The sequence below is a fragment of the Trachemys scripta genome, chromosome 5 (assembly GCF_013100865.1).
Source record: "Trachemys scripta elegans isolate TJP31775 chromosome 5, CAS_Tse_1.0, whole genome shotgun sequence".
Lineage (NCBI taxonomy): Eukaryota > Metazoa > Chordata > Testudines > Emydidae > Trachemys > Trachemys scripta.
In genome coordinates this window covers 21,832,230-21,976,408 of record NC_048302.1, presented here as the reverse complement: position 1 = coordinate 21,976,408, position 144,179 = coordinate 21,832,230, and the positions used below count along the sequence as shown (strand labels likewise).

General features: G+C 42.2%; 1 protein-coding gene across 2 annotated transcripts; it reads left to right on the top strand.

Moving 5' to 3' along the window:
• Nucleotides 1-23,322: 23,322 nt before the first annotated feature.
• Nucleotides 23,323-81,944, top strand: MMRN1 (multimerin 1). 2 transcript variants are annotated; one of them, XM_034771837.1, is made up of 8 exons: nucleotides 23,323-24,056; nucleotides 42,072-42,191; nucleotides 45,263-45,369; nucleotides 53,042-53,140; nucleotides 56,931-57,104; nucleotides 65,727-67,709; nucleotides 75,684-75,830; nucleotides 77,090-81,944. In XM_034771837.1, exons 1-8 carry the CDS (start codon nucleotides 23,494-23,496, stop codon nucleotides 77,509-77,511), a joined length of 3,615 nt encoding a protein of 1,204 aa, XP_034627728.1. In that variant the 5' UTR covers nucleotides 23,323-23,493; the 3' UTR covers nucleotides 77,512-81,944. The 2 variants fall into 2 exon arrangements, with proteins under 2 accessions (XP_034627728.1, XP_034627729.1); XM_034771838.1 differs by having other exon boundaries at nucleotides 23,324-24,056; nucleotides 56,934-57,104.
• The last annotated feature ends 62,235 nt before the right edge of the window (nucleotides 81,945-144,179 follow it).

The window sequence follows — 144,179 nt, the reverse complement described above, 5'->3', positions numbered from 1 at the left end:
TAGTAAAACATACAGATTTTTAATAGACAATTTTTGTCTTGATCACATGCACCCCTGTAACCATTGCTCTTTGTATCTCTTGCACTACGTTCCCCATATATGAAACACATATTTTGGGAGTAACTGTACTTCTTTTAAATTCAGACTCTTACAAGCTTTAATGTTGCATCTGAGCCTTGACTGATAATTCAGAATGAATGACTTGATTTGCCTCTTCCTGTATCTTTTCGACCCTATGAATCTCACACTACACTGAGCTGTTTGAAAAAAATATATATTTTCCCATGAAATACATAGTTATAAGAAAACTGATAAAAGATGAGCATGCCTGAAGAAAGTCTAGCCTGCATTTTTGCCATGGAAACAGCAACCATAAGAAATAAAATGAGGGGACTATCAACTATCACTTAAATCATCTTTTTACACCTTACAGACATAGCCAACAGTAACTTACTCCTTATACGGCACAATAGACCCATCAGTTTTATTGCGACTATTAATCTTTCTGATATGGGCTGTTGTTACTTTTAAAATGTCCTGACTCTTCTTTACTTCTTCAAATGCAGGAAACCTTGGGAGAGACAGAGCAATGGAAGGAAAGGGTGAGAGTGAAGTTTGGCTCACTGGGACTGCCCCATTAGATACACACCTCATTTTTATGAGGGGCAGTAGCCATAATCTACTGCAACAAATATCATGTTCTGAGCTTTGTGTTCCCCAACCAGTGGGGCATCCCTGCATATTCTGACACAGAGATGTGGTGAGAAGGGGAGCGGTATCTTTTACAGACTTCTGGAAGAGGAAGCACAGGACCTGTTAGTGCCCTAGTTTGTACATCTCTTTCTGGATGCCTAACATCTATTTTGGTTTTATTATGATCAGACATGGGCTCAAATCAAAGCCCAGCATGGGGCTCCTCCAAACTTTGGGGAAGCATAAACCAAGATGCAAATCCAGACTCTGTGGCCTCGCTCTGTCTCCACTAGAGTTGCTCCTTCCCCTTTCACTGTCATCATCTCTCTCTCTTCTCCCCCCTCCATTATCACCTCTGCCTCTCTGTGCTGTCTTTCTCTCTCCTCTTTTCCTCTTCTATTTTCCTTCAATCTGATGCTCCATTCTTCTCCAGTCACTTCTGTCTCACTCCCTCATGCATTCTTTTTTGCTACAAGATGTATTGGTGGAAAGGTTCCCCTCCCCTCCCCCCCCGTAATATTAACAGCAAATACAACCAGAACAAATGACTATTTTTGCTGATGGATCAACTCAGGATCACTGAACAACCATGTGCTGAATGCCATCTGTTTTCATCAGACTCTTCAGGATGTGGATGATTGGTGGGGGTTTAGCAATGTCTGATTCTAATCAGAGTTTTTGACCCATAATAACCGTCCCATGGTCTTTGACTGATTCTAGTGCTCAGTTAAATGCTGTTCTCTAATACTAGCCCTCTGAGGCACTGTTGCATTCTGTTCAATCTTTCTTTGCATGTTTGTTAAAAACAAAGAGTATCATTCTTGCTAGGTGTCTTGGGCAGTGAGTTTGGAAGGACAAGAAATTTACAATGAAGTAATTGAACCGTCAGTGTCAGCCATGTTGGTGATTCTCCTATAGCTGGGGGGATCTCATGTCCATCACTCTTCTAAGCAGTATGGATGAGAGCTGGGTAAATAACAAACATTTTGATTTGCTGGCAATTTTTCAGTTGAACTTGTGTTCCTGTGTCACTTCAGCCCTCTTCAAGAGCCTACCCATAGTGTTTCCAGTGGTGATGACCACTGGAATCTTGTCTACACTGGGGCCAGGGCCGGCTCCAGGCACCAGCCGAGCAAGCTGGTGCTTGGGGCGGCAGCTTGTAGGAGGTGGCATTCCGCCCAATCCTAGGGCGGCACGGCCATTGTTTTGTTGTTGTTGTTGTTGTTGTTGTTCCGCTCCGGCCGCCCTGTAGGGAGCAGCAGCATGGAGGACGGGAGCGCCCTGCAGCAAGCCCGGCAGGGCAGCCCGCATCCTTCCCTCCCAGTCGACTGGAGTGGTGCGGAGTCCTCCCGGCAGGGGGCATGGCGGGAGGGGCCACGTGGCAGCTCCCCACTGTAGCCCTGGTCGCCCCCCCTCTTCTCTCTCTCCCCCCGCTCCCTCCCCCTGCACCCTGGCTCCGGCCGTGCCGCAGGTTTTTTTTTTTTTTTTGCTTGGGGCGACCAGAAAGCCAGAGCCAGCCCTGACTGGGGCTCCCAGTGTTATGAATACCAGTGGACCTGAACCACTGTAAGCAATTTTTGACAAACTTCCCTGGTGTAGACAGGTCCTCAGTGTGTAAAGAAGCTGTCTATAGTAAAGACATTGGACCAAATCCTGCTTTAGTGTAACTTTTAACTTTCAATCCAGGTGTGTTGGCAGCAGAACAACTCTATCTGGGAAGTCATGTTTATATTATTTTACTAACAATACTGATGTATACTTCCTCTGTAATTAAAGCAGACAGACAAATGCATTGTAACACAGGCACATGTACAGCGCACATGTCAATTCTGGATCATCAGACCTCTGTGTGTTACTGCTAGCCTACAGTTTTCAGTGACCACATTTTGCTTGTTTAATAAACATGGAGAACAGCCAGAAAGAACTTTCAGGGGATAGGTTATGATAATCCCCAAACCCATCAAGATTCTCGCTTGGCACAGGTGTAAAAGGCTACACTAGCTGCAAGGCCATGGAGTGTCAAGCCCAAAATTGTCTTCCCCTTCTCTGTCTTTGTTTTTACTAAAAGTACATACTATTCTGGTTAGACTGTGATTATTATTTGTTTCACGGTAGCACCTAGAGGCCCCATTGTGCTAAGCACTGTACGCACATAAGAGGCTATCTCTGCCCCAAGAAAATTAGTCTAAATTGATAATAGAAAGACAAGGTTATTGTTTTTCTCTTTGTATAAATTGAAGTGATCCTCTCTATGCTCGTTAAAAGAACAGGAGTACTTGTGGCACCTTAGAGACTAACAAATTTATTAGAGCATAAGCTTTCTTTCCCTGGTTACTTTATGCGACTCTGTGTGTAGAATCCTGACTTCCGTGGAACTATGTTTTTAATAAGGGAAAAACAAGGTTCAAAAGAAAGTGACATTCCTGGGAATTCAATGTAGACTAAACCACTCATTATTTGCTTTAAAAAAAAAGAGGTGAATTATCTGCTGTAGCCTATTCCAGAATCTCAAGGCAGCTGAAAAAGCATACATGTGAGAATGTCATCTCAGCAATAACAGAGGAGAAAATCAGGGAAGACATTGCACAGGGCAGATGGAATGAGAGCAAGAGGACTCTGGGAGAGGTCCAGAGAAAAGATCTGTGGCTCCCAGGTGCAATAGGACCAGGTCAAGGCCCCTCTCCAGCCACTCCCCATAATTGAGGTTCCATTTCAGCATGTAGGTGTAGATATTCTGTGTCCTTTTCCTAAGAAGACACCCAGAGGAAAGCTGTACATACTGACTTGCTTGGCCACAAGGCCAGGGCCGGTGCCGCCTCTGGCCACAAGTTTCCTAAAGATGTATTCAGCTATTGAGGATCTAATCCTCCCAGAAGAAATGTAACATTTTCATGGACTCTCATTGTGCCAGCGCCAACTCTGGCCACCGGGCCAGGGCCGCTGCCAACTCTGGCTGACAGGTTCATAAAGATGTGTTCAGCTATTGAGGGTCTAATCCTCCCAGAAGAAATGTAACATTTTCATGATGTGATGTTCTATACCTCCACCACTCAGGCAGTGCAGCTCCCCCGTCCCACTCTTAGAGCCATAACTGAGTCCCACGTGTATATATTTGTTATAACATTGCATTGACCAGGAAGCATCACTTTATATTGCACATGCTACATTGTACTGGTACATTATACATAAGATCATATTTCCTTTTGTAAAGATGTAACCACCTTATATAAAATTGAGCAGAATGGTTAAAACAGTTCAAGCACATTATGTGAGGAAAATATACACACTGAAAATGTGTTACAGTTACTGAAGTATTTCCCAGGCCTATCTCCTTCAGTCCTGCATCTCAGGATATAAGATACTTTAGACCAGCTATAAGCTGTAAAAAGGGAGACTGTCTCTACAATGCAAAAAGGTGAAGTGGTCTAAGGCTAGGTCTACACTACCCGCCTGAATCGGCGGGTAGAAATCGATCTCTCGGGGATCGAATTATCGCGTCTCATCGGGACGCGACAATCAATCCCCGAATCGATGCTCTTACTCCACCAGCGGAGGTGGGAGTAAGCGCCGTCGACGGGGAGCCGTGGAGGTCGATTTTGCCGCCATCCTCACAGCGGGGTAAGTCGGCTCCAATACGTCGAATTCAGCTACGCTATTTGCGTAGCTGAATTTGCGTATCTTAAATCGAACCCCACCCCCCACTGTAGTGAAGACCTGCCCTAAGACATACTTGCTTTTCTTGGGCAAGACCCATAAGATCAGATGACATGTCCTTCAATTTTGCTCAGTTTTGCTGTGTAAAAGAATGAAAGCCGGCACTTCCTAGAGTAGAAAACCTCCCAAACATTTTAGAAACTAATCAACCACTATATTAAGTCACACATGCTGCCCTACCCTCTGTTTATATACCAAACCAAAATACAAGCAGAATAGCTGTACCATGCTGAGAGCCGGGTGTTTGCTGGGAAGTCTTTATGTCCCTTGGACTCTGTCGTGCCTTTCTTTGCTACAGAATGGAGGGCTGCGGGTGTAGTCACTAGACAAGTCTGTGCTGCAGAAAGTGACAACCAATGTATGAGGTGTATAGGAACCCCATTTGTCTCTACCACTAGAGCACCGGTGCAGCTATTCCATGCCAACCCAGCAGGTTATGGGGCAAAATAGTCCACCCAAAGCCAGATTTTTGAGCTTTGATGAGAGGTGGCCCCATTTGGCCCCATGTGTTCTGTGTGTCTTGCCAAGGATATTTTCATACCATAATCTTCCTTTTCTGTGACCTTATAACTTCCATAGCAAGTTGTTTCTAATGTCATAAGCAGTGGTGATATGTGGTAGATAAGCAGCAGTAGATGAACTGAAGATGTACAATGTATAGCATGTCCTCAAGCTTAAGGGGAAAAAAGCCTGAGTATTCATTTGTTCTTAATCCTTATTTACATCCTTCTACCAGATGTTTTGAATTTATTTGAACACATTGGATTAGAATGAACAATCCTGGATCCTTAGATAATTAGGGTAGTTTAATGACTACCCTAGTCATTAACCAAGTGCTCCATCTAACAAAAAACAATAACTTGGGAGTTCTCAGGACTAGGCAGATACAGGGCCAGAATAAGGTGTAGTGATCCTTTCCCCAAGTACAGGGTATCTAACTAGTGCTCAAGATAATGTTAAAAGGTGCAGTCCAGGTACCCCACGCTACATTGCCCAAGGAAATGTGGTTCACCAACAAGGGGCAAAGCTATGCACCAGCTGGTGCATTCCAAGTTGCTAATACATAGTTGTCGTCTTCTGCACAGAAGCACAATGTACGTGCATGGCCATGAACAAAATGATGCTTGTTTGACTAATGGCAAAATTGTCAATTCCATATCCATGCCATCTTATTTTATCCTTTTGTCTGACCACTTTTCCTTGCCAAATTCTAAAGCAAAGATCAAGAAGAGAGCACGCTAGCTGTTCTGAATAACCAAGATAAATCAGTTTGATGTCAAAATTGCAAAACTGATATGGAGTGAGGCTAACCCAGGTATGATCCCATACTTTATTGCATTCGATACCATGCCACACAGAATTGAAAATGGTGGTATATTTCACTATAATACAAAAAAGTAGCATCTTGGTTTTTCTATATTTCCCAAACTTGGATGATCTGCTGAGGGGGAAAATTGCTCTAATAAAAACACTAGAGGTTAGCACAAGGGTGGGCAAACTTTTTGGCCTGAGGGCCGCATTGGGTTTCGTAAATTGTATGGAGGGCCAATTAGGGGTGGGGGTCGTGGCCTGCCCCCCCCTCCTATCTGGCCCCCCCCCGGGACTCCTGCCCCATCCAACCCCCACTGTTCGCTGATGACCCCTCTGGGACCCCTGCCCCATCCATACACCCCTGCTCCCTGTCCCCTGACTGCCCCTGGACTCCTGCCGCTCCATCCAACCCCTCCTCTCATGCCTGATGGCCCCCCCAAAACCCCTGCCCCATCCAACCCCTCCTCTCATTCCTGACGCCCCCCCGGGACCCCTGCCCCACTCAACCACCCCGTCTCCCTGTCCCTGACTGCCCCCTGCCGTCCCATCCAACTCCACCCTTTCCTGACTGCCCCCCGGGATCCCTGCCCCCATTCAACCCCCTGTTACCCCCCCTGATCACATCCATACCTCCACCCCCTGACCACCACGCCGAACTCCCTTGCCCTCTATCTAACCCTCCCTGCTCCCTTACCGCGCTGCCTGGAGCACCGGTGGCTGGTGGCGCTACAGCCGCGCCACCCCGCTGGAGCCAGGCCACACTGCCGCCGCCGCCGCCACCACGCAGCTCAGAGCACTGGGTCAGGCCGGGCTCTGCAGCTGAGCTTCCCCAGGAGCTCACAGCCCTGCTGCCCAGAGCATTGTACCGGCGGCGGAGCGAGCGAGTTGAGGCTGCGGGTGAGGGGGAACAGCGGGGGAGGGGCCAGGGGCTAGGCCCCGGGCCAGGAGCTGAGGGGCTGGGCAGGACAGTCCCGCAGGCCGGATGTGGCCCGCGGGCTGTAGTTTGCCCACCCCTGAGTTAGCATATAAAGTGTAGACACTTTACTTTGACAGAATGGGCAAGAAAAATATTGGCCCAGCCAAAGCATAGAAGCAACTTTATGTAACCTCTCTTCCAGCAGGCCATTTTAACTCTTCAGTTTTACATACTATCTTCAGAGGCTTTATGTAAACTCCCCATCAGTAATGACTAACCTGAGAAAAGCATAGGATAGAAAAAGCAGATGTAGATCATCCAAATAGACTGTTGTTGCCAAGTCAGTTGGCATCTACAGGAAACCAAGAAAGTCAGCAAGGCCAATGCCAGCACCGACTCTTTTCATGAAAAAAAATCCCTTTTTTAGACCCGCTCATAAGATTTTGGCTACCTTATAAATGGACCTGGAAGAAGTACACCTACTGATTTTTGGATCTGTTTTCTATTCTTAAACATGGAGCAAATTCATATCCCACCTGTCAAGAAACATAGAAAGCAAGATACATATTTTTCCTGTGGTGGTTTCTTTTCACAATTTTTAGTGTCTTTTTTCTTCATGTTCATCCCTGTATATTTATACAAGGCACCCAGTTTACTGTTCCACCATTTTTGTTTTGGGGAGGATGTTTTCTCCATTCTACTAGACACCGTTATGTTTATTGTCCTGCCACCTGTTTCACAAAAACTGTTTCACAAAGCTAGAGGTTTTATAAAATGCCAAACGCTGTTGGGCTTTCCAGTCCATAAATACTTTTTAGAAAATAACAGATCTTCCAACTAGGTCTAAATAATTATCTTCTATATTTCTCGCATTCCTACTGTTCATCTAACAATTATGGCACCACAACAAAATTCATGGCATATTTCCTACATCATTTCTCCTCCTTTTCCTCTCTCTTGGTCTGTGTCAAGCTTGCCTGTACTTTTCCTTTTATGGATAGCTTCATCTCCCTGTTAGACCAAAACTGTGCTAGATAACCAGTAAGGGACATCAACTAAAGCCCTTTAATCCTAATTTCCCTTGAGGGGCTTTCCAACCTTGGGGAACTTTTTGGCTAAAAGACAAGCTCATCTTGGCCTATATTTGTCTGAACTTCTGACAACGTGGCAACCCTTCAGCACAACTCCTTTCACAAAAGAACAATTTCATATCTAGCGGGGTGATTGTTTTCAATTACTTAACTGTGTATTCATGCTGGTGATGATCAAATGCACAGATAATTGCAGCATGTATGCAACTGACATTTGCAAAATAATAACATGTTAAACTATCTTCTATGTTGACATTTTATGACTTTCAAAAACATATACTAAATATGCTAGTCAGAATGCAACAATTCTCCCCATGTATAAATCTGTGTGGTATAAAACTTCTCTTTCTTATCTGTTTTCCCTTTATTCCCCTTAAAACCTAAACTTCTTGCTTAAACAACCCTTTCGGCGGACAGGGGGTTGCAGACGGGAGTTTGACAGAGGGAGGCTTACGATGGTTAGGAAGACCCGCAACACCTGTGCCAGCACTGCTTCTGTCTTCTCCACCTGCGCCTGTAGCCAGACAGAGTGCCTGAGCATGGATGCTTCTACCCAGATCCTGGTGTGGTTTTGCAGAGACTGTAACTTGCAATTTCCACTTACTGATATCCAGGCTGGGGGGACCATCCAATGTGAAAGGTGCCTGCTGGTGGAATCTCTCAGGCAGCAGGTGGGAGAGCTACAGGAGGAGGTGGCTAGGTTGAGGAGCATCCAAATCCACGAGCAATTCCTGGACAGTGTCCATGTGGAGACAGCTGAGGTAGCTGTCCCAGTACACAGGACTGCTGATACACCTGGTGGAGGAAGAGATGGTTCAGGGTGGACACTGGCAGCTGGTTACTTCTGGCAGCGGGCAGTGCTCCACCCCTGCTCCGAACCCTCCCGCCATGGTAATAGGTAACCGTTATGCTCTTCTTGATACAGGAAAGAAGGAATCACCCCCTACAGTAAAGGAGGAGAAGCCTCGTAGCCCTAAGACTGGGAGATCTGCTGCCACCACTGCGAATAGGAAACGTAGGGTAGTGGTGGTCGGAGACTCTCTGCTGAGGGGGACGGAGGCGCCCATCTGTTGCCCTGACGTTTCATCTCGGGGGGTATGCTGCCTGCTGGGAGCCCGTATCCGAAATGTTACAGAGGCATTGTCGAGGATTATCCAGCCCTCTGACTACTACCCCATGCTACGCATCCATGTGGGCACAAATGATACTGCGCGGTGTGACACTGAGCGGATCAAGAGTGACTACAGGGCTCTGGGAGTATGGGTGAAGGAGTTTGGAGCGCAGGTGGTATTCTCTTTGATTCTTCCTGTCAAAGGTAGGGACCCGGGCAGAGACAGATGCATCACAGAGGTGAATGCCTGGCTGCGAAGATAGTGTCGCCAGGAGGGCTTTGGCTTCCTAGACCAAGAGATGCTATTCGAGGAGGGACTGCTAGTCAGAGATGGCGTTCACCTTTCGAGGAGGGGAAATACCCTATTTGGACACAGACTGGCTAACCTAGTGAGGAGGGCTTTAAACTAAGTTCGATGGGGACAGGTGAGCAAAGCCCACAGGTAAGTGGGGAACATGGAGACCTGGGAGATGGGTCGGAAACGAGAGGGAGTGTGGGTTATATAGGCAGAGAGAAAGGAGGGTCAGGACAAAACTGGGAGGAAAGATCAAACCAGTATCTTAGATGCCTATATACAAATGCGAGAAGTATGGGTAATAAGCAGGAAGAACTGGAAGTGCTAATAAATAAATACAACTATGACATTGTTGGCATCACTGAAACTTGGTGGGATAATACACATGATTGGACTGTTGGTGTGGATGGGTACAGCTTGCTCAGGAAGGATAGACAGGGGAAAAAGGGAGGAGGTGTTGCCTTATATATTAAAAATGTACACACTTGGACTGAGGTAGAGATGGACATAGGAGATGGAAGTGTTGAGAGTCTCTGGGTTAGGCTAAAAAGGGTAAAAAACAAGGGTGATGTCATGCTAGGAGTCTACTACAGGCCACCTAACCAGGTGGAAGAGGTGGATGAGGCTTTTTTTAAACAACTAACAAAATCATCCAAAGCCCAAGATTTGGTGGTGATGGGGAACTTCAACTATCCGGATATATGTTGAGAAAATAACACAGTGGGGCACAGACTATCCAACAAATTCTTGGACTGCATTGCAGACAACTTTTTATTTCAGAAGGTTGAAAAAGCTACTAGGGGGGAAGCTGTTCTAGACTTGATTTTAACAAATAGGGAGGAACTCGTTGAGAATTTGAAAGTAGAAGGCAGCTTGAGTGAAAGTGATCATGAAATCATAGAGTTTGCAATTCTAAGGAAGGGTAGAAGGGAGAACAGCAAAATAGAGACAATGGATTTCAGGAAGGCAGATTTTGGTAAGCTCAGAGAGCTGATAGGTAAGGTCCCATGGGAATCACGACTGAGGGGAAAAACAACTGAGGAGAGTTGGCAGTTTCTCAAGGGGACTATTAAGGGCCCCAAAGCAAGCTATTCCACTGGTTAGGAAAGATAGAAAATGTGGCAAAAGACCACCTTGGCTTAACCACGAGATCTTGCATGATCTAAAAAATAAAAAGGAGTCATATAAAAAATGGAAACTAGGACAGATTACAAAGGATGAATATAGGCAAACAACACAGGAATGCAGGGGCAAGATTAGAAAGGCAAAGGCACAAAATGAGCTCAAACTAGCTACGGGAATAAAGGGAAACAAGAAGACTTTTTATCAATACATTAGAAGCAAGAGGAAGACCAAAGCCAGGGTAGGCCCACTGCTTAGTGAAGAGGGAGAAACTTGATGACCTCTCGAGGTCCCTTCCAGTCCTAGAATCTATGAATCTATGAGAAAATGTAAGTGCGCTGATATGACACACAGGATCACAGCACAGACTGACGTACAAGCAGAAGGACATAAATAGACAAGACAGAGGTGCTATAGTTGTTACCTAAACACAAAATCTTACACAAGGTGAAGAACCTCCACAGGTTATGGGCAAAGGTGATTCCACGTCACAGGACCGATGTTTTTCATGCTCATACTCACAGAGTAAAACATACTCTTCAGTCTAGATTTGTTTTCATTTCAGGTCAAGGAAAAACATCAAAGAAAGGGCTTAACCCTAAGAGACACTAACCACTTCCTGCAAGGTACTGATCACCCTGAACTCCCACTGAACTAGTGGGTGCTGAGCACTTCTCAAAATTGGGCCCAAAGACTGAACAAAGAGAAATTTTCCATGACCGAGAAAACACAGTGACTGTAACATGCTGCATCTTAAGGACAAGATGGCAGCTGCATTAGGCAGGGAGAAAAATCTACTTTTAAAAGTGTAATCTTTAGAAAACAGCCTTTAATTTACATTGCTACGTGTAGAAAGAATAGTTAGACATAATAGGCAAGATTCTGTCACCCCTACTCACACTGAGTAATACCTCACTCTACTAACACTGATTTCAATGGGGCTTGCTTGTGGGGTATTGTACTAGTCAACATAAGGGGGAGAGAATCTGGCCCAACATGAGACCAATGGGCAGATCCTCAGCTCATGGAATGCAGCATGGCACCATTGGCTGGACCAATATCATGAAAGAAAACAGATAACCCAGAGTAGAAGTCAGTTACAGTGATTGGTGTAAGAGGATCAGAGCCAAAGCCTGATAATAAAATTCTCATAGATATATGAAGAGAGGGGTGAGAGAGATACTCTCAGAAATCATCCAGAGCTCTGAGCTAATAATAGAGAGCCTCTGACTAAGCCAGCCCTGATTACAGAATGGGCCCCACCTGAGAGAAATTAAGTGATTTCTGGTTTAACTACTGAGTGGGCCCAGCTGAGGAAGGGCTGGAGGAAAGAGAATGCAGAGTCAAAAGGTGCCTGCAGGGCCTTGAGTAAGCACCCAGTGGATGGATTGGGAGATGTAGAAGGGAAGTAAAGAGGTGAGGAAGGAAATAGCACAGGGAAAATTGCAATATGGGTAGAGGATTTGACTTAGCTGTGCATTACCCTGGGTTGTAACCCAGAATTGAGGTTGGGACCGGATTCCCCTACCAGCCCTAAGGAAGTGGTATAGAAGAGTAGCTGAGCCCAGTGAGGGGGCTGCAGTCTGAATGTGACCTTGCTGAAGAAGAGCTGTGGAGAGGGTGGAAGCTTTTTATTTCTGTTAAGATAGTTTTGAACTTTAGTGTGGATGGCTGACCCTGGAAGGAACAGGCTAAAGACTGTGCCCTGGCTGGAGGGGTGAGTTATCTGAAAGAAACCACTATAGCCCCAGAGTGACTGTTGACAAGGGCTGCTCCCCCCCCCCCCCCCCCCCCCCCGCAAGGACACTGTGGGATATGCTATGAGGATATGTAGGGTGGTGAGTAAACCCTGTTAAATTCCTTTAACTGCAGCATGTCTAAAACAACTACACTTTTGTAGTTTTCCTTCTCCATACTCTCTTTTCCTATGCCTCATGGCAAGCACTGTGTCTCAGCCTTAGTCTACATACAGCTGATGATAGCACCTTTGGCAAACAGTAAATGACTGACTGTCCTTGGCCACTTTTATATTGTGAGTACATGTGCTGCCAGACCCCTATCTGCAGAAGGGATTCTTTCAGCAGCAAAGTAACATGAAGTGATTTACTTTGTCCATGCTGGATACAAGGTTCAGGGGGGAAGAATCACTCCAGGTTGCACTTGCTTTTGAAATTTTTATTTCCATATTCCATAGGTCCTTTGGAAGAAATTTCATACAAAATGAAATCAAAGATTGCCTACTTGGAACTTCTTTTTTGGATGGGATAAGTATTGCTGGTAAGTCAGATAAATGATTGTGCTGTTAAGATTTGAATTTACTTAGCTCCTGGCCTAGCCCAAATTTGGTTGTGTGTGTGGGGGGGGGGTTGTTTTGTTTTATTCTACATAGATTGTGCTGCCTTGGAACAATAAATTAACTCCAAACTAGAAAAGGCCCATTCCGTGCATTAAGGGCTGGCTTCCTCTCTCCTTTACTTTCATTGAGCAGTACTTTCATTCCATGAGTCATCCCCCTGATTTCCGTGGGAAACTTTTACTAATAAGATACTAAAAGTGTGTGCTGTAGCAGAATTGATCCCTTGTTGCCACATTTTTCAAGAATTCAGTTCCCCTTTGGGTGCTTTAGTGAAGTGGCCAGACTTTCAAAAGTGCTCCATACTTGCCAGCTCCCACCATTCTAGCCTTTTAAAAATCTGATGCTAAATGTTTGTCAGTGCCCTAATTATGTTCTTCAAAGGCAGAAGGAATGTGGGATCTCTTATGGTAGAGTAGTTCTGAGACATTGTAGCTCAGAATAATAGAACAGACTTGATGCTGCAATTCAACTAATTCAAATGATTGTAGGCGCTTGCTGAACTACATTTCCCAGGATTATTTCAACCTAAGATCAGGACTCTTCCTCTTCCCAGGTATGAATGCCAAGCCCTGGAAAGTTTTGATAGAGCGTCTTAAACAGCATAGTGTAGAGACCATCCAACCAGGTATGTGTGTATGTCTAAATGACTCAGTTTCATTAGCCCTGATCTAACTTCTCCCTCCAAAAACTGTAATTTAAATTTTCCTGTAATTATATGCTTTCTTAAATACTCCTTTTTTCAGCAGCTCACTACCTGTCTGAGGTGTAAGTTTGCCCTGTTGTCCTTTATTGGGGTCAGGCCTTCAAGGATGTTCCAGCATTTTATTTTGTAAAATAGATGGACTCTTCCTGATCTCCAGCAGAGGGATATTATTGACCTTCTGGGAAGGACTAATGGACAGGCAGTAGATACTGAGGAGGTGGAGCCAATACTTCAAAGCCAGTAAATAAAGTACCTATCTGCTTTAGAAGTAGATTTTATTTTCCTGTTTGAGTGCTAGCTAACAGATCTTTTAGGTCCAAATCTCAGCATTTGCACAAAGTCTTATGCAAATCCACAAACTACATGAAACTGACCAAATTGCTCTGCAACTAAATCTGCCTACAAATGTTGTGGAAGCCTTTAAGGAGGTCTGTTAAACATTTGGCCCGAAGAGTCGTACAAGAAAGGTAGAAATGTAAAAGTTGTTCCACTTATTTGTAGCAGATTGCTTCTCTAATGTCCATGTCCAGCATATGTACATGTGTCTTTATGATGACGATTAAGGGACTGGGAGGGATAGCTCGGTGGTTTGAGCATTGGCCTGCTAAACCCAGGGTTGTGAGTTTAATCCTTGAGGGGGGCCATTTAGGAATCTAGGGGAAAAACCTGTCTGGGGATTGGTCCTGCTTTGAGCAGGGGGTTGGACTAGATAATCTCCTGAGGTCCCTTCCAGCTCTGATATTCTATGACTGGGTGAATCTGCTTTAAATTGCAAAATATGTTGGCAAGAGTGATGGTGTCCCTAGCCTCGCTTTGCCGAAAGCTGAGAATGGGCAATGGGGTGGATCACATGATGATTACCTGTTCTCTTCATTCCCTCTGAAGCACCTGGCTTTGGCCTCTGTTGGAAGACAGGGTACTGGGCTAGATGGACCTTTGGTCTGACCCAGTATGGCCATTCTTACGTTGAATAAGTTTCATAAAGATGTGTTCAGCTATTGAGGGTATAATCATCCCAGAACAAATGTAACATTTTCATGGACTCTCATTGTGCCGGCGCCTGACTCTGGCCGCAAGGATTTCACTATATAGTTTACCTCATTCAGCTGCTTGATGACCTTAAAGGGCCTGTCCCGAGCAGCCTGTAGTTTGTTCTTTCTTACGGGAATGAGATTCATAGATTCTAGGACTGGAAGGGACCTCGAGAGGTCATCGAGTCCAGTCCCCTGCCTGCATGGCAGGACCAAATACTGTCTAGACCATCCCTGATAGACATTTATCTAACCTACTCTTAAATATCTCCAGAGATGGAGATTCCCCAACCTCCCTAGTCAACTTATTCCAGTGTCTAACCACCCTGACAGTTAAGAACTTTTTCCTAATGTCCAACCTAGACCTCCCTTGCTGCAGTTTAAGCCCATTGCTTCTGGCTCTATCCTTAGAGGCTAACGTGAACAAGTTTTCTCCCTCCTCCTTATGACGCCCTTTTAGATACCTGAAAACTGCTATCATGTCCCCTCTCAGTCTTCTCTTTTCCAAACTAAACAAACCCAATTCTTTCAGCCTTCCTTCATAGGTCATGTTCTCAAGACCTTTAATCATTCTTGTTGCTCTTCTCTGGACCCTTTCCAATTTCTCCACATCTTTTTTAAAATGCGGTGCCCAGAACTGGACACAATACTCCAGCTGAGGCCTAACCAGAGCAGAGTAGAGCGGAAGAATGACTTCTCGTGTCTTGCTCACAACGCACCTGTTAATACATCCCAGAATCATGTTTGCTTTTTCTGCAACAGCATCACACTGTTGACTCATATTTAGCTTGTGGTCCACTATAACCCCTAGATCCCTTTCTGCCGTACTCCTTCCTAGACAGTCTCTTCCCATTCTGTATGTGTGAAACTGATTTTTTTTTCCTTCCTAAGTGGAGCACTTTGCATTTGTCTTTGTTAAACTTCATCCTGTTTAACTCAGACCATTTCTCCTATTTGGCCAGATCATTTTGAATTATGACCCTGTCCTCCAAAGCAGTTGCAATCCCTCCCAGTTTGGTATCATCTGCTAACTTAATAAGCATACTTTCTATGCCAATATCTAAGTTGTTAATGAATATATTGAACAGAGCCGGTCCCAAAACAGACCCCTGCGGTACCCCACTCGTTATGCCTTTCCAGCAGGATTGGGAACCATTAATAAAAACTCTCAGAATACGGTTATCCAGCCAGTTATGCACCCACCTTATAGTAGCCCCATCTAAATTGTATTTGCCTAGTTTATCGATAAGAATATCATGCGAGACTGTATCAAATGCCTTACTAAAGTCTAGGTATACCACATCCACAGCTTCTCCCTTATCCACAAGGCTCGTTATCCTATCAAAGAAAGCTATCGGATTGGTTTGACATGATTTGTTCTTCACAAATCCATGCTGGCTGTTTTGTGAAGAACCGTCACCTGGTAGCATAGGAGCGGGCACGTGCTGAGCGGTTGTATCAGACCTTTTGCTTCTCTTGGGCCCTGGCTAAATTCTCACCAGCCAAGTCCATGAGCTCAGTGAGCTTTGCCCAGAAAGTCAGTGCATACTCCACCTCTAATTTTCCATCCGGGAGGCCTTCCCCTCCCATTCACCAAGTCCAGAGGTCCCCATACAGCAACTCAAAAGGAGAGAATACGGTTGATTCCTGGGACACTTTGTGGTACATGAACAGCAGGTTTTCGGAATCATCTTTAGGATCCCATTGAACCTCTTCACCAGCCCGTTGGACTGAAGGTGATATGTTGAGGCGCAGGTGCGTCAGACCCCACACGTCTCCCACCAGCACTGGAGCAGAGTTGATATGAAATTGGATCCCCGGTCTATAAGTACCTCATTGGGGAACCCCACTCAGCTGAAAATGGTCAGCAGTGCATCTGCCACAGTGTCTTCCTCACCAAGACCACCTCCTCAGGATAGGGAATAGCAAAATCTACCACCACCAGAATATATTTTTTCCCTGTCCGAGTTGCCTTGCTGTCCATGGCCACCTTCTGGAAAGGCTCCTCTATGATGGCCACGGGCCTCAAAGCTGCTTGTGCTGGGCCTTGCCCACCCTCTGGCAGGGGTCACAGGACCTGCAGTACTGCTGGACAGCATCAAAGATCCCGGGCCAGTAAAAGTTCTGTAGCAGCCTCTGCCTGGTGTGCTGGATTCCCTGCTGTCCTGAGAGGGACATCGTGGGCCAGGTACAGTAGCCTGAGGCGATACTTCTGGGGGAGAACTAGCTGTCTCCTGATCCCCCATGGTTCCACTTCCCCTTGGGGAGCCCATTCCCGATACAGGAATCCCTTCTCCCACAGGAATCTTTCCCGGCCGCCTACCCCCAGGGGTTTCACTATGCTGTGGCCAGAAAGTTCCCTTAGCTTCTGTAAGGAGGGATCCTTCTTCAGCTCGGCTTCGAATTCAGCGGCTGGGTAAGGGATGGGGACCTGCTCCCTCTCAGTGGCTGGTCTGAGGCAGCGGCCCCACCAACTTCTGTCCCCAGTGACTCCTTCCCTGCTGGGGTAGGAACCTGCACCCCCGGCAGGGCATCGCCCTGGTGTCAGAGCAGAATGCCCTTCTCTGGCTCTGGCTACGGGTGATGATTAGGGTACTCTGGGGGCCGCCCGGCCAATCCACCAGGTCACCCCGCATCAGCACCTTGGTTGGCAACTGATGGTGCATCCCCACATCTTTGGGCCCCTCCTTGGCCCCCCAATTCAGAAGTACCTTTGCCATGGATACCTTAAACAGGGGCCTGCACACCCCCGTCAGGGTTAGGTAGGTGTTGGGCACCACCCGGTTTGAGGCCACCACCTCGGGCCGGGTCAGCGTCACCTCAAGTCCCAGTGACCTGCTTCCCATCCGCCTCCAGGGGAATGAGGCACTCGCTCCTCAGGGACTGCCCCGTGCCCACGCTGTAGACTTAGAAATTTGAATCCAGAGCATCAAGCCTCCCCCAGGAGCCGGCCTGAGAGACTCTCTCCCCGCTTGTGCCATTGCTAAACTGCCACCCCGTCCTGCCTGGGCAGCTAGCCCTTCCTCTGGCTGGTCTCCCACCCAGTTAACCCTTTATGGGCTCGGTTTGCTCCTCTTGTCCCTGAGCTTTTGGTACCGGGCCTATCTGTGCCCCCCCTGCCCACAGTAATTACACCTCAGGTCCCGTTGGTCCCCTGGGGCCGGTCAGTCAGCTCTGGTATTGGCTGTGCCTCTCAGGAGGGATTTATCCGAGACTCCTTTCAGGGAAGCCCCTGGGTGACCCCTCTTCTGCACAGATGTGGGCCTGTCCCCCTGGGATTCCATTCCATATCCCAACCAGCTAGATACAAACTCGTCAGCCAGCAGCCCTGCGTGGCACAGGTCCTTCGGCCTCTTGTCCTACATCCTCCGGTTAGGGGGACAGAGTTCATACAGTCGCTCCAGCCCCATACAGTTCAATCACGTCCTCCTTGGTCTGGGCCCTGGCCCCATGCGCCCACTTGCGGGTGTATTCCGCCATCAGCGTGACCAGTTCCAGATAGGTCACCCCCTGGGTCTTCTGCACACTCAGGAACCTTTTCCTGTATGCCTCGGGGGTCAGCTCAAACTTGCACAGCAGGGCTTGTTGAACAGTTCATAGTCACCTGCTTCCACCTCATCCATCTGGCTGAACATCTTTATGGCTTTGGGATCTGGTAAGGGGGTGAGATTCATAGACTCTAGGACTGGAAGGAACCTCGAGAGGTCATCAAATCCAGTCCCCTGCCAACATGGCAGGACCAAATACTGTCTAGACCATCCCTGATAGACATTTATCTAACCTACTCTTAAATATCTCCAGAGATGGAGATTCCACAACCTCCCTAGGCAGTTTATTCCAGTGTTTAACCACCCTGATAGTTAGGAACTTTTTCCTAATGTCCAACCTAAACTCCCTTGCTGCAGTTTAAGCCCATTGCTTCTTGTTCTATCCTTAGAGGCTAAGGTGAAGAAGTTTTCTCCCTCCTCCCTATGACATCCTTTTAGATATCTGAAAACTGCTATCATGTCCCCTCTCAGTCTTCTCTTTTCCAAACTAAACAAACCCAATCCTTTCAGCCTTCCTTCATAGGTCATGTTCTCTAGACATTTAATCATTCTTGTTGCTCTTCTCTGGACCCTCTCCAATTTCTCCACATATTTCTTGAAATGCAGTGCCCAGAACTGGACACAATGCTCCAGCTGAGGCCTAACCAGCGCAGAGTAGATGCTGAAGCCTGTCTGCAGGGTCAACCTGGTGCACATTGTAGGCCTTCTCAAAGGCAGTGAAGAAGGCATCGATATCATCCCCTTCTTATACTGAGGCAGCACTTTTATATCTGAGTTCACTAGGGGCTTAGCCAGCCTGGCCCCATCCGCACTCACCACAGGAGGGGTCTCTCTGCTTCTCAGCTCTGCCATCACCTGTTCATGCTGCCTCTGTCTCTCATGGTCCTCCCGTTCCTTCTCACGGTGTGACGTTATGATATTATATTACAATCTCATTGAAAGGTGACAGGGCCAGAAAGAGTTAATTAACTCACAGACTGACCTGACCCATGGCCGAACTTTAGAGACTGGTTAGGAAGATATATAAATGAATAGAGCTTTGAAATGCAAGTCTGCATTGTTAGAGATAAAAGGGTAGATGTTTGCTTACATCACAAGACCTGAGCAAACAAGTCTTGTCTATTGCTATAGCTTTGATTCAAAGTTCAAAAAAGGAATATTAACAGTTAGGAAGACACTTGAGTGAAATAGTATTATTGTCTATATGTCTCTCTGAAGGTTGTGGTAACCTGTATCTGAACTGTTTAATGGATAAATTATCCTGTGCTAATTGCCAGGATATTTAGGAGAAGGAAAGGTAAGCTTATTGTTTTCTCAGGCCAAAAGGCTGCAGGAAATGTATAAAACCCTGGGACACGATCCTTCTTCATCTCAGATATGCTTTGGGTTTCAAGAGGAGGAAACCTTAAGCCATAAGGATTGAGATCACCAGTCTCTGACTGGAGTCACCCTGAATATGGACATTGGACTATAACCTATGGACTATTTCTAAATGGACTTTTGGCAACTACAAGCTCATCTCTAATATATATATTAGAACCTCAAGAATTGAACGCAGGACTGTATGTATATTGATCTTTTAACCAACACTCCCTCTTTACTTTTTTAATAAATTTTAGCTTAGTTAATAAGAATTGGCTATAAGCATGTATGTTGGGTAAGATCAAAAGTTATCATTTGACCTGGGTCTGGGGCTTGGTTCTTTGGGATCAGGAGAACCTTTTACTTTATATGATGAGATAAGATTGTCAGTAATCAGCATCATATCTGACATGTGTGTCTGGATGGAGGCCTGAGGCTCGGTACTTTAAGGGAACTGCGTTGTTTGGACTTCTGAGTAACCAGTGAGGTAATACAGAAGTTTGTGTGGTGCCGGCTTGCTAAATCTAAGTACACCTCTACCCCAATATAACGCTGTCCTCGGGAGCCAAAAAATCTTAACGCGTTATAGGTGAAACAGCATTATATCGAACTTGCTTTAACCCACCGCAGTGTGCAGCCCTGCCCCCCTGGAGCACTGCTTTACTGCGTTGTATCTGAATTAGTGTTCTATTGGGTCGCGTTCTATCGGGGTAGAGGTGTATTTGGAATATCCACCAGCATTTGGGGTTTGTCTGCCCCATTCTGTTTGCAGTTCACCCTAATTGAGTGACCACAGAGCTGGCTCCCACGGGCAACATCATCACACAATGGTCCTGCCATTCCCTCTCACGGTCCTCCAGCTCTTACAGTTTCAGTCCCTTTTCCAGCTCCACCAACGGGGAACTCGGTCGGGAAGATGCCCTGCTGGTCGGGTCAGAGGATCCTGGGGCTCCCTGGCTGTTCCCAGTCTCTCTTGTGGATCGAGCTGGCTTGGGAACCAGCTCCTTAGAGCAATCATTCTCTTCCAACTGGGCAATCAGCTGTGCCTTGGTGAATTTTCCAATTCGCGGCCCTCTCTCTCTGCACAGCTCTACACTGTGCTTACTAAGGAGATGGTGAGAGGCCATCTCCATGCTGTTCCCAAGGGGTCACAGACTCACAGGCCTGTGCTCTTTCAGCTCCTCACGATCCCTCGGAGGAACCGCTTCAGTGCAACAGCCGTTCTCAAGAGTCTACTGTCTCTCGGGGGTTAAGCCATAGGCTCCTTCGCCTCCTGGAATCGCACCACTCGGACCCACAAGCATGCCCATCTCCCACTAATCCCCCTTTGCTTTATTACTCCACAGTCACTTACTGTAGGATGTTCTTTGCAGGATGCAGTTTGATACCACCTCTGCCACCAGTTCTCACGGAAAGGCCGGGCGATGCTCTGCATCTAATCCAAACGAAACCAATCGGAACTCTGGGGAAGCCTACCTCCTCTCTTTGCGCATAATGTCTCCAGGCAAGAAGCATACAGAGCTTTGACCTTCCTGGGTTTGAGATATGACAAAGTGCGGTTTTAATCATCTCATTATTATGTATGTGAGTCTTACTGTCCTACAGTAATATTCTGTGTACTTTAGTGCCGATGGCCGCGAGGCCAGAGGGGGGCGCCGGCCGCGAGGCCAGAGGGGGGCGCCGGCCTGTTTCATAAACACATTGTGATAAGTGGGGTGGGGGTCCCTTTTATGGACATCCAGTCTGCCCGTTATCACTGCATTGCATAGGTAAGAAGAAGTGAGTGTGCACGGGGCTTGAGCTTTTTAAAATTGAGGAAAAACTCTCCTGCTGTCTGTCTGTTCTCCCAAGTTGAAAGGTAGACAAAGCAGATACCATAGGCTCAGGTACCCAGCCAGAGGTGGTGGAACCAGACCCCAGACCAGAGTCCATGACAGTGGTTGTCGATCCCATTCCTGGAACCCACCCAGAACCAGTCCAAGGATCGGAACAGGCAGAGCAGTCAGCACCAAAGCCTATGCTTACAATCCCACCAGTTCCAGGCAAAGGAGGAAGCGGATGAGAGCCTCAAGGGAGTTTGGATGGCAGCCCAGTACAACCCACCACCTCTCAGCTTTTCTCATAGGTCCATGTTTGTTGTAGAAGGAGGACTCTCACACAAGGAGACCCTTTCTGGTGGGCACAAGGAGGACTGGCATCTTCAGACAGTTGGTAGTTCCAACTAAGTATAGGGAAAAGCTCTTGAGCTTAGCCCATGATCACCTTCATGGCCATGCTGGGGTGAACAGGACCAAAGACCATTTGGGGAAGTCATTCCATCTGGGAGGGAATCAGCAAGGATGCAAATTGAAAAAAAATGTCAGTACAATATTATTTATTTTTGTAGTAAATAAAATATTTGACATATTAATAAATTCTCAGAAATGTAGAAAAATGAATTATAATTCATATTCCCTCCGTACACACACAGGAATTGAAATGACAACATCTTTGTTATTTTATTTGTATTTTTATTTTATTTTATTTTATTTTTTTCCTCGAATTTGGAACCCCATTTACCTTGGCATCCTAGGCAACCACCTACTTCGCCTCTATGAACGCCCCCACACACACACACTTTCTCTCACACATTCTCTCTGTCTGTTTCATTCCTTCCTGTGATGGGGTGTTTACCCCACCCTTGCCTGCAAAGGATTGATGCAGACTGAGGAGGGGGCTAATTAACCCAACAAGCCACAGCTGAGGGGAATCAGGTGGCCAAGTAATCCCCTGGCTGAAGGAGGGAGCCCACCTGAGGAGGAACAAGCTGGACTGGGACTATAAAGACATGAGATTGGAATTAAAAGAAGGGTGGTAGGAAACTCTGTAGTTACAGCCTTGGAGAAGGGAGGTATGCTTGGGTTAGCAAACCTGGAGTCAGGGGAAGCCAGGGCTCAGGGAAAGCGGGTAAGATTCTAGAAGAGACCAGACCTTGACGGTTGACGAGTGGGGTCCCTGAGCTGGAACCTGGAGGAGAGGGTGAACCTAGGTTTCCCTGCCAGTCACTGAGAGAGTGGCACTATGAAGCAGGGAATGGGAAGGCTGCCGAGGGCTGCTGGTAGAGATAGACTTTCCAACCCTAGGAGGGGAAAATGTGTCCAATGACCTGGCTGGAGGGCTGAGTCACAAAGAGGTAGTAGCAGCTTGTGGAGTGAGAGAGAGATGCAAGCTGGTGTGCAATTGTGGGAAAGGGTGGGACCTGGTGAGCTATTCCCCACCATGACCAGGAGGAAGTGCCAGTTAGTGGTGAACAGAGCACCCTGTTACACTCTACACGTGGTTCCTTAGTTCACTATTGCCTGCTGTGCTGTGAAGTCAAGACATCATCAGTGCTATGAAGAGCTGAGTCTGTATGAGCCACATAATTAAATATAAAAAAAAGGCTTTAAATGCAAAATTTGAATGCAAAATCAACTCTGGAGTTACTGCTAATGAGTCCATAATAACCATAGCACTCCTTGTCATAAACTTCAACGTGCTCTGGTCCTGCAGAGTAGTGTTACAAAGAAGGGGCCAGGTATTGGCTCATGGCATGTAGATCAAGTTGTTATATTGAAGGTTTTATTGTATTCATTTATACTTTTTCAGTCTAGTGCAAAGGCAATCTCTTCCCTACCAGCTCCATTCTTGCAGCAGTTGTTTGCATGAGTATTCAAACCCCAATGAGAAACATGGCAAACATTACATGATGTACCAGTGTATTGAAGTCCATCCAAGTCCTTTTCTAGAGAACTCAATAGCAAGTTCAGAGCAAATATGAACAACTAAGTAGCACATTTGACAAGTAACTCATGATCTGTGCACAGATGCATGTGAAAGGGAAATTACTTAACTGGTTTGATGTTGTTTCCCCTTCAAACTAACTTCACTGACAATGTTTCCACATACACATTGTGCCATTAATCTTCATCCTGTAGCTTCAGCAGAGAACCCTTTTTTCTTTCCCCTAAGGCTTCCAGGCTCCAGCCCTGTAAGGGGGCACAGGTTGCAGAGAAATTCACAGAAACAGGAAATTGAGCTTCCTCAGTCAGTTTTGAAACAACTAAAAACCTGTTTCCTCTTCTATAGAAACAAAACTGGCAGAGCACTCTCTGTGCAGGTTCACTCTGAGCTGCACTCAGGAGGAGGAGAAGGCAGCTGCAGGATCCTCTCACAAGGAATACATGTGAGACATCTCGTGGCTCTTACAAAACAACACAGGATGAAGGAGATAATCTTCCTATTGCTTCTCTCGCACTTGCAGAGTGGCAGCCTGGGATCTGCTACCACTGGCAAGCCCTGGCCCATGACTAGGGATGGTGAGACCCAGCCAAGCCATGCAGACTTGACTTCACCTCCTACTGCAACGCACAGCCTAAGAAACCTGGTGGCAACCCCCATATCCACCCCTTCTGAGATCCAAACAGCTGCAGCAAGTACATCATGGGAGCATGCTGTGAAAATCACCCCTGCGTTCACAGAAGAGGCTCAGGGATTGAAAACCCTGCCAGGGACCGAGGAGAAGAAAACCTCCACCCCTACAACACAGTCCAGTGGAAACAGCAGTCGTGGTGGTGCTAATGCTAAGCAAGGAGCCCTATCCAACAGCACGGGGAGCTTTGCACAGAGCACTCCTAGAAAGATGCCTCCCCAACAAGGGGATGTTAAAAGCCAGCAAAGAACAGGGAACAGATCTCCCAGGCTGTCGTACTACAGCGCCGCCAGCACCAGCACTAAGAAGGATGCTGACTTCAAAAAATCTGGCTTTGAAACTACCCGGGGAAAGTAAGGAAAGCTACTTATTTTATTCTCTTATCTTATGATCTCCTTATAAAGGCCATGGGCCATATCCTGGTCCTACTGAAATCCAAGGCAAAGTTTCCATTGATTTCAATAGGACTTGGATTTGAGGGGGGTAGGAGGGAGCCAGGGCCAACATCTGTAGTCCTTACTCAGTGTATCCAAGTCCATGCACCCACACCTGCAAACTCATGATTGCCAAGTTCCCATGGCCCCATACCATCATCAAAACTCCCATTGTAGTGGCTAAGTAAAGACTGCAGAGTTTAGCCTGTCATGCTTATTATTTTAAAGCCAGTGTGCAAGTCCTCACTATCATGTATGGCTAGAATGGACGATGGAATAATCTAATTATCTGTGGTCAATATTCCTCAGGGTTTTAAGGAGCTGCCCACAACACACGTTTTATTGTAGATTGTCTATGTTTCCTGTTTTAGGCACTCATTGAGCAGTGTGGTGTCTAAATTCTCCCTCTTGAAAATTTTCATTTTTGTGGGTTCAAGAGATTGCACACCCACTTGTTTGGGTGCACAAACATAGGGGCCTTTTAAAACATGTTTGGCTTTGTGTTCCTGAACTGCCCCTGTTAAAGGGTATGCAGTGGTGGTGAAGCTGTGTTGGTCCCAAGATATTAGAGACAAGGTAGGTGAGGTAATATCTTTTATTGGACTCACTTCTGTTGGTGAGAGAGACAAACAGAAGTGGGTCCAGTAAAAGATGTTACCTTCCCCACCTTGTCACATTGTTAAAGGAATCACGAACTATTAAAATACGGTGCTGCCTAATAAAAAAAAGATTAATTGAAAGCCAAACCAAGTGGCACTGCAGCACCATTAACATTCGTGACTGGGTACTTGTTAGACCAGGGGTCGGCAACGTTCGGCACGCGGCTCACCAGGGTAAACACCCTAGCGGGCCGGGCCAGTTTATTTACCTGCTGACGCGGCAGGTTTGGCCGATCGCGGCCCACACTGCCCACGGTTCGCCGTCCCGGGCCAATGGGGGCGGCGGGAAGTGGCGTGGGCCGAGGGATGTGCTGGCCGTGGCTTCCCGCCGCCCCCATTGGCCCGGGATGGCGAACCGTGGGCAGTGTGGGCCGCGATCGGCCAAACCTGCCACGTCAGCAGGTAAATAAACTGGCCCGGCCCACTAGGGTGTTTACCCTGGTGAGCCGCGTGCCAAACGTTGCCGATCCCTGTGTTAGACCAACTGTCTTTAGTGAATAATCTTGCCACTGGGCAGAGTAGCTTGGGTGAGTCACTTACCTTGTTTGTAAAATTCCTTACACTTTAAATGGGGACGATAATCGTTACTTACCTCAATGAGGTCTTGAGGCTTCCCTAATTGTTGGTAAGAGTTCGGCTATTTGGCGTAATGGTGCAAAGTATTGCTATTTTTCAGTAATATTTATCACTATGTGGCTATACAATAGAGGTTTCCTCTTCTACAGTGCTTATTTACATCTTAATGCTAAAAATATAGACTTGTTTTTTCTCTTTAATTTAAACAAAAGATAACTGACAAACTCCTAGAAACATCTCCCTGCATGGTATGCAGGGATTTGATCTAAAGCCTTTGGGCAATGAAAATATTCCCATTGACCTTGCTGGGCTTTGGAGCAGGCTCTGTGTGCAAGTGATAATAGACACAAATGACCAAAGTCCATTTGGTCTAACCTAGGAAGAGATTACAGTAAGGAGAGCACTTCCCTAAAAGCAGTATTCCACTGAAGTTCTCGAAGATGAATATAGTGTGTTATAACAAACTCCTTGTCACAGTGGTCTGGGTAAACTGGAGTTAAACTGGATCACTTTATTGGTGAGAGATCATGCAACTATCACCAATTTCATATTTGTTTGAATGAAGAAATAGGTGAAAGCTTTCACACTTGATGAAACTGAAGTCCCTAGGCTTTTCCACATTGCTTCAGCTTCCAACTGGTGTAACTACTGACTAGGAAAAGGAATTTCTCAGCCTTTCTAAACCTCTCAAAAACAGCCATAGCCAACTCTGGCAGACCTCCCTTTGCAGTATTCAACAACTTACAATTAATGTTTACAATACCACCATGGAGTAGGTGCGTATTGTCCCTATTTTCTAGTTTGGGGGGGCCGGGGGGAGAAATGGATATAGAGGGCCAAATTCAGCCCTGGAGTAAGTGAGCTCACCGGAGTCACACCCATCAGGGCTGGATGTGTTAAATAGTTAAATAAACCTCATGTTAAATAGTATCTTTTTCCAGGAGTAGCCCCATGGAAGTTAGTGGGGTTACTTGAGGACTAAGCTACTACTACTCCACTCAAATCTCATTTTGCTCAAACCCCATATATCAGGTTAAGTTGCAAAGCATGACTTAGATATCGCATTGAGATATTACAGGGATGAGTTGCAGTATAGGGCAATAAGATGGATCAGAATGCCAAACTCAAGCCACATGACCTGTCACTCTGAGCTAACTCCTATAGTACAAGGTTAGATTTGATCCTGGTGGTCTTTCAGGTAGAATGGTTAATCTGCTTCTCATTCCAAGATCCTAATTCTTCATAGTCCTATAGTATAGTCATAACTATATGTGAGAATGTTTACAACAATTTAAGGAGACTTGGGTTCTATTCCTGGCTCTGTTACTGGCTTGCTGGGTGACCCTGGGCAAGTCACTTCACCTCTCTGCCTCAGTTTCCCCATCTGTAAAATTGGGGTTCTGATACTGACCACCTTTGTTAAGCACTTTGAGATCTACTGTGAGATGAAAGTGCTATTTAAGAGCTAAATATTAACTATTTTAAATAAATGTGGGGTTTTTAACATCCCCACAAAGTACTTAAACATGATTACGGCTAACCCTTTTTTGCAGTATGGTGTTAAATAAAATTAGACTGGCACACTGTAAAACTTGATGTCAATACATATGGCTTTCTTTGAGTTTCCTTCATTGTGTAATGAGCATAGCACAAATATGTCAATAGCTTTACAGTGCATTATCTTTAAGCTATTAAAAACTTCTAACTTAGAAATCCAACTTGCCCTTTACTTTATTTTGAATGGGCACATCCATCTTTTGTTAAATTCAGTTTGAAACAGACTCTTCCAGTGATCTTGTATAAGGTATCTGACCTCATACCCTTCACAGCAACCCATTGTGTTAGCATATGTACAGACACACCGATGTCAAAAGGTTCCGTATACAAAGCACAATAGGAAGAGACCTTGAAGAAGGGGAAGAGATAATAGGGGAAAAAAACATAACATCACTTATTATGTGATAAGTTATTTTGTGGAGGGAGGAAATCAGCACCTTTCCCAAGATCTACAATATGTATCTACATTATAACTTTAATTATCCAACTACTCTGCCTTTCGAAAAAGGGTCATGTGCCCTGCTGACTATTAGTTATAATGGAAATTCCCTCAGTAATACCTAACCCTGATTAGCTGAACTTAATCATTGTCCCAGAAGACATTTGGATAATAAAGTTGTTTTGCATATATACACATTACATGTACATTAGAGCAGGTGAAAAATAAGCATCTTTTTGCAAACATTTTCATGAAAAATTCATTCCTTTTGGTTAATATTCAAAATGTCATCAAAAAAGGTCAAAATAATCAAATTTTGGAAAAATTCCACCAGTTCTCTGTGTGCTGCTTTGTTTGTGTATAGGTGTGTGTGCATATGCTTAAGAAATAAAAAATATTCCTCATAAGTTTATCATAGTTTTAAATAATTTGGTACTAACTAATCATTATTAGTGATCACTTTATTTAGAGAATACTCCCACCACCAGGCCACTCCATGCTGTGCAGACAATTAAAACAAAATAAAAATCACTATAAAAATCCATTAAAAAATAGCAAAAGTCAAACAATGTGGCAACCCAAAAACAAGGGGATCCTATACAGAAATAGAATTAAAAACTGGATTAGCCACTTTAAAATTTTATTTTCTGTCCTAATGTAGTTATGGAAATATGACAAATGGTCCTTTAATTGGGGCATTAATTATAATATCCAATGGCAGGGTTATATCTGTTACCCGACAGTAATGTGCTCGGCACTACATGATGCACAATGAAGACAGTACTTGTCCCAAAGAGCTTCAACTCTAGTAGACAGAAATACCAAACATAGGCACTAACGTACTGGATCAGAGCAGTGCTCCACGTAGTTCAGAATCCTGCTTCCGGTGGTGGCCAGGACCAGATGCTCCAGAGGAAGGTGCCAAAAATGTTGCAGTAGGCAGTTATGGGATAACCTGCTTCAAAAAAGAATTTCCTCCTTGCCCCCAATAAGCTCTAATACATGAGGCGTTTTGTCCCTTCATAACCTTTTTTTGAAGCAGTTCCTTTTATATTTCTGGATTTTCATATTATCCACATAAATGTCTAAAGCATTTCTGAATCCTGCCAAGCTCTTGGCCTCAGTGAGTTCCATAGTCTAATCGTACGTCACGTGAAAAAGTATTTCCTTGTGTTTTTTTTTTTAATGGCCACCTTCCCTGAATGACCCTTTGAAGATGGAAATCACAGAGAAACTCAGAGGGGAAAAGCTAATTAGAGGACTGGTTGGTTTTGTATTATGTTCAGTGTAGTTCTTTTCTTGTAGGGCATGCATGCAGAAGCAATGAGTCTCAAAGAGGGACATAATGTATCCATTGAACAGTATTAATACTTTTCACCACCTCTCATCACTATACCAAAGGTTACCAACCACTCAAACTAGTTTGAGTGACAGAGTAGGGTTTAGTCCTTTAAGTTAGTGGGTATTCCACACCACAGGGCTTCCACAATTGAACACCAAATGAGTGCTGGCTATTTAGAGGTGGTCCTGAGCAGTGAAAAATAGAGCCTGACCTATAAAGTTGAACATTCTAGGCAGAGACCCCGTCTCTGTCTCCTTGTTATCTACTAAGTTAGTTAATTGGTGAAGCACATTACTACTGTTGACGCCACGTAAGACAAATATTAGTTGACTGGACAATTGGACAACCTGGATCAAAGCTAATTTTCTAGCTCAAATTGACTTGCTGGATGATGTATGTGATCGTTTAGGGCTCAATTCTGTTCTCAGTTAGTGTAAATTCAGAGTAATTCATTGACTTTATGTGGGCAGAGCAGCATGACTGCAGCTAAACAGATCTTGCTATCCTTTTCCCATATCCAAGCTGATCATGGCTATTCCGACGGGCCACTGGTCTCAGGAATTGGACTTAATTACGTTCCTAAAATGGAAAATGCTATAGAAGTGCAAAGCCTTATAATTGACTCAGTGGGCCTCGGAGAGCAAGCGAGCTGCAGTTTAATATTAACAACACTTTATTGACAACTATTACAGGGCTTTATTGTAGCGCTGTAAGTGTTGTAAAAAACCAAACCCTGAATTGATAGCAATTTACTGTTTTAGGACTAGTTGTCATTTAACTACTTAAAATGCCATAAGCAAGAAAGTTACAATAAAAATTAAATGAAGAGTTGTTTTGGAACTACACCATTGGGTCCAATATGACTCAACTGAACTTACAACAAAGGCTAGATTACCACAATATTTCACTGCAAGTGGTAGTGTAATGATTTTATTATGTTGGGGGTACAGAGGCAGTCACAGGCTAATCCATACAGGGTCTCAGAGACCTCTATAAACCTATCTTTCTACCCCGAATATGCTGCTATTCATTGTGATTATTACATCTATTAAGCAGAGAAAGGTTTAATCAACCCAACAGCCATGATGGATTTGCTCAGTTGTCATAGTTGATGTGTGTGTGCTGCAACAATTCCTAGACATAACCAGTGCTCTGAAATTCTCAGCAATTCCCTGTATATTTTTGTGATGTTTTTGACATGGAGGAATGTGTAGCGAACATACAAATAAAAGCTGATGCACAGTGTTCACCGTACAATCTGGCTGCTTCAATGACCGAGAACAGCTGTAAACCCGGTTTAACCAGTTGGTTAAGCCACATTTATGGATGCTTTGCATCACCAGAGTTGAACATGGTGGTGAATCTGGCCTTTTGGAGTTTTAAATTCAGTGGAGAGAGATTCTCGAGTGGATTTCAGAAGACCTTGGATATCCCTGTATTTCAGACACACCATCTTAAGCCCTGCTTTTTATCTTACCTGTGGGCTGTGATTACTGCACTTTCACAACGGTCTGTATGGAGAGAGGCCTCCTGTGTAAGGTTGCTCTAGTAACTAGCAGGAGATACTTGAAGAGTGAGTGGTCCTTAACCTTCCTTCCCAGATCCTAAGTCAAGTACTTCCTCTCCAGTAGTGTAAGGAGATGATGATATTCCTGAACCTTGTCTCTAATCCCCCGGTCTAGCAGCTTTTAATTTTCCTATCTGTGTATTCTGAGCACGTTTAGTACCATTGTGATCCCAGCACCCAAAGCATATTGCTAAACCAGGTACTGGCATTATTTCACCAACTCATTGCTATGTTATATACTAGGTATTAGGGTTAATAATGTATCTCCATGGCCGGTCCATGTAACTACCTGATGTGTCACTATAGCCCCATGGCAAGGAATTTATAATGTCCCAAATAGAACTTTAACAGGGAGTACTTACAAGAATTTCATTGCTGAATGCAGAAGTGAAAGGTTTAGTATGGTTAAGTACTAATGGATCACTAAACATGCTTCTATAAGGTGACAAAGGCAAACCTGCACACTGCATGGATTTTTTCATTTAGTTAGGTTGAATAGGGCTGATACAGTTCAGGGAGGTGGTGGGGGACTAATTTATTTGCATCAGTACTGCAACGATGTTATGTTACAGATGATCATTCCCAGTAGTAGTGCCCCGTGCATGGAATGAATGGACAGGCAATGTAGTTCAGTTGTGAGATTAACATTACAAATAGCTATAATATACAGTGTTGGATGAGTCGCTTTTGGGACTTGGCACACAGAGTGACAGTAAAGGCTACTTGGGGTTGTTGGAGTTCTGCTCTGCAGTGTTTACAGGTACCAGCACACTAAAAACTATCACTTGTCTTTTCCCGCAACCACTCAGGAAGGAAGGAAAGAGGTGTTATGTGAGCTGCCCCTGTAATTATGAAACTTAAGTGAAAATGCTAATTGCTGAAAACAAACATTGTGGTTTAGAAAAACAGCAACATCTAAAATGCAGGTTTTCTAAGCCTCAGGCTGGTGGTTAAAATTACAAGGTATTAGAGAGGCAGGCTCTGTTTTGGAATACAGTACTCAATACAGTACTAAAGGAATCCAGCCCATCTCTCCAAGTGGCATTTTTGCAACATGAACAAGGAATTTATTACAGAGGAACGCTCTCGGTATAGCTCTTCCCTTCGCTCCTTCAGTAAGAGGCCAAATTGGGGCACTTAGTTTCCTCTTCAGCTCAGATTGCGATGAAGTGATGCTCTAAATGCCCATGGTTTTGCTTTCTAAAGTCTGCAATATTTTTAAGGTGGTAATAACTGCTCCCGCTCTCCCCGTTATACTAATTACTTTAATGTTAAATGTTTATTTACTCTCTATTTAAAGGTAACACATAAGAATATATGTATTTAATAGTTAGGTCTTAGTAACAATAAAATCGTGAGATAGGAGTAGTCAGGCTTGATTGCATTTATTAATAAAGTCGCCTATATTATTAAGACTAGCTCATAATAAGAAGAGGTGTATAATACCTAATCTTTATGGAACCGAAGCTTGCAACCACTGACACAAATGACAGGCTGGTCCTAGGACTGTCTATTGCATCAGTAACTCAAACTTAATCTTTTATAGACCGATTGTTGTCAAGCCATAACTTCTCTTTTTACACATGACACTTACGTATAGCTCCTTTTCTCTGGTACATGTTGCAAACTCCCAAGTACATATTGCAAGAGCCAGACTTTCGATAGTAATGTGGTTAGTACATTTTGCAGTTAAAAACACTTCTTCTGATACACAGGATATTATATGAAACATTCTACTCTTACTAAACTAAATTTTCCACTCTTAGTAAAGGTTGCATGAGTTAACATTTATTATTGCAAATTATTCTTAAAGTTTGATAGGGGTTTAGTTCACTTAACAATAGGCCTTTTCTGAGCAACAGGCCCTTTGGCTTAATGGTCAACATATGCCTTGTTTCATGTTCCATGTGAGCAGCAAGTTTCTCACATTATTGTCACTCCTTCCCGTTATACAGATTAAGATTACACTCACAAATTTGCCAGTTAGTGTTAGGATTTAGTTCCAAACCATTCACATAGGTCTGACATTCAGTTCTTTGCTGTATTTCTTATCAGGTGCACCTGTAACATCTATTTAAATTTGCACAGAAAATATGAACTCTCACAGATATGAACACTTTAGAACATGAATGCACTAATTCCTAGAAATAAATGTGTCAAGAAAAAGAACAGCAGCTAGGTGTCCTCGTATGTTCTCACAAGGTCTTTCTTTTGCGGCCTGTTTCTTGTGTGCTGAAAGTGGTTTAAAAGGCAAATTTCATACTGAAAATGAAGGAAGGGAAGATTCTGCTGCTTGTGCTCCTAGTAAGTACTAAGGGCCTGATCCAAAACCCACTGAAGTCCCTAGAAAAACTCCCATTGACTTCTATGGGTTTTGCATCAGGGCCTTATCCTGCAAGAAGTTCCACTGAAATAAATCAAACCACTTGAAGAGAAAGGTACTTCTCAGTGGCAGAATCCGCAAGTGATGGGTAAGTCAATTTACAAATTTCCTGAAACTAAATACAAAAAGTGTGTCCTCAGCTCCATGCAGTCTCACTGAACTGCTAGCTAAGGATAAGTAAGGATAGCCTATTATTTTCAGATTAGAGGATGACTAAGCCGACTGTGAAAATCAGTACTGTTGAATGTCAGGTGAGACGCAATCATATAAGCCAAAAGAATGATCGCATATGGGACTTCATGCTTGTGGCTGATTAGGTTATGGGAGATAATACTCGAGAAAAAGATCTCAAATTTAACTGTAACTATGAGCATTTTAGAGACTGGATATAGGTTGGTTTCTCAGCTGTATTTTGAGGGCTTACTTTCAAACTAGGCTAATGGAAGTATTTTTGAATGGTTAGTTTACACTTTGACTGCAGGAAATGTTGGTTATTTTGACTGGGCTCGGAAAGGTCAGGTGTAGCTGTCAGTTGGACTTTGAAATAGTGGAGTAAAGGTCTCAAATCCCACCCCAGCTTACCTGACATGTCAATCACAGGATAGTCCTTATTTTATCTGAGCCAGTTTACTGATCCCTAGAAATGATAATAAGCTAATAGGTGAGTGGAAGCTGTGGACTGACACTGCAGCATGGGAAAGAAGATTTAATGGCTCATGATATTAAATCAAAATTTGAATAACACAAAGGGACTGTTCACTGTCCAAGATATCATCATGCTATGTGCGACAAAGGAAATGAATGATGACAGAAAAGCATCTGTTTTGGAGAATGCAGGACAAAATGTCAGGGCCTTGAATCCTGAGCAAACAAATTGTACACCTTTATTTCCCCTTATTCTTTTATATCAACAAGAGTGCACTCTCTCTCTCTCTCTCAATAAAAACTACATATTTCAAAGACAGCCTCAATTGAATGTGGTACCATTACATGCAAACTGATTTGAGCTGAGGGAATTCTCCAAATTTACTTTAAATTTGCATATTTTTTTTTTTGCATTCCATTTAGCATGGACAATGAAAATAGACTAGTCAATTTCACTTTTTATTGTCCATTTCTAGCCAGTATAAGCATTTTTTTACCTTTCAATTGGGATTAATAAAATCAGAGATTTTAAGGCCAGAAGGGACTATTACAGGTATCTACTCTGACCTGCATGATAGAGGCCACAGAACCTCATCTAATAATTTCCCCATCAAGTCCGTAACTTTTGCTTGAGTTACAGCATATCTTTTAACAAGATATCCAGTCTTAGCTCAGGTGGCATCTACACTTGTGAGCTGGGGGTGTGGTTCCCAGCTCATGTACACATATTTCTGATAGCTCAAAGAGAGCTAGCGTGAGTATAGGTGGGAGTCTAGTCCCAGTAGCATGGGCAGTGGTGGCATGGCTCAGCCGTGCTGAATACAAAGTCACCTGAACTCTGTGGATGCGTATTCAGCATAGGGAAGTCACGCCACTGCTGCCTGTGCGACTATGCTAGTGCTGCTACTTATACTTGTCTAGCTCTCATTGTGTACATGAGCTGAGAATCACATCCCTAGCTCATAGTACAGACATAGCCTCAGAGAGTGCAAGTGATCGAGAATCCATCATGTCTTTAGGTACTGAACAGGTGAAGAGTCTCTTATTATGTCACCCATTGGGTACCAAGAAAATGATTGAGGGGAAAATAATTGATCCTGTTGTTTTTGGGCTCTTGTGCAGTAGCAAAACACTGTGATGTTTCTTTCTGTTCTTAGTATGCTGATTTGCATTATATAAATGTGCAGACTCTCTCAGTACAAATACTTGGCAGGCTGTTTAAATCAAGCTAAGCAATATTCTCATTGGAATCTTTTATAAAATAAAAATGTATGGATATATTTCTATGAATCATGGGTTTTGTAACATCTTGTTTCTACATAATCTAAATTCAAGGCCTGACTCAACCTAACTGTGTTCCTTGAATACACTATTTTCAGATGGGGAAAACTTATTATGAGGTTAATGTTTTTTAATAAAAGACATAATCATTGCAACCCTTACTCACATGAGCAGTCCCATTGAAGTCAGATTCTACCCTGACTTGCATCTTGATTAGCATTTAAGTTTATGCAGAATGAGCGTAAAATGCTACCAGAACAGAATTCTTCTCTCAAAGCTTTTCTGAATTAAAACGTGCACCAGTTAAAGAAAAATTGTTTTAAAATGAAATAATTAAAGAGGTGCAAATCTATGTATGGACTTCTTTAAGTATCTAAATAACTATAAATCAATCAATAAGTCAATCAATTTAAAATTAGCCAAAGAAGGGTTTGCACTTTTTAAACTTTTGATTTAAAAATACACTTTTGGTTAAAGTGGGACCACTTCTAATACATGCAAAGATTCACTTATACCAGGGTGGGCATATTACACTCACTCTACGCTTCTTTTGAACAGGTGCAAGTAACTATAAATAGTGTAAGGCAGTAGAAAATTAGCCCAACTGATCTACCTGCATGAATGTGGAGTAGCTAATGTGGTAAAAGCTGCAAGATGAGACACAAATAAAGGAAAATCATCCTTTTTTTAAAAAAAGCAGTATTTCTTTGCACACCATACTGCTACACAACACTATAGGGGCCATGCTTTAACAAAGCACTTAAGCATGCGCTTAACTTGAGGTCAATGGGAAGGTTCACATGCTTAAAGTTAACTATGTGCTTATGTCCTTTGCTGCACTGGAGCCTTAGAAAGAAAGTGAAGAATCTCATATCCAGTTTAAATCGTAAGGGGAATTTACATAGATGCAATTGGTTTCAGAAGTTGGAATATGATAAGAACGCTGGACTCAACACCTCTATTCCTGAATTTTACTTTACTATTCTATGAGTCTGATTCTCCACAGCTTTGTACCTTGAGGAGACGTACATGTCAGTGCATGGCAGGTGTAACATGCTACCATTCTCATTTGGTAGCATTTTACAACCATTTTGCACTGGTGTAAATGATGACACAAAGTGCAAAGTCGGGGAGAACCAGGCTCTGTATCGCCTACACTATTCCATGCAATGTATACAGTGAATATCATCTGAATCAATCACAGAGCCATGTGTTGCCTTTAATTAATGCTCCAGATCTAGGTCCTTTTGTATTTCTTCAGCTACACAGTAATCCCATGGTTCAATGCAGTTCAACTGTGCAGATTCAATATTGCATCAGTTAAAAGCTAAGTAATCTAATTTACTTGTGGATAAAAATAAACCCCTTTTCAGCAGCAGTACAAAACGAGTAAGGGAGCAGAACTAAATCCATGCCCTTTGGGCTTTTAGCTAACGGGAGTGTGCATTTTGCCGGGGTTTAGGAACAGTTGCAAGGCTTGTTCAGAAGCATCATCTGTGTTTCTAAGCAAATGGAAGCAACTGCTCTAAGTTACAGAGCTTCCAGTGGATGTTCTTTTTTGCTTTGTAATGTATTTACAGTGGCGACATGATACGGAAGTGGTTATTACAGCCTCGTAAACGTCCATTCTTCCAGTCGCCCCAGGGAAATAAACATTTTTTTGATGGTTGAATAAATTACATTTCACTTTACATTTGCATCAGTCATCCTAATCATAAAAGGCCCGATCCAAAGCCCATAGAAATACTCCCTCCATTCACTTCAATGGCCTTTGGTATAAGTCCCCAATGAACAAGCTGATTTTGTCAGCGGGCTGGTCAATTTTCATGACAATTTTGCAAGGCTAGCCTTCTTTATAGAAAGGGGTCTGATTGAACTGCTCCAAAGCAGGAGACACATGTCCCCGCTTAAAAATACCCCTTTTTTTCTTGCAGTTGTTGGAATTAAATGGAATATTTTTGTCTTGTTTTTTAATTACAGTTCAGTGATCTCTATCGTTCCTCCAACGCTGGCTTGGTGGTGTGATTAGTATAAGAATCCTGGCCTCATTCTGCTTGTTCAGGGCAATGTATTATATTAACTGATGTGTTTAGGAGCACCTTTATGGCTATGTGTGAATTTTGCACAACCATGTAGTGCAGCTAAACAATTCTGGCTCACAAGGAGACAAGATCCTCAGCTGGTGTAAACTGATGACTCTATATTGACTTCAGTGGATTTTGCTGCTCTATTCCTCTGGAGGATCTGGCTATTTCTCTGAATGCCATGAGCCTAACAAATAGTTTTTCTAATGCGGTTTAGAATGCAAAATTGTTTTAAATTGTTTTTTTAAAAAACAATTGTTATTCATATGGGAAGCTCTCTCAGCAAAATCTAAGATTCTCATGTGCACGCACCACACTACACAGTTGGAAACAGGAGAAAAACCACAGTGTGGGGAGCAAGGTGAATCGTTCTGATGTATTTAATTGTCTGGATATAGTGAGTGAATTGTTGTGCATGGTCCTTTCAGCTGTGTATGTTAGGAAAGGTTGCCACCTGCTGGCTTTTACTGTTAGTGAGTGAAATAGATACACTGAGACGGAAGATTTTAATACAGAAATTGAAAGAAATTCAGCAACCCAGAAAAGTATGGTTTCAGCACCTAGAAAAAGATATAGACATTAAACCAAAGAAATTAGAACAGACCTTCACCAATGAACCCTGTGCTTGAGCAAAGTTTATGATTTACTAGCCTTCTGCTAGCTTTTAACTGGATTTGGGGCAGTGGAAAGAATGTCATTTGCTCCAACCACATTACAAAGGGGAGTTGGTATTATTGCTAAACCCCAATTCAGCAACAGACTTAATCATGTGCAGATCCCAGCCTGCCCAAGAATGAGCAACATACATTTGACTTTCAAGATGAACATTCTATCCCGGCAATCTTTTTAACCCAACCATCTCTTTCTTCAACATATACGATCCATAATCCATGACAACTTCAGAAGCTCAGACAATCAGTGAATTATGTCTGCTCGTTATCATGAATGTTATCATAAAATCATGAATGGTGTGGAGGAAGTAAATAAGGAAATGTTATTTACCTCTTCACATAACACAAGAGCCAGGGATCACCCAATTAAGCTAATAGGGAGAAGACCTAAAATAAACAAAAGGAAGTACTACTTCATACAACGCTCAGGCAACCTGAGGAACTTGTTGCCAGGGGATGTTGTAAAAGCCAAAAGGATAACTGGGCTCAAAGAAGAATTAGATAAGTTCACAGAGCACAGGTCCCTCAACAGCTATTAGCCAAGATCAGAGATGCAACTCCATGCTCTGGGTGTTCCAACTGCCAGAAGCTGGGGCTGGACAACAGGGGATGAATCACGTGTTAAATGCCCTCTTCTCTTCATTCCCTCTGAAACATTTGGCACTGGCCATTGTTGGAAGACAGGATACTGTGGACCATTGGTCTGACACAGTATGACCATTCTTATGTTATCAAAGGTTAAACAAAAGTACAGTAAATAATGTGGGCAGTGATGTTAGCTACTTTTCATCTGCTAAGGCTGCACCACAGCTCAGGGTTCGTATGCTACTTGTTCTTACTCCACAGGCAGAGAGAGCATTTTTCTGGGGATTAGATCATTTTGAAGTTCAAAAATGCTGCTCATACTCCTGCTCCATCCACACCCTGATATCATGAGTTTATTACAATTCACTCCGACATGGCTCAGTCAGCTACAAATGGGTAAGCATCCCTACCCTGCAGTTAGCTTAATACTTTCTGCCTATTGAGGAGGAAAATGCATTATTAGTGAATATATGCTAGAGCATGGCAATGTGCTTGGTGCATGAGAGGTGGGGACTAGACACTTCATAGGCCTGATTAGTCCCGCTCCCAAGACCTACAACATGAGAATTATTTACATTGGCTTCTTATCTTGCACTGGCAGGAGAATTGGACCCTGAGTCTCCATAATGCTTGCATTGGTGCCGGTGGGAGTGATGCTTGCTAACCTTTCCTGTACGTGCAGCATGAATTTCCTCAACAACCCCAACCTCCCCTGGCATGCACCCTCCGGGGCATGGGACAGCCCAGCCACCACCATGGCTGCTTTTTATATTGGAGCATTGGGGAGAGAGGAGAAGGCTTCCTGCATTCTTTCATCTGTAGTGCACCATAATTTGATCCTTTATCGCTATCCAGGCAAATGTCCTTGTCACTACTTAATATGGCTCAGATTCTCAGATCTAGCCATGAGGCACTTGGTGCAGAACTCAATGGCTGTGGAGCAAAGTTGGCTTTCCACCCAAACACTAGCCTAAATTTGGCCCTGCCAAAAGGGTGTTCTCTAGCAGCTAGGAACAGTGGGAGTGTAGAGGTATTCTTACTGCAGCCTCTTTCCAGCAATCATTTCCCCGCACCACTCCCCATGCTGGGAGCTGCAAAAGGATTGTGAAAAGCTGCTACACAGGCTTTATGTCACCCAGGGATCTTCCACTCTTACTACCAATGCGGTTGTTTTTGTTTTTTTAAATACAATGTTTCACAAATCAAATCTAAGTCAGTGCAAAAGGAGCGCAATAGCAACTGCAGGTTGTGACAAAGCCCACAGATTTAGAAGTCAGTATTTCCAATCTGGAATAAATTATTCCATGAAAGGTAAAGAGGATTTTCAGGTTTAAATTCCCTTTATGCAAAACAGTTGTTCTGAGTGGCTGCCTTTGCCTTTACACGCCCTGTCATCATTCTTCCGTCATGCTTCATTTTCTATTTTTAAACCTAAATTTTTTTTCAGACTATTTGGTTTCAAAATTATATTTACATTTTCAACATCACTTAATGAGCTTATTTCATTGGTAGCACAAACCTAATTATGAGTCTCACCAGGGGCTCTTTTACCATCCATCTTTCCTCCAATTTAGGCTGATCAAAGATTGCTAGGCTATGAGAGAACCACTTCAGCCGTTGCCCTGATGTAGCTTGAAATTAGTTTAACCATTTTAAATACAAATGCTCTTTGCAGGTAACACTAGAGTTAATTCTTTACAGAGATCAGAGATTTATGTTGACTTTTTTTTTTTTTAAACAAAACAACGCTTAGCCAATATTTTGGAGTGGGCTTGGCTGCTTCCTTTCCCGTCCCCCATTGAATACATCTAGCAACAACTATGTGTGCAAGTTCCAATAACTCATCCACTCTCAATAATTATGATAATTAGTGGATTTGCACTATGAATCTTAAAAAGTAGGCTACGTTTCTGAAAAGTAAACGCTCTCTGTGTTTCAGGCCTTTAATGTATTTTAAAATTGGTTCTTGTGGCTGTTTTTCTTTTCTTTTCCCATTTTGTCCTTTGTTCAAGTGTAAAGCAATATCTAATTTTAAAAGAGTGCTACCAGATTTATCTTAGTTAATTTATTTCTGTGGGGAGAAGTGTGATCTTAAATTCTAACCTTGCCACTAGCTCCTCCCCGTAGCTTTGAGTCAGTTATTTCAGGCCCCATTTTAATTTTTTGCCTCTAATTTTGAGTGCCTCAGTTGCTGGGTGGCCAGCTTTAGACATTCAGAGACATGATTTTTCTGACATTCTGAATACCTGCAACAGTTGAAATTGAGGATACTCAGCACTACTGAAAATCAAGCTCTCCATGTCATAGGTGGGGCACCTAAAATTATAAGCCACGTATCAAATTCAGCTTGAGCATAAACAACTGGCTTCAATAGGAGCTCCACCTCTGTATACAATGGCTCACTTTGTCCAGTCTTGTATTCCATATCTATAAAAAGGAGATAATATTCACCCCACATCTATGATGGGAGACTTAGTCCTTATCTTTGACAAACGGTACAAAGAACTATCTCTGATCTCATTGTTATCCATGCAGAATCCTCACCGGAGCTATACCGGGTGCAAGGATTGGGATTCAGATGCTGGAGGGGTGTATACTGAGGATTGACGTTCTAAATGGGTGTAATCTGCAACACATTAGCATGTGTTGCCAACCACACCATATGCACAGGAGGGCAAGAGGCATGGCCACGTCCATGCACAAAAGGCTGTGTTCCCTTAGGATTACAGAGCACCAGCAGGTGCTATAGCCAGAACTTATTCCTACTACTCAATAGCAAGAGACTGCTAGGAGCATATCTTTTCCTACTGCTGCATAAGTGTCCTAGGGTGGAAGGGGCTACCTGTGCCTTTTTCTCCCCTTACCTAACTCACCTGTATAACACAGGATAGGGAGTTAGCAAACATGTTATTTTTATTCTGAATAACTATGATAATTTTTGAAGTTTCCTTGTTTCCTCACTCCATTGGTGGACTTTTATGTCCCATACGATCACGTGGTGGTTGTAAGTGATTTTATGATCTCTCCGCTATAACTATAGTGTTTGGTTCTCCATTTACTTACACCAGTTTTGCATGAGTGTAACTCCATACACGTCGAAAGAATTATTCATGATTTACACCCTCTACGTGAGAGAAGAATCTGATCTTTATGTTTACTGTTGGAGGCTGCATTTATGTTTTCCAAATATTTATTGATGCAGTTTGCAAATTGACACAAAAGAATGAAGCTACGAGTCCAGCCACAGGAAAGAGAATATAAACAGAGCCTCATACGACAGCACAGTGTTTTTACACCCCCTGTTAAAAAGACATGTTTTTCCTGATGTAAACCCGCAAGGAAACATTCAATGAGTAAGAGAAACAAGATCAAAGAAACTACACAACAGCTCTTATATGGAGCACATTCTTCAATAATTATATTATATGGGCTGTGTGTGGGTGCCCCAGAATGTGATGTACATGAGTGCTGCTGAGTGTGGAGAGAGTAGTTTCTGTGGATGTAAAATCTCTGTAGTCCAGCAGTCACAAGTGCAGTTGGGCTCAGCGGCACCCACCATATGCTTGGTGCTCATAGTTCCTTTTCCTGTAAGGCTCTCAAAGCACTACACAAAGTGGGTAAATATTAGAACTGGTTAAAAATGTGGGGCGTGAAAACCTATCAATGAAATAGAAATACTGATAGAGGTGTGGATGCTGAAACTCTAGGACCCACTCCTGTGAATCCTAGACAACAAGTTTCTATGGCCTCAAAGCTAGAAAATGCCTGCTGAAGTATACTGTTAGTGTTATTTGTTTGTGTTCCTGTAGTACCTAAAGGCCTCAACTGATATTAGGATCCCTTTATACTAGATGCTCTACAAGCATTTAGTAAACAACAGTGCATGCCCTAAAATTTATAGAGGGGCACAAAGGAATTATTATCCCCATTTTACTGCTGGGGAGTTGAGGCACCGAGGGATGAAATGAGTCGCCCAAGATCGCCTGGAAATCTATGACAGAGCTTGGTGCTGTACCCAGATCTCCTGTATCCCAGTCCCCTTCCTCTTGAAGGATCATGTTCCCATCGTATTTGGGGAAATGTTATTTGGATATTACAGTTTTGATTTAAAAATCAATTAAGCTGTTTCCTTCTTTCTTATACAGGAACTGGTGTGCTTATGTCCACACCAGACTCTCACCTACTGTAGTAGTGGACAACATGGAAACCTTGACATCAGGCAAAGCGAAGCCGTGTACCTGGACTACTGGAGCCTGTACTGTGAGGTGCGTGATCCTTTGCAGAAATAGCATTTGCATGCACTTTAATTATGAACGAGCAGGTAACCTGCTATTACTTTGAATGAAAAATAGCAATTCAATCCATCCTGCTTATAGCCCTAAGCCAAATATGGTGGGACAAGCATCTTGTATGATTCTTTGATCATATCGATGTAAAGTTCTGAAGCAAAACATAGTAGGTAACTCGGTGCAAATTGCTATTCAGCTACTGTACCAAGGACCAAATACTGGCCCTTCACCAGTCAGGGTAAACAGGTTTTGTGTCGAAGTTCTAAGAGGTCCCATGGAGGAAAGGAATCCCTGCCAGGGAATGACTGACTGACTTGATGCAGACACTCTTATACTAGAAGCAGCTGAGGCACTTGCCATCCCTCAATGTGGCGCTCCCTCTGCCAGTACAGAGCCTTCTATAGATGACTGGAAGTAGGGCTGCTGTCTGATCCCCACCTCTCTCCCCCCCCCCCCCCCCATGCCCTCCCAGGTTGAAAAAAGGCACGAGAGCAGAGCTCTAAAGCACCTATGCGGTCAGAGCCTCCCACGCACAGCTTCCTTTCAAGCTCCCCACACCCACAGCTTCCCCGCAATCACGAGGCATTCCCCACACAAATGGTGTGGGCAGCATGTGGTCTGAAGGCAGTGGGCCACATTGAGCTGTAATATCGCCAGAAAATGGGTGTACATAGGGTTAGCAAAGCAATGCTACAGGAATGGAATTGGTATTTGGTGGATGTGCAAAACTTGTGTAACTTACACCTGTTCTGTAGGTATCAAATTCAAATCTGAAGTGAGCAATTATAACTCCTATGGAAGGCAACAGAAGTTTCACTGTCGTACCCAAACGGGGGAGTTGATTATTTGTGTGGCATAAGGCAATTTGAGAACCATGATGATTGTGCTGTCATTGCACCTTTAAGGTCTGGAACATTCTATGAAAAAGAGAATTCAAAAAACCATCTCAGTCACACATGTTGCAACTGGAGTTGGCTGAAGACTGAGCCCTGGGTGTACTTTACTGATTAGAACGCACGCACTGTGCTAAGCATATTCATATTGTGTATTCCAACTGATGTGGCTATCGTTGGATTGCCTCACTGGATTCTACAAACAATCGTTTTCAATAACCTGCTAGTAGAGCTTGGGCAGGGTTGGGGGCATGGGATGAAATATGTACAAAAAAAAGTTTGCAAAACATTTGTCTTTTGTTTTATTGAAAATTTTCATAATCTGTTTTTTTTGACCAAATTTATTTTCCAGTCCCTCTATTTGGACTGGACTTTTTCATGCATTATCCACTTGGTGGTAGGATTGTGTACAGAGGACAGGAATCAAGTTTAGGTTAGGAGTAGATTGAAGTTTGGCACTGCTGTCCTTCATCTCGCCTTCAGCCTTCTTTCCTTGTCTGTGATAACCTCCATCCAAGACTAATTGCCTGTGCTTAAAAAGTTTTATTTCCAGAGTCCATCTGAATTTGGCCTGGTGTGTGCTTTGGTGGTTTCCCTAGTACACCTCCACTGCTACCTGGGGTGTGCCAAGGGAGAAATCTCCTAAGCGTGTCTGAGTTGTTCTAATCAGAAAGTAGGACTTATTGGCTCTCAGTCTGTGGCTCTGACCACTAGGCTATAGCATTCTCTTGTACTGTATAAACATCATGTGCTGGAGTCTGCCTGTGGTTTTGCTACTGCCTATCTATAGCATGTACATTACTCTCCGCATTTTGGGAATGCTTTAAGTGGCTCCAGGGAAGGCCATAACATGTGTTACTAATACACTGTGCATGAGATGAATCTTGCAGTTGTAACATTGTCTCTTTTAAGAGTTTTTTTTTTATTAATTCAAAAATTTCAGGATGCAAAAATAATCTGACTTTGTAGGAAAATAAGCTCTTTAGGCTGGTTGTGTAAGTAAGTATTGCACACAGTCTTACTCTTCTAGTCAGAGCTCAGCCATGGGGGGGACAAAGGGAGAGCTTCTGGCAGCTGCAGAAAAGTAGATGATATAAGACTATCCGTAGTGAGATGGTGTTGAGATTAACTGTAGAGTAAAACAAAATAGTATTTTAGAGTTCACTGGGAGGATGTTTTCTGACACAAACCTGGTGGATTTAATTTCCAAGTTTGCCCTCTTCCAGCAGTCCTTTAGATTGGAATTGTGCTGCTATAAAAGGACTGAAGAATTCTACCTTCAGAGCTCCTGAACTTGTAACTTTAGCCCTCTCATTGGGGACGGTGTCTAGTAGCCAGTAGCATTTTTTATCACTGCTTGTGTTTGGGGTTTATATTTAGAATGTTAAAAGGGGCAGAGGAGATTTTATAAACACACACACTAGCTTCCAGTCTAGACTGATTCTTGTATGAAATTAAGGGGGGAAGAAACAAGAAAGACCAAATGCCCAAGAGCAATTGTGGCATGTGTGTGCTGTCTCTCTGATGGGCCAAGCAACTCTAAGAACAAAATGGCTACTTTCTCTGCACTCAGGCAAAGTTCTTCATTATAAAGGTGCAGTACACTTCAAATGGAGGCAGCACAGTTACACAGCTATATCTGCCTTCATTTGACTTTCCGATTGGCTCTTGGGTTCTCTCTTCCCATCCTCCCTCAGTTCTTCACCAAGAGCCCTCTGAAGCTTCCATCTCTGCCCCGCTCCACAAGGTTTTCCACCTTAAGTCAATTCCGTGAGGGACCAGAGCTCCTGAATGTTTAGGTGCCCAATCTAAAATACCATAAAGGGGCCTGATTTTTTTAAGAAAGCACTGAGTTGACCATCATCTGAAAATCAGGCCCCTTTAAGATGTCTGAAGTTGGGCACCCAGAATCAGTAGTTAGTACTGAAAATATATGAAGGGGTTTTTGGTTTTGGTTTTTGTTGTTGGGATTTTTTAATTCCTTTCATTCCAAAGTAGTTGTAAAAAAATTCATAGGTGAAATGTGCAGTGTAATGTGCTGATTGCAGATTTATCTATCTATTTATTTATGATCGATCATATCATATTCAACATCATATTCAATCTTCTGAGACACTCGTAACATTTGATTTCCATTATCTTCTTGATCTCCAGATCCCAGACGATGATCCGCCAAGCCTACAGAATCAAACATAAAATTGTGACATCACTGGAGTGGAAGTGCTGTCCTGGGTACAGTGGAGAAAAGTGTCAACCCAAAGGTGTGTCAGAGTTGTATTGATATGAATCCAATTCAGTTTAAAGAAAGAAAAGGCAATCTGATTCAAGAGCAAAAGTCCCAGATGAAAATCGGTCTAGTTCAGATCTTTTCCTCACAGAATGAAATCCATTAAATTCAGAAAAGTGCAGATTGGGCCAAAAATATTGGCAACATTTATTTACTGTCCCTGCTTTCAGTTTTTACTGTTCATGCCACATTATTGAGAGGGAGAGAGAAATTACCTCCCCTATCTCTTCCCTAAATAAATAAATAAAACTCATGAACTCCTGATTCTGATTCCACTGTGCTGCAACCTGGAATCTTTATTAAATGCTTCACTACTTCTGTCTGACCTTTTTGGGGGGCAGAGAGGGCGTACAGAATTGCAGTCTCGGGGATATTAAATCAAGGTCTTCCACTGAGTACCTACTGTAAAATTAATCAACCTATGGTAGGCTGACCCCTTTGCCTTTTCAGATTCAGCCACTTGGAATATATTTCAGCCCGTAGATAAGATAATGTGCCCGAACCATTTTACCACTGAAGTCAATAGAAAAATTGTTACTGATTTCAATGGTAGCAGGATTGGACCTGCTGACTGACTTTTACAAAAAGCCACACCGGATATTATACATGGCCTACGTATAACTGTGCCTTTTTAATACAAAGCATGTAGCGTTTACCATTGCCCTGGTGATCAAACATATGGCAATGTGCTGTCATTTAACATCTGTATAACTGCTACTACTTTGCTCCTGGCCTTAAACAAACTGCCCTTGAAAAATAAGATATGGCATTAGCATACATATTTTAAATGAATGAATATTACAAGAGAGGCTATTAGATGTGGTAGGGAATTCCATCAACAGTGGTAAAATAGAGGCTGTGATTAAAAATTAATGTAGAGGAATGTAGAGAAGCCACAGCCATCCCCACCTAGGAGAGGGAAATATCGAAGAGCTCGGACCCCAGCAGTCAGGGAAGTCTCTCGTACAGTATTGAAAGCTAGTGAGCATTGGGTCAGGCTCTAATGTGGCGCAATCCGTCACCACGATTTATATCCAAAACTCCGTTTGACATTTCCAGGGTTGACTTTTTTTAAAAAATACAAAACATTGACAAAAACAGATTTAAAAAAATGAAAGCTTAAGAAGGAGGCAGAGTACAATCAAAGGAACTGGTTCAGCATCAAGGTAATATGGGAAACAAGGTTTATACCGCAATTCGTTATATATTAGTGTAGAAAAATAGAAAGGGGAGTTGTGTCGGGTTACAGATGGTGACCTAGAGTCAGAACTCCTGTCTTCTACTCCCAAATCTTCCACTAACTTGCTCTGTGACCTGGGAAAGTCACTTAACCACTCCACTTCTCAGTTTGCCCTGCTAGAAAAATGGGATGAGACATCTCACCAGGATACAGAGAAGCTTAATTAATGAATGCTTGTAAAGCACCTGAAGGGATTTATGTAAGAACAAAGCATTCCTCTTTTCTGTCTCCAGAATCCTACCCAACCACTCCAAAGCCGCTGACACCCACCTCACAAGCAGGGCTTTCGGCAAGTGAATTTGCAGAGTGGCGAGCCAATGGCTGTGTCCACGGGCTTCCCTTTCACACAGCTGGAGAGAGAACGACTATGTACACACTGTTCTGTCTCACACAGAGCTGAGTGGTCTATGTGGCCTCTCCTGACTTTGCCCTCTCTACACAGTAGAACTGTGGCTGCCTGATGCATTTATGGAAGGTCCCGTATGAGTGCATCATGGGAGATGTAGTCCAGTCACAGAGCCTGACCCATAAGGAAGAATGAACAAGGTCATAAGGTTTCAGAATTATAACTCTAATGAAGCAATGTAGCGCCGTAGTAAAGTGTCATCTAATGCTGAATTGACTTGAAATGAAACGTTTACGGTCAGTTCAAAACAAAATGTTTTGGTAGGGGAATATTGAAATTTTTTTTAATCAAGAATGCCAAAACAAAATGTTTCACCACGTCCAAATCAAAATGTTTTGTAACATTTTGTTCTGCAAAATAAATAAATAAAATAAAATTATGACCTTTTCGTCCCAATATGTGATGAAAACAAATGTTGAAATATTGGCATTTCCTCACAGGATAGGAATTCTGATTTTTGCTCAGCTCTGCTTACATACAGTGCATTGTGCACCACAAAACATTTCTGGAAAGGGAAAACTGCACCTTCATGAATGTAGGTCAGGTTGCATCCAAATGCAGTATTGCAATGAAAGGCAGTAAGTTGATTTTAAGTGCATGGATTAAATTCTGTCTCCCTTCCCCCCGATTTATGTCATCTATGCTGGCTGCGGCTTAGAACACACAATATTCTCAGAATTGCGGAGAGAGTACAGTAACTATTGTTAACTCTAAATAGGTCTGCAATAATACACTTTTTCCAGCAGATGGCTCTAAAATGTTCTGAACAGAAGCAAGCAATCCACAGCGTAGTGTAAAAGACACAAAGGGCAGCAATTCAAATTTAAGCACAGAACTGTCAGAAGGATTATAATAGGGATGGGGAGGATTTTTGTAATGAAACTCAGAAACTCCCCACAGTGATTCCCCTTTAGCTGCTCCTGCTACATCAAAAATATATTCAGAGAAAAAGATGATCTAATTTCCATATTTTAATACTTCCTGAAAATCATTTCATGCATATATGTATTTAAAAATACATGGGGCAATATATTACATATCTAGCCCAAGATTTGCAAAGTTAGGAGTCTGATGTTGGGCTCCTGAATAGGTGACCTAATTTTTCAGAAGTGCTGAGTGCCCAACAGGTGCTGCTGGTTGCTCAGCACTTTTAAATAACGGGCAGTTGTTTTATTTATTATGCCTTTGAGTGGATTTATTACGGTGACCAGATGTCCTGATTTTATAGGGACAGTCCTGATTTTGGGGGCTTTTTCTTATATAGGCACCTATCATCCCTCACCCCCTGTCCTGATTTTTTACACTTGCTGTCTGGTCACCTTAGGGTTTAAGAATCTAACTTCAGTCTTGTATTTTTGAAAATCTTGGCCTAAATTTAACATTGTGGGTGAAACTTTTAAAAGGCAGCCTCAAATTCCATATGTGCAATTTCTTCATTTAGACCTCTACACTTCTTGTGCACAAAATTGATGGCCAGACTGGCTGAGAAATCTAGCCTTAGACTTGTGGCCAATTCTCCCAATTACATGGGAAGCAAAAGATGTGGGTAGAAAGGCAAAAGTTTTTGCCATTTGGTGACTGTTTGCTGGCCTATGGGAAACAAATTTAATGATTTCAGTCCAGTGCTCACATTACAGCTGGCACTACTTTCATCCTTGTTAGGACATCCTTGTGTCCAGTGAATAGATAAGCATAGGGATTCAACTACCATCTTATCTCTCCAGATGGTTTCTTCAGAACAGGACTGAGACGTGTGAGTGGGAAGAGGTGAGACAAGTCATGTTGCTGCAGTGCTGACTGTTTGGACCTTTTTTGTGGATAAAGGACCCGAATTTCTAAAGTTGTCCATCATGTATTTTTCCCATATGGGCAGGTTATTCCATAATTGGTCACTCAGAGGAAAGTACAAGAAAACCCAGAAGCAGTTTGTCCTGGCTACAATAGGAGACAGGATACGGGACTAGAGGGGCCACTAGTCTGATGCAGTATGGCAATTCCCATGTTCCCGTTCTCGCAGGCATTAAATTAACTAGACAATTTAAAACATTAGTGAAATAAACATGAAAGGAGAAATATAATTCCCTGAAACTATAAACATGAATAGAAAGGACTATAAGGATCAGGAATGTGCAACCTGTCTGAAGCAGTGAACAAGCTGCTTGATTTGATGGGGGTAGATGAAAGATAAGATTGCTTGAAAAATCTGGTGTCTTTAGCAGTAAGGGTGCTAGTGAATACATTTGGAAAGGCAGAAAGATTGGTAAATGAAAGAATAAAAGGATGTCGATCAGCTGGTCCTTTATTACAGGCGAGTAATTGACTCCACCATCATAGATGATATTATCACATTCCCACCTGATAAATACAATATAATGAATTGGGATGAATGTAAGAGTTTAACTGCTATCAACAACCATGGTCAGAAGACGATAACAGAAGCTCTTGAAATCATAAACAGACCTTTCAATTTATTACCCAGCATGACTGCCGTTCCAACGGGTTCCATGGAACAGTCCAGATGATAATTTGATGTCATGAGCACCTGTTCAGTAGCTAATTGATATTTCCCATATTCACTTACCCCATAATACAGCTCCTTGTATCTTCCTTAAATGTCATTGATTGATTACCATAAATATTGTTATGAGGCTGACGGAATGTAGGGAAATGTGTATATATATACTTCATTCCATTCAGTTACCTTGGAGAGTCAGGTTAGGACCAAACTAGATTTTAGTTCTTTACCTAAAAATAGTCTCCCTAAATCTAGCCTTTTCTACTTGTACTGTGTTTGGGGTCAGAAATCCTGTCAACCAAATTATCACTCTTGCTTCTGTCCATAACCTTCCAACTAGAGCCAAGTTCTTTATGAAATATTTTGCACACTTAGTAAATGTGTAGTGTCTATTTTGGCCACCCCTACTCAGTGTAAGTAGTACTTTACACTGCAAACTGTCCTATTGAGTTCAATAATAAGATAGGCATAAGAGAGACAACATTGTCTAGTGATTAGAGCAGTGGTCTGGGAGGGAGGAAACTTTGGTTTTATTCTTGACTCTGCCAGTGGCTCCCTGTTTGACACAGGCAAGACAATTACCTTTTCTGAGACTTTGTTTCCCATCCTGTAAAATGAGAATTATACAATTTGCCTACTTGTATAAAATGCTTTGAGATCCTCATGTAAAAAGTGCCCCAAACGCGCATAAATGGATGGAGTTCCCACCCAGCTGCCAATATAGATAGTGGATGTTTTCCAAACTTACAACCTTTCTTGGATTTGCCTTTATTGTTAATTTAAATACCAATCAATATCAACTTCGGTCTAAGCTTCCTCCTCTGTATGGCTGTTTTGAGTTTTTCCTTGCAGAACCTCATTGTCTCTGCCACTAGTTCTCTTTACATTACAGACACACTCAAATACCTTAATATTCTAAGTTTGGAACTTATAGGACCCATCTGGTCTGGTTAGGGTGACCAGATAGCAAGTGTGAAAAATTGGGACAGAGGGTGGGGGGTAATAGGAGCCTATATAAGAAAAAGCCCCAAATATCAGGACTGTCCCTATAAAATCGGGACATCTGGTCACCCTAGGTCTGGTTGCCAAAGAGAGGCACCAGGATAGCTCTGAATCTCCATGAAGGTCCATACAGGATACCTTGTTATGAAGTGCAAAGTATGTATTGATTATTATACGAATAATGGGCAAGCTTCAAAAGGTTCAAACAATTCCTACAAAATTTGGATATGTGAATTTATCTGAACCTTTTCAGGTCTCCGTCTCTGCTCTTTTCCATCTTGCCTCTGCCTTTCTTCTCTCACTCCAAATAGATCCTTCCCCTGTCCTCACCTTCCCTTTAGCCTGACTCTTAACTTCTCCTCCCTGAGCCCAAGGAGTTTGAATGCTATTCTAGGGTGTAGAGATCTCTAGGCTAAATATTCCTTTGAATTCTGGCCAAATACTACCCTCATATATAACAATCTCCATGTCTTGCCTTAGTTAGATGAGCTCCTGAATGAATTGGGCTAGATTCATCCCTAGTCAGTTTGGGTTCACCCCTGAGGAGATTAGAGAGTGTTTGTTTTGGCGAGCTGCATCAGGGGTTCTGGAGGGAGAGATGAGCTTTAAATGACAGTTGGGGTCATTAGGAATTGTACCAGGCAAAGGTTGCCCAGTGTATGTGCTGAATCGGCACATTCCATGATCATTCTTCTCCACCCCAGTAGCGCTTCACACAGGGCCGGCTTTAGGACCTGCAGGGCCCGATTCCGCGGTCCGAAATGCCGCCGAAGACCCCAGAGTGGACCCCCCCCACTGCCGAAATGCCGCCAGAGCGGACCACCGCCAGGTGTGCCTAAGGCACAGGGCTCTCTGAGGCCTGGGGCCGATTCCGGGGAATCGGCCTAAAGCCGGCGCTGGCTTCACACTTTGAATTTCCATTGGTGATAGGGCCCTCTGCCAGAGGGAGAGTTGCAGATATCTTGCCCTGCTGTCTTCCTACTGTATTTTCCACTGCATGCATCTGATGAAGAGGGTTTTAGCCACAAAAGCTTATGCTCAAATACATTTGTTAGTCTCTAAGGTGCCACAAGGACTCCTCATTCTTTTTGCTGATACAGACTAACCCGGCTACCACTCTGAAACCTGCTTCTCAGGTTTCTCTTACCTACCCCGTGGCCCTCAAGAAGTCTCATAACACCTGAGATCTAAAGAAAGCAGCCAGCCCAACAGATATACTGATACAAAGAGAAGAAAAACGGGGGGGGAGGGAACCACTTATCTGAATCTTTTCTTAATCTTAAGAAAGTTTCTGTTTTAGTTTCCATTCACTTGAAGATTTGAGCTCCCCTGCACATTTGAAAATCCTAATATAAATACTGCTTGTTCTAAGGAAACTACTATAACAGCAACTGTGTTTTAAATACATGATTACACAACTGTTTTCCTTCTTTTAGAAAATATCCTCTTTATACAGATAAGGAGTTGTTATTTTATTAAATATTGTGGTTGATTTATAGAAGAATGCCCTGCAATACTTTAATATCGCCATTCTCTTCACACAAAAAAGTTGGTTCCATTTAGAGAGGAGCTGCAGCACATAGAAGCCTTCATCTCAAATCTTCCTCCTCTTGTCCTGCGGTTGAGGGAAAGTTCAGATCCAAACATGACTCTTTACTTTGCAGCTCAGGCAAATCTCTTATTTCTTTTGTAGCTTAACTCTTGGTAAAAGTGTATATAATTAGCTCTGTTATTCACTTATAAATTATAATAATGCCTGTCATTTATGGAGCACTTTTTATCTGCTGCTCTCAAAATACTTGTAGTGGTAACCCCCAATCATATCTAGGGAAACTGAGGCACAGAGAAACTACATGCAGGTCACCGGTCAAGTCAGATGTGAGTACCAAATCCCTATCACTAGACTATGCTGCTTTTAGCATTCAGCTAAGGTGACTTTCATTACCTTTCTGTACTTAGTTTGATGCTCACAAAATATATTGTTTATACAGTTCTGTTTTTTTAATATGTTTGATTTTCAATAAGCAAAAAGCCATTCTCTATTCTTTGTTAGACACCAACTGAAAATGTCTTTAGTTAGCCATCAGGCAAAGACATACGATATTTTTATATATTAGTTTTGTTTTATATCTATCTTAAAGCCTCTACTCTAAATTTAATCCAGATTTCTAAATGTTCCTAATTATAGGGGAGGTTTAAACTTGTATTAGCACCAACTTCTACAAATCACAATAAATTGCAACATCAATGAGACATTTATAATCTTCTCTGGTCAGAATTAAATCCAGTCAGTGTCTTCACCAAGGGTCCACATGTGTTTACAGATGGGCTAAGCTGCGACTCAGGAATCACCACAGACAATTAGGTTTTGGAAGAGATAGAATGGAGAACTGAAGAGCAGTACCAATATTGCTGAGTACTGGATAAAGTAGTCATGCTGAATGTTTTGCTTACCTCCTTTCTTCCCTCCCTCCCCCTTTTAGACCAACAACATCAATTGCTTATACATAGCAACCAAGCTGAGAGCAACACAGCTATCAATGCAGAAACACCGGGAAACCAGCAGGACCCCAATGACCCAGGTCAGTAGTAGTAATTACTGTCATCTCTAACACAATCATTGTCAACACTATTTATTAAAGCTACTACAAAAGACATTCCCAGCTGCCAAAAGCGGTGGGATGAAGCATCAGATTCTCTTGCAGACCTGTTCCACTGGTGGTGCTACTCTGAGAGGAGTGAGGGGAGGGAACTGAATCTGCTGGGTCAGTGTGTCTCAGAGCATGCAACTAAGAGAGTCAGTCTGCAAAATAAAAACAAAACCCACTGTGTTACTGGCCACCATGCCTCTATTAAAAATAGACATATCTAGTCCAGATCCACAGGCAGCATAGCTTAGCACTGCATCGCAGAAGAAAGGAGAGTTATGCTGATTTACACCAGCTGAGGATTTAGCCCTCTCTGTTGCGTCTTTTCTTATTGGACTGATGTATTTATTCTAAACCAGTTCACTGCCAGAGTGCTCAACATTTGATGAGAGGAGTTTGGTGTAACTTGAATGTCATCTTCCCAAATGGAATCATAAGCAAGCTATACAATAATACTTTACAGCTCTGTTCTGAATAGAGTGTGATATGACCCCAGCTTATGTTGCTAATCATAATTGTCTCTCTGTACTCTGTTCCTCCCTTCTCTTAGTTGCAACCACCTGTTGTCTATCATTTCATAGTTAGATTGTGAGGACTTTGGGGCAAGGATTGGCTCTTTGTTATGCACATGTAGGCAGAGCCTAGCCAAGTCAGACCCCAACCAGTAACATGAGTAATTTTATACAATCAGTAAGCTAAAGTCAGAGAGAATCTAATATGGATAAAGCTAGATACCGTAAGAAAGGCCCCCTCACATATTGTATTCTCTTACAGTGTTGAATGCATATGCTTTGGCCATGCTCACTTCCCTTTTGTATTCATTTTCCACTACTATTTTATGTTGGAGTTTTATTAGCGTAAATGTTCCAGACAGTGAATTCCATTGTAGCCTGTGGTGACAAAGTCAGGCTGGGCAGCTGCAAGAATGTGAGGGAAGGCAGGTATGTTAACCCTGGCCTAGAATGATAAAGGCCCTTTTTCCTATAAGCTGAGAAGGGTTACCTAAGGTCAATTAGGGACACCTGAGTCCAATTAGGCTGTCGGAGACCGTTAAACGCCCCCTCCTCTGGCTAGCAAGGGGAAGGGGGAGATGAGCTGCTGCAGGGCTAGTGGCAGGCTTCTCTAAGGTGAGCAGCTGCAATCCTCCCTACGGCGGGAACTCCCAAAGTTGAGTGCCTGTTTAGTAGAAGGATTGACACCCTGGGGCCCACAGCAGGACAACAGCCCCTCAGGAAAGGGGGTGGGGACAAAGGTGTTCCCTTTTTGTTCTGTGTTTGTAAAATGATTTCTTTTTGTTTGCTGGAGGAACCCTCCTTGGGCCTTTCCTGTTCGGGCAAATGAATGCACACCACTTCTTCTCTATTTTATTTCACTCCTAAACTCTTACAGTGCAAGACTACCCTGAAAAGTGACTCTATACAGATAGCATTTGACCAGTAAAAAGATGTCTCCTCTGGCTGCCAGCCCTGCAAACACATCCTGGGACAAGACACTCAAATCTTCCTGCCTCTTGCTTCATTACCAGTTACACCGATTCTGCGTGCCAAATTCTGTTCTCACTTATACCTGCTCAACCCCATTTTCTGCAGACCATTGCCACTGCTTATCCAATTCTGCTGTCTACAATGGGCAGCAAAGGGGAGGATCAACAAACATAACGGAGGAGAGAATCTGCAGATGTAATATAGTTAACAGTTCTCTCAATTATGCATGAGCCAAAATTGAATTCAACTTGCCTTCCCATTGCTGAAATATAAGCAGGAGTGAAAAGTAGTCAAACGCTCTTATTAATGTCAGTAAGGCCAGTAGCTGATAAAAGACATCTACACTGCAACCAGGGTGTAATTGCAGCACACAGACATACCCAAGCTATCTTATTCTAGTTAGCTCAGGTAGTAATAGCAGTACAGGCTTCAGAGCAGACTAGTCACCTGAGTAAACCCAGGGCTTGTAGGGCTTGTACTTAAACCCATACTTGTGCAGCCTCATGTTCATGCATACTGTAGACATATCCTTGACAAGAATATCCTAAGATTACCCACAGGAAAAACTGTTAAATAAGAAAGTGCCAGTGTTAAATAGTCACTTTTCAGCGTAGACCCACACTTTAAACTAGATGGTGTAAATGCCAAGTCTGCTAACGAGAATTTTGAAGAATTATCGTCCCATTACACTACTGCACAGTTGAAAGAAAATTCCCCTTTGCAGGCTACTTCCTTTGTGTGGTCTTTATACTTCCACCCTTCCACAATATTTGTGACTATGGCTATTTGCTGCCATGGAAAAAGACACTGAGGCCATAATGAGAAATGACACAAGATCAATACTATGGATCTCCACTAATAAATATTTGTATGGATCCATTGCAAGGTGGTTTATTAAGCCAAAATATGGTTTGGTCCATATGGGGTAGTGAAAACATATCTGTATTTATCTATCTATATCGGGGTGGCCAACCTGAGCCTGAGAAGGAGCCAGAATTTACCAATGTACATTGCCAAAGAGCCACAGTAATATGTCAGCAGCCCCCCATCAGCTCTCCCCTTGCCCCCTCTGCTCCCAGCGCCTCCGCCTTCTTCCCTGCTCCTCCTGATCAGCTGTTTCAGGGCATGCAGCAGCTCGGAGGGAGAGAGGGAGGAGTGAGGGCATGGCAGGCTCAGGAGAGGGGGCGAGAAGGGATGGAGTGGGGGCAGGGCCTGTGGCAGAGCCAGGGGTTGAGCAGTGAGTACCCCCCGGCACATTGGAAAGTTGGTGCCTGTAGCTTCAACCCCGGAGGTGGTGCCTATACAAGGAGCCGCATGTGGCTCCGGAACCACAGGTTGGCCACCCCTGATCTATATATTTAACGTAGTCATTTAGGTGGGATTTTCAAAGGAGTCTAAGGGCGTTGGGCACAGCAACTCCCTCATATTTTGAGAGCTTAACTCTCTCAGGCTCTTGAAAATCCCAATCTTAAAACCCACTCCTGCAAGATGTTCAATGCAGGCATATGCGTGAACCCTTTGTGGAGCCCCAATAATGCAGGATCAGTTCCTTACTTCTCTACTGGCTAATTTAAAAGCTGGGAACCAGACATCCACTAATCTCAATAGACCACAACCACAGGAGGGACAATTTGGATTGATATTTTAATAACTGAACTTCCCAGACTGAGCAATTTACTCTTTTTCGAATGATAGTGTCAGAACTATAATGGTTCTATCCTGTATTTTTTTTGGTGCTCATTCTTGTAGGATCTGACTGCCCTGTTTAGAGGGTCCTTCTTTTGATCCTATCACTCATAAATGGATGTATCTTTTTTAGACTGAAGCATTGAAACTACATGTGTTCATTGATTTGTAAATGATAAGTGAAAATAAATATCTTGGTGATGCTATTAAGGGACAAAGAATTAATGAGAGAGTGGTAACTGAATCCTCCACCGGGTAGTAGGTGGGAGAAGACTGGGATTATGCTGATTAAGATAGGTTAACCATTCAAAGATTTCTTCTAGAATTATAAATACTTGATAATGGATATGGGATGCTTCAGTAATTAGTTGCTACTGTGCTGCTGAATGTCACTAATATGTGATATATGACAAAAATTAAGACAACTCACTCACGAATTGTAACTCAGAAACTTTGCATTCTACTTTCAGCTAATGTTTCTCAAAAAAAAAATCTACTTCCTCTTTCCCCTGTGATTTAATAAAGCTTCTTTTTTGCTCTATTCTTCCACCAAGCAGTTACACGAAAAATGAATGAGCAGATTAGCAGCCAGGAGATGAAACTGACTTTTCTACAGAAGAAGGTTGACAACATTTCTGCTACCATGAGTGATGTGAGCAAGACACTCTCCTCTCTGGAAGGCAAAATCAATGAAGATAAGGGCAGAGAGTTCCAGTCTTTCCTAAAAGGTAAAAGAAAGAAAGAAATTAAGGCAATCACTCACCCGTTAAAGGTGCCAGGAAAAATGTTCTTATGCTGACCTCTATTATTATTCCATATTTGTAGAGGGAACTCTTTCTTTGTTTCTTCTGAGAGTACAATTTTAAAAAGGCCTTTATTTTGGTCTCTTTAATAATAACAAATAATCAATACAATATGTTGTGTACTCTCCAAGGTAAGTTAAACCAAGTCACTATTCTGCAAATTTCCTTTCCTTTGCACTTTCTCCATTGTGCTTGCTGTTGGAGAGGTAGGATTAGCTCTGTTTCTGAGAAGTCTGAATAATATGTGTGCAATACATGTTTCACGCAAGTTTTGGGCAAACCTTTGAGGAGGTTTGTTGTTGTTTGGTTTACAATCCAGCATTCATTCTGATGAAAAATTTGCCTTTGTGATAAAGAGTAAAATTTTCCAAATGGTAAGTTAGGGTTTAGCCATATCTCCAAGGAGAAGGATAGCTGTGGCTAAGGTATTGGAATGAGGGCTTGTCTTCACTGCCTTAAAAAAAAAAAAAAAAAAAAAAGCTGTGGCTTTTTTACTTTTTTTAACGGTGAGAGCTCTCCTGAGGTAAAAACATAGCAAAGACAAGGCACTTCTGTTTTAGCATGAGGTAAACTTGCTGAGGTCAACCCCACATGGGGATTATAAGGCTGACTTTGGACAAGATAAGGGGGTGATGAGCTTCCCTGGGGTGCAACCTGGAACGGGGTTTACCCCTGAGCCCTCTGGCATATCAATCTGGCCCCCTCTCACACTGTGAGGCTATGACAAACTGCAGACTGCTCCCAGTCCTGCACTCACACAAACATTTACATAGGCAGCGACACACGCAGCTGCAGTTACATGAATACTTCTGCTCAGGCACTAATGAACTAACAATAGAGAGGCACCAACCTACTCTCCCCTCACCCCCAAGCTCCACAGCTTAGGACCCAGAGAGGTATCATCTTGCCCACATCAAAAACCTGACCAGTATAAGTTTATTACCCAGTCTGCCCCTCCCTCAATGTGGAGAGGATATGCAACAGTTTTTGTTCCTGAGCAGATTCCCCAAGCACTTTTAGCAAAACACACTGTTTTAAGTAAAAAATATAAAACGCATTTATTAACTACAGAAAGATAGATTTTAAGTGATTATAAGTAATCGCGTACAGATCAAAGTTGGTTACTTATGAAATAAATAAAATTGCAATCTAAGTTCTGTACCCTAGACATGATTTGAATTAAGCAGTGTCTCGCCGTGATGGTACAAACAGTCCACCAATCTTCCATACACAGACAGGGCCACCTTCTTTCCTGCCTGGGACCACCTTCCCCAGTTCAGTCTTTGTTCCTACGGTGTTTCCAGGTATTGAATTGTAAGGGAAGTGAGGCCAGGTGGTGATGTCACTTCCCCTTTTATAGTTTTTTCCATGTGGGAGGGAACTTCGTCGTTTCAAGCAAAATCCCCATCACAGTTTGTGGAAAAATATAGGCACAAGATGGAGTTTAGTATTACATGATCTGGTCATCTTCCCTTTCATGCTTCGATGAGTCATAGCAGCCATTACCCATATATTGGCTGAAGCGTACACAGGAAAACTCCTCATGTGAGGATAAGCTTTTCCCGTGGCCCATTGTTTTTGCTGATGCGCTTTTATATAGAATAGTTCCTTCACAATGCGCTGGCTAGACTGGATGTAAACTGACTTGTGGGAGTTTCCCAGGAGCAAGCACATTTGAAATACAGCTGCACTATTCATAACTCCCGATACAAACAATGATACATGCATACAAATAGTATAATCATATTCAGCAAACCATAACTTTTCCATTGACACCTCACATGACATATTTTGTACAAGATGCATCATGATTATGTCATAATCCTATCACGATGGTGAATATGGGATGCGGAGTGTCACAAAGGGATTTTATTTTGGGGCGCTCATGTGCTTTAGTTACCATGAGGTAGAAAAACACTTTTTTTTTTTTTTTTTTTTTTTTTTTTAAGCAGTGAAGACAAGCCCTGATGTTAGAAAGCCGGGTTTAATTCCCAGCTTTGCCACATACTTCTTGTATGACTTTGGCAAGTCACTTTGGCCCCAGTTCATCAAAGCGCTTAAGACTGCACTTAAATCCCTCCTTTAGTGCTTAAGTCCCATTGGCTTCAAATCAAGCACCTGCTTAAGTGTTTGACCGAATCAATGTACCTTAACATACCTGTGCCTCTGATCACCATCTGTAAAATGGGGATAATACTTCTCTGGTCTGTCTTGTCTTGTTCGATTGTAGAGACACAAGGTGGGTGAAGTAATATCTTTTACTGGACCAACTTCTGTTGGGGAGAGAGACAAGCCATCAGGGGTATACAGAGCTCTTCTTCAGGTCTAAGAAATGTACTCAGAGGACATGTCTACACTGCAATTAAAAACCTGCAACTGGCCTGTGCCAGCTGACTCAGGCTCACAGGGTTTGGACTACATGGCTGTTTAGTTGTGGTATAGATGTTGAGCTTGCCCAGGCTCTGGGACCCTGCAAAGGGGGAGGATCCCAGAATCAGGGCTCCAGCCCAAGCCCAAATATCTACACTGCAATTAAATAGCCCTGTAGCTCTGAGTCCCGTAAGCCCAGGTCTGCTGACATGGGCCAGCTACAGATGCTTAATTGCAGTGTAGACCTATCCAGAGTGACACAGCTAGATACAAAGTGGAACAGATTGCTTAACATAAGAAGTTAACATACTTCAAGGGACCATTCAAGTTGAAGTGAACCGTTAACACCTTTCCTGTCATGGGGTGGGGGAGGAAAAAACAAAAGCTGGGGGCAGAGTTTAAATGGGTTATAGATTATTGTAATAAGGCATAAATGCAGTGTCTGTGTGCAGTCCATGATTTTGAGTATCTAGCAAAGTTATGAATTTAAGCTCCCAGGCTCATCTTTTGAAGGTTTGCACAGGTTTCCTTTGAGGATGAGGACTGATAGGTCAGATATAGAGTGATTGCTTTGTGAAAAGTGTTCACCCACAGGTGCTGTGGTATTTTTGTCTTTTATTATTTTCCTGTGTGAGTTCCTTTGAGAGCGTAGCAACTGTCTGGTTTCACCCACATAGTTGTTATTGGGGTGTTTAGTGCACTGGATGAGGTACACCACACGTTGTAATAGGCATGTGTAGGACCCATGAATCTTGAAAGGTGTGTTGTGTGGGGTATTGATCATCGTAGCAGTGGAGATATGTCTGCAGGTTTTGCATCTGTTGTTCTGGCAGGATCTGGTGCTGCTTTGAGTTGTTGTGTCCTGGGCTCTAGGCAGCTTGTTTCTGATAATGAGCTTGGAGAAGTTGGGGGGTTGTTTGAAGGTCATATGAGGGGGGTTAAGAAAATATTTCTTTCAGGATATGGCCACATTGGGTATGAGTTGTGTTGTTTGATACTCATACAGGTTCCAGTGTAGGGTGGTAGGTGACAATTAGGGGTGTGCAGTTGGAGGGGGTTTTATTTCTGTATTGAACCAGGTTCTCTTGGAGTATTTGGGTGGTCCATTTCAGGATGTGATCTACTTGTCTCATGGTGTGTCCTTGTTTGGTGAAGGGGGTTTTAAGTTTGTTAAAGGAGAGGCGCCTTCAGGAATGTGAATTCAAGGGATACCTTTCTCCCCAGTAATCCTGATGGATGCCAGGGGGAGGAGAGATTTCCTAAGAGAAAGGAGCTTTCACAATGGAAGAATCTAGGACTGCTAATACAACTGAAAGACTGAAAGAAACAGGATAAAGATAGCCAATGCGGTGCTCTGATGCCCCAGTGATAAGCACAGTAGAGACAAGTTTAGCCAGAGGGAAAAAACGAAGGAAAGATTAGATTAAACATGAAAGGTGGAACCCTGGCCTCATTAAAGTCAGTGCCAAAAGACTCACTGATTTCAGGACAGCCAGGATTTCACCCATAGAAAATAATTCTTCATGACCTCAAAGAGTAAGTGGATCCAATTAACAGAGGAAAACTCAAAGCAATGTTTATCAGACATGAAACCTTGCTATCTATTTGTAGTTAAGTCAAGTTCTTTCTTGACTTTTATGGGGTTTTTTTAAAGATGACATAAACCCTGACCCCTAAAATAGGTAAGAAAATAGAAAATAGCTATTTTGGGAAGGTGGTAAGGGCATGGCCAATGTGTCAGTGCGGATCCGCCTGTAGAAAACAAGGAGGAGCAATGACACACATTGACTACTCCCTTGCATACCCCGTAGTAATAGCTATGGTCCAGCGGCACAGATACCTCAGCTCATCAGGGCCGAAAATTCCTTCCCTCAGAGCTACAACGTTTTGTTCAGTTTCCCAGGATTTGCCCCCAACTACTTGCTTTGTTTTTTTTATCTATTGGCTGAGAATAATTTTAGGAAACTGGTACTGTAGGCATAAACAACATGCCTTTGCTTTTCTAAGTCTATGAAATGTAATTCACATTTCCAATCCTTCTGTCTCCAGAGTTGTATACGCCACATACTGTGTGGCTCTCCTTTACCTTTGATCACATTTATACTGTCTCTATCATTCATATTGGCCTGCTTTCACTTCTACATTTATTGACTCTTGGGCATACATTTAATTTGTCTTCAAACATTTCCCATTTCCCCTCTGCATCTTTTCTATGCATTTCTTTATTCCTTTCTGCATTATCCATCATTTCCACATTCTTCCAAGATGTGCATTGCTGAAATCCCATGCTCATGCTTTCCACCTCTATTTTAGAATCTTTATAAACCTAATTATGAATGTACATTCTAAGAATAGCAGTTTTTATACTATGTCTGTCTACAGTTTTTGAGCCTTTATTGCCTTTACCTATCATGTCCCATGTTTTACCTGGCTAGATGAAATCTCCCATTACTAGTTCTGTGTTAGATTACCAACATAAATCAATCTCCTAATCAAGTTGCTCTGATGAAAGTGCTGCCATCAGCTGCGTTTATTAGCTCTAATTATAAATCTCAGGCCCAGGTTGTTGCTGATCTTTATGCAGGTGCACTGTGGGGAGACAGGAAACTAGGGTTACATCTCCCCCTGGTGCTGTCTTCATGAGGGCTAGGAATAATTGCAGTTCTGCACTCTGCAGTACACAAGTACTACTCCCTCCATATTCCCCCGGAGCAAACAGCATACCAGATTGGCCATGTCCTCAGACCACTTCCACACTGACCTGAGGAGCAGGACAGATGCACAGTGGATAGGATGCTGCACCCCATGAAAAGGTGTAGCAGTAGCACATGTTTCCCAGGAGCACTGAATGCTCCCCTGACTTGGGGTAGATCTGCACCACCCCAATGCAGTGATTTGCTTGTACAGCACTACTGAGCCCATAAGGATTGTATGCCACTCAGTTTGTCCTCTTTCAGTTACAGCCAATCTTTCTTTCCATTGAGATCTTCTGCTCCTTTCCTGTGCTCGCCACATGTTTTTCCTCTGCCTCCTTATCCCAACACTTGTAATATCAGTACCTAGCTCTCAATCAGTGGATCTCAAAGCACTTTATCCTATCAAAGAGGCCAGTATCATTTCCCCCAATTTACATATGGGGAAATGGAGCCACAAGTGACTTGCCTGAGGTCACCCAGCAAGGTATCAGTATAGCCAGGATTCAAACCCATGTCTCCTGTGTCCAGTACAGTGCTCTATTTGCTCAGCCACAATGGCTGCTTGTTGAGATCTATTCTGCGTACTAACAGTACCATATATGCCAAAGTCTTCATCTCTTTGCACCTGAGAGCATACTTGGATACTTCTGTCCTACCTTACACAAATGGCACCAATAAGCAGGGTGTCTGTCATGTTCCTTGCATTTTTATAATGAGAATCAGATACTCCAAGAATAGAAAGACCTTTTCAGTAGGTTCTTCACTGCATTACCAGACCTCCTTCCTTCTTCATGCCCAAGTTATTCTCTCTGAACATTTTCCCTCTATTTTCTGTCTAGGTTTTATATCTATTTTCTCCCCCAAATTACATTCTTGCTCTCCCATTTGCTTTTTTTCTCTTCTGACATTTTAAAATTGAATCCTTCCATTATTATAACAGTATCTTTATATTATATTTAAAACACTAAATTGACTGTAGAGTTAAGCAATTAGAAGTCAAAATGCCAGTTACAATTGGACATGAAACCTTAACTCTGCCCTCTTTTGCATGTACACTATGATACATGCTATTCCTTCATTAATAGTTGAAACTGCAAAGGGAATTTATAGATGCAGACTGTAATTAAGTACCCAAATTGGAATTTGGCCAGGAAACTGGGATTAATACCTGTCATCTTGCTAAAATGGCCAGGGATCTTTACTGACCACCAGTAGCAGGGATCTTGGTTTTACAAATTAACTAACCTGCAGCTTTCGGCACGGCCCTGAGCCAGGGGGCTATACAAGTTGCACCACCCAAGGAGTAGCCCCAATAAGGAGGGACTGTGACTCAGAGACCGAAAACCCTGCGAAGGCACAATTCCTGCCCTGCTCTCTCCAGGGCAAAAAAAAGGTGACTGCAGCCACTGAAAGGATGCAGATTTCTCCCTGTGTAGCAGCTGGCTGGCTACCCTGGTCTGCAAGCAGTCGTCTTCTTAGCATATGTACAATGAGCCTCATGTGGCATGTGACCAGGATTCATCACCAAATTTGGTCCGCTGGTTGGACCATTAGCTTCCCCGGCCTGGGACGGGTACTGACGGGGAATGCAATGTGAACGCTGATCCATGCCCCCCAGCAGTGGGAGGGCAGAACCTAGGCTTGTGCATTTTGCCGATCTGCTTGATAATGGGGGAATATCTGACAAGCAGGGGTGTTGTGCTCCACAGCAGGCAGGTTGCTTTTAGTTAAGGTGGAGCACTGAGTGACCAGGAAGGTGAGGGTACAATATAGCCCCCAACAAACATCTCTTTCTACAGCACCCAGATTTTCTTTCAAGTGGTCTCCTATCCAAATATTAGCAAGACCTGATGCTGCTTAGCTGAAGAGATCTGATAAAGGTACCTTGTCTCTCTCCATAACTATTAAGATCCTGCCCTGCCCTCTGTTTACTCTTTTAAAAATCCGGAACATATTCCAAAATGAAGCAACTTTTCTGAATCCTGGGTGAAGACACCACATTATGTATGTAAATTATTTTAGTCTTAAACCACATCTTCAGTTCTTCACCCATTGGGTTTTCATTTTCAGGTTTCCTCCTTACAATCTTCCCTAACTTTGCTGCTTTCCTGCTGCAGCAGAGTTGTGCCCAGCAGTTAAGCACCAATGTACTATATATAAACTCTGCTTGTTTGTAGGGGTGAAAAGTAAAAAAAATAGGGGGCAGCTCAATCTTCTTCCTTTGCTCTATTATTCTATGTGTAAAAATCACCCAAACATCTGTGACCCTAGAACACAATAAATAAGTGTGTGAATTGCCAGGAGAACTCCCTGCCATTTCTTAAATGGCATCTCTTCATACGCTTGCACCAACTGCCCCTCCTCCCTATTATATCTCTTGGCTCAAAAAAGCCACTTGCTGAACAAGTGACAGCTTCCTTGACTAAGCATCTGAAGTGTTTACCGGTCATTTCACCAGACACAATATACAGCAGGTCTGTTCTTATGTCCTAAAAAGCTGCTGTTACCAATTTGGCTCACTACTTTTCCAGCTGGAAATACACACACAATTCAAGATGCTTAACACAAGAAGCTTCCTATATAGTCAGGCTTGTTGAATGAAACAATTTTCATTTTGAATCCTAATTGCAGCCCAAATAATTTTCAGAAGTTATAGAGGCAAGAACCCAAAAGCATCTGTGGCTTTTGCAAACATTTGACTACTTGTAAAGACCCAGGAAGAGCCATGTGTCAGGCATGACTTATGCTCTTCCTTCGGCCAAATTTCACCATGGTTTAACTCCATGGGCATAGCTTCTTCTAGAATTGGTACTTATGTGAACTATATTGAAAGTACAATAGGCGCCACTAAAACTAGACAAAGGTGTGACCTGCAGAGCCCCAGCCTTTTTCAATGGGTCTGCTGCTGCCTACAAGTTCTAAAGTGTTAGTAGTATCAAAATTAGAAGGATCCATCCCCTCCATCTCGATTCCCTTTTTCCCTCCCATCTCCTTTTACCTACTCACTCTCCATGTATGGCAGGAAGGCTACAATGAATTTTCTTTATTTCTCCCCCTCCTGACCCAACACAGCCAAGGTAAAACAGATATTTCCTCCCCTAATCTTCTAAACATGGTGGTTGAGGGGAAGGATAAGCCTTTTTCTCATAGTAAGTCAAGAGAACACACTTATCTTCTCTGTTGCTCTGCTTGGGACTAGGCAAATGAACATTGATCCCATACATTCAATCACTGATTCTGAGCCTATTGAAATCATCAGTAAAGCTCCATTTGACTTCACTGGGAACAGTATCGGGTCCTCAAACACCAACAATTACTACCATATTAAATTAAATTTATAAGTAAGCAGATCACAATTAGACAACGATTACATTCCAGTTCCTTACAACACACTGTGTGTACTCATTAAATGAAAGAATGTTGGATGTCTATAAACAAAAGACTATTTAGTTATTTGTTTTTTGCCTTTTTTTTTTTTTAGGTCTCAAGTCTAAAAGTATCAATGAACTAGTCAAAGACCTTATCAGAGAGCAGTTTAAAGTCTACCAAAGTGACATACAAGAGACAGTGGCCCAAATTTTCAAGACTGTGTCTAGTTTATCAGAGGATCTTGAGAGCACAAAAGAAATAGTCAAACAGCTGAATGAGACCCAACAAAAGTTTGCCCAGGAGAAAGAAGAAAGGCCAACGAAGAATGAAATCCTGGAGCTGAAGAATGATCTGGTGCAGATGAAAGAGGAGATGAGCCTTGCTTATGACAAGCCCATCAAAGAACTACAGGCAAAGCAGAAATCCTTGGAAGTTGACTTGGAGCATGAGCAGACAAGAAGCACCATTTACTATGAATCTCTGAATAAGTCACTTACAGAAATGAAAGAGGTCCATGAGCAACTGTTATCAGCTGAACGGATGTCAGACCAAAATGTCCCTCCAACAGATACAGCAGTGGATGATAATGTTACAGAATATATTCTCACTCTACATGAGAAAGTGAAGAAACATGGCCTAATGCTGCTGCAGCTGCATGACGACTTAAGAGAACAAGATATGAAGATCAGCAACCTCACTGTTACATTAGAGATTCAGAGAGATTCTGTTCATACAGAATGTGAAGACATATTGTCAAAGTGCAGGAATGATTTCCAAACAAAGCTAAAGGGCACAGAAGAGAACGTGCATTTCTTAAACAAAACCCTAGCTACTGTCGTCTTTCCATTGGACAATAAGATGGACAAAATGAATGAGCAAATTAATGATTTGTGTTATGATATGGAGATCCTCCAACCCCTGATTGAGCAGGGACCACCGTTTAGTCTGACAGCAGAGTATGAACAGCAAATTGAAGTGGAAGCAATCAGCAGGACATTGGAAAACCTAACTACTGTTGTTAATAGTCTGAGTTCCACCGTCAAAGAACTTGTCAAAAGCCAGGAGGGACTTAAAAGTGAGGCTCAAACTCGAGATGAAGTCTTTGACAGCCGTATTAATGAATGCCTCATGGACCTAGAGGATGGCTTAAATAAGACCATGACCGTTTTAAACAATGCTGTTGATTCCATTCAGGATAACTACGTTCTGAAAGATACTCTAAATGTCCTGCAAAATAAGACCGAGGCCTGCTGTGGTGGTGCTGAGAAGATGGACAGCATATTGGCATTTATTCCCCAGTTCCAACTGTTGAATGAGTCCCTTCAGACACTGGTCAATGACATACAAAGGCACCAATATGCTTCAAAAGTAGTTCAGGACCTTTCCGATTTTCCATATGAAGAGCATGAGAAAATAAGCCTCCCTGACCTCAGAAAAGTTTACCACATTTTAAATGAAACATCATCCAAAATGGCTGAGCACCAACAAGACATCAGTCACCTAGAAGAAAAGCTGTTACACTCTACAGAGGTATCAAAAGATCAAGAAGTTCGCCTGCAGAGTATCGAGTCGAATATAACCAAGCTTTTGGTGAATAATTGTGTTTCACTAAAAAAAGGCAAAGTTGCTTCAACAGAACAAGAACAAATGGTCTCTCCCAAGCTTCAGACACTGAATTCCAGAGTCAAGGCACTGGAAGCAAAATCTGTCCGTTTCTCAGTTAATATCCCCCGTTTAAACAAGACTGCTTATGAGGCTTGGGGGCTGTGTCAGGATGCCTCCGCCAGCATCCGAAAAGTGAATGCTAGTGTACCCCAGTTAATTAAACTTGCTCAACCTGATATCCCACTGCTGCAGAGAGGCCTAAAAGAGCTCATAGAGTCTGTGTTAGAAATAAAAACAGGGACTATCCTGTCTAATTTGACCTGGTATGTGGACAAATCCATGGCTGACGCTCTGAGCAATATTACCAAACTCCAGAAACAGATGAAACAGGCTGTAAAGAAACCAGCTGTGGTGAAAAAAGGGACCGTGAATGCCACCACAAGTCTGGCAGGCCGAAGTCAGAGAAACACAGACAACGCTATAGAACCAGGTAATGCGTTTTACAGAAACTAACTGCTGGGGTCTTTACTGTTATAATAAAGGCTTATGTAATCAATGTAATTAACCAAGTCAATTAGCAGTCCCAACAGAATTGGCAGGAGAACTTGAGTAAAAATGAATAGGAGGAAATAATGCAGCAGATCACTCTCAACATGTCTGTGACTATGGGTGTCTGTATAATGCAGTTAAAATCCTGCAGTGGGCCCAGGCCAGCTGACTTGGGCTCATGGGCTCGGACTGCAGGATTGTTTAATTGCAGTGTAGATGTTCAAGTATAGGTGGCAGCCCAGGCTCTAGGATCATCTGAGGTGCAAGCGTCCCAGAGCTTGGTCTACAGCCCAAGCCTGAACAGCTACACCAAAATAGCTTCTTAGCCCAAGTCCTTTGAGCCCAAGCCAGCTGGCATGGGTCAGCTGCAGGTGTCTAGCTGCAGTGTAGACATACTCTTAAAGTGTATTTGTCCTCTGGAAATGGACTTTTTGCAAAAGACCTCCTGAGGTCCCATGGTTTTTTTCCCTCAGTTTAGGATGTAAAAGTAATGATGGGTTAGTTTTTAAATACCAGCCCAGCCTTTCAAATTCAACTGAGAATCTGAAAATCAAGTGGCAATCCAGCTAATGCATTAGCTATAAAGATTCTGCAGTTGGATGTCAGAATAAAGATGTGAAAACCAGATAGGAATCCAGTTTGCTCTTCAAGAGTTGCATCAGCTTTGCACAGGCCCGCCGATGGGGGAGGCGGGGCAAAGAGCACAATTGCCCAGGGGCCCAGGCAATTTAAAAGGGCCTGGGTGGCCCCTGCACTCCCTCCCGCACCCAAACTCCCTCCCAGAGCCCGCACTCCAACCCCCTGCCCCAGCCTGGTGAAAGTGAGGGAGGGAGGGGGAGAGCGAGCGATGGAGGATGGAGTGAGCGGGGCGGGGGGCCTCAGAGAAGGGTCAGGACGGTCGTGGTCTCAGGGAAGGGACGGGACAGGGGCGGGGCAAGGGTCTTTGGGTTTGTGCGATTAGACAGTTGGCAACCCTACCGGGCGGGCATGTGAAAGCCCTGAATGTGCCGGAAGAGCGCACCCAGCAGTGCAGCTGGCAGCTCACTGGGCACCAACAGCGTCGCCCAAATGTCAGGCGGAACGCATCCGCATGGGCACGGCTTGTGTGTGCGTGGGGGCCCATTGACTGTTCTGCCCTGGGGCCCGGGGTTGCTGTCGGCAGGCCTGGCTTTGCAGTACTAACGGGAGTAAAAAAAAAAAAATGTAATATAGGCCCCAAGCCTGCAAACACTTAGGCACATGTTTCACTTTGAGTATGTGAGCAATCCCACTGATTTTATGGGACTACTGCTAGCTACTTCAAAGCTTCGTTAAGACTACCAGTGTACTTAAAGTTAAACATATGCCTAAGTATGTGCAGGATCAGGGCTCTAGTCAGTAAAATGGGTGTGACTAAGTATACCTAAAAAGCAAGTAAGATGATGTCATTTTTACAAAGGCACTTTTCAGAGAAGAACCACATGTGAATGGTTTCCTAACTTCATGTCAGAGGTCTAATAGCAAAAAATAAAAATATAAAATTTGAGGTACAATATTAGGCATCAGCTTTGACTGAAATTTTACAATACAAGCAAATGCTTAGTCTGTGTCACTTCTGTGAAAGTGAAATAAAATGAGAAAAAAATAAGATGCTGGGTAAAATTTTCAAAAATGGTTTAGTGACTTAGGAGCCTGTCATTTTTGTAAATGGGACTTGGGCTCCTAAGTCTCAAGGGCACTTTTTAAAAAATGTATCCACGGTCTATGCAGGATAGGTAATGGTAAGGGAAATAAACATTTCCATGTTACATTTCCCTTGTATAAGTGCTCGAGTGTTGGCAAATCTCTTTGTATCACTCATCCACCTTTTCTATCCCATTTTCTCCCAGGTTCTTTACTAGGTTTAACTGGAATCTGCATTATGTGCAGGAACCTATCCAGTTTTTTCCCCATTTGTGATCAGTTTCTGATTTCCACACATCCATTACTAAAGCTAAGCCAATAGTGCAAAAAAAATTATTCCTAAAAATCCATTTGATTTTAAAAGCCAACTTCAGTTTCACTCTGTTTGAGACCCTTTTGTGGTAGCTTGCAAGTGCTTTAGCTTTATTGGAATGAACACTGACTAAGGCCTCAGTTCAAGTATTTAAGCATGTGTTTAAGTCCAACTATTCAGCAGAGTTTTTAAGCACATGCTTCAGTTTAAACACACATTAACCCCATTAACCCAAAGATTAAAGAATTGGGCCCAAAGTTGTCTTATCCTTAGGAGGATACATCAATCTTTTATCTGGCAACTGAAAGATGCTTAAAAATGCACTGAAATCTGCAAAACCCTTTCCATACAATAAAAGCAAATTTCAATTATTTATCCTTAGTACTCCTTTTGAGCCATCTCTGTTTTCTGCCTGCCTCTGTCATGGCACAAAAGATGGAAATTCAAAAAACCTTGATCCTAATTAAAACTAAAGGGAGAAAAAATTGATGTCACTCTGATCCCTCCTGGATCTTTCACTTTGTTGGAAACTGTCACGAGGGCCACTGCCTGGAGCACAGGAAGCTGCCAGATGCTTATTTTTAAGCGTTAATGAATAAATGTCCTTCCTATTTATTATTTATATGACTCTGAATTTTCACAAATAGCTTTCTTGATAACTTTGGATGTGCTTGTAGACAGCAGGTATCTTTGCAGATAATAGCAAACACGCAATTTTTTTAAAGTAATTTTTCTATACAGTTTGAAAGCAAGGCTTCTATAGGATTTTCTAAAGCTATTGAGGCTTTTGAATGCACTGTAGATAACCCCTTAGCACTGTCACTAGTTTATTACTGTACAGTTCTACAAACAGTCTAAACATTATCCCTCTTATGCCTCTGGTTTGTTCTGTCCTATTCCTTGTGGGATGGATTTTTCTCATCCAGAAAGACTCTTACTATTCATATTGTAAGAAACCATACACAACACAAGTGATAAGAGTCATAGAATATCATGGTTAGAAGGGACCTCAGGAGGTCATCTAGTCCAACCCCCTGCTCAAAGCAGGACCAATCCCCAGACAGATTTTTGCCCCAGAGCCCTAAATGGCCCCCTCAAGGATTGAACTCACAACCCTGGGTTTAGCGGGCCAATGCTCAAACCACAGAGCTATTCCTCCCCTACCAAATGGTCAGCATCACCATTGAGTTACAAGTCTCTAATTACAGATTTTAATAGGACTTAGATGTTTGTTTTTCTGGGCTTGTCTTCACTATCGGGGTAAGTAGACCTAAGTTAAGGTGTGAATAACATAGCTGGAGTCGACATAGCTTAGGTCGACTTACCCCGATGTCTTCACTGTGCTGCATTGGTGGGAGACACTCTCCGGTCGACTTCCCTTACTATTCTTGGAATGGTGGAGTACTGGAGTCGACCAGAGTGATCTGCCGTCGATTTAGCGGGCCTTCGCTAGACCTGCAAAATCGACACCCACTGCATCAATTGCAGTGGCGTCGATCTCCCCATAGTGAAGATGAGCCCTCTGTTTAGTTTTGTGACAGCTTCAGGAGCCTAATCCTGCAACCCACATGCAAGTAGAGCCAAATCTTGGTCCCATTGAAGTCAATGGTAGAATTTCCTTTGACTTCCGTGTGATCAAGATTTGGCCCTACTTAACTGAATGGGAATTTTGTGACTGATGTTTTGAAATCAAGGAGACAGAAGTTCTGAAGCCATCTGTGGTTACAGGTATACACAAGGAAAGCAGAGTCAATTCAAGCCCTTTCATCCTATCTTGTGTTGAATATAATGGGAATTTGGGGTGAATGCAAAGTAATATCTAAGTAATGGCTCCACCAAATAACCGACTTCAGTGGGATGACAGTCTTTGAGCAGGTGATGTATTTTGTGCCAGTGTGTGAGAGACCAAGAGACCAGGAAAGGGGGAGAGAAACATAAAGGTTATTTTCTCTTAGTTCTCATCTCCGGTATCTTATTTTCATTCCTTCCATCTCAGTACACTCACATGGACCTGACTAAAGTCAACCGTTCACAGTTCATCAGAGAATCAAGCATCCCAGAAGTTATAGTTTATTAAGGTTTCAAAAATATTTCCACTTTATTTCCTATCTTCCTCCTTATTGTTTCTGGCCCAGACTCCCAGAAGCATGGTATGTGTAATAATGGATAACAACAGTACAGACTGAATGTTTTTGTCTTTCAATAAGCTATATCAAACCATTTCATTTTAACGCACACTTCCCATTTGTTCCATTGGGGGGGGACACTCATAATGAGGGTTAAGTTGGAGATCTGCAGTCTGTAGATGTGGAACTAGAGATCTATTTTGGGTCACATTTTACTGATACATGTAAATTTTGACTCTTCCTGACAGAAATGTTAAGCTTTCGTTGTTGCTTTATCATTCAAGCCTGCAGTAAAATAAGCCCATTTGTATTTTGCATTAAGTGTTTTAATTGCAAGAGACTGATCATTATTCTAATTCAATTTGACTCTTCATACTTCAATTGTGCATATTTAGTTTGATAGAATAATAGGCAGATGAAAGGCGATGGTGATGGTTTTTTTTTTTTAATTTAGTGCTCACAAAAGGCATTGCAATGGAAGTCCTGGAGACTCACATTCTCTGTTTTAAAAAAGAACCAGTAAGGATAGAGCTACTGCAGTACAAGCTACCTCCCCACTGCAAGGCCAATGTGCTTCAACCGTAAATGCTACTAATGAGGCGACAGCGTAATTTCGTGCTTTGGCCTCTCCGCTGAGATTGCCTACAGGGGAGTCAATCAATCTGTGCCTTTTGTGCCATGGACATCTAACCATTGGACTGAGACCCGGAATTCATTTCACCTGTGCCACTAAACAGCCATTACTTTTATCGCTGTCAGATTGGGCCAGATTCAGACTACTGACCTAATTGCGACTACGTTGTGGTATGACAGCCTCTGGGAGTGTTAGAAATCAATTTGGCTCAGGATAATCCCAAACTCTGCCCGTCTTTTAATGGTTGCAGATAGTTAGATAATCACAGTTACTGAAAACCAAGGATTGAGAAATGACTTCCAAATGCCTTCCTCTTAAGCCATTCCCAAATGAAATAATCGGACTCATGCCTCTCAATAAGCAGGCCAGCTGCAATAATCTGTTCCATCAGATTATTAAATATCTGATTTCTTTCTAAATAGCACCTCAGTGGATACTGACAGAGTTTCATTACTTGTTTGAAGATTTGTTTGTACCACAATCAGCAGAATATTCCCTAAAGAGAGACTGGTTTCAGAGTAGCAGCCGTGTTAGTCTGTATCTGCAAAAAGAACAGGAGTACTTGTGGCACCTTAGAGACTAACAAATTTATTAGAGCAAGAAGAAGAAGAAGAAGTGGGCTGTAGTCCATGAAAGCTTACCGAAGAAGTGGGCTGTAGTCCACGAAAGCTTATGCTCTAATAAATTTGTTAGTCTCTAAGGTGCCACAAGTACTCCTGTTCTTTTTAAAGAGAGACTGTGGCTGTGTGCCTTTACTAAGAGTAGCAGAACTCTGCTTTAATATTACATCTGTCCTCCGTCCTACTGAATTGCATGTAACTAGTAACCGCATTTATCTTATCCTCTGCAGTTATTTCTGCCATTTAAACCTTTCATTTAACTATCCTTGCCAAGTCTCTCCTCCACTTACCTCTCCTAGTGACTTGTGAAGGCTTAAATAAAAAGAGATTAAATGCTGTGCTCAGAGACATTTCCCTAAGTGAAGTCTGTTTGCAACTTTCCTTCATTCAGAAGATGTGTGCAGTATGGCAGTTGTGTTTAGGGATGTCATGTAGTGCTGAATGGTGCAAGGAGAAGGAAAATATTTGGTGGCTTGACAGGGTCATAGTTGCTACAAGAACAGCACAGAGACTATGGTGCTTCAGCAGACAGGTAGAGGATGAGCTCCTTCTGGGAAATTCCTCATTTTTTTTATAGATGATTTAATAACTTGGCTTGGTCCTCTCTAGGAATTGGAGGGTCAGATGCTCAGCTGCTGTAAACTGGTGTAACTCCATTGACTTATGCCAATTTATATCATCTGAGGGTCTCTCTTGATGAGTTTAACTTCACTCTCCACAATACACATGTTCCTCCCTTTGCAGCCCTTTAACCAACCTTCTCCTCCCCAATGCAGATTGCTTCAGTGGCCTCTCCTCCTGGTTGCTTCATGGACCTATTTGTTCCTTTTTGGTTGTCCCCGGCGGCTAGGCACAAACACAGGCCAGTTAACAGGCTGAGATGCATTCAGCATCCCATGCACACTGGACTGTCCACCCAGAGGGGCTGGTGCTTTTGAACTACAGCACAATCAGCTACTATCCATCCTTCCTCACATACAACAAAAGCAGTTCTGAGAGTCTGAGAAATGTGAGTCAAGAGTCACTTCAATTAAATCTAGAGCAAAGCGATTATCCAGGCAGGAGCAAACAAGTGCTTCATCTTCAGCTGCCTGTGTTGTGACTTTTGACACTGCAATCTTACATTGCTTTATTTCAAGCACTATTGTGATGGATGATACTCACTGTAGGAAAAAATTACATGAGATACACAAGAACCTTTTTGGTATTTCAGTCCATAAGTCTGATGAGTCTAAACTCAAGAGACATGGCACAAAGAGAAAAAAGCTTTAACATTCTGTTCAGTGAAATAAAATTCATCATATAAATAATGTGACTAAATGCAGTAGCACCTGAAAGGGCTGTGCTGGAAACTAAAGATACCTCATTTGCAGTCATGGAGTTATCTGTGAAAAGAGACAATACAACACTTCCCCTGGCAATCAGAGCTTATTTGAAAGGACCTTTCATCTCTCAACTACCCCTTTAAATTTACCATCCTATTCTTACACACCTAGAAGTTGTCCAACTTGCTGTCTTTTTCATAGGACTATACACAATTTCAATTGCTGGACTCTGCTCTTAAGACCAGAGTCTGTTGTATAGTATGGCTGAGACAAGTGCACCGCAAATTATAGCAAAGAAAAATGTTCTCTAAAGTTTTTGGCTTTGATTGACCAATATAACAGGAGAAGAAAAATTTGCGAGCTTTCCTGCTCAGAAAAGTGCATAAGCCTGCAGGTGGTTTGGGAGCTCTTAATCTTTATCACCTTCCATTGAACAGTATGAACCTTGTACGGTCTTTAATTTCTGGGACACACTTTCAAAACAGCCTCTGTGGTAGCATGCCCAAAATTGCAGGGGCAAGGTTTTAAGTGAACAAAACATGGTGTTCCAGAACTCAAATATTATGTCTTAGGGATTGCCTCTGTCCCTGTGCCATACTGGCACGACTTCAGGAGAATCCAAGCTGAATCCTGTTGACTTTATAAGAGAGGGGCAGCTGGCAGAGCTCCAAAACATGGGAACTTGATGCCCTTCTTGGTCCAGAATAACCCAAATTTGGTGACCTTTCCAAGTTCTGCTGCCACCAAATGGAGTGGTGGGCAATGAATGCCATCCCTGAGATAGCTTGCAGTGGGTTGGTGGACACTGATTCAGGGCCAGAAATGGGCCTACTTGCCATGGCCTAATTGCAAATTTGTTAGATGACCCTGCGCCATCCACCCACAGTGGGTAACATCTTCCATCTTATTTCATCTAGCCAACCTTGACAAGATATGTAGAGGGGTGTGTGTGTGTGTGAGAGAGAGAGAGAGAGTGCTTCTGGAACCGGCTGCCTGGAATGAAGATGTGCAAGTAGAACAGACTGACTGACTGATAGGGAAGGTCCTGCTCTGACTGAACCCTTTCTGAGGTTGACTTTCACACACAAATTCAGAAGGGTAATTTCACCTGATTTCAAGTATGGATAAAAAAGTTTTGCATGGCCCTAGTCAAGACCTAGTGGGCATCATTGTAATTAACGTTTGTGAATATAGCGACCATGACAATTCAGGTTATTTTTTTTCCTTTAAAACAGGAGAGTATTTGGGCTGCACTACCTCCCCCTGCCAGAATGGAGGAACCTGCATCAATGAAAAGCAGAGTTTTATTTGTGCTTGTCGCCACCCCTTTGGAGGAGTCAACTGCAGTATGAAGTTGGTAGACGAAAATTCTGTTACTGTAGGTAAGTACAGTATTTAGCAAGGTAGCATACTAATGCATATGAGCAATTTGCATCATGCACTAATCAGCCAGCATTTGCTAACATAATACATGGTCTTGTGGCCCCCTCTAAAGACTGGTTCACAGAGGATAAGGGCCTACTACTGCTGCTACCACTTAAAGTTACTCCTTTAGCTCAAGTAGAAGAGTCCTGTGCTTTAGCATTGAAGGACTTAATCCCTGTTGATGACCCATAATCCCCTATTTTAGTGTGGCCCACATCACAAGGTTTAATTGGTCTGGGTCACAGAGCCAGCCACAAACCCAGAGAGCTCCGTGGTGGGTTGAGTAGACAGTTTACTGGGAAGGTGTTAGAAATGTATTTGAACAAACTGAGATGGAATTTTATTACACAATAGTGAAGTCCCTTCACTGGGAAATGATGGGCCCAGCACCTCTTGGGGTGTGCTGTAAATCCCATTAGCTACTACTGAGCCTGGGGCCAGATCCTCAGCCAGTCAATCAAATCAGAGGCATTACTAGGCCACCTAATGATCTGTACCCTGAAAGCCACATAAATGCTACTGGTAACAGGGAAAGCAGAAAATATACTTGTTCAGCCAAGCTTAAAAATAAATAAATACACATTTTACATCCAAGCCACATGAAATGTGATTTGAACGCTACTTGCAGCAGCTGTTTGGCTGCTTCTCATTCATGACTACATATGAATAGTGAGTAAAATCATTTGTACAGTAGCAGGGATATTAGCGTGTATGCTCAGCTGGAATGGGAAAAAAAAACATACATTTTTATTTCCCCCGTTTGTTGTCAGGAGTGCTAAATCTCTCCCATATTTGTCTAGGGCCTGTGAGCACAATTCCTGGCTTCAGAACACCCATACACACTGTGTAAAGATTTGTGATACAGGGAAAGAAAGAGATCCTGCAGTGGGGGCAAGAGGAAAAATAAAAGCTTTTCTTAATAATAATGCAGTGCAGTCAACAATGAAGTTCCCTTGCTGTTTCTGACATATAGCTTTTGGAGGTGCACTTGGCACTAATTGTGCATTTTCTGCAGTGCATAGGGATTCATTTTGTTTTTATTCTAGCTGTTGAAGCTACTTGACGAGATGCCTGAAATGTTTCTACACTGTCTCTGTTTCAATTCCTACTTGAAACTCTGACATACAATATGGGTCCTCTTTAATTATGCAACAGATGGGAAGTGGGAGGGAAAGACCAAGAAACATATCTTAGAAATATTCTTTACTCTTTGCAGATTTTTCCAAAGGATCTTACAGATATGCACCTATGGTGGCTTTCTTTGCCTCTCACACCTATGGGATGACGACTCCTGGCCCCATCAGATTTAATAATCTGGATGTCAACTACGGATCTTCCTATGTCCCAGCAAGTGGAAAGTTCCGTGTTCCATATCTTGGGGTGTATGTTTTCGAGTACACCATTGCATCATTCAGTCCTCGCGTCTCTGGCTATTTAGTGGTTGATGGAATAGACAAGCTCGCTTTCCAGTCTGAAAATGTCAACGGTAACAAGTACATTGACAGGGTAATAACTGGGCATGCTTTACTGGAGTTAAACTACGGTCAAGAAGTCTGGCTCAGACTGGCAAGTGGCTCCATCCCAGCCAAGTATCCACCTGTCACTACATTTACTGGTTACTTGTTGTACCGTACATAAGTCAGCATAAATGCAAAATACCACCTTCGAATGAAGCAGCCTGCAGAGTTATTTATCTGTACCTTGAATTTCCTCCTCTCCTGCAAGGTAAATTCCATTGCATAACACAGAGTTTCTCTAAGAAAGATACTCCCATCCTGCAGGACAGGTGAAATTTCAGGAGTCCAGGGGCCTGATTCTCCACAACCTTGTTCCTTGTATAACCATTTACACTTGTGACAAGAGAGTCCACAGGGACTGTAATATGAAAAAATCACCATCATATGTGAGTGGAGAATTCTGATCTGGTCATGTTTTGTGCTCACCTTGAACGGGTAAGTGTGCTTTTACAAGGCAGTGGAGAATCAGCCACCAGATCTGGATATGGTGGGTCAAATTTTGACCTGATTTTCCCTGTGCAACCCGCTTCACTTCCGAGGTGTTGCATAGGTTTTGCAGCTCAGAATTTGGGCTCCTCTTTAGCTTATTGCATCAAGTGAAAACTATGTATATTTTCTTTTTTGCCTTATATGATTTGTGAATATCTTTGTATTTTAAGGATATATTTACTTCATAATTTTCTACATTGTCTTGTATGTAAACAACATGGTAGCAAATAGCTCTTTACTAGAAAAAGGCATAACAAGATCTAATGGTTGGAAACTGATGCTAGACAAATTCAGACAAGAAATAAGGTGCAACATTTTAACAGTTAGGGTAATTGACTATTGGAAGAACTTAGCTAGGGAATTGGTAGATTTTCCATCACTGAGCCTTTAAATCAGGACTGGATATCTTTTAAAAATATATTCTATATTGTATTATATATGCTCAGACAGAAGTTATGGGCTTGATACAGAAATTATTGCATAAGGTGCTTTGTCCTGAGTTATGCAGGAGGTCAGACTAGAATTATCATAATGGTCCCTTCTGGCCTTGAAGTCTATGAATCTATAAATGATTCCCCACTGCCTGACACCATTTATAGTCACCTACACCAGTGCAAAGTGGGTGTAAAATGCTATCAGTGACATGAACGAGCAGAGAACTCTGTTCTGGTAGCATTTCCTCCCAATTGGCTTTCACTTTTCTCAGATGTAAATGACTACACAGGGTACAAGGCACTGGGTATCAGACTTCTGGCCGGACTTATTTAAATACATTTTCTCACTGTGGCTCAGATTTTCAATTGCTATAAATCAGCACTGCTTCATTGAAGTATACAGTATACAGCAGCTGAAAATCTGGTCCAACGTGTTTTGGATGCTCTCTAAATTATATTGCTTTCATTTGCCAGGAACTTATTTCTAAGAAAGTCACAAAACAGCAGGTTTATTCTTAGTACTCATTAATAGATATACCTGAATCTTAAATAAGAAAGAAAAAAATGCACTGAAGTAAGGAGAATGAATTTAGAGTCCCATAATCCAAAAATATAGCTTAAAGCTAGGCATACTATTCATAACTGCTTTTTTTTAGGAATTCAAGGTATTTCAACACTGCCCCGATTCAGGACTTGTGATTTTAATGAAGGTCAGTGGTTTTCTCTGTAAGTAAAGATGATGGACAGGCACTTGTCCGTCCAAAAAGCTCTGACTCCCACACATAGCAGGACCAAACATTATAGGCCAAATTTGCACCAGGTCTGCTCTACCTTATGTCTTAACTGACCCTGATAGGGATTCTTCCCACAGAAAATCCTCCCTTAAGAGTGTCAGTCAGATAGTCCACCCTAAACGTGGGGAGTTATGTTTCCTGTGCAGTCTGGTGTTTACTTTAGATTAAGGAAAACAACACAACCAGAAAGAACAAAAATAAAGTCTCCATGAGAGAGGGCGGGGCATGTCTCCTCTGAAATATGCTGCATTAACCCTGCCTCATAAAATGGCAGCTCCCCCTGCGGAGAGGGGCATTCTGTAGAAAGTTAAAGGGGCCGTGCCCAGAAAGCAAAATAAGGAGAGTTACATGGCTACATTCACCACAAGCAGGGTGGAGGCGTTCTTAGGGTGGTTAGGAAGTGAGTTGATTCATCATATCCCCTGGCAGCAGATGCCAGCAGGAGATTCCATGGAGCCTACACTGAAAATGGAGGCTGCTCTCAACTGATGAAAACCCCAAGGGAGAGCAGACAGTGATATCACCATCTGTTCTAACCTTGGGTTCATTACCAATGGGGAACAGCAGGCGTGTCTGGGACTGAAAAAATGCATCTCACCTACCACAGACCAGTTTGACCTACTGCATTTGTTTTTCCTCTGAATCCCGTGTGATCTGAAAGCAAGAAAGCCCCTTCCTTTTTCTTTGCCCATATCAGTCAGACAGTTAACAAGTGAGGCACATGCTTTGCTCTGAAAAACCTAGATTTAAAAATCTGAATTTCAAGGAGGAAAAAAACCTCAATAACAGTGCATTTATTTAGGCCTAAATCCACTAATTATTTGTTAATGGATCTCACAATGCATAAGTTGTCAGAAAGAGATCCTGCAGCTCGTTGACCTACACGCCCAAATGAGCAGAGTCACCAATGTTGGGAAAAATTGCAAACCATGCTAGTGTAGTGGTTTTGTAATCCTCTCTTCTGCTTATATGGGACTAATCCTCAACACACCATGAACCTTGAATGTGTGTGTTCCAGCCCCTTCCTCCCCAGTGTACCGTATCTTTCTGTGAACACTTGAAATCCCTGATCTGACACTAACTCATCCTACTCTCTCACTGAATTTCATCAAACATACTGCCCACATACCCAAATCCCCCCCTTGTTTGACTTTGTCATTTTAATAACATATTTAGTCCTCTTTATTCCTGCTGTGGAGATGTCTAAATGGCATGGAAATTACCCTGCAGATGAAATTCAAATGACCCACCAGAGATTGCATCTCTTTTTAATGTGACTTTCTTTGCCCTTGCTGCCCTTGCCACAAAATCCTTGAGCTGGGTCTCCAGCTTCATAGGCACTAATTATATTTTCACAGCAGCCAGATTCTTGATAGGTCATCATGTTTTTTAATTTTTCTGCCACAAAAATTCCAAATTCATTAGCTATGGACCAAGAACTCTGATTAGTATCCAGGTCTTGAGTAGCAATAAATTGGAAATCATCTTCCCCAGTAGCATTGTTGCTATTCCTATTGCACCAATAAAGGGGGAAAATAACTTTTTTTTTTAAATACACACCAATCTGCATCTCCCTGCAAGTATATATATTGTGCATTAACTCACAATGATCTTTTCACTCATAAAACAAAGTAGAATTGGCTGGGTGTAACTGTTAAAAACTTAAATGCAGATGCTACAGCATGTGTATGTATCTGCCGCAGCCTTTAAAACTCATTTCTGGGCATGTGACTAAGTATATAAGCCACTTGATCTAATAAAGCACATGATACCGAACATAACTGAGAATCAATAAAATCAGTAAGACTACCCATTATGCAGAAAAGATAGTGATAAATCAGTCAGTCTAGATTCTCATGAGACCCTGTTAGAAATGGTCCCAAATGATGGCTCCAACAGCATTTTGACATCCCTTCCCCTTCCTTTTAACTCTTTGATTTGTTTTCCCTGATGATACAGAGATACCCAGCTGCACATCTGAACATTAGTATCTACCGAAAGCCCTCATAAAGGATCACAAAGACTACCCCAAACCTTTATACAGTATAGCGAACATTGGTCTCTTTATCTGGGTGACTCAATAACCATGGCAACATTATCTGGTTTGGCTTTGACAAGCCCATCCAATTTACTCTGGAGCTCGCATTATCATTTCCTCCCCTACACATACCTAGTTATCACTGAATGCATTCCCCCTCATCTTTTTTATCATTCATGCTGAAATCTGCAGTTTTTTTCTAGCAAACTGTGTATACCTTCTTCTCTAGCGGAACAAGCAATGTTGCCCCAAGTCCTTTCCACCTCACTCCTCTAAAGGAGCCTCAAGAATTAGCACCTGAATCGCTGTCATGAATTGTAGATAGAAGAGTTATTGGCTTCCTTGCATTCCCGTCCTTTTCCTTTTGTTTATTTTTTGGCTGAGAAAACTCTTCTATGGAAGCCTACGTGCTTTTGAAAGTCCTATTACAGCCTTATCTGAATCTTTAGGATTCAACTACATAAGCAGGAGCGATGCATACTCCTGAAAGCCAAAAAGACAATTTTAGACTATTTCCAAAGGAACGTCACCCACAACAGTCTTTAGCAAGACCGCAAAGTTGCAAGCATTATGTTATCCTTATTAATCAAGTGCTGATATTGAGCTTCGCATTGTACAAGACACAGATAAAGACATGGACCCTGCCATGCTGAGCTTTATAATGTAAAATCAAACTCTCATTGACTGATCATATCCTGAGTGCATTCCACAGTGACTGAGTAACTTCTGAGGCTTGATTAACCTTTTCAGGGGTGTCAGATATACCAAAGCTAGGATACTTGAGTCCATATTTTTCATCTAATCCATTCAGCCTATTGTTAGAATGCACAGGTCCTTTCGTTGACCCAGGTGAAATCATTACCATTCTGGAGATCTATGAAGTAGGTGGAAAAGGAGAATCTTCTTGTTTTGTTTGCGGGGGAAGCCTTTGTATTTGTTGAATCACATTAATCAGTCACTGTTTCAGTAATGTTCAATGAGAAATACTATGAATTTAACATTGCTATATATTTAATGTGTGCAGTGAAATCTTTTTTTTTCATTTTCTGTGTGAAAAATTGGCACTCTTTCTTGAACTATAGCAATAATGTGTGTTGTAAATGCCATTTTGCCTTCATGAGTATGATCTAGTAAACCTTTGCCTTTAAATAGTGTTTCATCCTGTAAATGTTTAAGCAAGAAAATTCAATCTGTTATCTTGGTAATAAAATTGCTAAGAAATATATTATCAGCAGCACGTTCACTTTAAATGTACTTCAGTGCCCCAGTACCCAAAACTTAGACATTGGGGGTGGTTACCTAACAGAAACGCCAACTGTACAGTCACATATTTCATATACCTAAGCAAAAATGCTTATGAAAATCTTCTTGATGGCAGGTTGCTATGTTGTTATTGTTATCTTAGAAAATGCAACATACAAACAAAGCACAACCAAGGATATGACTGTTTACAAATAGCATACACAGCTTCCAGAAAGCTTGCTATTCAAATCTATGGGATTTGTACAAGTGTTATCTCTGCAATGAACAAAAGTTCTTTGTAAATACCATAAGTCTTTTGAAAGCTATGTGAACACGTTATTGAAAATCAGTACATTTCATATCGATGAAGATTTAGGTGTCTGACCCTGTTAGAGTATTGCAGCTTGTAATCTTGTTGCAAAGCCAGGAAAGACTGCAATTAAAAATGGCTAAAATGATACACGTGTTCAGAGGAAAAATTATCTTCGGCTCTATCTGAACAATCTGACCCCTCTGCAAATTTCCTTACCCGGGGGGAAAAATGAGTTCAGTACTGCTCTACTTATTGATTTTTATTATAAAAGGTAAAAACATACATGTGCATTTGTTGTTTATGATTAGTGTCTGTCAAAGAATGTGCCATTACCTGCTTATACTTACAAAAGACAGCATTAAGCCTCAGAACACAGGGGTGTATTCTCAGTGGGTCGAGTGCTGCAAGGATCCCATTGACTTCCAGGATTTAGCCCAAAATGTATCTGTTTAACCACCCCCTTTAACACTATATGCCCCAGAGACCTGAACAATAGTGCAGTTTGTGCACAGATACCCACTGACATATACAGAAAACACAGAGGAGAACCATAAAATATGTTTGGCTGAAAATTAAAGAGTAAATGTCCATGTTGTGGACACAGCTTTTTCCATCAAAAAAATCATTTCAATAGAAAATTCCCAACCAACTCTAGTCATCAGCCTTATGAAAAGACTTTTGTTATTAGTACTATTAGACACCATACTAATCTGAAACACTGCCCGATCTTCTCCCAATCCAACTACATGCAATCCTACCCTACCCACTATCCTTATCCTTTCCCCCAAACTCCCCTGACATGAGCCCCATCTTTAATTTCCTTCCTGGGTTTGAGTACAATAAGCCCTGGTACCTTCCCTTGTTTCTTTCCTCTTCCAGCTCTTACCTCTCTTTCCTTGATTGCTGGATGCCCTTAACTTGAGTAATATAATTTTGGGATGACTGTCAGTCTCTGCTGAGCAGGAGTTGGCTTTATTGAAATATGCACACCAGGGTGTTTCCCTAAGATCAGAATTGCCACTTCCCTCATGAACATACACTGGAGTACTGCACCACGTGACAGAGGGGAACTCCATTCAACAGATTAGCCTGCCTGGGGGCTGCAGACTAACTTCAACCCTGCTGAATGCTTTGATGCCAATATCACCTAAGAAAAGACCTGTCTGTGAGAGAATAATACTTTCCTGAACTGATCAGAAGATGAAGTGGTCCAGATTCAGATTGTGGAGGCTGTTTTTAAAGAATCAATTTATTCACTTTTGTGCCTAAGTTTTTTAGAACCACAAAATAGTCAACAGTTTCCATCTCATAATATGGATTCAGCTGTGTTAACTGCAAAGACTGTAGGGATCAACTCTGCTCTCATTGTAATCAATAGAAAAACTCTGAGTAGCTTTCATGGGAGAAAGGTTGGACCCACAATTTTCTAATATGTGTTGAGACATATATTCATACACAAATATTTAGCCTCTTTTCCTACTTCTGTTATGCTTGTTTTGGTCCATTTCTCAGGCACAAATGGGAAGAGCTGGTGACAATTACTTTTTTCAATCACCTGATTGATTTACATTTCTCTGGCTGGAAGCAGATGGAGTTCCTGGCCTACTCTGAATAGAAGCTGTGCAGAATTGGACTGACTCTCCATTGTCTTGCACTAGGTACAGTCAGTTCCATTTGTGTAAAGTGAGTGCAAAGCAAGTATATGAGAACACCATTATGATTTGCTAGTATGTTTTACTCCACTTTGCACAGGTGACTTTTTCTGAAATGACCCTTCCAGTGACCGTTGCTGAGAACATGCTGATGCAGCAAAGACTGAAATTTTCTTTGGGTAGGAAAATATTAGACATAGTATACAAATATTTTGGTGAGATCCTTACAGATTTCAAGACATGCTACTGGATTGCCTATGGGTGCCCAATAAAAGAATGGAATGACATTATAGTCATTTTAATCATTTAGATCTTAAAAACAGCATGAAAATTAATGGAAAGCAAAACAATGTTGACAATTTTTCACTAAAAATGTTGTGGGGGGGGTCAAATGCCCTTTTTTTTTTTTTTTTTACCAACAACAGCAAAAATGTTCAAAAATTTTCAACCAGCTGTAGTCAGGAGGAAGGATGTTTTATTTTGCCTGCCCACTATATACAGGCATCTTTTTTTAAAAAATCTTTCAGAACCAGGGTAATATGGTGACAGGTACCAATGAACATTTATGAATAAATATAATAATAATATAAGGAGATATACATATCTCATAGAACTGGAAGGGACCCTGAAAGGTCATCGAGTCCAGCCCCCTGCCTTCAGTAGCAGGACCAAGTACTGATTTTTGCCCCAGACCCCTAAGTGGCCCCCTCAAGGATTGAACTCACAACCCTAGGTTTAGGGGGCTAATGCTCATACCACTGAGCTATCCCTCCCCTATACACATACATACATACATATACACATACATATACAATGTATGTGAACAGCTATATCTTCCGTATGTAGGAAATCTATGCAGAATGACTATAATGTCTTATGTCAAGAGTACTTTAGCTTAATGATGCTGAAAAGACTGCCCTATGTGTACAGATTTAAAACAAAGGTCTGGAAAGGCTATGGTGGAAGAAGGAACTAATGTATTTCAGACACACACACAGGATGTGAATATCTGCAAATTAAAAAATGTGGGGAAATCACATTGTACATAGATTCCATAGAATATGCATGAAATCCTGACCCCTTTGAAGTCAAAGGGGGTTTTGCCACTTACTTCAATTTGGGTAAGATTTCACGTTTATGCCTTCAGCACTGGACCTCTCTACTCATTGTGCCACTTCACTCTGATGGCCTTTACGAAGGAAGTCATAGAACCATGAGTTCCGCATCTACAGTCAGTTTGAGTGTGGCTGAATCAGAGCCTCAATTTCACCATCTGTAAAATGTGGATAATATTTATCTACATCCCTGGAGTATTATCAGAAAGATTTAATTAAATCACTTTTGAGGTGAATAGTACTAGATTGGCATTGAGCAGTACTCTTTCCTGATGGCAATGTTGTATGGTACTCTTTGTTTGCTTTCACCTTTTAAAACTGGATAATTTTTATTTCCTAAGCATTGAGGAAAAATAAAAGGAAAGGTCCAGGGTGGGGAAGACTGATGATTCAGGGCAATTTTTTTTACCAACCGCCAAATTGCTACTTTTCTGAGGAAGATTATTTTAAAAAGCACTGACAATGACAACAAAATTACAAAGTTGCTTCCCAGCTAACAACCTTAATGAGAAATTTCTGTCTGGGTTTTGATCTTCCCACAGCATGATTACTGCTCTTTGCAGAGCTACATTACCAGTCATGTGCTCATGTATGCTGATAATAGCATGCTGCCATGCCTTACCTTGCTCAATCTGTCTGTTGAGTGTGATGGAACTGATCATGGCAGCTCATCTCTCCATGGGCCTCGATATGGCCTGTTAGTAGTTTTAGCTTCTTAGTTAGTGCATCATACGCAGTTCCTTGCTTGTAAGATGCTTTTTTCTGCCGGTTCAATACAAAGGTGCTGTGAAGTCCCACAAGGCCCCATCCTTAAATCAACACTGTTCTGAGTCCACAGCTTTCTCTCAGTAGTCTGGAGCAGAATTTTCAGTCTTTGTTATGCTGCTGATACACAGGTTTATTTATCAACCTCCCAGGGAAGCTATTTCAAATTTGATTAAGTACCTAAGTGATATTTTAGTCTGGGATGTCTGAAAATCTCCTGAAGTTGAAGTGTGAGGAGTGTCTTTCTCCACCATCTAAATACTGTTTTGCATTTCTTTTCAACAGTACTGGTGCCATTTTGAGTGGTGAACGTTAGTTTAATCTCAAAAACACCACTGAGATGATATACACCAGCATATAACAAGAGGTTTTGTCTCAAGAAGCTAAGTGGTTCACTCATAATGCTATATCTGGACTCCTTCATCTTCATTCCTGCCAAAAATGAGATGTTGAACTCCTTCTCAAAGGTGCTGACTGCCCTTAATTCTTCTCAGACCAGACTGTGCTCTCAGTTACGGTGACCTAAATCCACCCCATTTTAGACCAGCGTAACTCAAAGCAGAGTCTACCCAACTGATTTCAAAGGGAATTGAGGGCGCTCAACAGCTAGGAGACAACAATCACACCCGATAGGATCAGTCCACAAACACACAATACATGTCAAGCGAGAGTGTCCAAAGAGAACATGATGGGTCACATTCTCTGCAGATGTAAAATAACTTCAATAGAGCCATGCTGCCCCATACCAATGGAGAATCTGGCCCTGTGTTCCTTCCTGGCTAAAAGTATTTTTTGAAAAATAATCTATCCGAGAAGATTCTATTTATTTATGATGAAAAAGCAGGCACTGTAATACAGTTAAACAATCACATTTCTCTCTCTCTTGGAATTCTTTCTTCCAGGGTCAGACATTATCTTTCGTTGGCACTGAGTCCTTTGACTTTTTGGAATTGAAAAAGAAAGGGCTCAACACTATGGACCAAATTCTGCTATATTTATTTGATGAAAATTCTCATTACATTTAGTGGAGATTTGCTGTAGAAAAGATTGCAGAATTTGCTCAGACTCAGTAAGGGCTTATCACTGCAAAAGAAAAGGAACCAGCTAATGTCAGAAGCACAAATGAGCCATTTCTGAAAAATTCTATTACTGATGGATCACTTGGTGATTACCTGTTCTATTCATTCCCTCTGGGGCGCCTAGTATTGGCCACTGTCGGAAGACAGGATACTGGGCTAGATGGACCTTTGGTTTGACCCAGTATGGCTGTTCTTATGCAAAATATTCAAAATGAAATAAAATTTAAAAAAAAACTGTTGCAGTAAGAGACTTTACATTTCCTCATGAATTCAGAAAAACAAACTGAGTTAATAAACCTTTCAAAGTGTCAAGGCATTTTTGCTCAACATTTCAATTGTACAAAGATTAATGTTCAGCCATTTCCAAGAAAATTCCACACAATTTTATTTTCACGCCCCATTCACCAGTATGAAGGCTCCCAAACTCTGCCAAATCTGTCTGTAACTATTTAGCACATGATGCAGAAGGTCTAGTTGAAAAATTTTAAACCAACTGACTTGTTTAATCCACACTAATTCTAATTGAAAGCATGAAATGAAATCCTCTGTACCATTTTGAAAATGTACACCTACTTGTGAAATTCTGTCATTTTCTTTATGAATATGATGAAATCTTTCTTTTATGACTTTACTTTAATTAACCTGCATATGGCCACCAGTTTCACCATGAACAGCTAGCAAAAAATGCTTGGGTGGGGAAGACAAACATTCCACAATTCTCACAGAAATAACAATATTTTCATACATGAACACAATTCTCAAAATCCCTATGCCCAATTATATTGTACTTTATTTGTCAATGTTTTTTGCCAAATATTTTTTGTCTGACTGCATGGAATGGGTTTATAAGGCAAATCTTAAAAAGAAAAACGTAATGTAAACATTAAAAAGGGGGCTGCTTTACATTGTTGACGTGTTCTTCCCTCATTCTAGTGCCACTGACACCATATTCTCTGGCTACAGTTAAAACAAGTAACATGACCCTTAAAGATAATATTTAGATTATAATAACTCTGATACTCTGGAAAGTATAATTACATTGCAACCGAGTTCACTTCTTTGTTTCTCCAATGTTCATACAGTTCTCTATCTCCGACTTCCTGCTTCTATCTCTTACAGAATCTCTGTCTTAGATTGTTGCAACATTGCTATCAGTCTAATACGTTTCTGCTCATGCAGTGATCAGTTACACACCACCTGCCAACCCATTGTAACTGATCGCCAAGTAGACGAATTTGACAGGCCATTCCCCAGAGATTCCTATGCTCTGCTTTGTAACAGGCGGCTGCACAGCGGGATCAGAGCCTAGGAATGTAAACCTGAAAATGTGAGATGGAGAGAGAGAGACAAACTAGATTCAGGACAAAAAGCTTTAGCAAGCAAAAAAAAATTAAAAGCGCTAAGTGAGAGATGCATCCTGCCAATAATGATGAAAAGTACTACATAACGGGAGTGAGTGGGGGGGGGGGGGAACAGATGTGGGGGGAAAGCAGCCATAAAATGGAAAGGAAAGAAACTGCCATGTAACCTGAACATTGCAAAGCCAACAGATTATAATATGCAAAACAGGAAAACAGGAAGTAACAAAGGAAAAGCAATACTTGGCAGGCAATGCTGAATCAGATGAGAAAAGGGAGAAGACTATGGAACATAGCAGGAACAAGAAGCAAAACAGGAAACACAAAAGAAAGATGACTGATTCATTAGCTTGCACTCAGAGGGCTGAAGCTTACCTAGAGGTGCATTTCATAATGCATACAAGTCTCGGGAAACAATGGGGAATGATTACAATTGTTTAGCAAACTAGAACAGAGGAATACAGTGGAAGAAACAAATAAATTAGAAAATGACCTCATCCTTCAGCTACCTCTGTAGGGAACTTATTGTGCCTCATAATCATTAATACATTTTACCTCACCACATCCCAGTGAGGTAGGGCAGTGCAATTGTAACCCACACATCTCCTAGGTATGGTGTTATGTCCCATCTAGTGGCACTGAGACCACCCAAAGAGAGGGAAAGAGCCTTAGCTATAAACCAGTTGGCTTTTAGCTCATACTGTAGAAGCTCATGTACTAAGCTCCAGAGGTCCCCGCTTCAATCCTGCACACCAATGGCAGGGGTCATGTCAGCATTACACAATCATCCCCATATTACATAGAGAAACCGGGGCACAAAGAGGATGAGTTATTGCCCAAGGTCACACAGGAAGTCTGTGGTGCAGCAGGGACTTAAACCAAGTTTCCCAAGGCCTAGTCTGTTGCCCCGACCACTTGACCATCCTTCCTCTCTTAATAGTTTAGCCTTAATAACTTAAATACTTCTGCTTGGTTTTTATTTATTGTCCAGCTACCATTGGTGCCTCCAGCTCATTTCTCTTTCCCACAGAATGATGGGTAGATGTTCCCTGTCCTCAGTTAATCTGGCAGTCCATTTGTGTTGACAAAAGGTGATATTCTGTGACCCAACTAGTCAATCTGAGGTGTTTGTTTAGCACATTTTTCCTGATTACATGGAAAATGAGCAGCAAATAAGGAAGTGGGAATTGCTGAATTAATTTGTGAGTATTAGTGGTATGATTTTAGTGCACTGTTCAAACACTAAGGGCCTGACCCCACAAACTCTGAAACACAGGCATAACTTCACTTTTGGGAGTAGTGCCACTGAATTCAGTAGAACTACTCAGATGAACAAAGTCATTTGCCAAATGTTTGCAGGATCAAGACTTCACTATGCATAATTGAAGGATTTTAGAGGAAGAGGGGGAACAAATTTTTCCCACTCTCCATTTATTTATTTTAAAGCCAAATCACTTCCTTTTTTTCAGTTGCTGTTTTTTCATCTCCTCAAAAATACAATACAACTCCTTACTATACAGTGCCTTTCCTACAAATCATACCCCATCATGATTTAAATAATACAAAATAGAGTGAAGTGAGATGGATCTTATGTCATAGACAAAGGGAAAAAGAATGTTTTCAGCTGAAATTTGAAGAGAGGAGAGACAGTGAGGTGAAGAGGCATGGGACAGCTGTTACAAAGGACAGAAAGTGCAGAGGAGAAGGCTCTCATCCAGGACTGGTGCAATTCTGTAGAAGGCATGAGAGGAGACCAATAGTAAGTGAGCAAATTAACCAGTCTGTTCTCGTCACCAGCGTTGCCAACTCTCCTGATTGCCTTGCAAGTTATGTGACTTTGGCCCCTGCTGAAACCAGTCCAGGATAATAAGACTTTCTAAGCCTTGTGGGAATTTCAGCCCTGCTTGGCTGAAAGCCTCCCCTCTGACTGGCTACTTCCCTGCTTCTTGGGAAAGAGTAGCCAATTAGCTCTGTTGCAGGAGGCAACCAGAGCTCTCCCACCTCCCCTCAGGAGCCAGAGGAGTGTTGGGGGAGAAGAGAGGAAAGGGAACAGCATGCTGTTCTTGCAGAAGGGAAGAGGAGAGCAGAAAGAGCCCAATAGTTCAGGGTGATTCTACTCACTCCTCCCCCAAACCTTCTGTGAACAATGGGGCAGTCTGCCCCTCCCCATACCTACAACAGCAGGCCTGGGATAAGGGGGAACAGAACCCCTGGAGCTGGGCCCTGCTGCAGCTGCCCTCTGCCAGGCCTGACTGAGAAGGAGTGAAGAAATCTAGGAGCTAGGAAGGGGAAGAAGAAGACCTCTCTGCAGCCACTCCCTCCACTTCAGGAGAAGCACAGGTACGCTGAGGGGCAAGGCTTAGATGTGTGGCTGGGAACATAGAATTAATTAAGTAGAATTTGGGGTTTTGAGAGAAGCTGGGTGCACCATCAGGCAGTGAGCAACAGCTCTTGTAGCAGGGGGTCGGGGGAGTCTAAAATCATTTTAATGTACAAATGGGGGAGAGCTTATGACCCTGTAAGTGGGGAGGGGCAGGGAGAGTTCAGAAATCACAAGACAGACCAAAAGCACCATTTCACCTTTTTAAAAAAAAAATCTCATGATTTAGGGGTCTGGCTCATGGTTTTTGAGCTTTTTGGGGTTGGGAAGCATGTAATCATGAAGCACATACTAAGCTTTCTTTGGAGTCTTCTTTTACATTGGGCCGGAATCCTGAGCTGGTCTGCATCAGCCTAGCTCCATTGGCTTCTAATGAGCTAAACAGGAACCAGCTGAGAACCTGGCCTGTTGTTGTCTTTTATCTGAAAGTCACAAGACCAAAGTTAATAGCAATACCTGCATTTCTAGTCTTACTTCTCACTGCCTGTGCTGTTGTAACAAAGTACATAGTAGGAAAACTTTCCATTTTCTCATCTCCAGCGATATGACATTTGTTTACTGGGTGGTGATGATTCATTTGCTTTTGGAACAGTCTGTACAGCAGTGCCTGTCACATGGTGAGGCTTTACCAATTCCTTGAGCTCCCAAGCGAAGTTGATCACCCATCTAGCAATGTACACTTGGGATGGCTCTAGAGAATTCCCTGGACTTCTACTTGGTAGTGACGTAGATTAAAGATTCAAGCAAAGAGAAAATGTTCATTGATTTGCCTGGCTGTGGTGGTGGAATCTCATTATAAAAGGCCTAGGCTGCAGCGAGACTGGGCCCTGAGTATAATGCATACACCACAAAGAGTGCGGGGACACAGGTTCTCTATTGATAGTGCTGTTCAAGCCATCTGTCAGGCTAGGCAAGAGTTAGAGGAAGGAGCCAGGAACTGATCCTAGGCTAAAGGGGGCCTGCAAAGGATTTCCCTTGGAAAAGCAACCTAGTTAAAGCCAGCGAGGTGTTCCTGTACTGTTTGTTTATTGTTGCTCATCGGATTTGCACAGTCAGTGTTGCCAATCACAAGCATTCAAAAGTCATCAGTGAGGGCTCAAAATTCATAAGATTTTAAAAAATAAAACATTTTTGATTCTTTTGATTTGCCTTCTGGGTTTTGAACCTTTCAGGTTCGAGTTTCCAGGTATCAACCTTGAGAGCTACACACAGATTGATTGTCAGTGAAATCTGAGCTTCTCAGATAAAATGATTCTAAGGACTTGGGGTATAAGAAAAATCCCAAACAGCATGGGACTTGTAATAAAATGATGAGACTTGGCAACAGTTGTGTTCACTGGTACTGGATGTGAGGTAATTGCACCAGGTCTGTAGCTTTTGGAAAGTTTTATGCCCTGCCTGATCATCTGAAATACCCTGAAACCATCGTCTCTGGAGGATGGTGGTCTCTCTCTCACACTCACTGTCTCCCTGAGCAGACATCCTCTTGTACAATTCAATATAGCTGCACTAAAACATTATTTTTTATGAAGGGTTAGTTGTCGAATTGTTATTACAGATATCTGGTAATAGTAAAATGACAGTGGAGGGGGGGGGGGGATGCTACTGGAGCTTAAATATCAGAAGCCCAAACTGTATCCTGTATAACTAGGACCCTACCAAATTCACAGTTTATTTTGGTCAATTTCACAGTCATGGAATTTTAAAAATCATAAAATTTTCATGATTTCAGCAATTTAAATCTGAAATTTCACAGTGTTGTAATTGTAGGGGTCCTGACCCAAAAAGGATATGTCGGGGGGTTGCAAAGTTATGATAGGGGACTTGCGGTACTGCTACCCTTCCTTCTGTGCTGCTGCTGCTGGCTCTGGGCAGCTGGAGAGTGGCAGCTGCTGGCTGGGAGCCCAGCTCTGAAGGCAGAGCCACTGCCAGCAGCAGCACAGAAGTAAGGATGGCAGGTATGGTACGGCCACCCTTACTGCTGCCTGCAGAGTTGGGCCCTCAGTCAGAAGCCGCCATTCTTCGGCCGCCCAGCTCTGAAGGCAGCAGTGCGAAGTAAGGATGGCATGGTGTGGTACTGCCACTCTTACTTCTGCACTGCTGCTGGCAGGGCGCTGCCTTCAGAGCTGGGCACCTGGCCAACAGTCACCATTTTCCGGCCGTCCAGCTCTGAAGGCAGCGCAGAAGTAAAGGTGGCAATACTGCAACCCCCCTAAAATAACCTTGCGACCCCCCCCTGCAACTCCCTTTTGGGTCAGGACCCCCAATTTGAGAAACACTGGTCTCTTCCCCGGTAAAATCGCTATAGTATAGGGTAAAAGCACACAAAAGACCAGAGTTCACAGGGGAGACTGGATTTCACGGTCCATGATGCGTTTTTCATGGCCATGAATTTGGTAGGGCCCTATGTATAACTAACAGTTCTCATTTAAGTGTAGCTAACAGTAAATGACAGATGTTGAAATAAATAGACAAAAAGGAAAAATTAAAAGGTATTAGCTGTATACAGTCATTTATCTTCTGATACTGCGAGCAAAGCTCAAGTCAGATACAATTAAATGGATTGAAGCTTTAACAGTGCCTTTTGAACTGCTTGAATTAACAAAATCAATCCTCATAAATTAAACTATCATTGATCTATGATACAATTAAGTTCCATAATCAAAAAAACGTTATCAGTGCATGCAGTGTCACCATGCTAGTCCCAACACTGAATTTTAACCACTGCTGGCTAACTGCTCCTGCCGTGTTGTGTAAAACTCCCATCTGGTACATAAGACACTAACGTTATGATACAGTATTGCTTTTCCATTTCTCAATTTAGGCTGACATCTGCTGGTCTAAGCAAATGGTAGGCAGCACTGCTGAATGTAAACCAATTTCAGAGCCAGCTATTTCAGTTTTCCCTTTGTCGTTTTATAGACCTTGGAACGGCAACCAAACCACTTAATTATGTAGGAAATTCACACAGAATAATAATTTGGGGGGGGAGAGGAAAGGAAAGAACAATACTGGGTAAAATAAAATGACTTTGACATGATAAATTATATGCATACACGTTCAGTGTGCTGTGCATTTACTAAAAGGAGTCCATAGAAACTACTTCGCATTGGCCAATTACACCTACACACAAAGGGTGCTATTTAAGGGCACCACACTGTGGATCATAATGGGAAGTCTGAAGACATAAAAGTTCCTTCATTTACCCTATCAGTAGGGCTAAGTAGAGGGGGACCGGTACCATGATGGGCAGTCAGAAATAGATGTTTGAACAGACATAAGGTAATTTTCACAAAGCGTTTTTCTTTCTTTAGGGGGTAAGGGGTACTTCCATTAGTTAGTGGCGGTACTCAGTGGCAGTCCAGATGGAGAACGAGTGTACATTTGTCCGGAACTAGCAGCAGAAATGACAGGCTGGCTCCACTACTGTTACTAAATAAAATCAAAACAGGCAACTCCACGTTCTCAGTTTATTGTAGGTTCTGGTCCTCTAACGACACAGGTGCAGAAAAAATAATGCAATATGTATATTAGCACCTTTTGACTTCCCTATCATTCCTTGCTCAGTTTAGCCATTTAGAACACACTTCCAGTATGTCTGAAATTCAACAGTGTGGAACCTGAGCTGTATCTCTTCAGCTGTGTCTTATTGGCTTTTGGAATGGCACACAATAAGTACTTCAGAACAGGATCATGCACGCTCTCGTCTTCCCCACTGCAGCTTGGTGATGATAAATGAACCTGGAAGCAAAGGGTATTGGTATGGAGGTATATCATTTTAACACATGTGGCTTATTTGGATTCTGGGGGGCGTGGATAGACCACTCTGGGGACAGAAAGATTCTGTTTATCCATACAGCAGTTTTGCCTGATCGATTGATTGATTACCTAAGAATTCCCAATTAACACTCTGAGGTGTGGTAGGTTCTAGTCCCAGTGTTATTAGACCAGGTCCAGTGTTATTAGAATTGTTAAATTGGGAATCCTGACATGTATAGGTGCAACACTCACACTTTGGCAGAACCTTCTGTATTTGCAATAGTGTCACATTCCCACTCAGCCAGGTAGATAGAGATGATACAGAATGAGTGTCTGAGCATTCATATACTCACACAATCCCTTGCAGAAAAACCTGAAGTGTATCATCATCCACATCTTCATCCCCACCAGTGGTCATCATCCTGGCATCTCGTAAGGTACTCAGGCCAGGGAATAGCTGTCAGAATGAGTTATGCTGACACCACTAGGCCAAATGCATATTGGGTAGGGGTTTCAGCCCCTTTTCCTTGTTTGAACATCCACACCTGACACATGTTGGGGTGCCCTTCTCCATTGGTTATTAGGCCTTTTATCTCCAGTTTATTAGCAGATACATCAATTAGCTACCCTGGCATTCTTGTGGTCGGACATTTGCTGATGTTCCTATCTTAAAACTATCTAAAGCTGATATCAACTGGCATCCTGTGGTTACCTGGCAGCTGTTGAGCCCTTACAGCGCTCTGTCTTGTGGTATCATGTGATCTAAGATTACTGCTGGTTAGTTGCTAAGGCTTTTGAGCCTTATGCCTTGTTTAGCTAAGCCATTGTCTTACAAGCCTTTTGTTCAATTTCATTGCATTAACGCCTTTACTTATATCTATGCCTTACCTAGCAATTATCTATACTTATACGCTACAGCAGGCACAATGTGATGAGCAACAATGCAAGCAAATCCAGCCAGTAGGCCTCAGCCTTGTCCTAGGGGGACCACCTGAACTGCCCATAGTCCCTTTGCCTCTGCTGGAGGCAAATTTGAACCAGTGATGTAGGAGTGCAAATAGCTTGTATGCCATAACCCCTGAGCTGTCCACTCCACTCATACTGACTGAGGGGTAGATCCTGAGCTGTAGCTGAGGAGCACTCAGCACAACTAAGAATGATTTTAAGCCACCTTTATCTTCCCTGATCTTGGGCCCATGGTGGTGCTGGTGTGGTCCCTAGCGCAAAGTATAACAGTCTTCATTGCCAACATCTGCCCAAAGGGCCAACCGGCAACTGGGGATGTCTAAATGTTCTGGCAACACAGTTAATTCTCCAGCCAGGCCCCCTGGGCTTGGAAGGGGAGCTGGGCAGGGGGCAGTGTCAGAGCCACTGCAGAGGTTCAGCACCACCCGAGGAGTCCCCTAGACAGTGAGACTCGTTCCCTGGCTGGCTCAGCTGCCTTTTTAGGTTGCTTTGTCCCCTCTAGAGCAATGCAAAGCTACCCTGGTGCATGCAAGAATGAGCACCAAAGTGTATTAAGTTTACATGTAGAAGTGTGGTTTTTTTTTTTTTTTTTTTTTTTTTTTAAGCTCAGTGCCAGCACTCCAAACCCAGCTTGGAATCTGAAAGTCAAGCTGTGTTCTTCCTGGCTCAAATGTAGTGATTGTTGTTAAGCATTATTAATCATTAGTGATCAGGAACAGTCAGCATGGATTCACCAAGGGAAAGTCATGCCTGACTAATCTAGTTGCCTTCTATGAGGAGATAACTGGGTCTGTGGATGAGGGGAAAGCAGTGGATGTGTTATTCCTTGACTTTAGCAAAGCTTTTGATACGGTCTCCCACAGTATTCTTGCCAACAAGTTAAAGAAGTATGGTTTGGATGAATGGACTATAAGGTGGATAGAAAGCTGGCTAGATCATCGGTCTCAATAGGTAGTGATCAATGGCTCCATGTCTAGTTGGCAGCCGGTTTCAAGCAGAATGCCCCAAGGGTCGGTCCTGGGGCCAGTTTTGTTCAATATCTTTATTAATGAACTGGAGAATAGCGTGGACTGCACTCTCAGCAAGTTTGCAGATGACACTTAACTGGGAGGAGTGGTAGATATGCTGGAGGGTAGGGATAGGATACAGAGGGACCTAGACAAATTAGAGGATTGGGCCAAAAGAAATCTGATGAGGTTCAACAAGGGCAAGTGCAGAATCCTGCACTTAGGACGGAAGAATCTCATGCACTGTTACAGATTAGGGACTGAATGGCTAGGAAGCAGTTCTGCAGAAAAGGACCTAGGGGATAGAGTGGATGAGAAGCTGGATATGAGTCGACAGTGTGCCCTTGTTGCCAAGAAGGCTAACGGCATTTTGGGCTGTATAAGTAGGGGCATTGCCAGCAGATCGAGGGACGTGATCATTCCCCTCTGTTCGACGTTGGTGAGGCCTCATCTGGAGTACTGTGTCCAGTTTTGGGCCCCACGCTACAAGAAGGATGAGGAAAAATTGGAAAGAATCCAGAGGAGGGCAACAAAAATTATTAGGGGGCTGGAGCACATGACTTATGAGGAGATGCTGAGGGAACTGGGATTGTTTAGTCTGCAGAAGAGAAGAATGAGGGGGGGATTTGATAGCTTCTTTCAACTACCTGAAAGCGGGTTCCAAAGAAGATGGATCTAGACTGTTCTCAGTGGTAGCAGATGACAGAACAAGGAGTAATGGTCTCAAGTTACAGTGGGGGAGGTTTAGGTTGGATATTAGGAAAAGCTTTTTCACAAGGAGGGTGGTGAAGCACTGGAATAGGTTCTCTAGGGAATCTGGTGGAATCTCCTTCCTTAGAGATTTTTAAGGTCAGGCTTGATAAAGCCCTGGCTGGGATGATTTAGTTGAGAATTGGCCCTGCTCTGAGCAGGGGGTTGGACTAGATGACCTCCTGAGGTCCCTTCCAACCCTGATATTCTATGATTATTTGTTAAGCCCTGGCAGACACAAAAGATGACACACTGCCTTCTGCAAGGACCTTACAGCCCAAATAAATCACCATTCATTCCCAATGGACCCTTATTACAGGCATTGATAAGGTGCAATTGAGGTGTAGGATAGCACTAGGCAAAGATTTTACAGATAAAACTTAGCGTTGGTCGTGTTGATGTGTGAGACAGAACAGAATTCTTCTCTCTCTGATATAGCTGACATTGCTCAGCAGTTCTAACATGAGCAAAATGCAGAAAAAAATATTTTTGGTCCAGAATGTCCATAGGCAGGTCTCTGAATGTATCCTTGGGACAGATTTGTTGAATAATAAGATTTCACATTACTACCCTTTTGATCATAGCAGTTAACTTCCATAAAAATTAAATATAAACCTTCAGTATTGATGACTGTAGTTCATTAATACAAATATCTCCATTGACCAGACAAGGATATATAATATTTTTCTGCACTTAAAATCAGGTTTAGAGCCTTGGCTAGATCCTTAATAAAAAATTATATGATTAGAAAACTTAACAAGCTACAAGACAAATAGCCATGTACAAATTAACCAACAGTAAACGTAAGTATGATGGAAATTCTTAAATTACCTTAAACCTTTAAAAAAATTTCTCCTGTGTCAGAGAAAGTGCCTGGTACAGTCTATAATGTATATCTGGTTTTATGATTCATAGGTGAATTTCTTCAGCTTAAAGCCCTCTGGATGCTCCCTATCTCATCTCTAGAATTAGTGTTCAGATCGCTGTCTAGGGTCACTTCCAAATGAAAATGAATGTGTTTACCACCGAGTTCTCATCTTATTGTGGTATACATTTTTATTTCTCTCAGAAATGCTACAGATGTCTTGTTACTGTCAGATGCTTAATAATAACACTAACGTACTGACAGACGTGCTGGAGACTAGCACAGTTACCAGACACGATAGGAAAATGTGCTGAGACCTACACTTGAAGAATGAAGCTATTTTAGAGTATTGGACTCCCAGATGGGCTAGATTTTTGGCCCCCCCAGCACTTCCGCTCTTTGACAGGGACAATAACCGATTTCTCTTAAACTTATTGCTTTGCTTATCATGATATCATAGATTAATGACCTGCCACCCAAAACCATGGGGCTTGATGTAAATCTGAGTGGTGTCTTCAATTTCCAATAGCCTAATACAATAGAAAAGAGAAGTATGTTAGAAGTCAAAAGTGGTAAGAAAAAGAAAAAAAAATTGTAAACCTAAGTGTCTTGCTTACCTTAGCCTCAGTCCTTTCCTTGGGTTGGGGGGAAGAGAGTCAGCCAAAACCTCTTTGGCTCTGTGTACACAAGGAAATTTTAGGAAAAAATTACCACTGGTCCTACTCCCCAGTTCAACTGCATTAAAATTAATTTATGGTCAGAAAAATATAGGCCTAGTTCACAACAGGTATAACTCCATTACAGTTCATAGGAGCCACTAGTGCACTACACTTTGGAAAGTGAGACCGCTTTGGCATTTAACTTTAGACAACATGTTAAAAACACTTGGCCTTTATATCCTAGATGAGAGAACCTTGGCTATCCTGTGTAATACATGATGGCTTCATTCAGTCTTGTGAACATTGGATGGAGTAAGGTCAAAAGGCTGAAGACAGTATGATGCTTGCTTTAGTTCCAGGAGGCAATGTCAGCACTAGTAGATGCTGTTTGCATCATCCAGCTTCAACGATTTTTCTTCCAGTATTATGTTACCCTTAGCTGCAATTGTGTCAGCACTGCTGTCAGCATCATCCTGGATGTGCAAGGGAGTTCTTCATGTACTCCATCCTCTAGTGAAAAGCACCATCCCATTAAAGGAAACAATTTTAATGTCTGTTATTTGAGCATCACTTGCTAATGAACAAGACTTGCTGATTTTAGCATTCCAGAAGCCATAGGAAGGATAGGAGGATCCCAGTAGTGGCAGCTCCTCTAGTCCCTTTTCTGAACTGATCCTGCCTTTCCTCACCTCCCCTGGAGTAACTCCCCAAATCATCCCCCAACCCCCACCTGCAGCAGAACTGCAGCAGTTCCAGGGCATACAGGCCCTTCCCAGCCATGAAGGTGGAGGCTGGGTTCATCCCTATGTCCTCTTAATTTTCCCGGCATTTGCAATGGGCCCATTCTAGTCACTTGATTATTTGGAGGCTTGGGCACCTTCTTTATTTTTGCTGAAATACACAAGATAAACACACTAAAAGAACTCCCCCTCCCACAATCTAATCCTTGAAGTCTTTTCAAAGAGAGGAGAATCTAGAATTTGTAGTCTCTGAACATGAGAAAGAAGAGACAGATGGAAATTGCTGTCTTTATGACCTCGGTGACCTTTTAACAAAGTCAAGCTGTATAAATCTCTCCCAGCAATCTAACAAAAAACCAACAGCGTATGTGTTGCAGCCATATCATTAATACAATAAGATTCAAGGCTATGATGTGATTTCTGTGAAATACAAATTCCTTTCAAAGCCTCATTTTTTATAAATAAAGCATCCTGCTGGCAACTAGTATCAACCTGTTGGCGCCTTTAAAGATTCTGGCCTTATTCTCTAGTGACTTGATCTTGTGGTATCATTCACACCTGTGCAAAGAAGGGGTAAATCATTGCCACATCAGAAATGTAGTGTTTTACGCCTACTTTGCATGGATGTAAATCACTACACAAGAAGCAGAACACCGGAGAAACAAGCACCATGTACCCAGCACAATAAGGCCACTTTGAGTCTCTCCGGTAGAGCTAAGGACTGGCACCAACAAGCTATATGCAGATTTTCCTTGCATAGAAGAATCTCTGGATAGCACAGGGCCACTTAAGCTGGCTCCAGCATACGTTATGTATTATATGTATGTATTGGGGGCATTGTCAGAGGTAGGGTACGGTGCTGGTGTGTGCTGCTATGCTCCAATGATCTCCCTTGGCGAGCCACTGGGTACGCTGGTGTGAGCAATTGCATCTGGGCATAATTTAGAACAGTGCGGAGGCTACTCTAAATCATGCTGTGGGTTGACCTGAACCCCAGTAGTCCGAAGAATTGGGGGGGATACAAAGATGGTATAAAGCTTTGCTCCTCCCCTCCCTGTACAGAGCTTTGGCACATCTGAGAATCTGGCTTGAGGGCTTGAGTGTTGGCTGCTAACGATATGTCAGCACTCAGTGCCTATTAGTCTCATTCAAGTATCTTTAAGCACTTAAACTATTAATCTATGAGTTACATCCCTCATAGGCAATAACCCTTTCTGTGACTTTACATCTTTGTCACCCTACAGGGTAGTGTAAATAGGGCAACACTTAGATTAAATTGACCAAGAATAAGTCATTTTTGTTTATACTTTTAATGTAAAATTCCACCCCCCATCCCCCCCCAGTTCCTATCATAGACTCAGGTGGATTTGAGACTGTTTATACTGCCCATCTATCAGTTGCCTTTGAGTACCAGCTCTTCAAAGTCTGGTGGTCGGGTCAGTGAGAGAGGGAGATTTGGCTAAAAATGTCATGGTCCCTGCAGCCTTTGCTTGACATCAGTAGGAGTTTGGCTTGAATAAGGACTTGAGGATTTGGCCCCAAATAGATGGATTAAAGGGCTTAACTTTGAAAAACATACCATACATAAAATGGTCAGGCGCTCACAAAGAAATCTGTTGTCTCAGTATGTGTACTCTGACCTCTGCATTAGCTCTCCATCTGTTGCAAGCAACCGGGGTTGAAAGAATGCACTTGCATTCCACAGCAGCAGGTAACAGTAGGAAAATAACCTGAGATAAGGAAGAAAGGAGCAAAATTTCCAATTAAAAGCACAATTTTGCAACAGCTGCCCTCCTTTCCCTAGCTTCACAGCTTCACAGGAGTGAAAGAAACAGTGGGGATTTCCTCTCACAGTTACTAAGCTTACCCGGTTCCCTCGGCATCACAGCATTTACAGGCTCTGTTCTTTTTTTTATAGATGGCATCTTTAACAATTAGAAAACCTTAAGAGCAGGTAGAGCTTTTATTCTATAAATATCAATGCAATTTTCTCTGAGGCACATATTATGGGAATGCATCTTCCCCTCCCCCCACTCCTAACCGCCCCATACTTCTCATTTAATTGTTAGTGGAAAAGGAACTGCCTGTTTCCCAAGGCTATGTGGCTTTTAGGCATTTCCCCCCCCCCACTTCTCCCCTCCCCATGATTCATACAAAAACGTTTAATTTACAGAACTGACACATTAACTCCAATGGCCTAAGAGAATAAATGAATAATACTATATATTCATTTGCTAAACAACAGGCATATTTTCCCAAAGATTGTTTTTTTTTTTTTTAATTGAAACCATTTATCATCTTGAATGTGGAATATATTCATTAGAAAGCTACACCTCAGAGGGAAAAGGATAGCTCAGGAGATTAGTAATAGGCTACAATGCCTTTTGCGTCTAGAGCACCAGTTCCAAATCTGTCCAGGTCATTATTGATCAGAAGAAGTCATTACCATCTGATAGCTGTTTGGTAACCTATATAAAAGTGACCTTGTGGGATTAGTTCAGTTCTTTGTGGAGAGATATGTCCATATCACAGAAACCACTGTCACTCTTAGCACACTTCATGGTTATGTCTTCGCATACAGAGAGACTGAACTAGTTTTTTCATGCTAGATCAGAATTGAGGCATATTGGTCCACATAAGAGCTGGCTGAAAAATGGGGAAACAACTTCATGAAACACTTTGAAATTTCAAAGTTGTTTCTGTTTTGCAGGGTTTGAAATGGACCCATTTCCCGCTTCTGACACACAATTTTCCACATTTTATAGTAATATTTTAATTAGTTTCCAAAATTGTTAAAAATTGTCATTTACCAAAACAATATATTTTCTTACTGAAAAATGGGCCTGGTGTAACTGAGGAAAAACAACCATAAGCACCTCATGCATGTGTATTTTCTCTCAATGATTTCCAAGGCACAGATTGTTCCCCTTAGATCCGTGTGTAACCTACTGGTGAGTGGGTGCTAAGGGGCCGTCACTGTGACTGATTGGCAGAGGAGGTATGGGTCTGTTACCACCTCAGCTAGAATGCTTTAGCTGAAATTTGTAGTAGGTCATGTGCTTAGCTCAGGAGGCCCTGATTCAATCCTCAGCATGTTGGCTAAGATGGTGGCCATCACGTAAGTACAGAGGATATCCTTCTATTGAGAACAGTGGACTCAGCTACCTCTATGGCACCATTCTCCTCTTCCAGACCCTAGAGAGGGCATTTCCTGGGTGAGGAGCTCTAGGGAGGGGAAGACTAGAGTGAGCTACCCCTTCAGAAGAGTCTTTAGAGAAGATAATTCAGCTTGGGGCTGAGTTATCATTCCTCAGCTCTTCCTGGGAACGACTGGAACCATGGGGAGTCTCTTGCAGCATAGCTCCAATGGAGCTGAGCTGCCATGAGGAAACAGAGCTGGTAGGGATACATAGGGCCTCTATGCAGAAAACTCTGGTAACCACCAGGTTTGGAGGTGGACCTTGTGGCCTTTTATGGGATGAGATTGTCAACAAACCCCACATCCCCATGGAGAGTTGACCACATTGGGTAACCTCACAGAGATGTCCTCCTCTCTTTTTCTTTTTTATCCTGGGAGGGATCGATCTATCCCTAACCTGTCTCAGTTTGCAAATGAAGAAAAGAAAAAAAAGGGTTGGGTTGGGTTTTTCTAATTGCTTGTGCTGTAAACTTGAGCCTGGGATAGGCAGTCAAGCTGAAAGTCTTAGCTTCTTAGTGTCACCAGGTAATAACTATCCTGCATTCAGAGTTCAGCTAACAGTTTTGCTGGTTTGGCTCTCTAGTACTAACAGTGGGCAAAAAGGGTCTTTCTCGCTGAGGTCTAGAGTATGTACTGTCACTTTTCTGACTAATTGCTAAATTCTGCACAAGGATGGGTGTTTAGGGCTCTCTAACTTCTCTCCTGAGCTAAATTAACACCAGTGCCTTTTGAATTTTGCAAGCGCCGTGCAGCTCCTCCCTATGGGGCTTATGAGGTACAGGGGCACTGTGGTCAGGGCCGGCTCTGGCTTTTTTGCCGCCCCAGGCAAAAAAGCCTCCCGCTGCCCCCGGCAGGGAGCGTGGCAGGGGAGGGCGCCGAGCCTGGCCATGGCCCCGCTCTCCACAGCCGGCTGGAGCGCCGCTGGGAGGGCGGCGAGCCCGGCCGCGGCCCCGCTCTCCTCGACCAGCCAGAGCGCTGCTGGGAGGGTGGCGAGCCCAGCCGCGGCCCCGCTCTCCCCGACCGGCCGGAGCGCCGCTGGGAGGGTGGCCCCGCTCTCCCCGACCGGCCGGAGCGCCGCCCCCCTCCAGGTGCCACCCCAAGCACCTGCTTGGCCGGCTGGTGCCTGGAGCCAACCCTGACTGTGGTGAATTGCCCTGGAACAGTAGAGCCCTGGCACACCTTGCTGAGTTCTAGAAGCAATTACAACCTATGTCTTTGGATCCTTCTTTATCAAGGATACTTGCTGTAAAATGCCACCAGGATATGGCGGTTTGTACCAAGGCTTCAATGGGCCTCAAAACGTGGTCAAGATGATGAGACTATAAGAGCAATCATATCACATGCTTAAAGGTGGAAATGCACCACGCTGCAGAGCACATGGCCCTGTGCACCACTTAAGTTCTGTGCATAGAGATAAACTACTTTATTGTATTAAAGGTCTACATGTGATGCACCGTGTCAATGACTAGCAAAGATCCATTAACCCATGAGTCTTTTACGCAAACGTTTAAACACAAGACTGATGAGTTACTGTGATACTTCCCATCAATGCATATTATTAGGAACCCCTTAATCTGTATAATAACTGTTTCTGCAAGACATGAGTATTTAACCAATATTGTGTCTGTAGATAGAAGTATTTTAATATTTTAGCCGGTGTATTTTAGTATTTGACCTGCCTCCCTGCAATGTTTCAGGCATAATGAATGAATGATTGCCAAGTGCTTTGAGACCTATATAAATGCAAATTATTTGTATTACAGTAGCACCTAGAGGTCCCGACAGAGTGTGGGGCCCACTTGTTCTCGGCAGTGTCCAAGCACACATTGAAAGACAGTACCTGCCTTTGGGAGAACAAACAAAGGCGGGACAGGAAAATAGAGAGATGGAGTGACTTGCTGAAGTCACTCAGCAGCTCAATAGCAGAGCCAGCAGTTGAACCCAGGTTTTCTGATTTCCATTCCTGCACCCCACCCATTAGATCACCATGCCTGCCCAGATTCTGGGAAGGCTACTTAATCAGCTACATGAGGATCGCTCTGTCCTAGAGAAATCTCTGGAAGTTACCCCAGGATTAGACTACAAAGTGGCATAAAGCCACTTTTGTCCCATCTCCCTCTCAGCTCTGCAGAGTGATATTGCAGTGCTAAGGAGCTAGCCCTCTAGTTACTACTGTTTATTGTTACTCTCACTTCTACAGTTTTATGTAAGTGAAAACACTCTAAAATGTAAAAGTAACATAGATAATGGTACAACTAGAAACATGTGCTTGTGAATTTTCATGGATCTTTCATATAAAGGGGGAGAAAGGAGTCTGAAACATCAGCCTTTCATCAGGTAAGCAAAGTTAACAAGCAGCTCAAAATAATAGTCCTCCTACCAGGGAATATTTCCCGAGGAAGCTTGTGTACACATTTCAGTGCCATGCACAGGGTTGTAACTACATTAGACAAGCTGTCTTTGACTTAGACTTCAGTTAATTGGACATTTACTGCAGTGCTTCAAATGCGGACAAAAAGCCAGTTGAGGGAGCTTTATTAAAATGAAAACCCATTCAAACACTGCATGTTAAACCCCGCCTCTGAAAACACACAGAATAGATGGTCCTTGAGGAGGAAACAAAGAACAAAAGTCAGAAAGGAAAGGTATTTCTTGTGACTATGTTTAAATGGAAGCATTAAGGAGTTTATGAAGGTGGATTCATTTGCCTTTCTGTGAGCATTCAGACAGTGTACAAAACCAGATAAAAGGCCAACAAAGAAACAACACTACAGAGCTTTATAGTAAGGTTGAGGAAGTGAGACAATTACATTCTGTGGTAAAGACTTCCCTTCAGAGTTTGGGTTCACTTTTGGTTCTTCCTTGCATGGGGAAAAACACAGAAATATGTTAACTTGAAACATTAAAGGCTCAGAAATGAGGACATGATTTGTACCAGACCAAAATGGGGAACTCTGAAGCAAGGGTGAAAAAATAAAAAAAATTTTAAGTATAAAAAGAACATCAGAAATGGAGAAAATGAGAGCAAGAGTTTAATAGGCTAAAATATAAAAATTAAACTGATACAAATTTTGCCAATGAGATACTATTTTTAACCAAGCAGAGAGGGTGAGGAAAAAAGGCAATGACTAAATAAAAATGAAAGCATGTACATCAGAGAAGATATAAGGAATTATTTTTCATGTATAGAAAAAGAAATGTGAAGAAAAGCTTATGAAGCAAAGTTATTAAAGCAAAGATAATTCATGAAACAATTACAGCTAGTTGCTACACTGCAGAATATACTGATATATGGAAGGTAAAACTCAGCTTTGATGACCAAACGGCCTTTTCCCCTAAAATGTCTTGTGCTTTTATCTACTGGGTGGCTTCATTTGCATTTCTCATTTGCTTCCCTTCAGGTTTCCAGTAGAGATCAATACAAACACTACATGTCAAAAGTGAAAGCACTGAATTTTATCTTCTTTGCATCTTTGTAAAGTCTGCCTAGAAAGGGTGATAGGATAATTCTGTAGAAAATTCTTTGTGGCTTGAGTTGTGATTTCCTAAAATGACTAGGCTCTGATCTTTCAGTGTGGCCAAGTTGTTCTTCACTGAGGAACCATGGGGAGGGGCAAAGGAAGTCTCTGATCTGATCCCTCTATTGGTTTGCCCAGTGCTGTCCTAACTTACCCCACTGTAACTGCCCCCAAGGGACTATTAGGCCAAATGGGGATCCCCAGAGTTCAGCATCTCTCTAGCCATCAGGCAGATCCCTACCCCACCCCTGGAAGAGTAACATACAACCAGTAACGTCAGCTCGGGATTCCTCCACACTGCGTATGCTTATGGGCTCTCCTGAATGTGAGTACTTTCCTGAATCCTGGCCATAAAGAGCTCATCATATTATTTTCTTCAGTAATATCCCTAGGTTAGAATGTGTATTGGTAAGATTAAGTGCTGTCCTGAATAGGGACATACATGAATAATAACAGTAGTTACACTAGCTTGGAGAAAATGTATAAGGGATGTCAACCCCCATGCTAGAGGATATCAGCCTGCTACTAATTGTCTGGGATTAGGACAAAAGTTCTCCTTTTATCATTATCCAGTATGGCTCTCCCTATAGTGATATCATTAATTTTAATCTTATTTCTGACCTCTGCTGTTCTTTGATACTGACAATGTTCTTGTGCGGTTTTTTACCTTTAAATAATTGATACGTGCACTTGAATTTAACATCAGATTAACAATGTTTTTGTCTAAAAACTAATTGGAAGTGTCATCCTGTGTATAATCTTGTTACTTTCTTAAACGGTGATGTTTTAAATTTGAGTGGAAACTGTTGTAAAAGCCTTATTATTGGCAAAGAAAATTATACGGACATTTTCCCCCTATAATAAAACTGATACAAACTGTATCACAAGGAGGAACTGTATCTCACTGCTCCTTCCTGCTGACGAGACAATGGTAAGTATCTGAGCAATTGTGATGGCATAGTTTTATTCACTTTTTTAAATTTTGCAACATTTGGTAAAGCGGTATAGTTGGTTTAACGCACAGTCTGAGAAACAACATCTGTTAGAGATTGAAAATTGAGCTTGTAGCTTTGGTCCTGCAAAGTGCTAAGCATTCTGGCCCCAATCCAAAGCACATAAGCACATGCATAACTTTAAGCACATATCATCCTACTGACTTCAGTGAGATGACTCATATGCGTAAGTGCTTTGCTGGATTTGAGCCAGAAGGCCCAGTGCCTGGCAGGATGAGAGATGTTTTACAGAATATCCAGGGTTGTAATAGTGATATTTCTTGACATAATCAAAACTCTTAAGATTTTCCTTAATGCTTTAGAGTGTGTCTTATGGAGACTCTGAAGGAGAGTTTGTTAACTTCACCTACCTATCTCCAGACCAACCAATCACAAACTCTATCCTTAAGTCCTCACTCATACAAAATACCCATATGAACTAGAGTCTGCTCTCATTTAGGGTTTGGTCCATATAGCCAGTTAAAATAATTGATTCCAATTGATTTGCATTGATTCCAGTGGGCTTTGGGGTAAGACCTGAGTTCATCTGCTGAAGTCAGTAAAGTTATTTAACATTAATTTGGTGTAACACAGAGCACAGTTTATCTATCGTCATGACAATTTTGCTTGAATAAGGCTTCAAAAGTAGAAAAAGTTAATTCAGAGTTGCCCTCCTCCCTACAAGGAAATGTCATTAAAAGTCTGCCATTTTCAGCTTAAAAGAGGGTATTTGCTGATGTTCTAATAATAGATGTATTTGCCTGAAGTCCATGAAGATTTGAAACATGCTTCCTACTGCTAAACCAAGTGTATATAATATTTTTGTCATCAAGTAGTTTAAGGTTATTTTTCCATGGTCCCTAAAGCAGAAATGGAGAGGGACAGGCAGAGGGAAAGGGAGATCTACTGGCATTAGTTCTTTTTTATATTACTAGGGCAATATACAAATACACCATTTTTGAAAATAATCTGGCTAGGTGAGAAAAATTAGACCACTCATTCGTCTAATCAAAGTCAGTTTAATGCTAGTTTAAAAATTAATCAATTCTATGTTTGCTTTTAAGGATTATGAAGCCTCAAGGGAGAGACAAACATATTCCTCAAAATAAGAGGTTCTGGTTCAACAAAAATATTTCTTCAGGATCCTCTGGGGCAGTAAGATTTCCAAGCAGGGACTAAGCATTGGTGCCAATGAGACTTAGAAGGGCTGGAAATTGTTTCTCAGGATCCAGTTTACTGACTGCAGAGAGTTGTTGTAGATATTCCCCATACAGTGATTGCCGTTAAAACCTTTATAAGTTGACTCTCCAAGTAGACAATGTTATGGTGGTATTCATGTCACGCCCTAATTTATTACGGAGAATACCACAAATACTACTTGTAAAGGAAATTGGAAAGATTTTGACCCTGATCTTTGGCTACAGACAAGGAATTCACAGTGCATCAGGAGAGGGTTGCAAAGGTGGCTGGTTCACAGATTTAACCCAGATCTGTTGAGTCTCTGCTTTAACAAGAGAACAATCTACATCTGCCAACATGTATATCAAATGGGCCTTGGATACGACGCCATTCTCAGTTCCTTGTGTAACAAGGCATCTCCATTTTACTCTATGTTGTGCACCTCTAAAGTTGAGATGCAGATTTGCTGATATCCTCTGGTGGAAGGCCCAGGAGGGAGGAAAGTGAACAACGGAATCAAAAAGAATGTATTCTTGGTGACAGCAGCTAGAGTGGGAGACACAAGCACGAACCAAAGATCTTATTAGTGATAGAGCGAAAAGGTAATCAGGCCACCAAGCGTGCTAAGTCTAAGGGAAAAGAGAGTGACACATTGGTTCTGAGGAGGACATAATAGCACCAGTCAAGTTGTATTTCTGATATTGCAATATCAGAAAATCTGGCAGCACCCCTAAAATGTAGAGTGGTTGGAAACAAACTTACCACCCTATTCTTTAATGTGATTCAGAACATTGTCATGCTCAGGGGTACCCCCTATCTTCCTAACCAACTAAACCCATCTCTGTTTTAATGGTGACTCGAAAAATGGTGATGACTAGAGCTGGTCAGAAAAACTTTGATGGCACCATTTTCTGTCTGAAAGCACAGTTCCATCAAAACTGAAACATGTCAGACAATCGTATCAAATTCTCAACAAATTCATTTTGGAGAAAAACTAAAACAAGTTCCTACAATGTTGAAACAACTCTTTGCAACATTTTTGGACTGAAATGTTTTGATTTTTTTTTAATTGATTTTTACGTAGTTATGTTTATACCGATTTTGACTTTTAATATAAGATGAAATGTTTCACTTTTGTCAAAAGGAAATGTTTTAATCCAAAACATTTAAAAAAAATTATATACAGAACATTTCAAAATTTTTGAGTCTTCTTGCAATTCAAAATGAAGCCAAATTTCAAATTTCTTTGTGAAACGGAATTGTTGTCTTCTGTTTAAGTCATTTTGCCATAGTTTCAGTATAGCAGACCGTCTTGAATTATTTTCATACACCACATCACAGGCGGGCAACATTTGTAATCAATGTGTTTCCTCCCTTCCAAATTTAACTCAATTATTCTTAAAATGCAAACCTTTCCTACTACTACAAGGTGACCCACGTAGGGCCTTCTCCTTCACCATTGAAATCAATGGGAGTTTTGCAATTGATTGGAAGCAAGATAATGGCCTTACTTTCTCTACTTTTAAATAGCAGTGATTCTACTCTTCTTAAATATGTCTTTTCTCAGCAACTTCTAGATTTCTCCTTACTGGTATAGATACCTGATATCAGGCTCCCCCCTTCCCTGTTTATTGCCTCTCTTTTAAATAACCACCCTCAGTATTTAACTCCTGTTGACGTTTTTCCTCCACCATTTTGGTGATTTTCTACAATTTCTTTAAGTGAACATTTTACATACATGTTTCTGACGAAGTGGGTATTCACCGACGAAAGCTTATGCTCCAATACGTCTGTTAGTCTTAAAGGTGCCACAGGACTCTCTGTTGCTTTTTACAGATCCAGACTAACACAGGTACCCCTCTGATATTTTACATACATTATCTTCTCTCAGTGCCCTTGCCTCTCTACTTCTCCAAAATACTTGGGAATGGTAAAATCCTCTGCCAAGGTTTTCAAAACAGAGTGCCTCCAATTAGGCACCTAAATCATATTTAGGCATCTAAATAGGAGACTTTATCATCAAAATGTTTGAGCAAGAGAGAGAGAGAGAGCTATAATATACTGGGCATATTCTGTGTTCGTTAATCCAGGTGCATGGTCTCTCTCTGTAGGTAACACTGAAAAACTTGGTATGTGAAGTCCTCATAAAGCCTCAAAAGATGAGGATTCAAGATGTTTGAAAATCAGGCCACTAATTAAGGCTTTGACTGGGAGATTTTCAAAAGCACAAATGGGAGTTAGGTGCTCAACTCCCATTGACTTTGTGTGCCAAAGTGTCTTGAAAATCTTCACCTAGAAGCCAACCTTAGGCAATTGCCTCTGAAAATCTGGAGCCCCCATCTTTTATCAAACGTTTTGAGTGCACACACCACGTTTTGCATTGCTTCTTGCTGCTCAGACAAAAAGAGAGGCCATAAACTTGAAGTAATGTCTTCTCAATGAATGTACACGGAGCTCTCTCTCATTCCTGTCACTAGAGTATCTGAGCTCCTTCTGTCACACTCCATCACATTACCTGACATATATTTATGTATTTACTGGTATAGTACAGTCAGACAAGGTTTACGTTGCACAAGAGGAGAAAGAAAATAAAAATGTTTAAATAGAAACATATATTGGACTTAGATATGTTTGCATGCCTTAGAAAAAAACTGCCCATTGCTGAGAGAGAGTTCAGGGGGGAAAAAAACAGCAATAACAGAGACCTACAGATCAGGTATTCTGTTACCCTGTTAGAATCACAAAATTTGTTCTTAACAATGTCTGCTGTGACAGTGTGCTTTCAGGTCATATGAGAATAACAACCTGCCTAAGGCAAGGTCCTGCTGGGCTTGGACTCTTAACTTTTCACTCCATCCCCTTTGATCCTTAAACACACAATATGAGGGAAACCATGAGTTTTAGTTTTCTTTGTGGTAAGGAAAATAATTTCATTTCAAAGGGTCTCTATGAAGGCATTTCTAACTGATGACAAAACAGACAATGCATGTACTTAAATTGTATTTGTATTTCATATGGGGAAATAATCTAATTACCTATGTTTTCAAGGAATGTCTTGTTATAAATTCTTGCATCGGGCTGGTGGGAGTGGATACTATATGTTTTTGTTCCTTTGAAATCCAGGTAGTTCTTTGAAATGCCAGATAGTTAAATGAACCATAGAGACTAACAAATTTATTTGAGCATAAGCTTTCGTGGGCTACAGCCCACTTAATCAGATGCATAGAATAGAACATATAGTAAGAAGATATATATACATACAGAGAACATGGAAAAAGTGGAACTAGCCATACCAACTGTAAGAGGCTAATGAATTAAGATGAACTATTATCAGCATGAGGAAAAAAAACTTTTGTAGTGATAATCAAGATGGCCCATTTTAGACAGTTGACAAGAAGGTGTGAGGATACTCAATGATGGGGAAATAGATTGAATATGTGTAATGACCCAGCCACTCCCAGTCTCTAGTCAAACCCAAGTTAATAGTATCTAGTTTGCATATTAATTCAAGCTCAGCAGTTTCTCGTTGGAGTCTGTTTTTGAAGCTTTTCTGTTGCAAAATTGCCACCTTTAAGTCTGTTACTTAGTGACGAGAGAGGTTGAAGTGTTCTCCTACTGGTTTTTGAATGTTATGATTGCTGATGTCAGATTTGTGTCCATTTATTCTTTTGTGTAGAGACTGTCCAGTTTGGCCAATGTACATGGCAGAGGGGCATTGCTGGCACATGATGGCATATATCACATTGGTAGATGTGCAGGTGAACGAGCCCCTGATGGTATGGCTAATGTGATTAGGTCCTATGACGGTGTCATTTGAATAAATATGTGGAGAGAGTTGGCATTGGGGTTTGTTGCAAGGATAGGTTCCTGGGTTAGTGTTTTTGGTGTGTGTTGTGTGGTGAGTATTTTCTTCAGGTTTGGGGGCTGTCTGTAAGCGAGGACTGGGCTGTCTCCCAAGATCTGTGAGAGTGAGGGATCATCTTTCAGGATAGATTGTAGATCTTTGATGCGCTGGAGAGGTTTTAGTTGGGGGCTGTAGGTGACGGCTAGTGGCATTCTGTTAAGTTCTTTGTTGGGCCTTTCCTGTAGTAGGTGACTTCTGGGTACTCTTCGAAAGCTTATGCTCAAATAAATTTGTTAGTCTCTAAGGTGCCACAAGTACTCTGGTTCTTTTTGTGAATACAGACTAACACGGCTACTACTCTGAAACCTTAAATGAACCAGTTTTTCTTACTTGTTTAATTATCCAAATCCCCTTTGTCTGCACTTACCTGTTTTTATTTTTAGAATCTATGTGGAAAAAAATGCCATTTAAGAAATTGTCCTGTACCAAATTCTAGCTGCTTTCTTCTGTTGCTGGACAATAGCAAGTGATATCACAGTCTTCTATTAACTAACATTAGTTCAGGCAGAGACTGCATCTGTTTCTACCAATAAAGAGGGGTGCCAGGGCACGGAGGCAAACTAGACTGATGTTTGACTTCTGAATGGGCTGCTTGATGCTTCCTGCTTTTCAGTGTGGACTCCACAAAATAGGTAAAATGCTTTTCCACTGCACATGTAAAATCTGGACTAAAAGATTCATCTGAAAGTAGAGAACCAGTAGAAGGTCTGTGCACCACTTAAGTCCTTGAAAAAGTAGTGCTGAGACTGGCTGCTGGTCCCCTGGACAGGTTCAGTGAAGCCGGGAGTGGGACTTGAGAAAGAAAGAGAGGGTAAGAAGTTGTAGATGAGCTTGCTGAACTGATAGCCTCACCATGCAGAATTGCCATGTGTCTAGTGCCCTACCACTGAAAAGACAGAGAAAAGGGTGGACAGCGGCAGCAGAGAGGACCTAACCGGCAGAGATGGAATCAGAGAATGCCAGGCCCCGAAAAGTACATGATGTATTTCAGACAAACTTGGTAGGCTGAAGACCACAGAGTGCAGGATGAGCAACCTTGTAGAAAAGAGGAGTAGTGCACCACGTCCCCTTCACAATTGGATACATCAGGTTATAGGGAGATCAGTCTACAGCCCTTCTATCCCTTCCCGTCGTCAGACTGGGGACAAAAGGGGCCCATTAGCTACTTTGCCAAAACGTGCATGCACGCTTACAAATATTAAACTGGAAAGACTATAAGATGGACAATTTAAATTCTCTCACCTAAAACTGAATGTCTGACTACCTTATTTTTTAATACTATTCATTTAAAAGAAGACTGTGCAAACTATTGTTCAAGCAATGTATAGAATTAAGCATATGTAGTCAATTTAAATGCTGAGTTGCTTAGAAAAGGAGATTGCTTATTTTTAATCTGATCCATAAAACGGTTAATTATTTGATACTCACATTTTGGTGGGTGAATAAGTGGAACCTGTTCTGAACCAGGGAATTGTCCCTTTCCTAATTATAAATCACAATTCTGACTGTCAATTGCACATATAAAATAAGCTTTGTGCTGGAGAACAGTCTTGCAGTTCCTATTCTTTTCAGTTTCTTGAATTTTTAATTTCAACACAGAAATGTTTTGTGTGAAAATGACTAAAAACAGCAACAGAATATTTCATATCTTAATTCTGGGGATATAAAATCTATGCCCACAGAAGCAGAAATGGCTGTGTTCAGTTATGATGTGTGTCCAGAATTTCTGCTACTCCACCGTATATTACTAAAAGAACCAATTACATGTCACTGATTTCTTTCTACAGTTTACCTTGATCAGAAACTGATGACTTGCCTACAATGGACATGAGAAAAAGGAATTGCATGAACTCTAATTAAAAAGAATAATCTTCATTGATTTCTTCTCTAATGACAATCCATTTATGGTTTTAGTTCATTCCCTCCCTTTGTGGAAATATAGTGAATGATCTAGCTACACAGGATTAAGTACCAGTAACTACAGAATCTTGAAATTTTGAGATGTAAAAACGCTAGTCACTAAGGGCACAGCCTTACAAAATATAGAGCAATTCTGGCCCTAATCTAGCAAATCATTTAAGCATGTGCTTAACTTTAAGCAAATGAGTAGTCACAGGTTTAAAATATAGCACTTGCTTAAGTGCTTTTCTGGATATGAGCCAGGGAGCTCCGCGCCTTGTGGAATTTACCCCTTACCCAGTCTATTCATCCACTTAGGCCTGATCGAAAGCCTATTGAAGTAAATGGAAAAACTCCTACTGTCTTCAGTATGCTTTGGATCAAGCCCTCCTAGTCAAGATTGTTTCCTAGCTTTCCCGACTGTTTTCTAAATTACGTTTGAATCACCAGAGAGATGGAGATTCCAACACACCCTTTTATTCCATAGTCTGATTGGTCTTAATTTAGGACATTTCTCCAGATGCCCCCAACAAATGTTCTTGGTACCATTTCATTACTTTAATCCACTATTTCCATCAAGGTCTTCACTAATGCATAATTCCCCATATGCCTTTTTCTTCTCAATGACAGGTATAAAAGAGCAGTTCATTAATCCTACCCTTATAAAATTCTTGTTGATTTGATTACCTCCTCGTTTATCAATGGACCTACTTTTCTCTAGTATTTATTTGATAAAGGCAGTTATTGTTACTGTTAGCTAACAATAATTCATTTTCCACCCTTGTCTTTCTCGTATAAACTTTTACTCTCTCTATATTTTTCATTCTCTCTATTTTCCATTTCTAGTATAGTTTGTCCTTTGCTTTCAGCTCCCTGTGAAGCAATGATACATAACATGTATCATTTTAAGTCAGTCATCCATGATAAGGAGGTTCTTTACTTTTCTCGGCACAGCCTCAGAAATATGTGTAGAAAAATAAAATAATTTCTCAATATACAGCAGACCTATTGCACAACTACCACTGACCTCACTAGCACATAAAAATCATCAGACCAGAGGTCTATCTAACCCCATATACTGTCTTTCAGTTAGTCAGAGGTTGGCTTATGCCCTGAAGCATTACGGTTAGTGGGTAACATTTTCAAAAATGTCTAAGGCCCAGATCCTCAAAAGAATTTAGGTGCCTAACTCCCACTGATTTTGAGGATCTGGAACTAAGTGATTTAGGAGCTTTTGCAAAATTTACACTATATCCCTTCTTTTATTGCTACTGTTTGGGCAGTGATGTTGGGGAGTGTTCATTGTGCTGCCTAGAAGTTGTAGTGATAGGAATCGCATGGGGATGGGACGGCCAAAAACCCTGTCCTTGAAAGATTTCCAGCCCAGTTTTACAGAATCAAGGGTTTAAGAATCAGAATTTTGTGGATGTTTTTCTGACCCAACCCCAAATTTCAGATGCCTTGACATTTGCACAGCACTGTTTAGAATAGGAGCAGCCATATCGAGCAAGAAGCAGAATAAAAAGGAAAGTCAATGCAACCCTCTGATTCAAGGCAGAAACAAGAATAATTTTATAGGATAAAGGAAACAAGATAAAGAAAACCAAAAAGTAAATGGATCAGCACAGGATTATTACACATACATTAATCTGATGAACCCTTCCATCTCGCTACGTAATTCATTTTAGTCCCAAAAATCACCTCTGGGGTTCCCTCACTTTCATTACTGAAAACTGTTTATACCAGAAACAAAGAATCACAAAGCAGAGGTTATAGAAAGACTCTTTTACACAATTTTTAAGTTTCCTACATGATTAATTTTTCGGTGTCCCTCATTCTGGAAACTTGTCAAACATTCTGCCCCATATTCCTCTTTGAGGGCATGTCTACACTGCAACAGAAGACCCAGAGCTGGCTGGGTCAGCTGACTCAAGCTTGCAGGTCTTGGGCAGTGGGGCTATATAATTGCAGTGCAGCTATCTAAGCCCGAACGTCTAAACTGCAGTTTTATAGCCCTACAACCTGAGCCCTGCGAGCTGGAGTTAGCTGCCCCGGGCCAGCTGCAGCTGCGCTGTGGCTCTCCTATCGCAATTTAGACATACATCCTGAGAGGTATGGGCCTTACAGTCCTTACTCAGGTAAAACTTCCATTACTGCACCTACAAAAAGCCCTCGCTAGATTTTGTTCTGACTGAGCCACAATAGCAAGCAGGTATATACTACTCCTTCAGTTGTGCTGCTATGCTGACAATTAGGTACACAGTAGTCCGTCTTGTGGGTCTCCCTTTTTTCCCTAGACAATCTCACTTCTGATGGCCCTTTCAGTAAATGCATGGCTGAGCCTTTCTCTATCTAATCTAATCTATCTAGTGTGTGTGTGTATACACACACACACACACACACACACACAGAAAACTGATGGTAGGTGTCATATAATTGCACTGGATACAAAACTGCTGCTGCTAAATCCTCCCCTAGGAATGCTTTCTTCACTGTTGCTAATTCTTTCTGTTACCCTGAGTGATCAGACTGAAATCTGGAAAGAAGACTAGCTTAGATTCCTCAAAGAAAACCTTCTTTATCCTCTCCTGATCACCTGTACCTGAAAGATTTACAGCCAAAGTGATGCCTTTGTCATCAGTCCATATTGTAGAGAGGAGGGGAAATTCAGTAGTATGATTGCTTTTGTTTTCTTCCTAGTAATCTCTACTTATTCAACCAAAACAATAAAAAAATAGACACATTCCCAACAGTAATGGCATAAGCAATTCCACTTCTGTGTTTCCCTAAAATTCTCATCATGTGTTAACCTCACAATTGCCCAGATTGGTGTTTAGAAAAAGACAAATCACAAAAGTAAGGTAAAAACCTGCAACTAAATAGAAGGAAAAGAAAAGGGGAAACCACAAACATTCAGTTTGTAGCAACTGAAATCATGTCAGCGGGTTCTATTATAGAATTATATGTCTTACATTGGCACAAAATTCCTGAGCATTATGCTTTATGAGAGTCTTATTCGGAAAGTTGTTGTCAATAAAAAAACACAACAGAAGCAAATAGGCAAGTTATCCTGCTGTTTTATTGAATTTTCATGCAGAAGGTGACCTTTTCCCTTCCAAAGCTTTTGTGCTTCCTCTCTCTATTCTTTCCTATTTTTTTTTCTTATTACTTTTGTACTGCAACAAACACCCCAACAACTGAATCACTGTACAACATGCTCTACAAGCATATTGGGAAGTCATCGTCCTGGCCCCAGAAACCTTACAGTCTCAGGCCCCAGTTCTGCAAACTCCTCTGTGCAGACAGACCCATTTCAACTGCACAAAGTCCCATTGCTTTAAATGAGGCTCTGCACAGGAGTCCACAGCCTTCATGGAAGAGTTTGGAGGACTGGGGACTAATTTGAGAAAAGACACAAGTGAATGTGACCAAAAAAGAGGAAACTGGGGATGGAGGATGAGGTTATCAATAATAAACATATATACACCTCTACCCCGATATAACGCTGTCTTCGGGAGCCAAAAAATCTTACCGCGTCGTAGGTGAAACCGCATTATATCGAACTTGCTTTGATCCGCTGGAGTGCGCAGTCCCACCCCCAGGAGCTCTGCTTTACCGCGTTCTATCCGAATTCACGTTGTATCGGGTCGCGTTATATCGGGGTAGAGGTGTAGTTGTACAGGTTAATGAAGCGATGCTGGTTTACACCAGATGAGGATCTAATCTACTGAGTCCAGACTTTTAAAAAAGGCTGGGGTGGCAATTGTATATCTGTCTGTTCTCACATGCAGAAGGGATCCTTCCCTGAAGACCAAATTATTTGAATGTATGTGGCTGATATGAGAGTTCAGAGAGAGAACTAGTGTGGGAATTCTCACAGTACTTTGGAAACCGAGCACCTCTGCAGGCTTCACAGCAGATTTTATAGAGCAGGCTTTGAGGCTGGAAACTCCAAAATCCATCAATCCAACTTTCTGGGACGTTCTGAAACGTGGGGTTGACATTTATGGTCCAGTGTCCTAAGAAGTAACCTCAATTGTGGTGACTATCGGATTCTCCAAGGGTCTCAGCCCAACCAACAAAACTGGACATAACCTGCACTTCATATTTAACTGAGGATTAAACATCACAAACTGGGTAGGCAGCTCCTTAAAGTTATAGAATCATCTCCTTTCAAGCAGAGGTTATAGTCTTCCCAGCTGGAAATAGACTAAATAGAATGTTTCACTCTGAAGGTTCTTCAACTCAAGAAGATTCCATAGCACTTTGATGGAACACCTCCCAGACATCTCCCCGAATGCAAGTTCAATACAAAGAAAAAGATGACCACATAAGGGCAGTAATAGAATACAAGCCACCTCCCCCAAGAGCTGAGGATATAATCTGCGTAGGGGGAGGCTGCTTTTAAAATACTTGTATCCAGCACCTAGAAAGTGTAATAATTAGCAAAACATAAATAAGTGTACAGATAGATAACTGATGTATAGAAATAAGTGTTGCGAGAAGTGACCCAGATATGGAGCAAGCCCATGCGCCTAGGAAACATGGCCTAGTTCTGATATGTCCATTGAGAACAGGCAGTGGATTTGTTTTCTGAAGTCTTACCCACAAGGCCCACAATTCAGTCCACTACATGGAGCTCAGTTTACAGCATCTGCCCCAGAGAGACAAAGCTGACGGGAACCTGCCCATACACAAATCTGTGGCTGAAGGGAGTCTTGATACTTGGGACGCCTAACCCAGCACTGCCAGGCTTAGTTGTTAGTTTCCTTTTACAGTCATGTTTTGCTCCCTTGTTTTTTTTTTTTTATTTTATTTTATTAAAGAGCACCTAAAACACCACATAGATGCACCTGTTTTTCTAATAGGATCCTTCTTTGCTGAATTTTCTCCCCCTATTTCCATTTTATTAAACCTCTTGCATTGCTAGCTGGGACACTGAACTTGACAAAAGATGCCACTGTTTGCTAATAGGGGATTTCTTCTCAGCCCTATCGTTAACAAGTCCCACATCTTATTTCTGTTACTTTGTTTCTCTAACACGGGTCTTAGCCTTAAATAAGTCACTATATTTTCCAGTGCAGATGGGTAATCAGCTAGCCTGACCTAGATTTTTCAGAGTTATACATTGCCTCTAAACAGATGTGACAAGATAATGGTCAATCACTGTAGCATTCTTGACATCCACTGAGTTAAATGCCTCAAAAATTCCACTCATATCAGAAGTGGATGATTGAAAAAAGTGTATTTGTCTTTTTCTTAGTGTGATGAGAAAACATATGCAGATATGCAGCTGCTTTTTCCATTACTCCTTTGCAGACAGCCTGTGGTATTCATCACTGAGCAAAGTAATGCACAGAAATAAATGAGAAGAAGGACTTGCCTAATTAAGATCATTTGTTTGGAACTAGGGAATTTATTACCGTCCATCCATACCTATTGTTCATTTGAACCATATTTGCCTCCCCACAGCTCAAAATAAGCTTACAATTTTTTAATCAGAGGACACCAGCAATTGTATTCACTTGGAGTTTATTATATTGCATTCTTCGGTGTTCTTCATCAGACAATGCTGGCATATTATCGGGCTTCTAAGAAGCAAAATCTGTAACGGGGATGGGGGTGGGGAAGGGAAATTAACTTTTTCAACCCATGTCTGCGCAGCCATATCTACAATTGTGGGATAACTGCAATAAATCCCATCTTATTATCCCACAGATGAAATGTAACTAGGCTAATGACCATATGGAGCAGATTAATGTGAGCAGAATTTAATTTAGTGAAGACATGAAAAAATTGCAATTTCTTACTTAATTATCTAGTAAAGAAGTACAGTAGCAGAGTGTGTAACAGGAGGCACCTATTTAAGGGACTTCCCATCATACGTTCTAATAGCATAAAGGCACGGAGGCAGACATGGAGATGGCTGGCACTATTTGTATGCCTTGACTCATGACATGGTTTGGCAATTTAAAATGACTGAGGCGATTTTGGGTACTTTGCTTTTCGGCTGCCTAACTTTAAACATTTTAAAAAGGCCTGATTTTCAGAAAGGGTTTGCTCAGTATTTTCTGAAAATCAGGCCCCTGTACTGTATTTCAATTTGCATGCTTAAAAATTGAGGAAGCCAGAATCGCTGGTACTTACATATGAAAATCTTGGCTGTATCCTTGCTCCTAAAGAGCGACAAACTTTTACAAACAACATACGCACAAATATAAAGTATAAGCAGGTGTGCTTTCCTCAGTCAAAGGTTCCTGAATTTTCATAACAGAAAATGGCAAAGATAACTGCACAGTGAGGAAAGTTATGTCCTGCACAAACATTTGTCAATATTCGTAGGAAGTATTTTAATTAATTCTCCTGGGTTGAGTTTTATACCCCTTTTGCATCCAATTCCTGGAAACTTTCGGGGGGATACGTTTACTGGCAGGAATGATGGCAGAAACCATTAATTTCAAGGGCTCCGTCATGCCATTTAGGCATGTGGCTGCATTTGGGGAGCTCCAGTAAGCACTCTGCTTCAAGGGAGTGTGTGGGAGGCTACACACCTTTGGGGATTGAATAATCCCCTTGCTCACCCAGCCAGGAAGCAGTGGGCCTGCAATTGTGCTCATCTGTCGGATGAGGGCTCAATAGGGCAGGGGCTCTCTTTGCCATCTCCCAGCTCTTGCACACCCATAGCTCAGCCAGTCATGATATGGCCTTAAGCTAATGTTGGAGCATATTTGCAGAAGGTCCATTTTAAACGCCCACTGGAAATCCGATTCTAAGAGTTCTGCTCCTCCAATCAGGGAACAGACACATACTGTCTAGCTGACCAACTTGCTCTCGTTATATTTTCGAAGAATGAATACGTGCAACAAAAGGCTCACATGCTTCAGAGCAGGATTTATTTGCAGGAATTATTCGGCCAATAATTCAGAATTTATTCATGAGTAATTTCAAACCCGAGACAGTGCCAGTCTGTGCACTGACAATTTATGAACTAAAAAAAGGGGCACAATTCAATTCAGATCAATTATTTATAAAGAAGTATTTGCCCAGCTCTAGTATGATATTGGATTCTATCGTGTAAGGAAACCAATGTCCTAATAATACTAGAGAGTCTAGAAAAGGAGATAGATAGAAACAAAGGAGGGCAAAAGAAGGGCAAAGACACAAATAAAATCCGAACATGTTACTGTTTATCCCAAATCCTACACAAATGGCCACCAGGAGCATATGGGATGGGGAAGCTGACAAGGCAACCCCAGATGTCATTAATTCACAGTAAAACTCCAGAAACAGTTTCCATATGAAAGAGTGGGATTTGCATTATATTCGTACAAGTAAAGCAGTTTTCTGACATCTTGCTCTGTTCTGGAGGGCAATAGTCCATAAATCAATGTGTGGTACAGTTTTTGTTTCCCAAGTTGATCGATACAATTCCTTTGGCTGTTATTGCTGCCTCAGAAGCCACCTCTGTTCCCATAAATCCAAAGTAGGTAGAGAGCTTGATTTTTTCCTAGTACGAGGGTTCAGCATTAGACACTGTGGAGCTTGGTTTTCCTTTTATTATTTTTATTTGCAGTACAACAGCACATAGAGACGCCTGATCAGTATTGGCTCCATCGTGCTGGGCTCTATACAAATGCATAGCAAGAAACAGTCTCTGTCCTGAAGAATTTAAACAGACAAGACCGATAAAAGGGGAGAGAAAGGAAATAACATTCTAAACTAATTTTGATGCTTTCTAAATGCAAACTACGTGCATACGGTTGGAGTCTGGGTCCATGCTTTATATTTTTGTTATTTAATATAATTTTCCACTGGCAAGCTAGTCTAGAATTCCAAACAAATCATAGGTAAAGCTCCTTTTTATGTTCTTGTTGTTCATGTAAAATTCATCTAGAATCTTCTAGAATGCAGGAAAACACACCTGGCATTTTCACACTTCCCCAGAGAAGGGATTCCTGGACTCGCCATTCAGATTTTTTTTCTTCTCTGCAGCCTTTATTCTGCCTAGCTACAAGCCTGATTGTATAATACTTTTTAAGTTGGATTGTCACATCTGCAACAATGGATGACTTATGCTTATTGTGTAGCAAAATGTAATTAAAGATGTGCATTCCACAGGAGAGGTAGAATCACCAGGGAAAAGGAGATTTGCCTGACCAGAAATGAGGATTAAGCCAGAGGGAGGTTTGCACAGACTAGAATACATCCATTTTCATAACAGCTGATACAGTAACGCAGAAACTTCTTTTGTCTATGTTGAAGTTAGTGCGTCCCCTGATCAGGGACCAAGAAGTTCCTGTGATGGCTTGGATCTGAGAGTATTTTGTAGGCGGGTCAAAGCACCCAAAGTGTCTGCTTCCTTATCACAGGTCCTAGATGGAAGCCAATAGCATGTAGCCAGGGATCAGGGTGATTAGGTGAAGAAAGAAAGAAGCATATTTGCCATTTGTCCTTTTGGATTTTGGTTAAGAGGAGGAAGAAGTTGTCAATAGTTATTTTTCTGAGCAGATATTGGGACCTGTATCTAGTCATGTGGTGAATTTCAGCATCCTGGTAAAGTTCTATCACCAAAGCAAGAAGCTAGAAATGCAGCGCTGGCATTATCTCTGACTTTGGCCAATTCTTTTTTAAAGCTTAAGCCATCTTCAGTGGTTCTGCCCAAAGCAGAAACCTCAGGGCTTAGTATACTAAGAAAGATGTCATTTGCAAAGACCCCTGTTTTCTGGGGGATTCTGGTACTCTTGGCGCTTTGGGTCTGCACATTCTCTTGCATATTTTCTGGGGCATTTTAGCACTTCTGTGGATTTATTATGTATGTAAAAGCATTTGAGCAATAGAAGAGTGAGTAATCTAGTAAAGATATCCTAGTAGTATAATAGCACTACCATTCTAACGAAAGCAATGGCAATATATTCGAGAAATAAACACAACAAACACCATAGTAACTCAGTATCAGGTTACAGTAAAGTGATTTTAATGCCAGACTTGCTTAAATGTGTTATTAGTCCCAAATGTATGTTGGAAAAAATTTCTTGTAGGTGGGATCAAGGAAACAGACCCTCAGCTGGTGTGAATCAGTGTAGCCTCACTGAAGTCAGTGAAGGTACACTGAGTTACACCAGTACATGGTTCAACTGAACTACAATACACTGTACTTATGGCCAGATTCTGCCACTCTTGCTTGCCCCAAGCAGTACATTGCTCTGCTTGCTGAATAAGGCAATGTCTTTTGTACCGACATATATCCGAATTTGCTCCCAAACTGGAACAAACATCTCCCAGGGAAATGATTTAAGCCCAATGCTATTTAATGGCACTGATTCCTATTGAATTCTGCTTAAGGGAGACACTGTCTGGTGATTCAGTGGTGTTTAAGATGGGCCTTTCTGGATCTCAATCTTGTGCTGATTCTGGTCTGCTTTCTCCTTTACCAACAACTTTCAGGCTTTTGTTAGCAGTGATTGAAAGCTCGGTGGGGCAGCAACTGTGTTTTTTCTATGAGTTAAAGCATATCTTTAGGCACTGCTGTGAGCCAATGGAGTGCGTTACAAAACCTCTGCACTGGCTCAACTATAATGGCTGCGGCATTAGGAGCAGAACCAAAGTTCCACCCATCCCTGCCCACTAACCAGCCACCTGCTGTAGGGGAATCTTACACTTTTGTGTGCCTGGCCCCTAGGTCCATATAGTCCACAATGGGGTATAAGAGAGACTCTTCCTCAGCCTTTCTCTGCTACATGGGTGGGTAGTGCAAATACAATCTAGCCTATAATTGTGGCCAGGGGAGGAACCCTAGTGCATTTCCCTCTGTGGGTGGAAAGATAATACCTTCCCATTTGACAAAAAGAAAAAGAGCCTTTCCATTTTCACTTCCAATTAGAAGCAAATCTGTGAAATGTTCAGTGTTTTCATGAAACTGCAGAAATGAGATTAATTTTTCACCAGTTTTGCCAGAGGGCACTAATTCATTTTGATTCAGTCTGAACAATAGGAAATTTTCCTTTTGCTCTCCCAAACTCTGTCAGTGCCAATGCGCTTCACAGAGACACAGCCCTTCCTCTCAATCCAAGCTGATCTTTCCAAACCCCATGGCACTCTCTTGAAGAGGTGATTCTTTCCAAAGCCTTTCACTCCTTAGCTGCCCATGGACTTCCGCTTGCTGCTTTTTCTCCAGCTGCTTTTCCCTTCCATTGTGATGTGAATCCTGTGTGGTGGATATATAATTTCCTGCCTGTCACACAGAATAATCTGCAGGATTTGGTCATATGTTTGTGAATATATCTCTACATAAGTGTCACAATATTTAATGTTGGTAGTACCAAAACGCGTTATCCTAGATGTATTTTCTACACAGTGTAAATCCATGTAGGGATTTTAGAGGAATCCATATGATGTAGCTTGCTTTTCATTGTCCTGCTGAAATTTATTTGTACAGCTCAAGGGAAAAATAAGTGCAGCCAGCCTGAAGTTCAGTGAAACTTTGCATTTTGTCTTGTCTACTGTGCATGCATAAATAATTTCCTTTTGAATACAGATTACAGCTTTTTTAAATTCAGGGATTAACTGAGGACTGAGATTTCTTTCAACACAGTGTTTGTTGAGAGGGTCAGAGCAATTCCCTCTGAACTTTAAGCTCCACAATAAACCTACACAGACTCGCTTCATCAGCTACCCAAAACAGAACCAGTTGTATAAAGCAGGTGACTTCGCTTTAGTGCTCTGTTTTGGCTATTGAGCCTTAATGTGCAGTGGGAGTGTTGGGATAATGCACTGAGAATACTCTAGAAGCATGATGGCTAATTTGGCTAGGACTGCTGGGGAAGATCCACCACCCTACAAAGTTAACTCCCCTCCCTCAGTTTTGTCTCTGCTCCATTAGCTACTGCATACGTGGTGGCTCCATCACAGCCCCACTTCTGCCCTTTGGGGAGTCTAGAAGCCCTGCCCACTCTAGTCCTTGTGCACTGGAAGCTGAATGACCAGGAATGCATCTGACTCTTGCGCATGGATAAAACATTGAGGGAAAGGTTCCTTGAGCAGATTTTTAAAGGTATTTAGGTGCCTATCTGCACCTTTTAGGTGCTTAATTCCATTAAAAATCTGGCCCCTTGTACCTTGTACCTCCTGGCCTTGGTTTGGCATATAGGAGAGAAGCAAGTCTTACCTAAAAACTATCACAGAAAAACAAAGTTAGCCAATCCAAATTCAGGATTAGGTCTGAATGGCGTATTAACTCCAAAGGAAACTGTGACAACTAGAAGCAAACAAATAATCGCCATGATTTACAAAGTGTAGTCACATAACTCCCATTAACACTGTGGTAATAGGAGTTCTTTGGTTACATATTCTGTTTATCTCAATACATGTGATGGGTTTAAGTTGAAATTCATAATGAGTGTTGAGCACCTAACTTCTTTGGGTCCCTTTGAAAGTTTTAAACAGATTCACCAGCTGCCACAACACTGCCACAGACCCTGGTGGCAAATCTTTGGCAACCTTGAAGATGTTGATGACTGCAGCTTAGCAGATCCCTGTTGTAGCTTAGAGGTACACAGAGCATACACTATGGCATCAATGATTTAGATAATGGCATAGAGAGTACACTTATAAAGTTTGTGGACGATACCAAGCTGGGAGGGGTTGCAAGCCTTTGGATGATAGGGATTAAAATTCAAAATGATCTGGACAAACTAGAGAAATGGTCTGAAGTAAATAGGATGAAATTCAATAAGAACAAATGCAAAGTATTCCTCTTAGGAAGGAACAATCAGTTGTACACATACAAAATGGGAAATGACTGCCTAGGAAGGAGTACTTCAGAAAGGGATCTGGGGGTCATAGTGGATTAAGCTAAATATGAGTCAACAGTGTAAAACTGTTGCAAAAAAAGCAAACATCATTCTGGATGTATTAGCAGGAATATTTGAAGCAAGACACAAGTAATTCTTCCGCTCTACTCTGTGCTGATTAGGCATCAACTGGGATATTGTGTCCAGTTCTGAGCACCACATTTCAGGAAAGACGTGGACAAATTGGAGAAAGTCCAGAGAAGAGCAACAAAAATTATTAAAGGTCTAGAAAACATGACCTATGAGGGCAGATTGAAAAAATTGGGTTTGTTTACTCTGGAGAAGAGAAGACTGAGAGGGGACATAACAGTTTTCAAGTACATAAAAGGTTGTTACAAGGAGGAGGGAGAAAAATTGTTCTTCTTAACCTGTGAGGATCGGACAGGAAGCAATGGGCTTAAATTGCAGCAAGGGTGCTTTAGATTGGATATTAGGAAAAACTTCCTAATTGTCAGAGTGGTTAAGCAGTGGAATAAATTGCCTAGGGAGGTAGTGTGCTCTCCATCACTGGAGATTTTTAAGAGTAGGTTAGACAAACATCTGTCAGGGTTGGTCTAGATAATACTTGGTCCTGCCTTGAGTGCAGGGGACTGGACTAGATGTCCTCTCGAGGTCTCTTCCAGTTCTATGATTCTATGTTAGTCGCTTTAATAAAAAGATGAAAGGCTTCATCCTGTGAAATGCAGAACTGGAGATGAGTCCCAGCAACAGTGTCTGGATGGATTCTGAGCCATAACCAAATTTCCCTAAAGTTCACATCTGGTGTTTCTTTGCATTACAAATGCCAGGCTTATGTCACCTTATTCAGGCTCTTGGTAGCCAATCAATAGTCTTTAGTGCCAAAGATATTGAACAGCAGATAGGAGAGCTATATATGCTAAATGATTAATAGTCACATGGCTCATCTCAGCCTGCCAATCAGACTGTGGTTGAACTTCAAATATTGCAACATAGATTTAATGTTCTCCAGAAAATTCCACAACCTCACAGAGTTTCTTTACAACACAATCTATACCTCTACCTCTATATAACGCAGTCCTTGGGAGCCAAAAAATCTTATCGCGTTATAGGTGAAACCGCATTATATCGAGTTTGCTTTGATCCGCTGGAGTGCGCAGCCCCCCGATCCTCCGGAGCACTGCTTTACCGCGTTATATCTGAATTCATGTTATATCGGGTCACGTTATATCTGGGTAGAGGTGCATTTTGTACAGCAAAAATGCAACGTACTGATGTCTTTTAAGTGTAAGGAACAAATTCATTCCCTGCCAAAGGCCCTTTGCAGCACAATTGAAAAGGTCCTACTGCACAGTGGGGGAATAGGATTATTGGGTTGTTATGGAAGGAATGTACACACTTTGCATGGGATAGATGATTGCTTTGCAGTAGCCTGCAGCAGGTTGTGAAGGAGTAGGGCATGCACAGTGCGGAGGAAAGGTGGGGGCAGGGAATCGACTGTTGTATGCATCGTCCTATTTTGGTCCCCCTCTGGTGGGAAGACTGTATAAGGGCCTGGCATATGTTATTTCAAGCTTTAATCCTTTCCCTGTTTCCACTTGACACACCTCCCTAGCACACAGTCTGGCTATTCAGGCTGGTCACTGGGGGTTGGAGTTTAGCCTACATTATATATTTTTAAACAAAATTCATGTATTGTGCCCTACAACACTCAATGTCATTTCACTATACTGAACAGCCTGTGTATCTTGATGGCTCATGAGATCTTTACTTCTAGCACTTCAGAACAATTACACTATCAGTGACCTTGACTAAGAAGGTCAGATTCTTTTCACTCATCTCCCAGTCAAGTGTTATCATTTTCATGCAGCTTACAGTGGCACTCAAGTAATCCGCACAATGTAATTAGCAGGGAATGGCTGTGAGTTTTAGGTCCAAAGTGGGGCTGGGGAGGGGGGGAAAAAGGTGATATTTCTCTAGTACATACTTGACTGTTCGCTAATTAATTCCTAGTGCATTATCAACACCAGAGAGAGATTTCAGCGAACATATCCTGGACAATCTCAGAAGCAAAGTACTCAGGACGCCCTGTTGTTCTGAAGAATCAATTCCAATATGGACTAGTTTATTTCCACAACTTTGTCTCTCTCTACTAATGTAATGCTTTGTTGTCTCTATTCTAAGTGTTTCCTGTACACAGATTATTAGAGAGTCCATATCTATGGGCAGTCTCTTGTAGTTGCAAAGATGACAGTTAAAGCTATGTGTTAATAACTGTGTAGGTATATATTGTATTTCTGGTTTGAGAATGTTATATACTCCCTACAGAGAGGAGTTGATCCAGACAGATGTATTGTAATTGGCTTCCCCTCCTTCATTAGCTTGGTTGCAGCAGGGTGTGGATTGACAGAAGCCAGGGGAAACAGTAAGTGAAATAAAATGTTGTTTTGGGAATGTCGCCACTACCTCGATTCATAGGTTGAGGTAGTGGCTGTTGAATTCTGTGCCCTTTATATAGATGTTTGAGCTTTGGGGCCACCCCTAAACTTCTATTATTCTGAGCCAATGCAGAGCTCTTCTCCACAGGCTGCTTGTGAGTCCATGCGCTCAAGTCATTTAGTCACATAAAATGTTATGTACATATGCGTAAGGCGCTGAACTATTTTCAGTGCCCAACGATGGTGGCAAAACATTTTATGCAATGAAAAGACTTCAGCCCTTAAAAACTTCTCTACATGAAACAAAATGAATGGGATAAAGGGTGCCTGTCCCTCCCACAATTCTCTCCTTCCCAACTCTCAGTCAAAAACTCGAGTCCATGCTCACACCAAACTCAGCATAGACAGGCACATAGCTTGGAGGCATGCATGGTTTATGTGGCCTGAAATTCTAAATTTTGTGACTTTTCCCAAAGAGCCTAGGTGCCTCACATGGAGTGGATTTGTTGGGAGGGAATGCAGACTTGGAACCTCAGGCTTCTTTTCTCTAGGGAGATAATGAGCAACATGGACCCAAGGGGAGAACCAAGACCATTCAGAGCATTGCCAACTTTTTTTCCCCCCTGAGGTTCACAATTTGCAGGGATCTGTGCACCTAGGAAGTTTCCCTATCCTAATCCTCTCGTCTGGAAACTTTTTACATGACAAATTCTTGATGATAATGCTATACGTTGGCTTTGGTGATACAGAATCTGTCAGTCATGACAGACAATGCTAATGGCTCTATTATATATCCTTCTCTGATCTCAGTATTCCTCTGCCCCTCAAAATTGTCCCCTTCTTCTCCACCTTCTTCTCCACCAGCTCCTAGTCCCATACTTCTCTTCTAATTCACACCCTTCTCCTTGGCCAAATTTTGGTGGATTTTCACAGGAACAGCAAAAAAGCACATCCCTGGTATAAAGGTCATCTCTCTCCTGCTAAATTTCAAGCAAATTGCAAGTCCCTACTCCAAAGTATGGGAATGCTAAAGCTTTTCAAATAAAAGGTTGCCAGATATTTTTTTAAAGGCAAGGCAATGTATTTTTTCCCTAGCCTTGCTGGCTGAGCTGTTTGGCTGAAAATTTCCAGAAGAATTCCATCTGAGGCAAACAGCCTGTGTGGAAAAATTCAGCCCAAACAGTTGAAGTTTGGCAAAATTATAATTAACCGATCACCAAGTATTATAAGGAGAAGTCTCCGGCAGCCTTAATAAGAGACAGAACTGATAGCACCACCGAGCATGTATATTTTAAATCTAACATAAACTTGAGTTTTCATAGATATTTCAGTTTGAAGTGTAGAATTAAACTGCAAGAACGCTTTAATAAAAGGTTTCCATGCAGCTCCTATAACTTAAAAAAAGTTTGCTCAGTTTATTTCCAACTTTCCAGTATTTTTACAAGTGGCTGAAAATAATAATCAAGTTCTGAGATCAAAATTGCTTTTCTATATAAATCTAAAGGAGCTGTGAAAATAGGACTTGTGCAATAGAACTCTCAGTGTAATCTTTACTGCGAACAGACAACTGCATAGGCTTTTTTTTTTCTATTTAGAAATGCCTTTTAAGGCCACTCGTTCCCATGCATGTTCATAGGAGAGCAGGCTCCCAACTCCTCTGTGCAGCACCATAGCACCAGCTGCCATTGCAGCCGGGCATGGGGATGAAGGTAGAGGTTGTGCGCATGATAATGTGTTCCACAACCAAGCAAGCATGGAGAGGGTGCACTGCAGAGGCAGCCGAGCTGGCTAAGTAGATAGTTTCCTACAGCAGCATGCAGCAGCAGCATGAGAAAGTCCTGCTCAACTCCTCCCGCCCTGGGCTGGAGCAGCTCAATAGTAAACACAGCGTATATAGTACAAAGAGAGGGGTTGGGGTGTGGAGGGGTAGAATGCCCTGTGCTCTAAAAAGAGCTGTAGCAGAAAGGTAGCCTTCGTGAGGTTTTTCCTAGAGAGGCACAGTTGAGTTCTGTCTCTTGAATAGTGCATATCCTAAAGGCTTAGTCTGGCACAAAACAATTTTATCAAACAGTTACATTTCCTAAAGAAGACACTTAGTATCCATTTTACCGCCCTTGTAAAATTGCTCCTCATTTCAAAAGGTTTTGCTGTTTCCATGCCATTCTGTGCTTGCATTTAGCATAATTTCCAAATTAGTGCACTGGGGAGATTTGGAGCTTTATCGCCATAGTCTCGTCTTGATCCATCAAATCCTAGTTATTACAAGAAGAGTTAATTAGGAGGATATGAAATTAAAATACATCCTTTTCTAGGGGATTGCATAGAGACTATGGGAGAAAAGAAAAAGGAAATAGATGAATATCGAAAGATACCACAACCCACCAATCTATCCCTTAATACTGATTTAGAGGTAGAACAGATAGTTCTACAGATCAGGAGGGTGAGGCGGAAAGTTAGCTTAGAAAGTGGACAGGCACTGAGTGGTGCTGAATCTCATGTGGTTTTTTTTTTTTTTAATTTTTATTTACATAGTCTTTCCTCTGAAGTGAATTGTATTAAGTTACGTATCTCGGACCTTGGCTACAAAGAATTTGGAGAAATCAGCACCTCTATGCACAGGTGGTCAGAAGCAAATGCTGAAGCAAATGCTACTCAAATGACAGTTCCACTGTGTGTGTAGGTAGTAACTTAAGTCAGGATGGACTTCAAAAAAGCAGACCTTAACAAACTCAGAGAATTAGTAGGTAAAATCCCCTGGGAAGAAAATTTAAAGGAAAAAGAAGTTCAGGAGAGTTGGTAATTTCTCAGACCAATATTAAAGTCACAAGAGCAAACTATCCCAATGCAATGGAAAGATTAGAAGAATAGGAAGAGGCCAACATGACACCATCAGAAACTCTTTAGTGACCAGAAAATGAGAGAGAAATCCTACAAAACAGTGGAAACATGGACAGATTGCTAAGGAAGAGTACAAAAGAACAGCACAAACATGTAGGGATAAAATCAGAAAGGCTAAGGCACAAAATGAGCTACATCTAGGAAGGGGCATAAGGCAATGAGAAAGGGGTTCTTTAAATACAGTAGGAGCAGGAGAAAGATGAAGGGAAGCGTAGGTCCTCTACTTGGCAGGGAAGAAGAGCTAATAACTCATGAAATCAAGAAGCCGGAAGTATTTAATGCCTATTTTGCTGCAATCTTCACTAAATAGATGAATGGTGGCCAGATACGCAACACAATTAACAACAAGGGGGAAGGAACACAAACCAAAATGGGGAAAGAATAGTTTAAAGAATACTTACAGAAATTAGAAGAATTCACGTCATCAGGGCCTGATGAAATTCATCCTATTGGTACTTAAGGAACTAGCTGAAGCAATCTCAGAACCATTAGCAATTATCTTTGAGAACACCTGAAGCACAGGTGAGAGCCCAAAGAAATGGAGAAGGGCTAATATATTACCTATCTTTAAAAGAGGACAGGGAATTATAGACTGGACAGCCTAATTTCAAGACCTAGAAAGACACTGGAACAAATTATTAAACAATTACCTATAAAGGCACTTGGAGAGCTTGGGAGAGCAAAAGGAAATTACCTATAAAGATTGCTGAATTAGAGAAGACTAGTCTTATGTCAATTTCACTTGAAGCCTATTGTCCCATGGTCAGAGGGGAAAAGAAACTGGTGGATCAGAAGAGAGAAGAAGGAAATACACCTCCTCTGAATGGTTACCTCCTTCCACAAGGGCTTCACAAGGTGTGAGATAGGGCAAACTGGAGGTGAGAGTGGGATCACACTCAACTCGCCTGACCCACTGGAAAGCCATGGGACTTTTGCAGGTAAGTGAATGATGAAGCTGTCAGCATGAACATGCCTGCTTTCCTCTCACTTCTGTTCTGGGAAGGTCTGGGAACAACAAGTGGCTGAGGAAGTTGTCTGGCAGTACAGCTGCTTCAGGAGAGCTGTGGGGGAGCGAGCGAACAGCCAGCCAGGAAGCAAGGGCTTTCACACAGGTGGCCGTGACCTCTGCAGATCTTGGGGAATCTGCTCCAAGTGGCAAACCATTCCTCAGAAGAGTTGACATGAAACTCGGTGTGGAAAAACACAGTTTTCTCTGTCCTGTGCAGGGTAGCTCATGTCAGGAACATTAACGCCTTTGGGTTTTATTGTTGATATCCTGGTCTGCTCTTGCTAGAGTTTTGTTGCTATTTTTAAAATGATGTTACTGTTGCATATTGCATAATCAATACGTGCTTCAAACAGTGACTTGGTCCCAGATGAATGTGTGGTGATGGCACAGAAGCATGTGAGCAAACACATGAAATGTATTGTTTAAAAATATTTAGCCAGTGAACTGTGAAAGGCTTCTAAGGTTGGAGAATGAAATCCATCTTCCACTCGCCACTGATCATAGCGAATTCCCATACAGTTCTGTGCAAGAAGCAATAAAGCAGTTTTCCCCTTCACCACCCCACTTGTGGCCTCCTAGATAACTGTTATTTTCAGTTTCTCAACGCGCACAATTCTCGGATTTTAAAGTGACATATGGCGTAATAATATTATGTTAGTTTTGAAATGTGGATTACTGTTCAGTAGTATATGAGCTAAAACCAACGGAGTCATGTCTCTCAAGACTTAATTTGGATTTGCAGTGTCTTGGAAATGAACATCCAATGCTTGGCATATAATTATTATTCTATATTAAAAGTGGAAATGTTCAGGAATTTAAATATAGAACATGCACTAGGAGGGAATTTAAAAGGTTTTCATGAAGATGTCATTTTGTAAAATACACAATAATTATGGCAAAAAATTCTCTTAAGCTTTCTCAAGCTCCACCCAATACTCAGACACTCTGCTGATGAGTGCAATTTAAAAATTTGGATAGATACTGTAGAGAGATGGTTACACTTTAAAAATATAGGCTGGATCATCAGCTCATATAAATTGGTATACCGCTATTGACTTCTGTGGAGCTTTGTAGATTGGCACCAGCTGAGCATCTATAAATCCATGGTACGCCCACACTTTGAATACTGCATGCACTTCTGGTTGCCCCACCTCAAAAAAAGATATGCTAGAATTAGAAAAGGTACAGAGAAGGGCAACAAAAATTATTAATGGTATGGAACGGCTTCCATATGAGGAGAGATTAAAAAGACTGGGACTTTTCAGCTTGGAAAAGAGACAACTAAGAAGGGATATGACAGAGGTCTATTAAATCATGAATGGTGTGGAGAAAGTGAATAAGGAAGTGTTATTTACTCCTTCAGAAGAATCAGTGGTCACACAATGCAATTAATAGACAGTAGGTTTAAAACAAACAAAAGGAAACACTTCACACAACACAGTCAACCTGTGGAACTCATAGCCAGGGGATGTTGTGAAGGCCAAAACTATAATGGGGTTCAAAATAGAATTAGACAAGTTCATGGAGGATAGGTCCCTCAATGGCTATTAGCCAAACAGTCAGGGATGCAACCCAATTCTCTGGGTATCCCTAGCTTCTGACTGCCAGAAACTGGGAGTAGATGACAGGGGATGGAGAACTCACTGATTGCCCTGTTCTATTCATTCCCTCTGAAGCACCTGGCATTGGCCACTGTTGGAAAACAGGATACTGGGCTAGATGGACCATTGGTCTGAGCCAGTATGGCTGTTCTTATGTTCAGGGGCCCAGACTGGAGGACATAGGACCAGAGGAGCATGAAGTGGCATAGTCTTCTTTACATGTACACTTTGCCCCAAAGTTGAAGAGTGTATTCCAATGCCAAGGGCCAAAGTCTTTGGTTTTTGTGCACATCTTCTATTTGTAATTTGTAATACTCAGCCCTGTTGAGTACCAAGGAGCATTTTCCAGATTGCACTCTCACGTGGTGTAGAAGCTTCTGGATAACTCTGGTGTATTCATCTATTAACTGATTAGTTACAGATAATTTCTGAATGGTTCAGGCTGTGTTGGGAAAGAACAAACTATTCCAAAGCATGTAAGTGAATATTCAATAAGAGCTGGACAAAGATTCCTGACTACAGCATCTGCTCTAAGCAGCCTGGGAAGGAGTAAACTGCATGAGGTCTGTACCTGTGCAGGTGGGATGTAGCAGCTCTGCCATGCCTTCTTCCCCTCCCACTCTGCTACCTGTGATGCAGGTAGCCAGCACAACAGAGTAAGGGGGTACCTTTTCAGGCCTTCCATTACTGCCTTGTGCCCCTGAGCAAGCCAGGCTACCATTTGATCTTAAATATATAACCAGCATTAATTATGAAAATACAGTTCCGTAAATCTTTTTAATAAACAGCACACATCAGTTGTGGATCTAAGGCTGAATGTCCTAAATCTGCTCTGCCCTGCCTTCTGCTTTAATGCAAACCTGATTTTTCTTAAAAGTCATGCAACACCGTGTACTCTGCTGCAGCTGGCCATTCAGTCCATTGGGTTTCTGAGGCTCTAAAAAGGAAGAATTGGAACGGATAGCTTGGGGGGCGGGGGGAAGCTTTATAAAACAAGTTACAGGAAGCCTTGTTTTTATCACATGTTTTGAAGAGAAGAAAATTGAACAGGCGTCTGTTCAGAAGATAAAGGGCTCAGTTTTCTTAGTGATGTGTCTGTGAATAGTAATGCCTATTAACACTAAGTGGAGTTACGAATCATGTGCTGTTCATCAAGATGAGAACCGCACTCAAAGGACAGCCAAGAAGAATGGTGATGCACACAAAACCCATTCTCACAGCCATCCTGAGGCTTGTTTATACCAGAGTGTTTTCTTGCTGCCAGCGCTGTTACAAAGAACTGCAATGCTGGTAATAACCATTGTGTCAACACTCATCAAAAGGGCTTGCAACAGTGCACATGTAACCCACACATCTCCTGGGTGTGGTGTTCTGTCCCATCTAGTGGCACAGAGACCACTTAGAGAGAGAGAGATGAAGGAGTCTGCTCTACAACTGTAGCTAATAGCCAGCTTTTAGCTCATGCAGTAGAAAGAGACTCATGCACTAAGCTCCAGAGGCCCCAGGTTCGATCCCCCCTGCCGACGACTGGGCATTGCCAACATCATTGCAATGGCACTTGCTCTAAGCTAGGCATGCATCAGTTGCAGCCTTCATCAGGCCACTCTGCACCATTGCATTGTCTGTGTGGACAGAAGGCTCAGAAGCACTGACATTTTGGATCCACTGATCCAGTTGGGTTCTCCTGTTACAGTTCCACAATGTCCCTGACATGTCCCCAGAAACCATTCTGGTCAAGGCCCTACCAATATGGTATTTCCCATATGATGTTTATATTTCATGTGTACACTTTTTATACATGCAAAGCCACATCTCAGCTAATGCAACATATCGACACTAGGAGAGGATCTGGCTCATAAATGTGAAATGGTTATAGATTACAAATAGGAATCTGGACAGTGCAGTAGATGGGCATTTTTGCAGAGAACGGCAAGACAGGTATCCACCAAACCGTCCTATTGCACTGCTACAATATGTGGACACGGTGAACCCAAAACAGGATGACTACTGTAGACGCTCTCTTCACTGCAGCTTACACCCATTCATTCACACCAGTGCAGGTGCAATAGTGAAGTTTTCTAGTGTAGACAAGGCTATAGCAGGAGGCAAGGTAGTCTTAGGTAAAGCAAGGTACTAGGAAACGGAACAACTTGGTTCTGTTCCAGGATCTACCACTGACTTAATTTACCCTTAAAAAAGTTATGTCATCCATTTGGTCCTTAGTTCATATCTCAAGGAATAATGTCACATTATTAGCCAGGGTGGGCAGGAATGGTGTCCCTAGCCTCTGTTTACCAAAGGTCCATCAAGCCCAGTATCCTGTCCTCTGTCTGTTCATTCCCTTTGGGGCATCTGCCATTGACCATTGTCAGAGGACAGGATACTGGGCTTGATGGACCTTTGGTCTGACTCAATATGGCCGTTCTTATGATGTTATTTTCCCCGCTGTCATTTGTTTGTGCCATGTTCCTATAAGACTTTTTCCTGATTAGCGACACTAAAGTTCAGTTTGCATTTTACATGTATATGCCTGGCTCAGAATCAATTAGCCAAAAGAGGTAAGCCCTGTTTATATCTGAGGGGAGTTTGAGCATTTGTATGCGAGAGTCATAGACCACTCGGTACCTGACATAAGGATTTAAAGTGATTGTGAGCAAGTAAAGTTCTCATCCTGCTTAGAACAGAACCTAAGTACACTATATATAACCACCTTAATCAGAAGAAATAGTCCGAATCAGGTATACACAGACATGACCAAGGGGGTTCCACTGTGAAGGTGAAGGGGAAACGTGTAAGACTGATTGACTTTGAGAGTCTGTCAGGTTCCCAGATTGCTCCTGGTTAGGGTTAGGCAATGCATTGCTCCTTGTTCGGGGCTCATGGCAAAGTAAATGTAAAATGTAGCTCCAAGCTTTATTACTTCAATCATAAAGTCTTCCTCAAATTCCATAATTATTCTCTGTCATTCCTTCTCTTTGGTTAGTCCTTCACTAACTGGCCTTGCAGAAGGAGTAGAAGAAAGGGAGTTGAGGTCAGATTTATAGGTTTATCAACTTTTAGTTTTCCTGTTTATGAATCCGCTAAATCCAGCAGAAAACGTAGCCATTCATAAGTAATGTTTAGCAGTCTACATGTACCATGGCAACTTGTTTTGTTAGGTGCAAATGAAAATACTCTGCAGCTTGCAATGACGAAATGTGGGAAAATAATAGACCAAACTGTCCATGTCTGAAAAGGAAAGTTAAACTCGGTTAGATCCAGATTGTGATGCACTTGCACAAGTTAGGTACTACCTTATTCCAGTCCCTTTAAAACCACTGGGACCATTTGAGTAAGTTATCACCCTGCGTGAGTAAGGGAATTGCAATCTGGCCTTTAGCTGTATTTCTCTTGCATTGTATTCCCATCAATAGTAGATAAGAAAGGAGCTACAATGATCAGCAGTGTATTTTACATAACTATTCAGTGTTGATTTTCAATTATTTTTCTCGGGGAGCAGATGGGAAGGGAAAAAAATGTAGGCTAAATGTGTCTATGGTCTAACTCCACTGGAATCAATGGAGGTAGACCAGGGATGAATTTCACCCAATAAGCACAAAATTAGGCCTTCCCAGTAATTATGATGAAATTTTAAACACACACATATATACTACCTTTCATTTGAGGTAGAAGAATGGTGGAAGATTCCCAAAGAGAATCCAGTACCCCTGACCCGCAGATGCCTTCCCTAGCTTTAGATCACGTTGCATTCCTTTGTGAGCTTCCAAAGCAATTCTATAGACATCAACCTAGCTGAGTATGAACAGCAAACTGAGATTAAACAATATTAATAATAATTAACTTGTTGACACACACATTCTAGGGATAAATTCTCTACCATTTACAAGCTTTCCTTTACTGACTTGATTGGAGATCTGTTGCCCCATTGATACCCCATTTTACTGATAAAACTGAAATAGATGAACCTAGTTGAAAGCTCAGCTGTCTGATTTACATTTATACAATATAGGAATGAAGACCCATTTTTAAGAAACGTGAGGCAGTGAATATATCAGATTCTGAGGGTATGCATATATTTGTTTCATGACTGCAATGTTTAAATTATAAATGAAGTATGACAATTTAAGTATCCCCTGTGAATTAATCTGATATTGCTTTGAAACAGAGCTAATCATTATGATCTCATTTAGTGCTTATATGGACACTGGCTGTATTTCCATTTGTGCTGCATAATCATTTAGTGGCATTCATCACTGGACGCTTAAAATAGTTGACCATGGATTCACACATAATGCAAATAGATTACCTAATAAATAAATGGGCTTTAAAATAACCCATGTGCATCTTCAGTTTCACAAAACATATCTGCTGCTTCTTGTTCGTTTAAATTCAGCACACTGTTGAGGTCTCATCTACAGTACTGTCATTAAAGTTCCATAATTTGTTTTAATTATAACCCACCTGATATTTAGTTGTCTATGTACCTCAGACTTTTATAGTAAATGGATATGTATATTGCTCTGAGATAAAAATTGGGATTCAAGATGTTGTCTGAATAAATGAGTGGACTAGTGAAATAAACAGATTTTTTTTGTATTATTCTATAATACCAAATAGGTGTGGGTAGCACATGACAGAAATTACAGTACACACAGCAAAAAAGGGAAATCCTGGCCCAAAGAGCATGTACTCAGTCTTGCTCTTGTTGAAATCACTGGCAGATTAGCGGTGAGTGGACCAAATTGGGAGCAGCATTGGTCCCAATGTGGATAAAACAATGCAGCAGAGTAATACAGAAGCTGTAGGAAAAGGAGATACGTGATCATTTGTAGAGCATAAGGGCTCTGAAATAAGTGGGTGTTCAGGTGTAGTTTGAAGGGGGACAGGGAATAAGCTTCGCTAATGTTGATAGGGAGGTTGTTCCAAGTGTAGAGGGTGACATTTTAGACAGCATTGAGTTGGGGTGCATGATGGGAACAAAGGGGGAAGCTAGGAGAGCAGTCTGGGTAGAGTTGTAACACTCATCAAGTAGAATCTATATCCACAAACTACTTTTGTGCAAGAACTAGATGAAATGCCAGGGCTGTATTTTCCAGCACCCTGTCCCTTTAAGGTTTGGAATTGTGCTGAAGAAGTTGAAGAGACATAGCAGAGTTTGGTGTTCCAGAGAAACTTCCCAGCAGTGGGGTTTGTACAAGCTGTGCATATGTTTGATTTATGGCAAATGTTTTAATAATGTGCTCCAGTTTGAAACAGTACTTTGCTCTGGGAGTGTAACAGAGTGCAGGAAGAAATGGGGGTCGGAGCTGTGGGTGGGAATAGAGGTGTCCCTCGCCTTGTTTGTGAGAACAAAAGGCTTGAACAGGATATGGAAGAAGAGGGGCAATAACATGTGAGTGGCTATCTTTACTGAGCATAGCATTGCAACAAAATCCAGTGTGTGTCTTTAATAGTGATGTATGTTCCTTTTTGGCTGCCAGTACAAAGCATGTAATTTTGGACTGGCTTGTGGTACCTAGATGATGTAATTCAGCTTTGGATAACAATGGATGTTACAGAAGTGAACCCAGAACCTATTTGGCCCGTGGTATAACATTTAAGAGTTCCAGATAATGGGCCAGATCCTCAGCCCCTTCTAAATCCCCTTTGTGCAACTGGATTTAAAGCTGCCTTGATGCAGCACTGGAGGTTTCCCTCTCATGGGAGAATCCTCAGCTTGCATAAGACTGATCTAGTCACCCTACTCTAGCTGCTCCTGCTCTTTCCAACCATAGAGGGGTTCTTCGGAGGGAAAAGGGTCATATCAGGAGTGGGAGGAGAGAGGACCAGAGTCAATTGTGCTCCTTGCTACTGAAGTCCCTGGGAGCCATTATCCTCTGGTGCAAATTAGAGTGGCAGTTGTGTCAGGGGCTGGCTTAGCTCAGCAGCCTCCAGGATCAGGACAGGCAGAAAGATGGTGGAAAGCTTCACTTCTCTTCCTGTGTTCCAGGAGCTCTGACACACCTGGGAAGTGGGCCTAATATGTCTCTTACCCAAAATAGTGCCAGTAATTGATCCATTCATGTGAAACATCTACACTGAAGCTACATTTGTGCAGAGACAGGAAGCATATGTACCATCTAATCATGTCTATTTTCATGCACCAGCTTTGATGAAACGAGATGTAGAGTATATCAGGTTGTACACCAGCATCCTTACAAGATTCTTGATATGACTTCTGCCTCTCCCAAAAAGTTACAGTATCTTTCTCTTAAATAGCATTATTTGACTGAGTCTCCTGAGGAAGTCCCCAGTGTAGTAATGAATTTTGATAGCACTGCAAGTGTTTTCTCCTGGAGTGGATGTTGTAAAATGGTACAATGTATCTCTCACACCCTTACAAACTGAACTCTCTTTTCCTCTGTGATATTTTTACCACCACCTTAAGAAAATTAACAGACATCTACACTAAACAGTGACTTACTAGAGAACAATTTGCATGCAGCCTGGGAAAAAGAATCAGCCAACCAGGCGGTCTGGGCTATGAAAGTCACTGTACTCTGACCCCCTCCCCCCAAACAAACAAACAAAAAAAAACCCTACCAGATCCAGGAAACACTTATCACATTCCACAATATATTCTGAACAGAAGAAAATTTCACATAATTACCATGTGACTGTGATTATATCTCTCTTCAGCCAATCTGGAAAGAAATCATGCCAATGATGCAAAGATGTCCATCGTGGCAGACCTTTGCACTGTATTCACTAGAATCTTTCAAGAATGAATCTCTTTCTCTCTTTCATTTCTGTTGTTTGCAATTAGAATTTAACTACCGGTGAGCAGTGATTCATTATACTGCAGTAGAAACTTACAGGAGAAAGATCTGGAGCATGTATGTGTCTTTTCCCTGGTGGGGGGTATTTCTGATTTCTTCATAAGCTATGAAGAATGTAGACATATTTCCATATTAGTCGCAATGCTAGGCATCCAGTTTTAAAGCTTACTTTCTAGTCAGTTCTCCTACATGGTGAGGTGAAGTGATCCATATTAAAGAGAGATTTTCTGCAATTTCTCAGCGAATGGCCAAGAAACCACCTCTCCATTGTTGACAATTATTTTCCTTGGTAAAATGTCATCCCATTAGTATATTTTAATGTATTGCATCTGAACTACTGAATGATGTTGTAAAGTTGGCTATGTGGATTATGATAAAAGATTTGATTTAATGAACATTGGCAGAAAATAATTCAATGAGTAATATTTAGGAAATGTTTGTTGATGTGTTTTTCAGTTTATCTAAGTGCCAGCCCACGGATATAGCTAGAATTTCACTCTCTTCATATTATGATGAGCAGAAGACAGGGTACATTTTAAAGCAATAATGCATATTTGTTGTTATTATGCATTATTTATAAATATGCATATGCATCCGCACGAACGACTGATGTACTGTTTATTAGCTGTGCCTCCATTCATTTAAACAGACAGTGTTTTATTTCACAAAGGATATTTTATTTAGAAGTGGGATGCCACAGTATATTATGCAGGTAATTTTAGTAGAAAGGAGGCGCTATTTGAAAGCTCCTGTGTACGTTCTACCGTAGTCCAGATAAAGCGTACACCTACGTTACCATTCCTTCTGGCTAGGGTTCGACTTCATTAGTAACTCAAATAGCAATAACAGAACACCAGCTTCAGCATAAGCTTTCTGCCCGAGCCTAGCTGTTCATAGGATTTCCTGAAGGACCTTCGTGTCCTTTCTCCCTGCTTCCACTGCCCATAGGGTCACTGCCACTTGTCTCTCAGCCAGCTGCCATTAACAAACTGCACTTGCCAGAGTGAGTCAGTGGAGTTCACTCAATAGCTGTATGCAGCGTCTAACTCCTGTAAACAGGCAGGTCAACAAAAGTCTTGCCATCCTGTTATTCCAGAACATAGAGGCTAGATGTACAGATGGGATCAGTTATAAAGGGTTCCTATCCCAGGAGTTCCTTTTTTCATACAGCGGAGGGAAATGGAGACACACAAAACTCGCAGAGCTCACATAACATTTCTCCAGCCTACACAAAGCTATTCTCGTACCAGCTTGTGACAGGGTGTGTACCCCACACCAGCAGAGAGAAAATTAACCAGATTCAGAGCAGTTAGTGCACCTGGTTGCACTTGGAGGGTGAGTCAGTCCAATTTGGTTTTAGGCTTACTTGGGGAGGTGGTGGGTGGCTGAATTAAGGATGAGCCCCAGCTGAGAGAAGTGAGGTGACTAATAAAGGAAGGACTTCAAGGCAGTAGAAGGGAAGCAGAAGGTAGGTTTGGGGAGCCTCTACTAAGGTGAGCACTCTGGCAGAGGGCCAGGACATACACTGGGATGGGAATCTACATGGATGGAGCAGGCCCCTATAGGAAACCTTAACAGAAGAGCAAAATCCTAGGGAGGCAGCCTGGAGGTTGAGTTTCCAGAGGAAAGAGACGTACACACACAGCCTCGGGAGAGGCAGACAGGATCCATGCCTCCAGGGAGACAGCTCTGGAAGGTGTCATTCAATACAGGACCTGGAAAGAACTGTGCAGAGCCCCGGAAGGGGTGAGGAGTCTGCAGAGGAAGGAGCCCAGGAAGGGGCTGGGGAAAAGGGCCTCGGGATAGGCTGAGCTAGGAAGTGGTTAATGAGGTATCAGGGAGTGTGAGGAAGCAGACCTTTGCTGCAGGCTCCTGGGACTGGAACCCAGAGTAGAAGGAGGCCCTGGATTCCCCTACCAGCCACGAAGGAAGATGATATCAAAGCCCTGTGTGATAAATAGTGTAAGGATCACTGAGCCCAGAGTTAGGCTAAAGACCTGGCATGTGGTCATTGGATTATTTTGGGGGACTCTGTGTTATCCTGGAAGAGGTGGGACTGCATGTGACCTGACTGAAGGGCTGAGTCATGTGAAGAAGCAGACTATCCAGAGCCAGGGCAGCTGCCACTAGGGGGCACCACAGGAGGATACCGCAACTTCATGCTCAGCCAAATGGGGGCGTGCTGAGTGGACATCACTCTTCTGCATGGCTAATTACTGTGAGTAACGGCCTGTTACTGTGAGTCACTTCCACTTGTCTCTCATCCAGCTGCCATTCATACTCACAGTAACAGGCCGTTTACATACAGATGCTACCCACAGATACAGATCTGCTTTCTTTATCTATTCAGACACAAAAATAGAAACTGTCTGCAAATGGCCAACAGTGAATTCTCCTGGTGTAGATGAATTCTCTGGTGGAATGGATGTGCCAAATCTATGTCCTGTACCAGCTGCCCCAGCCTCCTCCTTGATAGGGGGCATGTTGTGGGGCAGGAAGAAGTTCATTAGGCATGAGGATGGAACTCTGCTACATCAATCCCATGTCAGTGATATATCTGAGAGCAGCCCTACCAGCAGTTCTAAAGTGGTGCAGAGGCTGGAGCCAGCCCTAAGTTTCAAGGAGTCACTCGTGGCTCCCTGACATCCCCACCCCACCTCTCTTCTGCCAAATGAAGCTCGGGACAGGGGACAAACTGGTCAAAAGTTTTCAAGGCAGAAATCCAACTACAGTGTCTGCTGGGTTTTCCATGACTCTTGCAGTGTGTAGCCAAACAGGACCACAATGTACTGAAGTGTTCAATTAAACTCCAAAAGGATATTTATCCCTAGTATAATGCCAAGGAGCTGTGAATTGCCAGAATGCAGCTGCATTCCAGCCATCCCTCTCCCTCCTGCCATGCCATCTCTAGCTCCAAACTGTCAGTAGTTGGGCACTCAAAAAATGACACCCAAAGTTGTAGGTGATGTCTGAAATGTCTTTTAGTCTTCAGACCTGCTTTCCATGCCGACTAGTTTACAACACATTTGTATTAGCCACCAATTCTAAACTCCCCAAATATTTTTGAATCTTTGGTATGTTTACAATATGGACCATACACTCAGCCATTTACATCAACTCTC

Coding starts and splice junctions, on each gene's coding strand:
- MMRN1 (XM_034771837.1), top strand. CDS start 23,494: ATGAAGGAGATAATCTTCCTATTGCTTCTCTCGCACTTGCAGAGTGGC. Junction 45,370..53,041: donor AGAAAAGTGTCAACCCAAAG/GTGTGTCAGAGT, acceptor TCCCCCTTTTAG/ACCAACAACATCAATTGCTT. Junction 75,831..77,089: donor CGAAAATTCTGTTACTGTAG/GTAAGTACAGTA, acceptor TACTCTTTGCAG/ATTTTTCCAAAGGATCTTAC.